The sequence below is a fragment of the Panthera onca genome, chromosome D3 (genome assembly GCF_046562875.1).
Source record: "Panthera onca isolate mPanOnc1 chromosome D3, mPanOnc1 haplotype 2, whole genome shotgun sequence".
In the NCBI taxonomy this organism is placed as follows: Eukaryota; Metazoa; Chordata; class Mammalia; order Carnivora; family Felidae; genus Panthera; species Panthera onca.
In genome coordinates this window covers 44,333,606-44,477,784 of record NC_138350.1, presented here as the reverse complement: position 1 = coordinate 44,477,784, position 144,179 = coordinate 44,333,606, and the positions used below count along the sequence as shown (strand labels likewise).

The 144,179-nt window shown below is 40.0% G+C and overlaps 1 protein-coding gene, 2 long non-coding RNA genes and 2 pseudogenes across 4 annotated transcripts in view; 4 read left to right on the top strand and 1 right to left on the bottom strand.

Annotated features, from left to right (window-relative positions):
- The window catches only part of RBBP8 (RB binding protein 8, endonuclease), a 386,439-nt gene extending 378,940 nt beyond the window's left edge, over nt 1-7,499 (bottom strand). Inside the window, exon 1 of the mRNA XM_060613438.1 lies at nt 7,490-7,499. The gene's annotated coding sequence lies outside the window, so the exon portion shown is untranslated. The remainder of the gene's footprint in view (nt 1-7,489) is intronic.
- A 19,755-nt stretch (nt 7,500-27,254) lies between these two features.
- On the top strand, nt 27,255-27,342 carry LOC132666168 (U2 spliceosomal RNA; annotated as a pseudogene).
- A 25,190-nt stretch (nt 27,343-52,532) lies between these two features.
- LOC132664987 (small ribosomal subunit protein eS17 pseudogene) lies at nt 52,533-53,000 on the top strand (annotated as a pseudogene).
- A 10,308-nt stretch (nt 53,001-63,308) lies between these two features.
- LOC132665843 (uncharacterized) lies at nt 63,309-120,625 on the top strand. 2 transcript variants are annotated; one of them, XR_014135882.1, is made up of 7 exons: nt 63,309-64,516; nt 64,762-71,177; nt 71,746-71,899; nt 76,199-76,443; nt 81,898-82,046; nt 119,499-119,731; nt 119,886-120,625. It is a non-coding gene; the product is annotated as an uncharacterized LOC132665843 (long non-coding RNA). The 2 variants fall into 2 exon arrangements; XR_014135881.1 differs by having other exon boundaries at nt 116,162-119,731.
- Nucleotides 120,626-138,980: 18,355 nt separating this feature from the next.
- LOC132665106 (uncharacterized) overlaps nt 138,981-144,179 on the top strand; it is a 21,020-nt gene continuing 15,821 nt past the window's right edge. The window contains exons 1-3 of the long non-coding RNA XR_009603971.3: nt 138,981-139,017; nt 139,110-139,160; nt 143,260-143,445. This is a non-coding gene — a long non-coding RNA (uncharacterized LOC132665106). The remainder of the gene's footprint in view (nt 139,018-139,109; nt 139,161-143,259; nt 143,446-144,179) is intronic.

Below are 144,179 nucleotides of genomic sequence, written 5' to 3'. Positions count from 1 at the left end.
AGCAGCCTGGACAGCAGCCCGGCAAGATATCCAGTGAGCACAGCCTCCCACAAGGCCTCAGTTCCTCACTGGACATGGCCCTGACTTGTTGGCCATCATGTTCCATCTTCCCAGAGTGAAGTCCCAGCAGATGGTGGGAAGGTCAAGTTACCAAGCCTCTTATACTCCTTAAACCTTCCAACTCCAGCAAAATGACATCTGGGGCTCTTTACCTTGTATTGGGACATGGGCTCCTTTGGCAGTCTGGGGAAGCCTATGGACTCTTTATCAGAATAATGTTCTTTTTTTTTTTAAGCTTTTATTTTTTAATTTTTTAAAAAATGTTGAGATATCTTTGAGAGAGAGAGACAGAGTGCAAGCAGGAGAGGGGCAGAGAGAGAGAGAGAGAGAGAGAGAGAGAATCTGAAGTAGGCTCCAGGCTCCAAGCTGTCAGCACAGAGCCCGTGGTGAGGCTCGAACTCACAAACTATAAGATCACCACCTGAGCTCTTTACCTGAGCCAAAGTCAGAGGCTTAACCCACTGAGCCACCCAGGTGCCCCAGAGAATAATGTTCTTAAATGCATAAAATACATTAGCATTACAAAGGAAGCCAATTATGTGGAAATATAGTCTGAAATATCTATAGGGACTTCAAGAAATAATTAGGGCCAGGTGAAGATAAGGATGTTGAAAGCGGGTCAGGTTCCTTCTATGCAGGTAAGAGCCTGCATGATCAAAATGTCTAAACAATAAATTTGTGATAATAAAATATATGCTTCCCTTTAATAATGTAATAAATAACAAGACTTAACAGCAGGCCTATTGCCATAATTCCAAGTAGTGATGAGCATAAATGATATTTGGAGATATCTACTACAACTGAAATGTGATTTGAAAACTTGTGGTTTCAAAATGGACTGCTGTAATACTAATGTAGTGTGTATTCATAATTGGAGAAATTAAATTTTAATTAAGGCTAATGAAAAGAAAGATGTAACTTTCTTCCATATTTTTCAACAGACCCCTGAAATTCTGTCTATAGACCTCAGATTAAGACCTCTGCCTTATGAGTTAGTGGAAAATGCCTTTGGAAAGTCACGCACCTTGTTCTGGGTACATTTACTTACCTCACCGCCAGCATCACTGAACTGCAGTGTCTCCAGTGTCTGTAATAACGAGAAGACAATTCCCAGCCTCACCACAAGGGCCAGTCTATGGACATGTGAAATCAGTTCTCTCCAAAGCCTTGGAAGGTTGAGCAGGCAGAGACAGGCAAATGCACCAGGGCCAGCACAAACTGTCATTTATGGGCTGGCAAAGGAAAGTTCTGGTAGTTCCATAAGATGGAACAACACTACCAACTAGCTAGCCGCTCCAAGTCTCGTTGAGGGCAGTTTGTTTTAAGAGTTAATGTTTATTTGTTTCTGAGAGAGAGAAAGAGAGACAGAGTGCAAGCAGGGGAGGGGCAGAAAGAGAGGGAGACAAGGAATCTGAAGCAGACTCCAGGCTCCGAGCTGCCAGCACAGAGCCTGATGCGGGGCTCGAACCCACGAACTATGAGATCACGACCTGAGTCGAAGTCGGACGCCCAACTGACTGAGCCACCCAGGAGCCCTTAGGGCAATTTCTATAAAGAGTAGGAATAAGGAAAGGAAGCTAGGACCCCAATTCCAGCACAAAGTGGAGGACTGTGAAGTAGGTCAGATTTGGACTTGAGTCCCAGTTCCACCTTTGACATCTGGGTGACCTTGTGTAAGTAGAAAGAACAAAAACAACAAAAAGACTCTGCTTTATGTTTTTTTAAAATTATTATTATTATTTTTATTTGTGTGGGAGAGAGACAGAGTGGGGGAGAGGGACAGAGGGAGAGCAGGCTCCATGTTCAGCAGGACACAGGTTCGATCGCACAACCCTGGGATCAGGACCTGAGCTGGAATCAAGAGTTGGACACACAACAGACTGAGCCACCCAGGTGCCCCTCTGCTTTATGTGTTTGATCTCCGTTGTTAAAAGGGAGCTAATACCTCATGAGGATTTTGTGATGGCCGCTTACAATAATAGATACATAAAAGCCTGCTGTGTAAACTTTAAAGCCCTGCACATATATTTGTTATTATTACCCTGTTACAAACTGCCATCTGTTTAACTTTACTCAAAATCACTGGGCAGCAGTCTCAAGGCAGCCTTGCTGCTGTTCGCAAGTAGAGGCAAGTCCCTTGTGCTTGCCGTCACTTTGCCCTCTGTGAGGACATTGCCATGACTGGCAACTCTGCCAGACTGACTATTATCCAAAGGCCAGTAAAGGTGACCTTTGGTTCTCCTAGGAGTCCTGGGCCTCTGTTTTTTTGAGAAATCTCCCTTTGACCTCCTTACCCCTCTGGCTCTCCTCCTAGCCTCCCTTCTTCCTTCTGGTGCTGGCCTATGTCCAGGGCTCTGGGATGCAGGTGAGGAGTGGGCACAGAGGCCCTAAGGTGGGGGAGAAAATGTTGTAGCAGGGGGAGAGGGTCTCTCAATGGACAGCTGCCTCCTTGAGGCCTGTGGGGTCAGGGTTTCTATAGACACCCAGCAGCAGGAGTCCACAGAATAAAGTATATTGAAGTCATTCAGCTTTGAAGACTTCCTGTATACTTTTAAGCTGCCCATGACATCATTTTGCTGGGCGGCTCAGAACAATAGGCGGGGGAGGACTGAAATGAGCCAATCTACAAAGCGACAAGAACAGAGTGAGAGGTTGAGACCTCTCACTGCCATGGTCGATGAGGACATTCCTGAACTAACTGGCCCAAAAGAGCTGGCCCCTGAGTGTCCAGAGGTGGCCCAAGAAAGCGCCCTTGGCCTACCAGTCCCCACCCGCCCACACGGAGCCCATGACCCCGCTCCATGGAACAACAGAGGCAGACACACAGGGAAAGTCACATGACTTCCAAACGGTCCATCTATCCAAGTTCAATAAATTAGCAGCCAAAAATTTTAATCAGATATTTAATCTTTCCTCCCTGTAAGGGAGATTGGGTGTTTACTGTGGCTCTAGGCCAGGTTAATCTCGGAGAAGAAAGATTGCTTGCCACGTCCTTGATGCAGGGAGGCCCTGAAGAAGTCACTTTTGCCTGTAGAGAGATTCTCAGCTGGTAGGTTAGCCCTTCTCCAGTACTTGCAACCTTCTGCAGTTTGCATCAGGGCTGAATAGTGACCAGGCAAGGGACTGCCACATCTTATAGATGGACTGGGATAGGGAACAATCAAACAAAGGCCTGCAAAAATCAGTTTTCTGACCGGCTTGTCTGAGAACTGTTCCCCCCACTCTCCTCTGTCCCTCCCCATTGACCTCTACTTCCCACCCTTTCTTCACCCTCCCACCCCCTGAAGCCCAGAGTTGTCTGCAGGGAGGACAAGGGCTTTAGGGGGTCGTGCCAGGGAGCTCCTAACTCTGGTAGCAGGACTTAGCTATTTTATGAATATTTAACTGATATCTACATTGCTGACTATCGTTGAAACCTATTAATTTATTCAGCAAATAACAATGGAGTGCCAGAGGTCTTCTAGGTTCTTGAGACAAGTCAAAGAACAAAAGAGACAATATTGTCTGCCCTTATGTAGCTTATACTCTAATGGTAGGAGACAGATACTTAATAATAAACAGAGCAAACAAATAATATAAAGTTAGAAGGTGACAAGTGCCATGAAGAAAAGAAAGGCACCAGATAAGGCAGGCTGGGCATGTGTGTCAGGGGGGAGACATTATTTTGTAAAATAATTAACTGTAGCATTCCCATGATGAGATCCCCTGAGAATGCTACTTCAGTGGGATGTTCATAGATGCCACAGAGTTGGGATAACAAATTGGCTCCATGGTCAAGATGTGTAAACTGAGTCAGGGGGGAGAAGTGAGAAGGAGAGATATTTTGGAGACTATGGTAGTAGCCACAAAAGACCATGAAGGCCGGAAGCAGCCATGAGTGGAAATGGAAGTGAAAAGCCATGCAGGAGAGACATCCAAGGAGAGGAGAGGAAACAGCTTGCCCCTAGCTGAGCAGGGCAGAAGCATCAGAAAGAGGAATCAAGCTCTAACTGTCTGGATGTTTCCACCTGTCTAGTTTTGAGTCTGGGTGACTATGAGAACGAATAGACTTGTAAATCAAATGTAGACATCAAGAGAGGCAGAATTGGGGAGCTTTGGTAGAAGTCACGTTTTCATAAACATATAAGAATAATGTTACTAGAGTAGTGATGGATGAAAGCCATCAGAATAATAAAAAAAGTAGCAAGTGACAGCGGTTCCTGGGTGGCTCAGTTGGTTAAGTGTCTGACTTTGGCTCAGGTCATAATCTCACGATTCATGAGTTCAAGCCCTGCATTGGGCTACTCTGCTATCAGCACCCAGCCTGCTTCAGATCCTCTGCCCACCCCGCATCTCTGCTCTTCCCCTGCTTGTGCTCTCTCTCTCAAAAAGAAAACATTTAAAAAAACATTTTAACTAAAAAAAAGCAAGTAGCAAAATGACAGATACTAAGAAGTTATCAAGAGGTAGGAGAAAATATAGAATAGTGCTATATCTCAGGAATATGGCAAGCAATGGTTTTAAACCAGTGCTTCTTCAACTCTGCTCCCATCAGGAATATCAGGGGAAAGTAGACATTCCAGTTCCCAGGTTGCCTCCCATGCCAGTTACATCAGAATCTCGGGGTGGAACCCAGGAATCAGTAGTTGTTAATGCTTTTTAGGTGATGGCAATTTGCAGTCAAAGGTGAGAAACAGTGTTTTAAGGCAGGAAGAATGGATAACAGCTGCAGAGAGCTGAAGATGAATGAGAGTTGAAAAAAGGTGGTTGACTCTGGGAAGTAGGAGAGAGCTGATGGCCCTTTCCAGAATGGATTGCTACTTAAAGTGTAATGTAGCCCACAAATGTGGCATCATCTGGGAGCTTTTTAGAAATGTAGAACCCAGCCCCACCTTAGCCCCCCTCAGTCCAAATCTGCACTTTAACAAAATTCCCAGGAATTTAACAAATACTAATGCTTGGGGCCCCATTCCAGTCTAACTAAATCAGAATCTCAGGGTTGGGGTCCAGGAATCAGTATTTAAAACAAACAAACAAACAAACAAACAACACCTTCCCTGTGATTTTAACATTTATTGAGGATTGAGAACCATTGGTCCAGAGCAGTGTTCTCAGACTTTAGTGTGTATATGAATCACATCCATCTTACTAAAATGCAGATTCTGGGTCAGTGGGGCGGGTCCTGCATTCTGCATTTGAGACAACTCCCAGGTGAGGACAGTGGAGCTGGTTCACAGACCACACTTAAAGTAACAAGGCTGTGGAGCAGTGGTTCTTATGGTGTCCCTGAATAAGGACTCCAGTAGCACCTGAGAACTTGTTAGAAATAAAATTCTCAGCCCAAATCCAGACTCAATGAAAACTTTAGGGTTGAGATCTAGAAATCCATGTTTTAACAAGTCATCCAGGCATTATAGTAAATGAGCAATGATAAAATGGCATATATAGGTTTATTACTTACACCCCTTGCCCTCCCCCCCCCCCAGAAATTGGTGGTAAATGGAATAAAAGAGCTAGACACTTGTTATTCAATAAGACAAAATTTCTCCAAAGTGGTTGGAAGAAGGCATATCAAAATTCCCTTAGTGTTGTCAAATATCCACCGTGTCCAGGACCTGTCACTTGCTTTTTCCCTGCTCCCCAGTTGGAACCACTCTGTAGCAACCTCTCTCCTAAGAGTGTTGTCAAGGTCAAGGGAGTTCTGAGCAGGTGAGAAACCAGATGGAAAGGGGTTCTCAGAGGAGGAAGATGAAAACCACACTTGTGAGGGAAGGAGTTTGGAAGGAGGAAGGTGTGGGTGTAGATAAGGACAAGTTTGCAGGTGGAGAGAAGTATGCTAAAAGAGCTAAAATAAAAATAGTTGCCATCGTTGACCATCTATCTGTCAGCCATTTATTTGTTTTACACTCATTCACTCAGACCTTCACAAAAACCCTACAGGGTAGATTGCCAGTCTATTTTTGCTGCTTAACAAGTAAAGAAATTTATGCCAAAATGGCTTTTAGTAACTTCCTTGAGATCACGTGGGTAGTAAATGACAGACCTGAGATTTGGATCTTGGTCTTTCTGGCAATATTCTCTTCACCCTGCCATGTTGGGGTAGGAAGAGATTGGGAAAATTGAGGGAGTTTTTGCTATGTGACCTATTTTTGTCGGTGGAATGGGCATTGAAATGAAAGCCCAGGCTTTGAAGCGTCAGGGCACAGGTGAACTGAGTGGGATAAGGAGTTAGAGTTTACCTTTTCAGGATTATAGTCAGACCTTTATCATTAATTATGTGATTTTCTATCTTGGCTTTTCTTCTATTTTTTATTTATAAAATAAAGAATTTGGATTTGCTGGACTCTAGGTTCTAGGTATTTACAAAATCCCATGGTTTGAAGATTCTGCGAGTGTGGAATGCAACAGAGCATTACAAAATGAATTAAGAACCGCTGAGCAGCACTGGGGAAGCCCTTTGAGGTCAATAAGATGGCTCTGGAGTGCACTGAGTCCCCAGAGTTGGGTGACTTGCTCCTGTTAATCAGTGAAAGCGTTAAAGATGTTAGCTGGAGAGGAGATGATTACCAGAGAAATGTCCAATATGACTTTGAGGACACAAGGCTGGCCCAGAGCTGGACATTGGAGTGGTAAATAGGGTAGGTCAAGGAGCATAAGGAGCCCTAGTGTGCTGAAATGCATGCTGTGGGAATCCAGGCTACAGATGGGAGTAAATTTTATTTTTTGGTAAAGTGATAAATGATAAAGACTGAATGATGACAAATGAGCAGGTCACTTCTACATTTCAGGCAATGGATCACAACTTTGGAATTAAAATGTTACAACCTCTGCATAGTTTTTCTCTATGAAACATGGAATCTCTCAATTCTTCTAAACATTCTTTCCTGGATCTTTGATTGCCACAACCTAATTTTGTTTGTTCACATGACTTCATTAGGATGATGAATATCATATCAGGTCTGTGAACATTCTTTTACCTTGACACTAAAACAACAGTGGTGACAAAAAAAACAGGTTAAGGAATAATGGATCTCCCTCTTCTATGGAATTACCCAAGACAGAGCAATAGAATCATCAGGTATTACCCTCAATTATTGTGAAACTTGTTCATCATGATTGTTTCTGATAACTCCATTATGGAAAAACATTTACCCTGAGTCTTCTTGGTTCTGGGAGAGAACCATTCTCATCTTAGTGTCTCTGTTGACACAGGCAAAACAAAGTGAGGAATTAAATGACATCTGAAAAATTTGACCCACGGCATCGACAAAATGGAAGTGTTGACCTTAAGATCCTTCTGTTTTTTGAACATTCATTTTGTTGTTTGTTTCCTTCCTCTATCTCTCCATCATCCCACCCCCCCTCCATCAGTTCTTTGGCTAATTACCTTATGTTTTCGTTAATTTATTCATCAAATATTTGTTGATATCTACTCTGCCAGCTGCTATACTAGACACTGGAGATTTAACAGATTTAGTGAAAGAGATGTTGAACTTTCACTTGGCTTTAACAGTGTAATGAAGAAGATATATTAAATAAGTAATTATAATGAAATGATGAGGGTTATTGTAAGGCAAATACAGGATATTCTTACAGTGTTAGGCAGGTGTAAAACCAACTCTAAGTTTTGTAGGAGACCTCTCTGAAAAAGAAACAGAAATTAATTATGAAGGACAAGTAGATATTAGGGATAATGTATATGTGAGGTACAGGATATGTATGTATTTTAAACCAAGAGAAGAATATTTGCAATGGTCTGGATGTGAGAGAGAGCATAGCATATCACTGGAAGTAATTTAGTAATGCTAGACCATAAAGTAGAAATTGTGGAATGGAGACAAATTATGCTACAGGGTAGGTAGGGATGAGACCATGTACGGCCTTCTTCATTGCAGCTTGGGGTTGATATGATCAGATTTGTGTTGAGAGAATCACTCTGGCTACAGTATGGAGAATGAATGGCAGATGTCAGAAGTGGAGAGAAGAAATTTATGTTTCCAGCCATGAGGATTAAATAGGATCTGAAATTATGCTTCCCCTATAAACAATGACAAAACTGGACAAAATATAAGAGACAACTATTTTCAGATATTATCCAACAGGCAGCACAGGATTGTAATCCCTGAGAGAAGGGAAACAAATGATGTAAGCCCTACCATCGTTAAAGCTTTCTACATGGAGGTAATTTCCAGTCTTAGGTGCAGGAAGCAGGAGCTCAAACATAGGTCAGCAATTTTTCGGAGTTGAGAAAGAGATCAAAGTTTCAGGAAGCAATCTGCATAAAAGTTCCCTTGAGTCTTTGGCTGAGTATCAGTATCAATACACACATGCATAGGGTGAAACCTGTAAAGCCAAGGAAGAATAAATCTCAAAGAAAACACTGTCAATACAAGTAATACAAGTAATTTCCATAGCTCAAACAGAGCTGCAAATTGTCCTAATTCCCTTCAGCCAAAGAGGAGAGATTTTATTAAATAGTTGTGGTATTTAACAGGGACCCCAAAAGAACGATGCCTTAGAAATAGCATAAACTCAGCTCCAGAGTAAAAGCTACGTTATACCCACCCTAAAAGAACATGATAATAAGCCTCAAAAGATTAAGCCAATTTACAAATAACTTCACTGTCTACCAACAAAGCCCAACAGTCCTAAACACAATACAAAATCTAGCATTGGACAGCATTCAATTCAAAGTGTCCAGCAATCATTAAACTATTACTAGACATACAAAGGAAGTGGAAACTGTAACCCATAAACCAAGAAAAATAAATAGAAACACACATAGCAATAAGAGAGATAATGGAATTAGCAGACAAGAACAGTAAATTATTATAAATATGACCCAGAGTATAAAGGAAAACATAAGATGTAATGAGGAAATAGAAATTATAAGGAAAAAAGAAAAGCATTGCAAATCATGTGCTTCTATCTTAAGAAGCTAGAAAGACAAAAAGCAAATTAAGCCTGAAATAAGTAGAAGAAAGGAAAGAGAAAGCCCATAAAATTGAAAAAAAAAATAGAGAAAACAAAATGAAACCAAAAGTCGGTATTTTGAAAAATCAATAAAACTGTTAAAATGGGAGGTAGACTGATGGGCAAAAAGTGGCATTACCACAGATCTTATTGACATTAAAAGAATACAGAATTTTTTTGAAAATCATATCAATAAATTAGAAAACTTAGGTGAAAAGGGAAAATTCTTTGAAAGTTTACTAAAACTTACTCAAGAAATAGAAAATCTGAGGAGTCCTATCTGCATTAAGGAAACTGAGTTAGTAATTAAAACTGAGTTAGTAATTAAAAACTTTCAAACACACAAAAACAAACACACACACACTGGACTCAGATAATTATAATGGTGTATTCTATTCAGATTTAAGAAAGAAACACCATTTCTATACAAAATCATTCAGGAAAGAGAGAAGAGGGGGCCACTTTACAAATAATTTTTGAGACCAGGTTTGCTTCTCTACCAAAACTAAATAAAGGAATGACAAAAAAAAGAGAAACTAAACACCAGTATACCACACAGACATGACTGCAAAAACCCTTACAATATATTAGCAAGTAGAATTCAATAATGTACAAAATGATGTTATGCCCATTTGGGATAAAAACTCGCAGCAAACTAGCAGTAGAAGGGAACTTCTTCAACCTGATAGAGTGTTCTTGAAAACCTAACAGTTAACATGATTATTTCTGAAAACTGAATGATTTCTTACTAAATTTTGGCAAGGATGCCCACTCTCACCATTTACGTTCAATATTAGAGGTTCTAGTCACTGCAAAAAGGCAAGAAAAACAAATAAACGACACATACGTTGTAAAAGAAGAAAGAATTCTCTATCTGCTAACAATGTGATTGTATTCAAAGAAAAAAAAATTTTAAGTTTATTTATTTTGTGTGTGTGTGTGAGAGAGAGAGCAATCAGGGAGGGGCCCAGAGGGGGGAGAGAGAGAATCCCAACCAGGCTCCGTGCTGTCAGCACAGGGCTCGAACTCATGAACCATGAGATCATGACCTGAGCCAAAACCAAAAGTCAGATACTTAACGGACTGAGCCACCCAGGTGCCCCCATGTTCAAAGAAAATCTGAAGAAATCTACAAAAAGCTACCAGAACTAATAAGTTTAGCAAGGATGCAGAATACAAAACCAGTCTAAAAAATCAATTGTACTTTTATATACTAGCAATGGACAGTTGTAAGTTGAAATTAAAAAATACCAAATACAAGGGGTCAAAGAGTATGAAATACATAGGGATAAGTTTAACAAAATAAGTATAGCATCTTTACAATAAAAACTGTCAAACATCACTCAGAGAAATTAAAAAAAGATTTAATAGTGAAAAGAGATACCAGATTCATGGGTGGGAAGATTCAATATTTGTTAGATAGCTGTTCTCTGCAAAGTGATCTATTCAACACAATGCCAATTAAATTTTAGCAGCATTTTTTTTTTTTTTTGGTAAAAGTTTCCAACCAAATTCTAAAATGTTTTTAAATTTTTTTATTTATTTTGAGAGAGAGACAGAGACAGCACAAGCAGGGGAGGTGCAGAGAGACAAGGAGAGAGAGAATCCCAAGCAGGCTCCACACTGTCAGCACAGAGGCCAATGCAGGGCTCAAACTTACAAATTGTTGAGATCATGACCTGGGCAGAAATCGAGTTGGATGCTTAACTGACTGAGCCACCCAGGTGCCCCCAGATTCTAAAATTTTTATGGGAATGCAAAACCTATAAAATTCCTGGAAAAAATGTAGATGAAAATCTTTACATCTTTGAGGTAGGCAAAGATTTCTTAGGACACAAAAAGCATGAACTATAAAAGAAAATTTTGATAAACTGACTTCCATCAAAACTAAAATCTTCTGCTTTTTGAAAAATATTCTCATGAATATAAATGTTCATACCAAAGACTGGGAGAACATATTTACAATACATATAACTGCCAAAGTAATTGTACCTAAACCACATTAAAAACTTATAACTCAAATAAACAAACAAAAACCTTATAACTCAATTATAAGTAGACACATAACCCAGTTTTTAAAATGGGCAATATGTTTGAAAAACACTTAACAAAGAAAGATATATAAATAGCTAATAGCCACATAAAAAGGTTCTCAACATCTTTAGCCATTAGGGAATTGTAAATTTAAACCACAATAAGGTATCAATATACACATTTCAGAATAGCTAAAATTGGAAAGACTGACAATGCCAAATGTTGGTAAGGATGTTGGCAACTGGATTTTTTTTTTTTTTTTTTTTTTTTTGAGAGAGAGAGAGAGCACAAGCAAGCAGGGGAGGGGCAGAGGGACAGGAAAAGAGAGAATCTTAAGCAGCCTCCATGACCAGCATGGAGTCCGACTTGGGGCTTGATCTCACAAATGTGAGATCATGATCTGAGCCAAAATCAAGAGTCAGGTGCTTAACTGACTGAGCCACCCAGGCACCTCGGTAACTGGAATTTTTATACATTGCTGGTCAAATGCAACATGTTACATCCACTTTTGAAAACAGTTGGCAGTTTCTTATGAAGTTAAAAATATATGTAGCATATGATTCAGCAGTTCTATGTATTTACCCATTGGAAATTAAAACATGTCTACACAAAGACTAATACATGAATGTTGGTAGCAAATGTATTCACAATAGCCAAAAAACTGGAAATGACTTTTGTGTCCATAAAGAAAGAATGAATAAACAATATGGCATTTCCATACAATGGACTTATTAGGATGGGGCATAAGGGAAAATTTGGGGTGATGGAAATGTTTTACATCTTTATAGTGGTGGTGGTGAGTCCACGGAGGTATAGATTTGTCAAAACTCATTGAAATGTATGACCAAATAGGTGTGCTGTATTTTCTATAAACTGTATCCTAATAAAGGTGTTTGTTGTTGCTGTTGTTGGTGGTGGTGGTTTGTTTTTAAATGGATGGAAGGAACCAGTTAGGGGATTGTAGCTGTGTCCAGGTTGGAGATGACAGTGGCCTGGATTAGAGGGGTGAAGGTGGGATGGAGATATGAGACAAGAAGTGTATGGATTTGAAAGATGTTGGAAAGTGAAAGAATTTTTCACTCCCCTTTTATTATATGAACACATCTGATATTTTAAAAATGGAGACATCAGAGTGAAGGGAAGGTTTCTGGAATATTTGGTGGGGATGAACAGAGAATTTATTCAAGAAATAGACAGTGATCTTTACTGATGATTACACTGATTTCTGAAAGTCCCAATGATAGAGTTTCAGAGACCTATGTGCATGAAACTGCTAGGAAATGTCGAGTACACCAACATATATGGAAAATGGGTAATTCTATATTATTCATATATGACATATACACATATTTATCTATTATTTATTATAATAGACAATGCCATGTAGATTTTTATGTAATCAAATTACTTTTCTTTACACTATGGAACAAGGAATTAATGACTCTCTTCTCATGTATCCATAGAGAGCAAGGATTCCATTTAGAATCTCTCTGTATATTCTTCCAATTCTATATGCCATAATGAGGCAAACTGGTTATATATGCTGGAAAAATTTGTATAGAAACAACTTATAATAAATATTGAGAGATCAAAAATTCATGTTTGTAAGGAGAATTATAGAGGAAGTAAAGATTGCTCTCAAAGTTGTAAAATATGTAATTTTCAAGTTTTAGATACTCCTTAAGGAAAATTTGAAAGTACAGAAAAGCAAAGAGATAAGAATTCAAATTACTCATAATCCCATCATCCAAACAACTTCTATTATCATTTTGTTTTATTTCTTTCTGAGCCTTTCTTTTTTTAATGCTTGGTCCAACAAAATAGTTGTAATAATAGTGTCCACACAATTTTATAGCCTATTTTTTCCTATCAACATTTTAATCTAGCCTATTGATTTATTTGTTTATCATACAATTATTCATTCAACAAATATTTATTGAAAGTTTACTATGGGGGTGCTTGAGTGGCTCAGTTAGTTAAGCGTCTGACTTTTGATTTTGGCTCAGGTCATAATCTCATAGTTGTGAGGTTGAGCCCCACGTCAGGCTCTGTGCTGGGCATGGAGCCTGCTTGAGATTCTCTCTCTCCCTCTCCTTCTCCCTCTGCCCCTCCCCTGCTTGCACTCTCTCTCACTCTTTCTCCCAAAAATAAATAAATAAATTTAATTTTAAAAAAAAGTTTGTTGTGTCCCCAGTAATAATGAAAAACAAACAAAAAAGACAAAAACAAACAAAAAACTTTCCAGTGTAGTAGAAAGAGAGTATTAAACAAGTACACAATAACAACAACAAAATAAATGGGCAACTAAAAATTGTTTCCAGAAAGGAAACAAGTAGGTTATTATGAGAGAATAACTGGGGGCTGGGGCGGGTAACAAACTAGGTTGGGAAATCAGGAAAGGCTGGTTTGAGAGGGTAAATTGAGGTGGAAATAGGAAGGATGTGTAGAACTGGCAAGTTGATGAGTGAGGGGGAAGCACTCCAGGCAGAGGGCATGGCAGGAGGGATATGAGAGAGGAAGATGGGATCAGTGCATCTGGAGCACAGAGTGTGATGGGGAGAGTGACCTCAAAGGAGACCAGATTTATAGGCAAGAGTGTGAAGATGCAGGGCTTCCACAGCCTGGCTAAGAAGTTTGCGGTGTTTTCTATGAGCCATAGGGACCCATTGATGAGCTTTAAAAGGAGGAATGCAGATGAGCGGAAATAAGATTGGTTAGGTTGGCATAGCAGTTGTCTTTGTGAAGAATGGGGTGGCTTCAAGTAGCGTGGTACAGTGGAGAAGAAAAAAATGAGTGGATTTGAGAAATATTTTGCAGGTAGAAATTTGTAAGTCGAAGATATCACGTACTGGGAATTTCACACAGTTCTGCCTAATAATAGGATTTAGTGTTGCACTGGATGTGGGGGACAAGGAAAAGGGGACTATGAGGGATGATTCCATTTTATCAGCTTAAGTAAGCTGGCAGATCCAGGGGCCACTGAAGTGGGGAAAATTGGAGGACCAGATGTGGTGGCCAAGGAGGTCAGCTCCTATCATGCATTCAACTCCTCTCCCATTGTGTAACAGGAACATAGTTCCAGGAACTGACTCCAGCTCTGGGGGTCATTAGTGATTAGTCTAGGCCAGTCTTGATTTTCCCATTTTTCCTTCTGATGGCTGGCTCAGAAACTCAGTCTTAGCTTGTCTGAATATGCTCTGGGCATTGTGCGTGGTCCAGTGGTGAGTACATGACCTAAATTGTTTCAGTCAGACTGAAGGGAAGGACTTTTATTCCATTAGTGAGATTTTTGTTCCTAAAATTTCTACAACATTTCTATTTTTTTTTTTTATAAGAGGATTCCCAGAAGTAGGAATAGTGAATCAAAGGGCTTGAATGCTTTAAAGACTTTTGATATGTGTTATTAAATTGCTTTGGAAAACAAGTGTTCCAATGAATGCTTACATCAGCAATGTATGAAAATGCCCACTACGTTATACTTTCACAGCATTGGTATCCTCATTAAAAACAATCTTAGCTAATTTGTTTGGCAACAAATATATTTTGTTTATAATTGCCCTGATTTTATTAATAATATGATTGAACATTTTCCCATCAGATTGTTTTTAAAATGGCTAGCCAAAAGAGCATTAACTCCAAAATTTAAAACATTTTTTTGGGGTGCCTGTGTGGCTCAGTCAGTTAAGCATCCAACTCCGGCTCAGGTCATAATCTCGCAGCTCTTGAGTTCGAGCCCCCTCCCTTCAGATTCTGTGTCTCCCTCTCTCTCTGCCCCTCTCCTGCTCATTCTCTCTCTCTCTCTCTCTCTCTCTCTCTCTCTCTCTCTCTCTCAACAAATAAAACATTAAAATTTTTTTTTAAAATAAAAAGTAAAACATTTTCCTCTGGTACTATCTCAAAGAATGCTTCAGAATATCTTTGTAGGAAACAACTTGTTATATTGTCCATTTACCTTACCACACACTCCTCTTGAATTGTATCTGAAATACTGATCATTTCTACCACCTAGATTTCCTAGCATAAGGGATAGATTATGTGACTGTGTAAGCAAAATCAGTATATAAGTCAGTTTCACAGCTGTCAAACTTTATTCACAGCATTAAGGAATTGAAATTACATTTTTTCCCTGTTGGAAAATTGAATGCCAAATTTGCAAGACAATGCAAACAAGATTTCACTTAGTTGCCCACCTCTTCATTTGCACCACTCAGGAATGTATTCTTTGCATTCTATATAGCCTACAAAGTGAAGATTCTTATTGTGATCTGAATTATTATACATGTGGAATAGAGAAATAAGATATGCGAACCAAGCTGTCATTCTGTTTTTAATCCTCAGAGTTTTTGTTTGTTTCATTTATTTTTGTTTCCTTGCAAATTTAATACAATAAAAAGAAACAACTATTAATTCATACATTAGTTTTAATATTGTTTTTCACAATTAGGAGTCTATCCTCTGAGTTTATAGTATGCGGGCACATCTAATACATAAAATTAAGAGAATTTTTCTGGAAGAGCTATAAAAATCTCTTTTCTATAATTTATCTTGATTCCAACATCAAAGGCATCAGAAGAAGCAGCAAGAACTAACGCTCCCTTCTTAGCTTCTAGTGGTTCAAGATGGAATTTTACATGGAATCAGATAATGGCTCTTATCTCTATTCTCCTTGTTCCAATACTGTGGTGATCTGCTTCTGTTTATACTATTCATGTGCTTTTATTTTATACTATCTTGTAGTAGTATTTGATTGTATATATTTTATTAAATTCTATGTCCTTTGTGAGCAGAGACTTGTTTCTGACATCTAGTTAACTCTCCAGAACTTGGGTTTGCTCTAACTTTCCGGTGCTGCCAATTATTATCCCAGTTAATAAAAGTCTTGTCTGCATCCTCTAAAAGTTGTTCTAACCGACAAAGCAAAGTTTTCTGAGAAAAAGCTAGAACTGGGATCCAACTTGTCAGCCTTCAAGGTTTACATCACCATTTGGTGAGTTGCCTGAAAAAATAAAGTTTGTTCAAAGAACTGACACAGCTTCTAGAACAGCAAAGGGGCACATGCTGAGAGACTTTGGGTGGTTTCTGACAGCTTGATCAGACATGTCCCTTCCTTGCAGAGACTATGTTGATCCATAAGCGTATTGTCTTTGTTTTGCATGGATATCTTCTAGATTAGAAATTCATGAACATGGAAGTCATGACCCTTCCCCCAAGGGGAAGGAGATACCAGGTAGATATAACTCCCATGGCACCCCTACTATCTTAGACTCTAACTTTCATCTATACCTTATTTCTTCCTTGGATATTAAACTGCTCACTTCCTTGTAACCTCTTTAGGAAGAATATGAGAGAAACAACTTCTTCCCCTCCCACAGTCACTTGATGGCATGTTTTCTGGTTCTTCCATTCCCCTCCCCCATTTCCCCCCACAGAGATTCAAAATCTGAACCACAGTGATATCACCCTACTCTAAATTTCTCAGTAAATGTGCGGTCAGTTTAAAAAACAACAAATCCTCAATCTGCTTAAAAGCGTCATTTGAAATTTGCCATTTCACCCCAGATATATTAATGCATGAATTCATTTAAGTCTTATTTATTTATAGTCATGGAGCTAGGAGTAGAATGTTCATTATTCAAAGCCACCAGGATTTCATTGAAAATCTGCATCCCTTCCTCCTTTCACACTTTTACTATGTAGGCTTGGAAGTGAAGAAATATGTTCAATAGCATGGTTTGTCGTTCACCTTTTATTTTTTCTTTCTAATAGGCAGCATTGTATAATGAGAATTGGTCAGTCAGAACTGGCCTTCAGTGCTAGTCCTGTATGGAATAACTGGAATGACCTCTGACAACTTATATCTGAATGATCTTGCCTTATGTAAAATGGAGACAATGCTCAGATTCCCATAGGATTGTACGAGAACAAGTGGGGTAGCATATGTACATACTATGCCTATGCCTAGCACAGTGCTCTAAGTTCCAAAAAATAGGGACTCCCTTTTTAGCTCTTTCTCTTCCTCATTTCCTTCTTCTCCATTAATAGTGAACCATCCCAAATCCGGATAGTCTTGGTATAGAGCAAACACAGTGAACATATATACTGCAACGGGATAATAACAAGTGGACTGTAGGTAAAACCTTGCTTGGCAGGCATTATTCCCTGCCTCAACTTGCTTTACCGAGCCTGCTTTACAAACACTCCCAGTGAGATGCAAACTTCAGATTGATCCTCCAACTCTGTCATTATCTAGACTCAAACTGCTTATCCAACTCTGCCTCGTCTCATTTGGATTTCTTCCAACCATTCAGGCAGCATCTTCACTGAGGCTTGAGTTTGAGCCCTGCACAGGACTGTCCTGTATGTTGGCATATGTTGCCAGTAATGCCTGAAATTCTTCACTTCTCTGTTTCTTCAAGTCCTTATTCCTCCTTTCAGGTCAAATCCAAATCTTGCCTTGAACAAGTCACTTCTAAACTGTCTTGTCCAGGACTGTCCAGCAAAATGTAAGGTAAGCTGCATATGTAACTTGAAGTGTTCTAGTAGGCATATTTAAAAAATCAGGTGTCGGGGTGCCTGGGTGGCTCAGTCGGTTAAGCCTCCGACTTCGGCTCAGGTCATGATCTCGCGGTCAGTGAGTTCGAGCCCTGCGTCGGGCTCTGTGCTGACTGCTCAGAGCCTGGAGCCTGTTTCAGATTCTGTGTCTCCCTCTCTCTCTTACTCTCCCCCGTTCATGCTCTGTCTCTCTCTGTCTCAAAAATAAATAAACGTTAAAAAAAATTAAAAAAATAAAAATAAAAAATCAGGTGCAATTAATTATTAATTTCAACGATGTTTTAATTTAATTCAGTATCTCGAAAATATTATATAAACTTACATCAATGAGATTGTACATTCTTGTTTACTAGGTCTTCAAAATCTGATGTCTGTTTTACACTTACAGCATATTTCAGTTTGAACTTGCCATATTTCAAGTGCTAGTAGCAACATTGGAATGGCCACCATATTCGATGGTACAGGGCTAGTTTATCTGATCTTGTCCATCTTTGTAATCCTGTGTCACTCAGAGTTTACACCATACATTTTAACTTTTAACTTTATAAATATGACAACTTACAGTTTTGAAAACTTTGTCGTTTACAAAGCACTTTCAGATAAATTGTCTTCAGTGGTCCTCATAGCAATTCCTATGAAGATGGAAGGATTATTGTTCAGAGAGAAAGAAATTGAGACTCAGTTATCAAGACTCCAAGATATTGAGTAACTATACAGAAAGTGAATCATTTCTTGAACCCAGGAAGTGAGGATCTAATCCCAGTAAACAGCTGTTTATTTAAGTTGTATTTGCACAGAACTTCAAAGTTTACAAAGACTTTCACATAAATTATCTTACAAAATTAATCTTCATAAAACCATCGGAAGTTATTTTTGAAGAGTTAACACATACTCAGGCTACAAAATTGAAAAAAACAACCACACCTACCAGTTTCTTTTATTCTTTTACTCTCCTTTTTACTAAATGGCTGCATAGTATGTATACTATTCTGCACTTTGACTTTTTTCATATAATAGTATTTTTGGTATATTAAATATGTTAGAAGATCCTTGCAAGTTGTATGTTAAGGCCTGCCTCATTCTTTTTAACTGGGGTATAGTATCCCATTGGCTGGGTATACTATATTTTATTAAGCAGTCCCTGCTGATGGACATTTATGATGCTTCAGTCTTTTGCTGTGACAAATAATATTGCAGTAAGTAAATTTGTGCATACTTCATTTCAACATTTTGAGTATAGCCACAGTATAAATTCTATACCAACACTTCTGGGTCAAAGTGTATGTGCTTTTAAAATTTGGAAATATTGTCAAATTTCCCTTTAAACAACTTAAATGATTCTGACTTACACTAAGAAAGTATGAGTGTTTCCTCACCCTGGTGGAAACCCAGTGTGCTGTGTGCTGTGAACTTGCACTGGTGAGTTGAAGCATCTTTTCACATGTTTAAGTGTCATGTGCATTTACTTTTTGGCAGACTGACCATTTGTATCTGTATCCTATACTCTGATTCCCTTCTGGATTGTTAGTCTTTTTTTTTTTTTTAATTGTAAAATTTAATTTGTCTTTTGACTTTGGATTTTTTTTTAAGATTTTGCTTTTGCTTTGCTTAGTATTTGCTATTTATATAAGCTGATTTACAAATATTTTTTAATGGCTTTTGTGTTTTATATCACATGTCGATTTCTAGTAGTATAGGTCCAAGTTTAATTTTTTTTGGATGATTAATCACTAATTCAATGACATTATTAAATAATACATCTTTTTTCACATATTTAAAATGCCACCTATATTCTGTGCTACGTTACTTTGTATTTTTAGATTTATTTCTGAATTTTGTTTTCCCTTCCACTGATCTTTTCTTTGCACTAGTCTCATAAGACTTTAATGTATATTAGGGTTTGTCCCTTCCCCCTTATCCCTCATCCCTGATTTTCTGGATTATCATATGTACTTACTTTTTTTTTTTTTTATTTGAATCAGCTTACTGGCATATAAGAACACTTTTGTATTTTTATTGGGATTGCATTTTATTCTTAGACTACATTATGGAGAAGAGTTAGGGTTAGGAAAATCGTCTCTGTATGATGGGGTTTACCACCCAATGGTGCACTTTTATTTGTTAAAGTCTTCTATTGTGCCTTTTAATAATGTTCTAAAGTTTTATCTTCTTATACCTATTACCCATTTTCCTAGGTGTTTTACATTTTTGTTCCCATGGTAAAGAGGATTTTTTTATCCCATTATAACTAATTAAGAAATTTTATTATAGAAAATTTCAAACACATCAAAAGGAGAAAGAATGGGGTGATGAAACTCCTCATACTCATCATCCAGCTTCAACAGTTTTCAACTCACAGCCAGTTTCATTTCCTCCAGCTTTCTTCCCTCCGCCACTCAGATTGTTGTAAAGCAAATCCAAGATTTTGTATAATTTCCTCTGTAAATATTTAAGTGTAGATCTCTAAAAGATAGTAATTTGAAAAAAGCACAACTTTTTGTATGTTAAAATATTTCATAATAGTTTCATAATATCCTTAAATATCTAGTCAATGAACATATTCCCTTAATTGTTTTTTTCTTGTAGTTCACTTGTTCAAATTGGGATCTAAATAAAATCCATATATCACAATTATTTATATCTCTTAAGTCTCTTTTTAATCTATAGGTTCACCCTCTAGCTTTTTTTTTTTACCTTGCACATTTTTGTTGAAGAAATTGGATCGTTTATCCTTTAGAGGTTCTTATATTTTGGATTTTGCTGATTGGCTCCCCATGGGGTTATCATATTCCTTTATTCCTCTGTATTTCCTATAAATTTAATTAGATCTAGAGATGTGATCAAATTCAGATTTGATTTTTTTTGAGGGGAAGACTAAATAACATCTGGTTGTTTTTCTTTTTGTGGCATTAGAAGTCATTGATAATTATTTCCTGGGTCTGTTGATTTATTAGAGCTTGGGAAATGGTGATATTCTAATTGTATCATTTTACTTCATTTATTAGATGGGCTATTTCTAAACAGAGATGCTTTCCTCATTAACTATTTGTATGTATGCAAAGTACACTGAAGTGTAATCACTGGAGATGCATTCATATAAGAAAGAGAGGAAAAATACTTGATTCTTTCCCTTTGTTTATTAGTTTTCAAAATAAAGAGTTGATTCTTAATATCTGTCAAAGGTGACCAGTTGTTTTGTTTTGTATTATTATGAATGCATGGATTTTAAACATATTTGTTTAAAAATATGTTTTAGTCCATTGAAGTTATTATACTCATCGATATTCAAATTGTTCTGTCTTTGGCCAGTGGGAACCTATCGAAATTGGCTCCTGAGGTCTTTAGACACAAATAAAGTCATTGATAGTTCTTTACCTACTTGTTTAAAAATACATTCCAGGCTTATTTTGCACATTTCCTGTCCCAGATCTGGAAGTGGACATTTTCCCCAGAAGCCTTAGTTACTTTTAGAGGGAAATTATTTTTAGAAACTAAGTTTGGACATGAGGGGTGCTTATTGCTATTGTGTTGGCTATCGTAGTTAGGCCTTTTAACTGGATGGAGCTGGGAAATGTGTGCATGCCTATGTTTCAAAGATTACTTCTGCCATGAGTTTATACTACTTCCAGTTCAAAGTAAGGACAACAAGGTTTCTATTTTATTGTTGATATTAAATCTTTATCTCCTTTCTTCCTTTCTAAAAATTCCGACTCCAATAGTGAGATTAATACCACAAAGTGAAGAAGGACAAGAAAGTCTAGACATATGTAAAAGAGTGGTTATAATTACGGAACACAGAATTTAAGTCGGGTAAGAAAGGAAATAGAAAGATGAAGGAAATGAGAAGATAAGGATTGTTCCTTTTATTTACTTACTCAATCTTGTACTTCTAATAACTATTCATTGTACTGTCTGGATATCTAATCCATTTATTCTAACTGCAGTGTACTATTCCATCGTTTGGCAGCTCACTTTACCTATATATTTTTCTATGTGATGACATTTAAGGTTGCCTTTAATTTCCCATATTTGCCACCCAGATTGTCACAATTTATATATTTTTTTTATTTTTTAAAATTTTTTTTTCAACGTTTTTTATTTATTTTTGGGACAGAGAGAGACAGAGCATGAACGGGGGAGGGGCAGAGAGAGAGGGAGACACAGAATCGGAAACAGGCTCCAGGCTCCGAGCCATCAGCCCAGAGCCTGACGCGGGGCTCGAACTCACGGACTGCGACATCGTGACCTGGCTGAAGTCGGACGCTCAACCGACTGCGCCACCCAGGCGCCCCCACAATTTATATTTTTGCTCAAGTCCCAACTAGTTTGAGAATTCTTTGGGATGTAACCTCAGATATGGAATTTTTGAGTCATAAAATAGACACATGCTCTGTTTCTCTAAATACTGCCAGACTGCACTTCAGAATGTCTATGCCAGTTTACCCATTCACTAACAGTAAATGTAAGTTTCATTCTTTCCATGTCCTAGTCAATTCTTGATATTATCCACTTTTCCAACTTTTTCCCATTCTTATAAGTGTCAAGAGATATCTCTTTGTTGTTTTCATTTGTTTTCCTCTGATTACTAACGAGTCTGAACTTGTTAGTCATCTGTCTTTTTTCTTTGTTTATGGTGTCTTGCATTAAACAAAAACATTTAATTTTGATATTGTAAGTGGTTTTTTATTTTTGGAAGATCTTGTCTAGGAAGATTTTACTCATTCCTATTTAACCGAAACAGTCTCTTGTCTTTTTTTCTACTGACGTATAGTGCTTTCTTTTTTACAAGTGGGTCTTGAGTCATCTAAAGTCCACCCCAGTTTATGGTGTCAGGTAGTGATCCAACTTTCTTTTTTTCCATAAAAAAATCCAGCTTTTCCAATGTCATTATTTCTTTCATTTCTTATAGTATTAAAATTTGTCACATACATATAGATCCATTCTTGAGCTCTGTGTCTCTTTATTTGTTCCATTGATTTATGTATCTGTGCATCAAAACCTTACTGGATTTTTTACTAAAGCTTTGCAGTATATCTTGATAAATGGTAAGGAGTCTACACTCTCTGCTCTTCTTTACCACATTTTACTTAGCTATTTGGGTTTTTGGACATACATTATCCTTCTACATACATTTGAGAATAAGTCCATTGAGTTCTGAAAAATATCCAAGTGGAAGTTTAGTTTGTATTCAATTAGTAGATTATTGACATCTTACTGTGTTATATCACTTGTGAATATGATGTGTACCTTCATTTATTTGGGGCTTATATTGTTTGCTAGAGCTTTACATTTTTCTTCTCACCAAGTTTTTTAAATTCATAATGAAATGTTTGCACAAAATTTTCATCTACTTTTTTCAGTGTTCTGGTGAATTTCTTCAACTCATCATTTTTTTCCTGTTTTTAAATAATGAAATCTTATCCTTTTCGTTGTGATTGTTGCTCATGTGATAATGAACACAGACCAACTATTTGTAGGACCTTCACACAGGTTAGGTAGAGGTCCATGTTCCAGATCAGCAGTTATTATGACACATAGCTGAGAGTGTCTCAAGAGTTCTTTCAGCCTTTATTTCTTGCAAACCAACCAGAATTGGCATTGCAAAGCAGCTCAAAAGGTAGTTCCTTTCCTTCTACCTGTTTTGACAGACTACTTCCTGCAAACATGGTTTGTCAGTGTGATTCCTTGTTCAATCTTGCCTTCTCTGCTTCTGCTTCTTGTGGGATCCAAGCCAGGCCCAGGAAAGGGCCTTTCACCGGTTGGCACACACCACACCCATTGATGGGGAAAAATGTTGTGATTTACACCTCAGGGTGCACTTCTTATCTTGAAAAGGGGTTGCTAACTTTTTAAAATAAGAAATTTAGCTACTTCTATCCTATCTCCATTCTCCCACATTCCTGTTGGATACTCGTTCTTTTGTATTATCCTCCTTCCGTTCTGTGGTTTCAGATTTCAGATTTCAGATGTTTCTTGGTTTTGTTAGAGATCCAATTTAAAGTTGTTTTTTATTCTTTGATGGTTTTGAATAATTTGTGAGAAGAGCCATTACTCAGGTATTTTAAAACTGAATATCAGAAGAGATTCCTTTCTTCCTTTCTTTTTTCTACCTTCCTTCCTCCCTCCCTCCCCACCTCTTTCTTTCTTTCTTTCTTTCTTTCTTTCTTTCTTTCTTTCTTTCATATTTTTTTAATTTTTAGTTTTTTTTATTATGAAATTTATTGTTAAATTGGTTTCCATACAACACCCAGTGCTCATCCCAACAGGTGCCCTCCTCTTTCTTTCTTTCTTTCTTTCTTTCTTTCTTTCTTTCTTTCTTTCTTCTCTTTCCTTTCTTCCTGATGAAGATATTGAGGCTACGAGAAGTTAAATACTGTACTCAAAGTTGGTTAATTTTTCTAATGGTTAATTAGGTCTAGGAAGAAGAAATTCATGGTACAAAAGAATCGACATTAATATTGTTGCCAAATAAAGTATTTATCACGTACACATTGTTTTTTTCATTATTTGATATATATTGTTAAAAAGCAAGCACTGTATTTTTAAAAACATAACCACAGTACCACCACTAGAACAAAATAAGAAAAATTGCATAATATGACCAAATATACAGTCAATGTTAAAATATTTCTGATAGCCTCAAGTGTTCTTAATTTTTTAAATTAATTTAATTTTTGTTTTCTTCCCAAGTTTTTATTTAAATTCAAGTTAGTTAACACATAGTGCAGTATTTATTTCAAGAATAGAATTTAGTAATTCATCACTTACGTATAAGACCCAGTGCTCATCACAAGTGTCCTCCTTAATGTCCATCACCCATTTAGCCCATTCCCCAACCCACCTCCCCTCCAGCAACCCTCAGCTTGTTCTCTATAGTTCAGAGTCTCTTATGGTTTGCCTCCCTCTGTTTTTATCTTATTTTATTTTTCCTTCCCTTCCTCTATGTTCATCTGTTTTGTTTCTTAAATTCCACATGTGAATGAAATCATATGGTATTTTTCTTTCTCTGGCTTACTTCGCTTAGCATAATACACTGTAGTTCCATCCATGTTGTTGCAAATGGCAAGATTTTATTCTTTTTGATGGCTGAGTAATATTCCATTGTATATATATCACATCTTCTTTATCCATTCATCTGTCGATGGACATACGGGCTCTTCCTGTAATTTGGCCATTATTGATAGCACTGCTAGGAACATTGGGGTGCCTGTGCCCCTTTGAATAGTATTTTTGTATCTTTGGATAAATACCTAGTAGTGCAATTGCTGGGTTGTAGGGTAGTTCTACTTTTAACTTTTTGAGGAAACTCTGTATCACTTACTCACTATTTTATAAATAGAGTAAAACAAGACATTGAGAACCAAGTTGATTTATACCTTTATCAAATTATTGATAGGTCAGGAAATTGTCAAAAATAAATAGGAAGGATTTACACTCCCACATAATAAACTCCATTATATAGATATAATAATTTGAAGAGTGTCACACTGGACAAAACTGGTGAGCCTTGAAAGTTCTGAAATAGATCCTAGTATTTATAAATCTTAGAACTTGCTTAAAAAATAACAAAATTTCCCAAATTCATGCAAAGGGTGACATTAGTATGTGAAAATCAATCTGCAACAACTGACTAAATGTCGGGGAAAAACAAAACAAAAACAAGAATATATCCCTATTTTCACCCCATCACACATATTCATCTAAATTATAATGTTAAATTTAAAAAAAAAGAAATCTTGAAAGAAGTATAAAATGTATTAGTGATTTTCTTATTTGATATTACAGTTGAAAAGGTTTTCCTAAACATGAATGAAAAAGAACCAAACAATGAAAATTGAAACAATGAAATATTTCATGAGTTGTAATTTCTATGTTAAATAAATCAACACTGACAAAAACAAATAAACTGAAAATAATATTTGAAATATATGTGACTAACATATTATATCCTTAAGACATATAAAGTGAAAAATATTTTCAAAAAAGATGTACATCCAAATAGAAAAGTTGGCAAAGGATATAGACAAATAATTAACAAAAGAAGAAATATAAAAACCCCAATAAATATATTAAAATACATATTTAAATTTTACTTGTAATCAAAGAAATATAAATTAAAACATTTCCCCCACCAAATTGACAAAATTTAATACTCAATATTGGGGAGGTGAGAATGAACAATCTTGTAGTTTGCTGGTGGGAACATACCCAACCACATCTGAAGGGCAACTTGGCAATGTATATCCAAATTTGAAAAATTCCTACCCTTGGGTCTCGTCATTTCACGTCTAGGAATTTATCTAGAAGAACTAATCAGAGACGTGTACAAAGATTTATGTACATGACTTTTTATTGTTGCAATATTTATAACATTAAAAAATTGGATAAACCTATATAACCCAAAAAGAACATTAGTTAAATAATTTATGATACATTACTATGATAGAATACTATACAGAATTATTTTTTCCAAATGTATTTTAAAAATCATTTAGTGGCATGAGAAAATGTTCACATATAATATATAATGTGACCTGGAAAAAGTATATTATGAAACATTACATAAAATATAACCTTTATTTTATAGTAATATTATTTATAAACACTTAAATGTACTTCTACTTATTTACTTTATACATTGTACACATGAGAGACTAAAAAATACAACAAAATATATGTGTACATATATTTATATGTTATGTATTCAATAATAGTTTAGAATAAAAATATGCCAAAATGTTAGCCATTGACTGGGTGGTGATGCTATATTTAACTTTAAAAACGTCGTTATCTTATGCATTTCCAAAATTTCCTATATTGAGTCTTTTAGGATGGTGAATTATGACAAAACTTAAAAAAAAACTACTCTAAGTAAGAAATAGAAGTCCTTAATTTTCAGTGCCTTTTTCTCTTAAATATACTGAATTGTTTCACTTCAGCAAACATTTTTTAAAAGCCTGTTGTATAGGACTACGTTAATGGTAACTTTTCTGACATGAAAAAAATGAAAGATCTGTTAACAGTAAGTCCACATTTTCATAGCATATAATAGGTTTCAGCTGGGCACCTGCTGTGTGCTCCCTTTGGAAGGAATACCCTCTGGTTTGTCACAGTTTCCATCAAGCTCTATAATCTTTCACCTGGTCTGCTCCAGTATTCCTGCTACCTGTGTAACTCCTTTAGAGATATACATGTGTCCTCCTCCAGAATTAACTTTAACAACCAACATATTTAGCGGTGGAACATGTACAAGGTTATTGTCATCAAATATGCCATCTATTACCTTTACTAATTAACTTTTCTGAAAGCTGTGCCCAATGGAAGAGACAAGAACTCAAAACAAAGGAGCATTGCTACTGGAAAGAAAAAGCCAAAATGTAATGATTTCAGCTAGAATGATTATATGCCACATCTCTCTCTCTCTCTCTCTCTCTCTCTCTCTCTCTCTGTCTCTCTCTCTCTCTCTCTCTGTCTCTCTCTCTCTCTCTCTCTCTCTCTCTCACACACACACACACACACACACACACAAATGCACCAACTATAAGCTTGTTATAAATAACAAGATAGTTAAATAAATTGGTTAGAAGATAAATATTTCTAAAATTAGTAACTATTTTTTCTATCCCACCAATCTCTGATTAAACAATACAATGACAATCGCTTCTCGGCCTTTTGGCTAAGATCAAGTGTAGTAAACAATACAATGACAAGAATATTGTATTTATAATAGCAACAAAAAAATTTAAATACAAGAATGTGTGGGAACAATATGAAAAAAGCTTCAAAAGTTTATTGAGATATAAAATATTTCAATAAATGGATACACATAACAAGTTTCTGAAAATTGTAAAAATGTCAGTTCTTCCCATTTGAATTTATAGTTTTGATGCTATCCCTATAACTTTTTCTATAATGTGAAAATTTTAAACAAAGTGCATCTGGGAATATAAACAAGAATAGAGAAAACTTCTGAAAAGGGTTCTTAGTGAAAAGACCTTAAAGATGGTCATAACCCTTTTCCTAATAATTTCATATTTAATAATATATTTCAATAAAATAATAGAAAATGTGAGTAAAGATTTATTTATGTGATGTTCACCATTACATTATTTGTGAGACTGAAAAATTTGGTTCATTAAAACATCTCCCTAAAACAGGAAAATGTTATACAAACTATGGTGTATTCATATACTAGACATTAGCTAAATGACATGTTTGTGAAGCATTTTTCATGACATACAATAAAGCTCATGATATGCTATATGAAGAATAGCAAGATATAACTCCACATTCATGGGCACCTGGGTGGCTCGGTTGGTTAAACGTCCAATTTCGACTCAGGTCATGATCTTTGTGAGTTTGAGCCCCGCGTTGGGTCTGTGCTGACAGCTCATTGCCTGGAGCTTGCTTCAAATTCGGTGTCTCCCTTGCTCTCTTCCCCTCCCCCACTCATATTCTGTTTCTCTCTCTCTCTTTCTCTCAAGAATAAATAAACATTAAAAAATTATTTAAAAAACTCTACATTCAGCATGATTCTAGTTGCTTAAAAATTTTTTTTCAGGGTGGTGAAATTATAGGTGATTTTTATTTTCTATGTTTTATGTGTTTCTAAATTTTATGGATAAGACTGTTTTTTCTAATTAGGAAAGAATACAGCAAGTTTTATCCTTTTTTAAAAAATGTTTATTTTTGAAAGAGACAGAGACAGAATGAGAGTGGGTTAGGGGCAGAGAGACAGGGAGACACAGAATCTGAAGCAGACTCCAGGCTCCGAGCTGTCAGCACAGAGCCCGTGGTGGGGCTCGAACTCACAAGCTGTGAGATCATGACCTGAGCTGAAGTTCGACGCTTAACCGACTGAGCCACCCAGGAGCCCCTTTTAAGAGGAAAAATAGCTCTTAACCAAAAAATTACCCTAAGTTTGGGGTGATGTTTTTGGACAAAGGCAAAATCACACTTCAAAAGGGACTGTCTGTATTGGCTTTTCCCTCTCTTTACCACCTTTTCTGTTGGTAGGTAATTTGTGTAAGAACTATTTAAGGAAGACCAAAATTAATCCATATTGGTTTTCACCAAACAAGGCCTTTTTCCTTGAGGCCAAATGAGAAAGGACTGTGTATATATAATGTAGATCCCCTTGTCAATATATCTCCATATTCTGGTATGTTAGCTCCAATTTTTGTATTTTTAATGAGATCTTATCTCCCTCGTAGTCCAGCAACTGCTGGATCATTTAGAGACCATCCTGTAGTGTTTATGACAGCACAGTCGGTTGCCATGGAAAGAACTGAGCTGTCCCCAATCCCATAAAAAAAAAATGGGTTCGAAGCAGTTGATTTGGCCAAGTTCAGAGCCTCTGTGAACCCTGGGAGTTCTGAGTTTCCAATTTTCTTGAGCTGCTGGAAGTTTGTTTGTTTATTGTTAGCAACATAAAACTCTGTTTTCTTTTTCTTTTTTTAAAGAAATGTTTATTTTTAAAAAAGATTAAATTCTGCTTGTACACCATGCTACTCTATTATAATAAACTTTTAGTGTGTTTTAAATCCATATATATGTTGGTTATAGATATATTTATATATATGTAATTTTATATTTTTATATAAGATTTTATAAAAATCATACATGTACATCTATATACATATATTTTTTCTATAAAATAAAATTAGGAAAACGTGAAAATACTAATTCTAGATTTGTTTCCAGAATCAACTGGAAGTGACAGTAAAATCCTTTATTTTGATACATTCATGCAATTGGAAAGGAGCATATGTAGGGTACTTTATTATTTTTGTTTTCTTAATTTCTCTTTCTGCTACTTTATTATTAGAGTATGGACATGCAATGGATTTGTGTATATTGATTTGTATCCTGCAACTTTCCTGAATTCATTTACCAATTCTAGCAGTTTTTTGATGGAATCTTAAGTGTTATATATATATATATATATATATATATATATATATATGTACTCGTCCTTCTTCTTGTGAGGATGTGAGATGATAAAATGCCTATATGAGATGAGTGAGATGAATGAATAGGCATTGTGACTTAGTGTCGTGCTAGTATTGACCTTCTAACAATACATCAGAAGGAGGAGGATCATCTACTTCTGGACCACAGTTGACTGCAAGTAACTGAAAGTGGAAAGCAAAGTCATGGACAAGGGAAGGCTACTGTATTCCAAGAAGGAGGAGGACATGGAATCTGGGAAAGAGGGGTATCCAGTGTTGCAGATGTGCCAAGGAAAGCACTAGTGCAATAATTGTGCAAGAGACCGAGGGAACAGCCAGGAAAACTGGAGCAGGTGGAGGAAAAATGTCTCCACAAAAAGCAAAATGCAGCTGACAGAGAAACTTTTAGGTTTGACTTTGTGGAAAATTGTATTGAGAGGCATTTTACAAAGCTGTAGAGAAATGTTGGAAGATTTGGCCATACCATCAAAGAAAACTAAATATATGAGTATATGAGGCAACTATTAACTTTAAGAAAAATACAAAGTTTTACAAGCAAGAAATCATAGAACACTGCTTTCCTAGATGATCCAGCAATATAGTAACAATATTTCCATAGTTATAATAATGATTATGGATCTAACAAAAAAAATGAGAGAGTGCAAAGGGAAAGAAAAAAGATATATAGGGGAGCTAAAATTTTTGTCTACCATAAAGGATAAACCCTAAATGGATAAATCAAGACATATTATTTAGAAATACAGGAATAAATACTAGAATCAACAGCTTAAAAAGTTGAAAAGTAGTTGGTTTTAGGGTGTAACGTGTGTGTGCGTGCGTATGTGTGTGTATGTGTGTGTGTGTTATATTGATAAAAACTTTTTAAAAGAAAATCAACAAAATTACACTTGAGAAAAAAAGTCTAGAAACAGCATGTGTCACTATATAAGACTTCTCTGATCTTAGGTGAATTATTACAACCAAGAGTGATACTTTTGTTTGTCTTCTTTCTGGGCACTTTTACTGCTAGGCATCTAATTTCTAGGTTTTATTTTCACTTGTGAGTTGAATGGAGTGATGGATACAATACATCAAACTTAAACAAGATAATGAGGCTGTGTTAGTGGATGGAGCAAGGCATTCTTATATCCAAAAGATATTTATGATCATCATTGTTTTTATATGGAGGTAAATAGTTATTCAAACTGCATGTGCTAATGGTATATTCTGAATTTTTCATTGTTGTAACAAAGAAAATTTCATGCCAAAGTGCTCTTCTGTCCCAATTCTGTACATCCCATCCCCTGTTTTTAAGGGTATTACATTTAAATCACACCCATAATCTAATCATAATTTCATGTACAGGGAAAGCTTTAATATTTTCCTTTGAATCATGGTAAAAAGAATAAAATTCCCTTTTTATGAACAATAAAAGAATTCATATACACTCAATCACAAGCCATGTTATTTTTTCCTGTTGTACTTCTCTTATAATGGAAATAATAAAATTGATAATATAAGCCCTTTTAGGAGCATTACGATTACTAAACTTGGGAATTCAGAGCCTTGATTGCAATCAGCTGAGTGCGGTGTATTCTATGGCTCTATGTATTCAATCTAAGTCATGCACAGATGATCAGGGTTATAATGCTGAGTCTTTCCTAGGTGCATGACATTGGCCAAGACTTTAGTCACCACCCGCTATTCAGCTTTCACACGTATGTCAATTGAGGAGCTCAGAATACCAGGGATTGCAAATAGTTTCTTTACATATGTGTATGATAGAGGCTACCAGAGGTCTGTAAGAAGGATTATGAGACTATGTATGTGTGGACTCAGCTGGAAACTGCTGCCTTGTGTCTTCCTTGGACAGAAACTAAGAAAATAACTCTCCTTACCCCCATGTATTTGTGAACCCTAGATTAGATGATCTGAACTCTTTCTTTCAGGCTAAAAATTATTCTTCTAGCCTATGATTTTCATTTTCTACTTTGGATTCCATGCTTTTCTTCCTTTCTTTCTTTCTTTCTTTCTTTCTTTCTTTCTTTCTTAATAGTACATTCATTAGATTGCCACAGATCTTCCTGAAGGTACAATTTTTATAGTTTCTTTAGCAACTTAAAGTAAGAAAAATTCTGCTAAATAGCATTTTTATGAACCAAATCAATTCACCATGATACTTGGAAGTTTCAACTGTAGATTAAAATTTTTTTCTCAGTCAACTTGAATATATTTAATGAATCCTTTTTCATGGACGTAGACTACATGTAGTTGAAGAATCCAAGGACTAATACTTTGGGGAAAATGCCAGTAAACAAACATATCTCCCAGTAGGTAGATTTCCTTGATGTGCGTGACTGTAACTATTAGAAATGGAGTTACTTACAAGTATAGGTTTTCATGGAAGCTATTTTTCTTTTCTTTTTTAAAAAATCATGACAACTGTGGTGCTTAGGGATTGGCCCATTTGGGGTAATTTAGGGAGAAAGCCATTGTCAGATGAAATGATGTTCTTTCTCTGACATCTGACTCCAAGCTGATGCACGTGACCACTTGCATGTTTGCCATTTCCAATAAGTCAGAGCCACCAACACCAGCCCTTTGGCAGTAGTTTTTTTTCAAGCACGTGTCTGTTTTGCCTGGTGACATTTGGTTGAGGGTGTAAGGGTCAATGAAAAAAATGTGGATAATACAAATAGAAGTTTTAAGATATGATCTAATATTTTCTACTTTTCCAACCTGAATGTAAATTTAAGATAATAATGTAGATTATCTTTCACAATCAAAATATAGAAGAATATGTACAGGGATTAATGGAAGAACAATAACTCAAATGTCTAAGTACACGGTACGGCTCCTTCCTTAAACATTATAGCTGCTATGAATTATTGCTCGCTTGAGCTCTGGTTTCCCTTACCAAGGCTGAAGCTCTTTCTTTCTTTATTTTTTCTTTTAAAGTTTATTTATTTATTTTGAGAGAGAGTGCACACAAGAGCAGGAGAGGCGCTGAGAGAGAGGGAGAGAGAGAATCCCAAGCAGCAGGCTCCACACTGTCAGTGCAGAGCCCGATGTGGGGCTTGAACCTATGAACTGCGAGATCACGACCTGAGCAAAGTTGGAGATGCTTAACTGATGGAGCCACCCAGGCGCCCTAAGGACAAAACTCTTTCTAGAGAGAGAAGTTCTCAGTGATGCTTTATAAGTTTATAATGGCAGTGGGAGCTGAAATGAACTCTCTGAAAACTTGTCAATTCATTTTGCTTTCTCCACATCAGGTGTTAATGGTATTTTAAAATAATTGCTGATTCCAATAATTAGGAATGGGTTTTATCTGTTCCTCTGCCCTATAATCTTAGTCCCCATACCTTCAGTAGAGGCTGCCCACACCTTTTGAACCCTTTCTACATGTGGGGAATCATCATCCTGATGCATCCCACCTCCCTCAGAAGAAACAAAACTTACTTCCCAGACACCTTTGAGGCGTGTATATAAAGGCGCCCCATCAATCATTGTACTTACCTGAGACACGCCTTACCATTTGAGCAAGGGCCTCTGTGGAATCCATTTTGCTATTGAGATGGAGGTCCAGGTTTGTAGGTTTGGGAAGCTGCAGACAGTGTGAGATTTGTATCCAGAGCAGAAATGGCAATGTGTGGTAGTGGCTGGGTGCAGTGAATTCCTGGTGGCAGTTCAATGTGGACACCCCCTGGTCAGTGTCAGCATAACCTTTGGTGGTGTTTTCCTCCTCAGGCCAGTTTCGGACATGGTTTGGGGGCATTGTTTCTGGAAGCCTCAAGCCTGGCCCTCTATCCATCTTGTGATTCCATGAGCTACACAATATTCTTTTAATAAACTCCTTTGTGGCTCATTCCATTAGGGTTTGTTTCTGTTGCTAGAAATTAAGAAATCAACAGATACATTGTTCTTCCAGGAGAATGTTCTTTCTACCAGATATCTGCCAGAAACTTTGCATTCTTCTTTAGTATAGTCAATGGAAATCTTAAGAAAAACCATGGTAATATATACCTCATTTGATTTTCCCTGTGTCTGACTTGGAAACTGAGCACACATTTATTGTGTACCCATCACATGTGACCCTATGCTGACGTTCTGATGGGGTGGGAGGTGGCGGCAGAGACTATAATGCTAGGTAAACCAAATTCTGTAGCTTTAATTGAAAACAAGCTCCATAAAATGATTAAGCTATTTTTTTACTCTACCAATCCCCAGTAGTCTTTTAAAAAATATAGCTTTAAGTCTCTTGCATACACGCTTTTACTTCCTAAAAGAGATTTTTATTTTTTTTTCTTGTATACTTGAAAACTATTTTCGACAAATGTCCGTTGACAGATAAACAAAATGTGATATATACTTACAATGGGATATTATTCAGTCTTAAAAAAGAAGGAAATCCTGACATCTGAGCAACATGGGTGAACCTTGAAGACATTATGCTAAAATGAAATAAGCCAATTATAAAAGGACAGATGCCATATGATTCCACTTTTATGAGCTACTCAAATCCATAGAGATAGACAATGGAATGGTGGTTGCCAGGGGCTGGGGGAGGAGGGGATGGGAGTTTATGTTTAATGGCTGCAGAATTTCTGTTTTGGAAGATAAAAAAGTTCTGGAGATAGATGGTCGTGACAGTTGCACAACAACGTGAATGTACTTAATGCCACTCAATCGTGCACTTAAAAATGGTTAAAATGGTATATTTTATATTACATATATTTTGTCACCATGGGGGAAAAAACCTTTCTAACTAAACAGAATATATACTACAAACAAAGCTAGGAAATGGATTTCGTCATAATCAGTAACAAAGCTCTACCTGGGAGACAACAGTGATGTGGGGGAAAGAAGGTTTGTAGAGTAAACTCTCATTGGGTACCAGCTCTGTAATTAGCACTGTTAACCTATGCAAACCTCAGTTTCTTCATCTGTCAAATGGGTAAGATGAGGGGAGGGGCATTTCATTTCTGCAATGCTCTGATTCCCATTTGGCTGCAGATTTAGAACCAGGATCATCCTTGACTTGAAACATTCAACATGTCTGCTGATGAATAAACAGATCTTCAGGAAACTATACTTGTCTTCCAGAGAAACGGTTTCTTTCAGTAAGTTCTCACAGAGCAAATGCAAGTGCCAACAATGTAGGCTTTTGAGAATGTGGAGTATTTCCTGTACCCATAATCCTTCCCTCCTGGAAGCTGTCTATGATGTAGAAATTCAATTCCCATCCAGATTTAGAAATGCAATTCTTCGGTTACCTGATAAAATGGAAACAGGAAAATCATATTATTATATTTTGAATCTCATGCTATGAATGTATCCGAGGCCAGACTTCATTATTTAGAGAGTTGCATTTAGGCTCCTTATACAACAGTAAATATCAAGGCAGTATTTATTTATTTACAACTTCCCTAGGCAGATCAAACCTTTCAACACAGGACTGGTGTGCAGTCGGCAAGTTCTATTTTGCCAGCTAAGTAGTCGGATGCACTCAGTAGGCTGACAGAGAAAGCTTTCGAGGCCAGTCTGGAGGGGCACAACTTCTGTGAATCAATTGCCTAGAACTATCTCAATTGTAGGAGAAGTCTGCCTTAAGGAAATACGTATTGTTCTTGAAAATGCCACAATACAAATAGGAAACACACACTGTAGACTCAAAAGGAGCAGGGAACTGCAGACTGAATAAACAGCCCACAAACACCCATTTTCCTGGGAAATATATGTCCAAGACTTAAGAGTTCTGGCGCTGGCTTATCTGTCATCTACCTCTTTGAGATAAGTCAGTCTTGGATGACATTCGCTCTTGTCCCCCACAGGAGACTGCCAATTATTATCATAGATCATCCACTAGAGGGTGACAACCACATATGCTTGGGGATGGATGGTCCTTCTGTAGACACGGTGGTACCTAGGCACATTCCAAAGTCTGGAGTCATTTCTTGAAGCTCATCAGCCTAAGTGGTTGGACTTCCACTTCTGGAAACTCCCATATGCAGGAAAGAGGGGTAGCTATGAATTTTCCCCACATTTATGGGCTGGATTGTACCTCCTTCTTGTACTTCACTAAGGAAAATGTGTATATACTAGTATATACATATATTGTATATAAAAAGGTGTATATAGTGTATATATAGTTTTATTTTAAGTAGAAGTAATACCTCTCATCAGTTTAGATGAGTAGGTGTATTAGCAGTTGGAAGGAGAACTTGCCAATTATTTGGGATCTTTTATGGATACTGTTATGGGTCTTTGGGATAGTTTCAGTGAGTAGTTTCCAAGGTTACTTGATTTTCCCAATTGTAAAATGTGGGCCATTTACTATAAACCTTAGGTCAAATTTTTTATTGTAAAATAGGGGACAGTGGAAACTTTAATTAGAAGGTTTTGTGTCTTTCCAGGTGGTATCTTACTATATCAACTAAAATGTATGAGATAACTTGGTGAGACTGTCTCAGTTGTGTTGTGGATCTGGAATTACCAACGCGAGAAATACTAACTAACCACTTAACGGACACCTAGACAGTTGACCCAAGCCCACGCAGAAACCACAGTAGCTTTCATGTAGTCTGGATGTATTCCTACTTGTATTCTAACACGGCCACATGTGGAGGGCAGTCATTTAAGCAGCTCTTGACAGAGCTCTGGACTTGTCCTTAACGTTCCACAAAAATGTTTCGATTTTTAGAAGAGGTCTCAGGAAACCAAGACTTTTCCAATTATGTATGTTAAAACCTTTAGTGTACTATTTAGGCAAACAATAGACTCAATAGTACTTTTTTTTTTTTTAAAGGGACAATGGCTTTTATAGTATATGTGAGTATAAGCTCCTGTGTTAACTGCTTTTGTAACTCTTCCTGGTGCTGCACTAGGGACTATGGACGTGGTAAGTACTCTGCATTTGTTGGATATCTAATCCATAGTTATTATAAAATTAGAATGATTTTAAATAAGAAAAATCCATCATTGAGTGATGTGCTCATGCTTTTTTCAGTTTAAACATGAAAACCAAATTGTGTACTTTGATTTGCTTTATAGGTGACGTTGGTTGGGTGTCTGTATGTTCATCAGTGCTCCTTCCTGCCTTTGTTGTTAGCGTCTTTAGGAGGCAGTGTTTATAGTAGACTAAAGCTTTGGAAGCCAGACAGACCTGAGTTCAGAGGTTTTACATTGCTGGGTTTTACAAAGATACAAACATATGTACGGTCCCTGGAAAACAGATAAAAATAATTTTGCTAATTAGTTATAGTTTCTAGCTGTATCGATAGTAATAATAGGTATATTGGAAAGCTAGATGATGCAGAGAGGAAGTGGTAGGGTGAGTGTGGTACACATCTGAGCTAGGCTAGTTTGGATTATTTGCAAATTCTGTTTCAGCAGATATTTATTGAGTACATTCTGTAAGCAGCATTGATTTGGGCACTAAGGGCTAAACAGAGAACCAAAGTCTCTGCCCTGATGTACATTACCTGCTGCCTACACTGTCTTGGAGAAAGAAGCAGTGTACTTAGCAAGATAATTTTTTAATTTTATTTATTTATTTTGAGAGAGACAGCAAACGCATGCACAAGTGGGAGAGGGGCAGAGAGAGAAGGAGAGAAAGAATCCCAAGCAGGCTCTGCACTATCAGCGTGGAGCCCGATGTGGGGCTCAAACTCACGAACTGCAAGATCATGATCTGAGCTGAAGTCAGATGCTTAAACGACTGAGCCACCCAAGGGGCCCCAAGATAATTTTTTAATAGCACTTTTTTTGGTCTGTTTTTAACTTTTTGAAAACTTTTGGTGACAACTTTACTGAGATATATTTCACACACTATAGCATTCACCCATTTAACATGTATAATTCAATGGTTTTTAGTATATGCAGAGTTGTACAGCCACCACCACAATCGATTCTAGAACATTTTCAGTGCCACAGAGAGAAACCTGTTGGCAAAACCCTTTGGCAGTTACATCTCCCTCTCTCCACTCCCTGCCCCTTTCAAGGCTACCACTAATTGACTGCCTGTCTCTAAAGATTTTCCTATTCTGAGCATTTTATATAAGTGGAATCATATATGTGATCTTTTGTAAATGGCACTCCGCATAATGTTTTCAAGATTCATGTTCTAGCATACATCAGCGCTTCATTGCTTTTTTATGGCTGAAATGTTTTTAAAAGTCTCCTTAACACATATTAAATACTCATATGTTATGGACTTTTGTTTTGTTTTGTTTTGTAGTCTGTGGGGTCCTGTCTTGCTTTCTTCCTCACCGCTCCTTCTCCTACCCTCCCTTGGGAGGGTTTTCTCTCTTCTTCTTGTATGAAGGCAACAACACTCCCTCCCCGGGACTACTACATACACCAGCTTTAACTTTCATTTTAACATCTCTTGAAGTTTGGAGCCTGTGGCACTTACTTTTGCAACAGCAGGAAATCTGTTTTCTGTCCTTTCTTTCTTTCCAGTCCTTTCTTTCATTTTGCGTCTGTGTGCCCTCCAAATGCAATAGCCCCGGCATTCTTTACAGAACTTTGTAGAATTGGCCTTAGAGTGGAAGCTTCCAGTGATATCCAAAGATACATGAACCAGCCAAAGGAGAAAGTGGTGGGAATGAAAAACAGCGAGAATGACAGCCCTGGAATTTTCACAAAATTGGGACAGACTGGTTGTTCCTTACTCTTAAGCCTGACGGATTGAACATTTCCCACAAGGGCTTGGTACCATCTAGGACCTGAAGATATGCTGCATTTTTCCTAGCAAACTCCAGACCCTATTTTACTCTCACTTCCTTTCTTCTGGGTTTGGCCATGCAAAGCCCACCGATAAGTTATAAATGACTTATCAAGCATTAGCTTTTAGAGAGTAGACGGCTCCATAAATACCTACTTGGCCTCATTAAAAAGCTACAGTGATTAAAGAGAATGATTAGTGTGGTGCCAGAGGGGAAAGAGGAAAATCCAACATCTGACTCAAACGCGGCCAGACCTCTTCTCGGGGCAGACCGTTCATGTCATGGAAGAGGATCTGGCCTGCGCGCTGTGAAACAGAACGTTCGAGCCAGTCGTCGTCGGCATCTGAGGAAACTCCACTCTGGGGCCTGTCAGGGAAAGAGTTATGGAAAGTGCACACGTTCTCAGAGACGATTACCCTCTTGCCCTGCACGCCTCCTTCCCAACCTCCCCTTCCACTCCCTGTTGCCCCCCTGGAACTTAAAACATTATTAAAACAGGGAAACCTATAACTGGTATGAAATGACCCTCAAATGACTGCTTAATTACAGCGAAATGAAAGCCGGGGGACTACAAATAACCAGTAACTGTCCCGGCTGTCACTGAAGAGGAGCCTGCACATGAGTCATGAGTCATGAATTAGCCACTAAGTGTTTCGCTTGCAGCCACGGGCCGCCTGCCTCTGCCCTGCCCGGGCTGTCCCCACGTAGCCTCCCACGCCGGGGGCCCCCGCGCGGCGCTCCGCGGCCCGGGTCGGGACCAGGCGGCGGGGCTCCGCCTCGGGAGGCGTTTGTTGTGATTCGCAGGGCGCAGGAACTTGGCGGCCCAGTCCCCCTGCAGCCCCCGGCCGGCCGTCGGTGGGGGAAGTCTCCCAGGCTGCACAGGAGACAGGCTGACTGAAGGAGCGCAGCCAGCGCGGCTGCAGATAAGTTAATGTACACAGAGAGGATGTAAATTACCACGACCCTCAGCAGCAGGACATTGGCCAGGGCCCTGTCAGGGAGAGGACAAGCGTCGGCGGGGCCGGGGGCTCGCTGACATCCACTCCGAGATGGAGCCGCCAGGCGGCCCGGCCAGGGAGGACCTCTTGGAGCCAGGCTTTCCTTGAAAACAGCTGCGTGTCCCTCACACCTCCAAACTAATGCATTTTTAATCAGGGGAATTAGCTCTAGGCGTCCCATATTTTTCCAAACCCCCTGTCTCCTGCAGCCACGTCCCCATCCCCGCCCCCAGTTTAGTGACTGGCAGTCCCATTATGTTTCTTTATCGGCACTGCAGTCTCCCGCTGCTCCCACGCACTCCAGACCAAGCCACCTTTGAAAACCTCCCGTCCCCACCCCCATCCTCCCACCCGGCCTCCTCTGCCCGGTCCTTTCCAGCGCAACTCTCGCCCCCACCCTTCCCTCTGTTTATACAGTGACATCACAGCCCCTGGCTCTTCGAAGCTCAGAGAAAACAGAGTTCAAAAAGGCAAACAGGAAAGCCGGCTAGTCGCGGCGTGGGCACCGGGTGAGATTCGGTCCACCCGCGGCGGGACAGCACAGACGCGCACGTGCGCACGCGCACTTTTGCTGGCGTGCTCCCTAAAATATGAAGTCGTTGGGACCTTGCTTCCCGGGCATAAGCCCCCTCTGTCAGCCTTTAGGGGAAAGCCCGCGCCAGCCACTTAGGGGATTTAGATTTTTCCAATAGCCATGTAAGAAAAGTAAAACAACAAAACTGAAATTAAGTTTAATAATGTTATTTAACCTGATATATCCAAAATATTATTTCAACACACGATCGATATAAACAATTATTAATGAGATATTTTATACTCTTCCAGTCACACTAAGTCTTTGAAGTCCAGTATTTATTTTACACTAACAGCACATCTCAATTCAGATACTAGTTTTTCCATTGGAAATACTTGATCTGTATTTGGATTTCATAAAACTTAGAGTTGGAAAAGTTGGTTCAGATGTCCAAGTTGTTCCAAACATATTTAAACGTTTTCCAATAACTGAATCCAGTATTGGTTTTTAAATTGAATTAAAATTAAATAAAATTGAATTTAAATTAATAAAATTAAAAGCTAAGTCCCTCCATAGCACATTTCAAGTCCTTAATAGCCAATGTAGCTAGCAGCTAACATATCAGACAGCAGTCACAGAGTTACTTAAAGTGACCAAGTTTTGCTCTTGCTATTACAAAATGGAGATAATAGGGGCACCTGGGTGGCTCAGTCGGTTAAGCGTCTGACTTCAGCTCAAGTCATGATCTTGCAGTTCCTGAGTTGGAGCCCCACGTTGGGCTCTGCGTCATGGAGCCTGGAGCCTGCTTCGGATTCTGTGTCTCCCTCTCTCTCTGCCTCTCCCCTGTCATGCTGTCTCTCTCTCAAAAAAAAAAAAAAAAAAAAAAAAAAAAAAATATATATATATATATATATATATATATATATATGTATATAAATGGAGATAACAGTACCTACTTTACGTAGGATTGCTGTGATGACTACACGAAATTCAAAAAAGCAATATGAAGGTCTTAGCACAGGGCCTGGCTATCATTATGTATATGTGGATGACTCCCAACACAAGAAGTAGAACACAGATCTTTAGATCTATGTTTCCAACTGCGTGGTAAAGCTCTTCACTGAGATCTATCTGTGAGATTTTCCAAACATATTTTAAACTCAACCCACCAAAGCCTGAGTTGATTATCATCATCCTGAATGTGCCTCACCTGAGCATCCTCATTGATTCAGTGCCACCATCCGCTCATGTCTGGTGCCTCAGCCACAGTCTGTCTGGCAGTCATTCTAGTCTCCTCTCTCTTCTTCACTGTTCTCTTCATCCAGACTTATTAGTTATTCACCAAGATCTATCATTTCTACCTCCTAAATACCCCCCCAGTCCACAGAGTCTCTCAACCTCTATGGCCACTACCCCAATCTAGGCCACTGTCATTTTTCACTTGGATATTGCAGCTGGTATTCCTGCCTCTACTTATGCCTGCCTTTAATCCATTCTCCATGCTTCAAGAGTAATTTCTCTAAAACCTGAATTGATCATGCAACAACTTTGCTTAAACATTTTGTCAACTCTTTAAAATGACTTGTAAGGCCCTTCGTGAACTTGTCTGCCTTACCTCTTTTTTCTTGTCTTTCACAATAACCTTCACCATCTCCCCCACTTACATTCCAGCCAGTCTAAACCTCCTTCAGTTCTTCTAACACACTACATGTTGCCTGATGGAGGAACTCCAACATACAGCCATGTTGGCCATGCCTGGTCGCTTCATATTCATTTATATCCTACGAGTCACGTCTCCACTCTGAGAAGGTGTTTTAGGTTCATCATTAGATATTTCTTAACATTTTGCTGTATGGCAACTTGAATGCTCTATTTGACTATGTGTGTTTCAGAGAGTAACTCAGCTGTAGGCTCCGAATTAGAAAATGCCATCTCCCTCTCAAAAATCTTTTCATGACACCTCAAGAAATCCTGGGGATGCTAAGCCTTTAGGTTATTAGGCAGTTATTTATTGTGTCTGGTTACATTCCACAAAACTGATTTTTATGAAGTTTCCTTTCTTTGTTTCACTTTGGTTGCAGAAATTGGCTAAGATACATTGGCAGTAGGAACATCTATTGCTTATGCAAGTTTTGCTCAAAGAGAGTGTTGATGTTGGAGCTGTGAAAAAAGCACAGATCCTACCTTGCAGGACTGGGGAGAAGATGGGAATGTTAAAAGTTAGCTTTAAAATGGTAGGGGTTCGAGCACCAGGAGGAGCAGTGGTGGAGTATTTCAAACTTACCCCAGAGCCTAATGAGGTTTGCCAGTGCTCTGGGCAGGCATCACTAGCTGGCTCTTCTCCATACCTCTTGCCCTTTCCTTCCCTCTACTCTCTCACCTCCCAGACACACACAGTATTGGGAGTCAGGACTTGTGCTAACATTGGAGCCGAATAGACAACATGAGACTGGTAGATCAGGGCAGTGATGGCTAGGTATTTTCCCAGAGGCCCAAAGAGAGCAGGATTTGTATGTCTGGTTTCTACCTCTAACACCTCCAGGCCTAGGGATGGATTCCCAATGATCTTCTTCCATCAAAGGGCTTGATCCCAGGAAAGGCGAGTGAAGATGAAACTTTAGCTTTTTGTCTGGTTTCAGGATAAAGCTATGTGAAACTGTCAAAGCAAATATCATGTTCCCCTGGAAAGCTGTAAATTCCTTTGGCTTTGGGTCCAGGAGGTTTGTCATGTGGTTCGACGAAAGATGAGTCTGTTGATCACAGGTCATTAGCTGTAAGGTTCTAGAGCTCAAGCCAAGTCTACAGTGCAAGCTGCTTTATATAACAGCAAATATAATGCTGGGTTCAAGTAATGCTCAGTAAGTGCTCTTTAATTACTGCTCAAGATGAAAACAGTGAAATAACCTGGCATTTGTTATGTTATTTGGATACTGATGTGCATTTCATCAGATTAAACAGAGGTATTAATAAGTTTTGTCAAGGGGCCTATAAATTAAAAAATGGAATAATTATAAATGCCATTGTAATAAGACACGGCTAAAAAGTCTTCAGAAGGAAATGGAAAATTACAAAAATTTATTTGATGGTTGGTTGCTTGTTTGTTTTATTTTTGCCACATTCTCTATATATTGAAGAACTATTATCATTTCATGCTATAAAAATCAGATTGAAAGTTTAGAAATTACCATGAGTGAAAACTCCTTTCTGATTTTATACTTTGGTAAACAGGAGCCATGGATGCTTAAATAATATTTTTCCAAAGTTCCTTCTTTCATTGTTTTGCTTTGGATAGAATGAAAGAAAACACTTAAGAAAAGTAATTTTGATCAACTATAGTTGCAGCATTAACTAGATCTTACTAGTCTCTTTGTCCTATATTTATTACTCTGAATTTCTAACAATTATTTTATCCACACCATTTAATAAGTATTTCCCCTATGTTATTATAAACTTTTTATGAGTACTGTTTTTAATGTCTGCAGGCTGTGCAATCATATAGATTTGCCACACTTACTTAATCACTCACCTAATATTGGTTATTTGGGTTATTTTTTTTAAATAAGAATTTTTATAGGATTCCCTTATGGATAAATTTTCATTGGTTTCAAAGTACTGACAATATTTAATGTACATATGGTAATATTTAATCTTAATGTGTATCGTGTTGGCAAAAATTAAAGAGCCAGAAGTTTTTATGTTAAAAGTTCATGAAAATCAGCACAATATAAAAAGCAATCAATCAGTTTCCCTGAGCTTCCAGTTTCGGAGAAAAATTATGACCTTTTCAAGTAGAGATTCCTTGTTCCTGTATGGGAGGAGCCACATAATGAAGCAATCCCAGGAAGGATGCATTGTGGAAACAAGACAGAGAAGCTCACCCAGTGTATATAGCCATGAAGTGTCCCCTTGAGGGGCGACATTCAGATCAGGACCTAGAGCTTGAGAACACTGGCTCTTCTACCACACTAAATACTTCAGGGACAGCAGTAGATAAAACTTCCTAGAAAGTGATCTGTTAATACATAAGGAGGTTCATAAATACTTTTTTAAATGTTTATTTATTTATTTTGAGAAAGAGGAAGAGAGAAGGCAGGGGAGGGGTAGAGAGAGAGGGAGAGAGAATCCCAAACAAGATCTGTGCTGACACAGAGGCTTGAGCTCAGAAACAATGAGATCATGACTTAAGCCGAGATCAAGAGTTGGATGCTCAACCAGCTGAGTAACCCAGGCTCCCCTTAAATATTTTTTATGTTTTAGGAACAATAAATATTTGGAAGTAATCAGAAAAGGTGAAAAAGTTAGTGAACCAAATGTTCATGTTAGCATGATTTATCATAGGAACAAAAGGGGAACCGCTTGTACATCTAAAGCCAAAGAATTGGCTATGGCCATGCCTACATTAGAAGGTACACATCATTAAAAATATGCCTAGAATAATTTAAAATATGCTTAGAGTAATTTAAAATTGGTGAGAAAATGGTTTTAGAAAAGAAGAGACATAGCCAAACACAATGCATGAGTTTGTTTGGGATGGGGGTGGGGGGAAAACAGGAAAAAGTAATTCTGCAGACAATTAAGAAAATGTGACTATGAACTGGATATTAAATGTCATTAGGGAATAATCATTAATATTCTATTGTGATAATGGTATTATGAGTACATGTGAGAGTGTCTTTATTTATAGGAGATTCATATTGAAATATTTAGGGTTGAGATGACATGATGAATGCAATTTACTTTCAAACATGTCTGCAAAAAATGCATATGTACATATGAAAATATACACATACATATATTTAGATAGTTAATGCAAATATGGCAAAGTATTTATAAATATTATCTCTAAATCAAAGATATATAGGTATTCATTGTATTTATCTTTTACATTTTATATATATTTGAAGATTTTCATAATAAAGAAATGTATTATATGGCATTATCTACAAAAAAGATTTTTTTTAACGTTTATTCTTGAGAGAGAAAGAGAAGAGAGAGGCAGGGTGGGGCAGAGAGAGAGGGAGACATAGAATCTGAAGCAGGCTCCAGGCTCTGAGCTATCAGCACAGAGCCCAACACGGGGCTCGAACCCATGAACCGTGAAATCGTGATCTGAGCCAAAGTCAGATGCTTAACTGACTCAGCCACCCAAGCACCCCCAAAGCAGAAAATATGTCATAATGGTTCAGTGATTATATAGGTATAATAGATTTACAGATAATTGTTATTTTCTGCTTTACACTTGGATGCATTGTCTACAATGGACAAATTCTTTTATTATTATCAATAACTATAGCCATAGTTTATTGAGCACTTATTAGGCTCTATACTTTTCATTCATTGTCTTATTTAATTCTTACAACTCTAAGAAGTTTGTGTTATTAATCCCCTTTTATAGTCGTGGAGACTAATATTTAAAGAGATTACATTAGTGTCTCCTGATGCAACAATCTCAGGATTTAACCTAGGCACAAATTATGCTCTATAACTCAAAATCAGTTTTCAAACTATTTGGTAAAATAAAAAGAAACTATTGACATAACTCAAGATTTCTCCCCAGAAGCAGACTAATGATACAGATTTAGAAACTGAAAATTGGGGCACCTGGGTGGCTCAGTCAGTTAAGCATCTGACTCTTGATTTCAGCTCACGTCATCTCACAGTTTCTGAGTTTGAACCCTGCATCAGGCTCTGCGCTGATAATGCAAAGCCTGCTTGGGATTCTCTCTCTCTCTCTCTCTCTCTCTCTGCCCCTCCCCTGCTCTCTCTCTCTCTCTCTCTCAAAATAAATAAATTAAATAAATTTTTTAAAAAAGCTTGAAATCACGACTTAAGCCTTAGCTCTGCAGTTTGCTGTCCGTGTGGTGGTAAAGACTCAACCTCAGAGCTCTGTGCTGGGCATTTATGCTGGTTCCATCCTTCTCACAGAGATGTCACCTCTGAAAGCAGTAAACATGTGAGTGTATTGGGAAGGACTAGCTGTCCTACAATTTAAGTCATTATTATCATTGCTCTGAGATCCCAATAGTGTATTCCCATGTCTAGAAGAATACTGGCTTGACCTTTTGAATTTTATTTTAGGATTTGATTCCATTGTTATGAAAACATCTTTTAGTGACATCTGTTTTGTTTTGTGTGTATTGATATAGATATATATATATATAGATATATATATAGATATATATATATCTATATATATATAACAAAGAGTAAGAATAGGAAATCCCTCCCTATTTCTTGATAAGCCCTGGCTATAGAATCTGCCTTTGTCATTGATGAGCTTAGCTGACAACCTAGGAGTGTTTCTGGAGGATGGCCTCCATCAAAGACAGAGGAACAAAAGAGGACTGGGTGTGTCTAGGTACCAATCTATAAAGAATGGGCTTTCATATCCCACTTTCCAAACCTGAGCACCATATTTTTTATTTTCAGTGTTTTTAATTTAGGCTCGGGCAAAACACTGGGAACTACAATGAACTGTTGTTGAATGGATGAATGGCTGTTGAGAAAATGTGTTATTTTTGTGTAATGTCCTATCAGTGTGAAACAGTCAAGAAATTGCCATTGTTGTGAAAACTTTAGCTCAATAACTCAGAGGTAAAGAAAATTGGCACAAGAACATTAACTCTCCATTTGGACAGAATCTCTGAACTTTGTGAGGTTCACCTATCATTGTAAAACTCTAAAGATCAAGTTTATTTTGGAAGCTCTGCTACAACCTCTAGTATCATGTTACCAATAGCGTAGTCGAGGTAAAGACAGAGAGCAACATTCTATTTCTGAATACACATCTCTATTGTTTTAACGCTCACAATGTTTGCTTTACTAATGTAGCAAGGAAGGAAGATCACAAATTATGTCTTAGATTAGCGTTTAACATTTTGTTTTTCCAAAGTAACCTTCCTTTATCAACGCCATTACTGAAGATCACAGTTCTAATAACTTATATCTTGAATGTGAATAAGTAATTATTACTGAGGATTCTTTGGCTAGGATTGACCACCATCAAACCTGTCAACCTATGTCGATTTTCTGTTACTGACCTAAGCAGTGATATAAACCTATTTTGGGGTAAACAAACAAGAATGAATGCTAGCTAAGATCCCCTCTGGTACATAAGGAGTCATGTTGTGTGTGTGTGTGTGTGTGTGTGTGTGTGTGTGTGTGTGTGTGTGTGGCGGGAGCTAAAATCACACCATCTCATTGGGATACCCCAAAGTATATGCAACCAAGAAAACAGCCAGCTTCTCTGGGAGAAAACATCACACCAGTTATGCAGGGGTCTTGGAAGTATGAAGTTGTAGCCATGTGGAGTCCTTTACCAGTGATTGGCAACAGCAAATAATAGTTGGTGATTAATGCTAGAAACCTTCTGATAAGGGCCTTTAACACCAAAACAAATAAGGAAGGTCTGACAAATATGGCTCCAGTTTATTAAATCTTACAAATCATAATAGCCTGAGTTTGGTAAGGTTTATTTGGATTATTTCTTTTGTCTCTTTGTCAGGAGCATTCTAAATTAAATTTATTTCCTTGATTTGAGTTAGTTCAATTTCTTAAAAAAAATTTTTTTCCTCTGTCAAATAGAATATATTATGATGGTTAATTTCATGTTTCACCTTGATCAGACTGAAGAAAGCCCAGATAGCTGGTAGAACATTATTTCTGGATGTGTCTGCAAGGATGTGTCCAGAGAGATTTGCATTTGAATCCATATCTGCATAAAGAAGACTGCCTTCACCAATGAGGGTGGGCATCATCCAGTCAGCTGGGGTCTAGAACAAAAAGGCAGAGGAAGGGCAAATTCTCTCAGCGTGAGCTGACACATTCATCTTCTTCTCCCTCAGACATTGGTGCTCCTGATTCTTAGGACTTCAGAGTCAGTCTGAATTATACCACCAGATTCTGGTTCTTCAGCTTGTAGAGGGCATATCATGGATCTTCTTAGCCTCCATAATCATGTGAACCAGTTCCTATAATAATCTCCTCTTATAACATATATCCTATTGGTTTTGTTTTTCTGGAGAATCCTGACTAATACATTAAGCAATAGGTCTAATACCAAACCAAGTGTGGTAAAGAATAGAGAGAAATAAAAGTCTTGATATAGTCCTCAAGAAATATAGAATCAAGTTTGGTAGGGCCAAAGAAACAAGAAATAATGATTAGCATGTGGTCAGATGAGTCAGGGAAAGCCATTGCACTGTAACTAATGAATCCTATTCATTGATTCATTTCATTTATTCACTCGCTTATAAAACATTTCCTGAATTCCAAATGGCAGCAGGTGATTATGCTAGTGAGGAATGTCCATTCTTATCAGAAAGTTCCTGGTTATGCAGGAGCCATCTAATTCACCCTTTGCATTTGGATTGGCAGTTTTCTTTTTCTCTATTTTTTAATTGTTCCATTTCCAAAGACTTCAAGGTAGTCGTGGAATGTGGCTTTCCTTTTCAGAAAATCCAGTGCCAGCATTGTTCCCTCAGGCCAGCAATTCCCAGGCTTTGATATTTTAGTTTAGTGGTGACCATTATATTTGTTTTCACAGTGAGAAAATCTAAGTAATTTTGGGCATGGTTCAAGGTTACATGATGAAGGCATGGACCCTATCCCTGAACTCACCAGCAAAGGTGAACCATAATTAATGAGCAATGATTGGGCATAGAGGTGAGATAGGGCCAAAGTCACACCTTTACCGTTCAGAGAACTTGCCAAGTAGACTTCAGCCTTTTGACAATGACCCCATTTCCTCATTTCTCAACCTGGAATTATATGCAGCTTATTTTTCTTTTCTTGCTTAAAGTATGGGCACTGCAATTGTCAGGGTTGCCCATATCATCCATGGCTAAATCCACAGTTCTGTTCTCAGTCCTCATCTTACTTGCGTTATCTGAACGGTTGACACAGTTTATCAACCCCTCTTCCTTGAAACACTTTCTTTACTTGATCTTTTTGGGGCACCACATTCTCTGCATTTTCTTGCTACCACCCTGGCTGTTCCTTTCTGTTGTCCTCTGCTGGTTCTTCTTCATCTCCCCAACACCCTAACATTTGGAAGCCAAACCAAGCTCATGACCATTCCTCCATACCTGTTGTGATCTTGTTTCCCGACCTCAGAAATGCAACTCTTTCCTTTCAGTTGCTCAGGCTAAAAACTCAGAGTCATTGTTGACTCCTCTTTCCTCTCACACTCCACACCCTATCTGTTAGAAAGTTCTGTCAGTTCTGTCTTTAAAATGTACCCAGAATGTGAACCCTCTCACCACCTCCGCTACTTCCCTGGCCAAGTCACCATGTCTCTTTACTGGAAGCTACCAGTAGCTTTCTCCCTGCTTCTTCCCTTGTACCTCTAAAATGCACCCATAACACAGCACAGTGAGTCTTTAAAATATGTCATTTCATGTCATATTGAAATGACATATTTTGCTCAAAATTGTCCAATAGCCCCCATCTCACTGAGGGAAAAGACAGTCCTCACAATGACTTACAAGGCCTTCCATGACCTGGCACCTAAAAGTTTTCTGATTTCATCTTCTATTCTTTCTGTTATGATGCCTCTCCAGCCACACACCTGCTTTCTGTTTCCCCACCGTTCCAGGAATGCCCCTAACTTGGGAATTTTATACTAACTATTCCCTCTGTTTGCAGTGTTCTCCCTTCAGGGAGCCATGTGGCTCACTCCCATACCTCCTTCAGGTCTTCGCTCAAGTATCACCTTATTAGAAAGCTTCCCCAGCTAACTTACAATTGCAACCATATCTCTCATCCCAGCACTCTCTTCCCTTTTCCTGTTTAATTTTTTCCCATAGCACATATCATCATTCGATATACTATTTATTTTACTTATTTACTGATGTTCTCCCTCTCATCCACAAAATGTAGTCTCCATGTATACAGGGAATTTTTGGTGTGTTTTATTCATGGCTATATGCCTAGCACCTAGAATAATGTTTGGCATATAGTAGGCTAGAAAATATTAATAAGTATTTTGAATGAATGGTCATATCTTGCTTCAAGGCCATGTGATGAAACAAATCTCAAGTACAGCTCAAACACAAGGCTCTGAGGAAATGATTTCCATGACCACTTATCTGCTTACACTACCCCAAAGAACAAGAAGCTGTATTGTTTTTGCTTTATTTTGTTTCGATTCCCTTATACATCATGTTCTTATATAATGTATAAGCATGTCCTTAGACAATGTATACAGCCTGTCCTTGTATCCCAGGACAGCTGTCCCTTCCCATTTACTCTGCTCTATTCTCCCTCCATCATGTGGTTTCTCCACCATAGTATAGTCTGTTCTTTCTAAAGAGGAAAACTACCTTACTAAAATGTAAATAAATCTTAGAGTTGGCCTGTACGTCAGAGATAAGTATAAAGCAATGAGACAGAAGCAGAGATTTTCCATTATAAAAAAACAAACTATTTGAAAAACCAGGAATCAATTTTTTTTTTCCTGCTCTTGACCTTGAGCAAACTGGGCTGGTTAGTCTAGGGTAGAAATGGAATGGGGCTTCTAGCTGGATTGAATGTGTCAACTGGGTGTATTAGCTGCTAATTTAGGATCATGATATGCTTCAAATAACATTTAAATATCTGTATGCTGTATTGTTGGGGAAAGTTCTCAGTTATATCCTTCTCACCCTGCATGTCAGCAAAACAGTCAGGGTGGATCTGTAATGTCTATGCTTAATGCACTCTAATGGGCTGGTTTCTACTAGTCACAGACACATGCCAGTTTTTGTTACAGTTGATGCACATGGTCACTCACAGTACCTTAATGTAGTTTAGCTCACTGACCATGATTTATATAACCTGCAGTTTCTGTCTAGTCGACTCATTCATTCTCTCAATCCTTGAATCATCTAAACCTTCCTTAATAATTTCACCTGCATTTTGTCTTCTAGTCCAGAACTTCCCTGTTCATTCTTTAACCCATAGAGAAACCATCAGCCAGTTAATATCACCACATTATCACCCCAGCCACCACGCTCTTGCTCCAAATTCTATTTGAGTCAATCCTAGAATCTCCAGCCTTTCTTCAGAGTTAGGTCTCCTGAAAGATTTGTCCTTCTCACTCTTTTCAACACCTACGATCCCAATACTGCTTCTAGGAGCAGAGGATGTACACTAAGGCCCCAAACAAACAGTTTTGCCCTACACTTAATTTTCACAGACTCCTCTGTAGCCTGTCTAAGGAGGAAGGGAAGATAGCTAGGATAGCTGTGAAGGGCATTGCCCAGGGACACAGGCCCACTTAGAGACTGAGCTTAGTAATAAGATTATAGAATGCTTCCCCTCCTCCACATATACCCCCACCACTGCCACCAACAGGGCTTCAGTATAATAACAGTGGCCTACAGCTGAAAGAGTTCTGAGAGACAGGTTTTCTCTAAGGTGAAGTACTTAGGAAAGCCCAAAGTTAACAAGGGAGATAAAACGAGGATGTAAGAGAACTTTGAAGCTTCTGGCACCTACAGCTCCAGCAAACATTAAACACAGCCCAACTCCTAGCCAGGTTAACACAAAATCTCACACTAATGGCCTATTACCTGATACATCACGTGAGGCTTTCAACAAAAAATTACACGGCAAAACAAACAAACAAAAAAACACAGCCTGAAGAAAGAGAGCAAGTGTCAGAACCATACATAGATATAACACAGTTACTAGAATTATTAGACAGGGAATTTAAAATCATTATGTTGAATATGTTAAAGGCTCTAATGGAAGAAAATAGGCAACATGCAAAACAAGTGGTTAATGTAAGCAAAAAGATGGAAACTCTTAAGAAAGAATAAAAAAGAAAGGCTACATATAAAAAATACTGTAACAGAAGTGAAGAATATCTCCAATGGAATCATTAGTAGACTGGATATGAATGGGGAAAGAGTCAGTGAGCTTTCAGATACGTCAATATAAACTTTTCAAACTGAGATGCATAGAGGAAAAACAAGTGGAAATGAAATAAAACAGAACACCCAAGAACAGTGAGACAATTACAACAGATGAAACTTATGTATAGCTGGGATATCACAAGGAGAAGAAAGTGAGAATGGAGTAGAGAAAATATTTGAAATGATAATGGCCAAGAACAGACACCAAACTACAGATTCAGGAAGCTCAGAGAATACCAGGTTGGATAAATATCAAAAGGTATATACCTTGGCATATCATACTCAAATTTCAGAGAATCAATGACCAAGAGAAAATCCTTAAAGAAGCTAGAGAAACAAAACATCTTACATATAGGGAAGGAAAGGTGTGAATTACATTGGGCATCTCATCAAAAGCCATGCAAGCAACAAGAGAGAAGAGTGAAATATTTAAAATGTTGAAAGAAAAAACCGACCAACCCAGAGTTCTATATCCCTCAAAACTGTCATTCAAAAATGAAGGATGGGGTGCCTGGGTGACTCAATCAGTTAAGAGTCCAATTTGATTTTGGCTGAGATAATGATCTCATGGTTCATGAGATTGAGTCCCACGTCAGACTCTGTGCTGACAGAACAGAGCCTGCTTGGGATTCTCTCTCCCTCTCTGTCTCTGCCCCTCCCCCATTCACCCTCTCTTTCCCTCTCTCTCAAAATAAATAAATAAACTTTTTTTAAAAAGTGAAGGAGATTATGTGCGTGAAAAACAAGCCACAGACTGGAAAAATATATTTGTAAAACACACATTTGATAAGAGACTTGTAGCCAAAATATGCAAAGAACTCTTAAAACTCAATGATAAGAGAACAATGAAGCCCAATGAAAAAGTAGGCCAAAATTGCTCTTTTACCCTCTCCACCAACACAGGCTGCATTCACACCAAAACCATGAAGAAGGCCACCCGAGTCATCACTGAGAAGTACTACACACTCCTGGAAGTACTTCCACGCCAATGAGCACACGTGTGAGGAGATCACCATTATTCCCAGCAAGAAGCTCACAACAAGATTGCAAGCTATGTCACACATCTAATGAAGCGGATTCAGAGATGCCTGGTGAGAGGAATCTCACCACACTGCAGGAGAAGAAAAAAGAATTATGTTTCTGAGGTCTCAGCCCTGGATCAGGAGATCATTGAAGTAGATTCTGACACTAAGGAAATGCTGAAACTCTTGGACCTTGGCAGTCTGTCCAATCTACAGGTTGTAGACACTCAGTCTACAGTTTTGATCAATTTCAAAACACCACGTGGATCTGTTTGAATCTTTCTATTGGGCTGTATTATCTTCAATAAACCTTGGACAACAACAACAACAACAGAAAGTAGGCCAAAACCTGAACAAATACCTCACCAAAGATGATATACAGATGGAAAATAAGCACATGAAGAGATGCTCAATATTATATCTTTATAGAATTGCAAATGAAAACAACAATGAGATCCTGCTACACACCTGTTCAAATGGAAAAAATCCCAAACACTGACAGCACCAAATACTGACAAGGATGTGGAGCAGCAGGAGCTCTTACTGCTGGTGGGGATGCAAAATAGCACAGCCACTTTGGAAGACATTTTGGCAGTTTCTTACAAAGCCAAACATAGTCTACCATATGATCCACCAATTGTGCTCCTTGATATTTACACAAATACATTGAAAACTCATGTCTACCCAGAAATGTTCACATAAATGTTTATTCATAATTGCTCCAAATTAAAAGCATCCAATATGTCCTTCAACAGGTGAATGGACAAATTGTAGTACATCCAGAGAATGGAATATTATTCAGTGATAAAAAGGAATAATCTATCAAGCCATGAAACGACAGGAAGGAACCTTAAAAGCTAATTATCAAGTAAAAGAAGACAATCTGAAATGCCTACATATTGTATGATTCCAATTGTAGGACATTCTGGAAAAAACAAAACTATAGACAATAAAAATATCAGTGGTTGCCAGGGGTTTGGGAATGTGGGAAGGGGTAAGGAGTCTTACTGTAACACTGGAGTCTTTTAGGATGAAACTATTCTGTATGATATCATAATGGTGGATACATGTCATACATTCATCAAAACCCCCAAATTTGTACGATACAAAGAGTGAATCCTATTGTAAACTACGGACGTTAGTTAATAAAAATGTATCAACACTGGTTCATCAATAGTAATAAATGTACCACACCAATGCAAGATGTTAATAATAGGGGAAACTGTGTGTGGGTGAGAAGTAAGGAGGTATATGAGGATTCTGTATTTTTCACTCAGTGAATGCTCTAGAAAATACAGTCTAGTAATTTAAAAAAAAAAAGTGAAGGAGAATAAAGACCTTGTCAGACAAAACCTTCAATCTGGAAGCTTCTGAAACTGATACAGCCTGCTGAGTTTGGGGCACACTTGGCAGACTATAGAAATTTAGCATTCCTGGATGTGAAGAGACTTCACCACTTTGCTCAGTGTGAAAAAGTAATTATGTGCCCCAGTTCGGAAAAGTAAAGATGTGTATTTTATCAATATAGAGTGGAGACTAGCATTTGTTGGCATATGACTGATCCTGTGCTAGGTGCTCATGTGACTGATTCTGTGTTAGGTGCTTAACATGTCACATTATTCCGTTCCTCTCTTCCTTCCTTTAAAGAAGATACAAGGTCCTTAAAGAGTTTACTGTCTAGTAGAGGAGACTGGCAATTGTAGGGTAGTCCAGTATTGTGAAGTCTATGTGCCCGTGATAAGGAGATTATAAGGTATGGTGGCAGCACATGATAGAGTACATATCCAGCCTTGAGGGCACAGGAAAGGCTCTTATGGGAGGTGACATCTACGATGACCTGAGGATGAGTGGCAATTAGTCAGGTAAGGGGGAGGGGAGACACGGGGAGAGAAGCAGATTCCAGGCAGAGAGAACAACCTCTGTGAAGGGCCAGAGGTGAATGAAAGTCAACAGTGTTCAGGATAGAGAGAACTTACAATGCCAGAACTATGGAAACCAAACATGATGCCAGGGTGGTAAGAAAGGACTAGATCTTGCCAGCCAGGGTGAGAAATATCCTGAGGGCAGTGAGACATTGTGTAAGGAGGGGAGTAAACCAAAATTACTTGCTCTTCCCAAAGATGTCTCTGGATGGATTGTGGAGAATGGGCCAACCTTAGGGACAGAGGACTCTTACAATGATCTAGGCACCCAAACTAGAGATGGAGATATAGCTACTAAGCTTCAAGAGAGCTGGAATCAAGAGCTGAAACCTGGCAGTTTATTTGATTGGAGAGTGGTGACAAGGAGAAAGAAATTCTAGAGATAAGTTTTCTGGAGACACCTGATGGCATCTTTAACTGAGTAGAAAACAGATCTGTGAGGTTAGAGAGAGGAAAGATGATGGTTTCCGTCTGGAACATTTGGTTTTGAAAAGCCTGTGGGACATGGGTTAGAGTGTATGGACGTGAAACTTGGAAAAGAAATTTGGGCTGGAGAGAAAAGACTTGAAAGTTGCTGGCATAAAAGTAGTGGTTAAAGTGGGAGATTTATTTTTACAACAATCATTAAGGCAGATATTTCTCTCCCTGTTTTCAGAAGAGGGAAGCAAGGTTTGGAGAGCATAAATAATTTGCTCAAAATCAGTCAGGGAGTGGTGGAGCCAGGATTTTTAACTGGTACGTTTCCACTGCACACCATTGTTTCTGGGTAAATGCACTGTTTCTGAGTAATCTGATTATACTGCTCCTATGGCTTTTTTCCTCCCACATCTGAGAATTCTGGAAAACATTCCTCCTTGTCACAGAAACTAACCTGGAGAAATGTCACTGTTCACAGCTCAAAACTTCTTTTTTGGAAGCTAAGATAAAATGCATCAACTTCTTCATGAGAGTTTCCTTTCATCTGGACGGAATGATGCCAATGATGCTTGGTCTATGAAAGGAGCCCTGAGTGTCCTTCCAAACCAGACCTGTAGTGGGGACAACTCTTGCCATTATGTTAACAGTCTACCTCCTCACGCACTAAGCTGACATTGCACATGTCAGATAAGTGGTGACAGAAGCAGCCAACCCATTCCACTTGCTGATACAAGGCTGGCTCCAGGACTTCTCGCTCTGTGTTTGACCCATCCTCCATCCTGTCACTTGTCTCCTCCTCATGGAGATTCCCAAATCTCCCTCAACCTGGCCCACCAACTCCACCTCCTTTCTCAGTCCTGATAGCACCAGAGTTGAAGCCTTTTCTTATTTTCCATTCAGAGGGAAACTGGATGTTCTTTGTGATGACCTCATCTCTCTTGGCATCCCCCTTCCCACCCCCATCTCCCAGGCACTGTCATTTTCATTTGCATGGCCTCTGGGGTCTTCAACTATGGAGGGACCTGCTTCATAGCTGACACCAAGGCTCAAACTCTAACCTCTCACACTTTCTCATATAACATCTCATCTGCTGGTGGAATACATTTGTTTGTGATTACAGGCTGCTTACAATACCATTGCACAGGGCCTTATGTTATGGCCCAGCGCCATGAGAAAACACATTAGTAATTTTTTATGACCCTAATGCAACCATGCAGGATTTCCCTAAAACAGAAAACATGAAGGGATTTTATTGTCTTGCACTATTAGATATCCCTTATGGCTGATGCATGTATATTAGAACTAACAGAACATAGGATTTTCCAGACATTTTGGGCTGAGAGGTTTCTGACTCTAATTAGTGAACATCCCTTGTTTATCTGCTCTGGGGGACATAAAACACACAAGGAAATTACAAACAAAAGGCATCAAGGTTTTGAATGTTTCTCTTGATATATTAACTTACTCCTGGGCTTAAATGAGATGCTCTTAGTAAGCCACTTCTGAAAGTAACTGTGAAATGATAAAAATTGGAAGAGACTGGTGAATTCTCAAAGATTCTTACTGCACCTCTTTGAAAAATAGCATACAACATGGACTTCAGTTAGACCAGGACACCATCTGGCTCTCCTATGGGGTGGCTCTCTGTCTCTGTCTCTGTCTCTCTCACGCATGCACACACACACACACACACAAGCACACACATGCATACACCCCATCAAATAAAAATGTCTAAAAAGAGAATAGTGGACTTTCACTTGGCCTTAAGAATAAATACATACATTATTTCTATATAAAAAAAACATTCTATGTTTGGCACTGTTAATGGCATTCAATGTCTACCCAGGAGTTTTTTGATAAACTAGCAGGAGAGAAGTTGAGAGTTTCTAGCTCTCTCAGAGGAACTACACTGGAACATTTTAATTACTTTTCTGTGGAGGACATGCTCATTCTAAATCTGGCAGCTCTTAGAGGCCTCTCCACCCAGCTGGGAGTGTGTTCCCAAGTGCCCAGGGGGTGAAGGTAAGTCAGCCAAGAGTATGAGAAGACAACAGACCCCAGGCAATGAACAAACCCTATCTAATAAAAGGGCTTAAATTAGAATATTTGGAAACATTTTTAATACAGAGTGTTAGTAGTTGACACGGTGGTGTCAATTATTTAAACTCTGCATAAAAGTGTGACAGCTACCTTTTCCAACTGCCTATCAGCCTTCAAATACATGCATCCCATTGAGTGGCAAAGGGTGAGAACCTGGCCAAGCATTTCCGTAGTAAGATCCATGGGAAAAACATAGTAGACAAAGCAGAATAATAAAGTACAATGATATTTGGGTTTCACATCAGCTTTGCTATGGTTATAGTAACAAATTTTCCAAGGCTCAAACAGATTTAACCTCCCTTAAAAAAATAGTATATTGTGACATACTCTGGGGAAAGTGCTATTCATGGCATCTTACCCCTCACAGAATGGAAAAGATGGGTTTGCATTCTATCACTTCACCTGTCACCTTCCCTGGGGTTGAGTGTTACCCACCTGTTTCCCATGGCTTCCAGGGAACACAAATGGGCTCGCCCTCAGTGCACAATTGCACTGATAGGCAACATGGAAAGTGCCCTTAAAATAATAAGACTGATTTGTGTGTTGCCTTTTTCATATCTGGACTCATCTACGTTGTCATTTCTACACATCGGTTTTACTGAAGGCTATGTTCTCAATACTATTCTGTAAATACTGAAAAGTATTTTCACTGAACCAACCAGATACTGTAAAGGAGCTCCAGCTCAGCCACCCTTCCAGCACCTCACAGGAAGAATCTGCCATCAGAAGGAACTGGGATTATCTAGGAGCTAACCCCAGGAGTTAGGCTTTAGGCCATCCGTTCCCTTGGCATGTATTCCTCCTTGGAGAAAAGATCTTTTCTCTTTTCATTCACTGGACCTATGATTGAAGTGGATAGGTAACCCCCAAGGGCATACCAGAGACTCACTAATCAACCCCATTCTGAAGGAGAGAGCACTGCACTTTTAGTATATGTTGAGGGTATATACATGACAGACACAGATACGGTGTGTGGCAACTTGATATTGACTGTGTTGTAATGAATAAAATGTGTCCGGGGCTTACTGGACTGGACAATGCCTCTGAGAAGTATTGCCATGAAGTTATGACTGGAAGCACATTTTAATCGTGTTTGGCTCATCGTAGCTCAGTTTTAGATCATGTAATCTGTGGAGAGCATCCATTGATTGGCATATTCTCCTAAATTCAGTTACAATTTATGAGATGTGGAAGAGAGAAACTCTACTGACAGCAATTACCTAGGATTCATAGGACTTTGCTTGCTTCGCAAATGCTCTTTCAGTGGTTGACTTTTGCTTGCTCCTGTCCAACCCAGGTTTGGCTATTCTTAGACCTGGAATTAAATCACTGAAGTCTAGTCTTCTCAGGTTTCCCTCCTCCCTGGGAGAGTAGATTTAGAGTGATCATAAGAAAGTCAACTCATCCCTAATCATTTGGCCCGAAGAGACCCAGAATGCTCTTCCCTCTTCCTTTTACAATCCTTCCAATAAAACTTCTCTACTTTTTTTATCCCTAGGTGGAGAGCGCTCTCAGAGAGTTCACACAGTGAGTGTGGTTTGTGCATTCAATAGTAAGATCTAATCATTGCCTCTTGAGGGCTGAAAAATGAAAACACTGGATAAGAGCCCACCTTCTGGCTTCATGCTTGTCAAGAACAGGATCTATTAGACTTTTAAAGAAATACTGATAATAAAAAGCAGACTAAGTGAGCTATGTGAATTGGCATCTAATCAATTATTTTCTGAGCTCTTTCTCCCTTAAGTTACTCAGAGCTGCAAGAGCAAACAAGATTTTACTGTTTCTAACCCTCTTGCCTTCCACAAAGCTTGGGGAAATATATAAGCCTGTGTATGCCCCCATTCTTTTTGGGGATGTTTTATTATCATCATCTCCATTGTAGAAGAGGTCATATTCCCTTTAATTAAAGTGCATACAAGTCAGAAACTCCCCAGCCTGCATTTCCCAAGCATCAAGAGGTACAAGGCCTGAGCTTTCCTCCCATAGCCCACCAACAGGGCCGGGACATCAGTGGTGTGAGGACGAGGACAGCCGCCAGCCAACCCAGAGCACAGAGAGCTCAGGCTGCTTTCTTTTTCCCACATCAGTTCTTCACTGTATTTGACCTAGAAGTTTTGGATGCGGACAACACTGCATACTTGGAATAATACTTTTTTTCTCTTTAAACCTTTTGCCCTATAGATGATTCATTTCTCCTGGGCTAAAATTGGACTCATCCTGAGCATCTTTGCATGGAAGACATTCCAGCATTTGGAGGGTCTCATCACAGATTGGTTGCACTGGATGCTCTGCTTTGCCTTCACCTCCTCTTCTACTCTCTCCATACTCAACCTCCACCCTTTGCTTCTACTACATATATCATTGGAAGAAGAAACACATTTGTGATTTTCCCTGAGTATGGGCCAATTTGTTATTTTAGCATGGGTGTGCCTGGTTTCATAAGGTGCATACCAGGCAGCTGAAGAATGATGTCAATTTTGACCTGCCATCTGTAGTCCCCACCCAGGAGATTTTTAGAAGCACCAACTCCTCCAGCTCCCCAAGGTCATCTTTGTTAACCTCTGTTAACCCTTAGAGGAGCACAATAATGCCAAAAGAAATCACAAAACACAAGGAAAAGGCAACTAGAGGGTATATGGTAGTTAAAAAAGATTTCTATTTTTCTATTAAAGTAAAAAAAAAAGGCTACTATCCAAACTTGGGCCTGAGATAGGTGTGATTAATGCCATTGTCTGGCTTTTGCCACAAAATACTTCTCCTACGAAAAAAATATGGGATTACCTAAAGCACCCAGTTACTCTTACTAAGTTCAGATTTTCTTAAAATTAGATTGAGAAAAATCCATTTCTACATGTAGTGTGCATTACAGAATAAGCTTAAATGCACATGTTTCCAGGCCTAGTCTGAAATCCTGTTGGGTAATTCCAGCCAGGCCTTGACCCTGGGTGTTGTGAGGATCAGGAATGGTGTTACCAGTTATTGCCTATTTTGTTAGAAGCTAGAGTTGAACTTGGGAGCGTGATTAACACTAGCTCAATTTTCCCCTCCCTCCAGCCAACCACTGAAATCACTAAGGCTTCTGACAGGATAAACATGTCTGTTAGTTTGTTCCTAGGAATTATCCTATACTTTTTGTTGCAATATATTACTTTTCCCCTTTCATCACTCCCCCACCCCCACCCCAGCACCTTTCCCCTCCACTCTTTACCTACTTAGACCTAGATCTGAAGCCATGGAGTCTCCTGGGAGTCTATTCACATATGTCAAAGCTCAGTCAAGGTCCCCCTGAGCTGGAACAGAGCTCATTCTTCCTGTCATAATTTTCTGTTCCCAGGGTCTTTGTTGTCTGTTTCTAGTGCTTAATCATTATTCCAATAGAAGAGAGCAATTTTTAATATTTTTAATAAATAATTCAGGAATCTGAATAAATACCCACATTTTCAAAGGAAGTCCATAGCTTCCTCCTTTCCCAACCCCTCTCCATAGTCAACAAACATTTGTGGAAAGCCTGTTATGAAGCAGCTGCTCATCTGGGTCCTCACATTTTATTTGATTGTCACCACCAGCCATTCGCACATGTGGTAGGTTCTCAGGGAATGTGTTCTGGTTAAATGGATTACCTTATAGAGCAGAGTTATTAGCCTAACTTTAGAGCTGAGGAGACTGAGGCCCCAAGTAGTAGTTAAGCAGTTAAGTTAAGTGACTTGTTCAGACTGTGCATTGGCTGAATTTGTCTTCTGTCCATCCCTTTCATTGTCTTGGTCATATTCGTGTCTGTTGTTAAAGCTTCCATTCGGCTAGTACCACAAATAGGGCTGTCTAACATTCTGTCTCATTGCTTCAGAAAGGCATGGTGCTATTTATGGAGAGAACATGGGTTACTGACCAGCGTGGTGTTTTGCCTTTTGGCCTTTGGAATGCAGTCTACAGCATTTTCTCCAGAAAACCTCACACAGATTTGTGTTTGCAGAAAGGGGTCCAAAGGCTTAATTATTTTTTGGGAGCCCTACTATTTGTCCTTTGCTAACCAGGTCATCCTTCAGACAGAAAAAATGTTATGTATGACCCAGCCAAGGCTGCTGCTCAATGGGGTTGACAGCAGGCCAGAAACTCAAAAACCCTGCCTGCAGGCCTGATCATGTCCAGAGAGTGAGCTGACAGAAAGCAACTCTCTGAATACATCCTGCATGCATCTGTCTCCTCTATGCCTTCGTTCAAGTCTGGAAGAGTTACGAAAAAATATGCCTACTTGACTCTTTTTAATGGGCAGTTGCATTGGTTCCTCTAAACGAGGAAGAGGCAGCCTGCCTCTTCCAACAGAAGCAAAGTAGAATCTGATAGGCATTACAATGGCCTTTATATTTCTGTGATTTACAACATTTTCAAATGTGTGGTTCCATCACTGTCAGTGACAGCTGCCACATCTGTTTCTCTTGGGAGGTGGAAGTAGAAGTGCCACTAAATAAAAACTTGGGAATTTCAACATTTGTTCTTTCTGTTTTCCCAACAATAGTTTTACAGATATGTTCACATGACTAAGACTCTTGCTCAAAACCCCTAAAGCACTTGAGAGTAAATTACAAAGGAGCCAAGTGTTGGCCCCCCTCATTCTGCAGCAGTGTGTTCTTGGGGGTCTCTTGAGTGAAGAGGGGCACAGACAACTGTTTGATCAGTGAGTCCATCAGAACTGTTAGCCATGCTGATCCTGAAAAGAGAGAGCAACTCAGAAGTCTGGTGGGGTGGTCTGTCTTTCATTCCACAAATATTTTTTTGTCTTCATACCATGCAGAGCAGTGTGCTAGGTAGAGAAGGACTTGAACGCTGGTTATCTTCAGCTCTCCTGGTCAGTTAACACCTATCAAGGAATCTCTGTACTCCAGAATATGCTCCAGTTCCAAAAGTGGATGTCAGCATTTTCTAGTCAATTCAGACATAATGTATGTGTCCTTAAATATCAGCAAAACCACAGTTAGAGTGGCAATGATCATCTAGGTTGGTGGGTCCTCTCATGAAATCAACATTGATTTTACCCTTTCTTAGTGTAGAAATTTGTAATGTGTTCTCCTTAAACACACACACACACACACACACACACACACACACACACACACACGTCAGTTTATTTGGAAGACCACACACAGCTAATCATTTGTATAAGTTGTACTAGATCAAATGGGAGAATGCATTTAAAAGGCTTCATATGTTATGGCCCCCAGTAAATGTGAGTTGCTGTTATCACCCTGTCACATCATCATCGCTGTCACCATATTCTAGTGTTTTCCTTGCCCTTGATTAGAAGTTAAATCAATGGGAGCTGAGAACTCAGGAAGTAAAAACTCGTCTTTGTACCTTGATGTGTACTTTTTAAGATACAAAGTGAAATCTAGTTTGCCTCTGATTTTAAACTGAAGGCCTTCCAATGAACAGCAATGAACATTCCATTTTAAATGGGATTATTTTAGTATCTGTTAAAGAATCTGAACAATCCACTCAAAGAGCATGTGTTACATGCTCTGTGTCTTCTTTACACCCACCTTGGAAGTGGGGAAGAGAAGGGAACCAGCATTTATTGAAAGTGTGCGATGTTCTAGGCATTTCACCTATGTTTTAGGATTAATTGTTTTCCCCCTAAAATTCATATGTTGAAATCCTAACCTCTAGTACCTCAGAATGTTACTGGATTGGGAGACAGGGTCTGTAGAAAGATAATTAAGTTACAACAAGGTCATTAGGATAGGTCTAGTTCAACCTGACTGGTCTTATGTAAAAGAAGAGATTAGGACACAGACACACACAGAGAAAAAACCATGTGAAGACTCAGAGGGAAGACAGCCATCTATAACCTAAGGAGAGAGGCCTCAGAACAAATCAACCCTGCTGATACCTTCATCTATGACTTCTAACTTTCAGAATTGTGAGAAAATAATTTCCTTTGTTTAAACCACCAACTCTGTGGTATTTATTAGGACAGCCTTAGCAAATTAATACAACATATGTTATCCCATTGACTTTTCTGCACAAACAAATGTTGGGTCATTGGGGTTTTTGGTTTTTAGTCTTTTAAGTCTCCTTTAGTTTTCAATTTCCACTTGCATCTCCCTCTCTTTTTTTTAATTGAAGTTTAATTAACATACAATGTTCTATTTGTTTCAGGTGTACAGCATGGTGATGATGCTTCTATACATTACTCACTGCTCACCATGGTAAGCATAGTCACCATCTGCCACCATACAACATTATTACAGTATTATTGACTATATTCTCTATGCTGTACTTTTCATCTCCTTGACTTATTTATTTTATTCCTGGAATTTTGTACCTCTTAATCCCCTTCACCTATTTCTCCATCCCCCACCCACCTCCCCTTTGACAATCACCAAGTTTGCTTTCTGTATTTAAAAGTCTTTTTGATTTTTTGTTTGTTTGTTCATTTGTTTTTTAGATTCCACATGTAAGTGAAATCATACGGTAATTGTCTTTTTCAAACCAATGTATTATTATCATAATTTGTAGGTAAGAAAACTGATGATTTGAGAGATAAGTAACTTGTCCATGGCCCCCAGGTTGTCAAATAGCTTGGCCAGGCTTCAAACCTAGTTCTGCTGGAGGATACCTGATATATGGTAATATTGTAACAAATATTAACTCTTGTCATTTATTATTGCTATTGGCCTCAGAAAGATAATATCCAATTCAGATAAGCACACTACCAAGAGATGAATTTTATGTAGATTAATGGAGGTATTTCATGTAAAGAAGGAAGGAAATATACTGGTTTTCTTGTAGGAAAAGCAGGAACCCAAGTCCCACAAATATTGCTCAAACTCAGCATGAAGTTGACCTTAGCTTCTTAGCCATAGGTTATTATAGAAGCCTCCAAAATACATAGTTTTAGATATCAAATGTACATTGATTTATAAGCAGAATAAGAGGTCTTTTTGGTGGAAATATGTTCTGTAGGGATAGTGTTAGAATGCATTTACACCCACTCTAAAACCCAAAATTCTTTTCTAAATAAGACCTTAGAAGTGTTTGCCCTAGTCAGTCAAAATGGCCAAAGATTAAAATTTATGTTCACAATTGTTTTAAACCAAGATATTACTCTCTGGCTTCTCAATCATATTTTTATTCTTTTTGTACATCTCATCAAAGCATTTCGATTAGAACAAGTCATTGAGCAGAGAAGCCAAAATAAATAGTTGATTTAAATTACTACAGTGAAGGGACCACAGTTTCAGTCAGGCCTAAGTTATGGGGACTTTTAATGATTCTATGAGGTTCTAGTGTTTATGGAATTGGCTTGTACATTGATTGTTTTTTTCTTCCTGATTTATTTCTGATTTCTAAAGTCAACCCATGAATTTCTTAGTCTGTCTGGTCAGAATTTTTTTTTTTTTTTTTTTTTTTTTAATTTTTTTTAACGTTTATTTATTTTTGAGACAGGGAGAGACAGCATGAATGGGGGAGGGTCAGAGAGAGAGGGAGACACAGAATCTGAAGCAGGCTCCAGGCTCTGAGCTGTCAGCACAGAGCCTGACGCGGGGCTCGAACTCACGGACCGCGAGATCATGACCTGAGCCGAAGTCGGACGCCTAACCGACAGAGCCACCCAGGCGCCCCTGGTCAGAATTTTTTGATGGCTTCTCAGAGGTTCCAGACTCTGAGAACCTCATAGATTTGCAAACCTCATGGCTTGCTTTGCCTTGGAACTCATTAACTCCTGTCACTTAGCCTGAAGCTGGTGACCTCTGCCTAGCAACCTGGCCACATTACCCATGTTTGCTATATAAGAACCAGAGGTGCCATCCAGCTCCACTGTTTCCATCTCTGCTTCTGGAATGGACCAGACGATGCTGCAGTCAAATGGAAATAAAGCTAGAATACAATCCATCCACAATGTAATCTTCGTTCATGTCTTTCTGGGTGTATCAGGTGATCTGGGTGGATCAGGGGACATCATGGAGTGGTTGAGTGCACAAATTTTGGGCATGGGCAGAATTGGTTCCAATGTCAACGGCCACCTACGAGTCACATGACTCTGGGAATGTTACTTAATCAACCGGGACCTCAGTTTCCTTATTCATTTTTTTCTTCCTTATTTGTTAAATGGAAATAACAACTATGTTGCGGGTTTGCTGAAAAGATTAAGAAAGTAACATAGGTGAAGCATCTGGGAAAGTGTCTGACATGTGGTAGGTGCCTAATAATGAAGACCGTAAACAGAAGTTTGATAACTTCACCTAATATAACTTCCAATGCTTGCTGTGTGGTTGAAATTTCATTTGCAACACAACAAAGCCGCTTATATTTCTACAGGGAAAAAATACCATGGCAGCCTGATGTGCAGTTGGGATTTAACCTCACATAAGACCCAAGAGTCCCTATGGAGGGCATTCTCCATGTGTTTCAAACTTGGTGCATCATCCACCAAGCATGTTCCCTCCGGAAAAGCAGGAGACCGCCCAAGGTTTGGATAAGTTCAGGGAAGCATCTGAACTTTTTGGGAGCTGTCCCATCAAAACTGGAGTTGTCTGGGTTTTGACCGCTGGGGCCAATATTCTTTTCTGTCTGGACTTTTAAAAAAGATCAGAACATTGGGTTAGTATTCCCAGTTCTCTGTGTCATTAGAAGCTCTTAAGCACGAAGATTCCACTAATTTCAACCAGAATTTTGTGGGTAAAAGACATGAGTAATGTGAGAAAATGAATGAGGACATTGGCACTCACTGGGGGAAGTTAGGAACTTCAAGGAGAAAAATAAAAGCTGTCTTCATCAGCCAGCCTAAGTTGGAGGGGTTTTTAGGATATGTGATTGTTCCCAGCACCCTGTTTTGAATCTCTCTTACATTTCATAAAGTCAGAAAGTTTGGGTTTGAATTCTGTTCGAATATTAACAGATGGGGTGACTTCTTACAGCCTTCCAAGCCTCAGTTTCCTCATTGGTAAAAGGAAATATTAATAAGTATTCTATAGGGCTGTTGATTTGTTCGTTTATTCATTCATTCAGTTGGTCTGGCACATAGCGAGCACTCAGTAAATAGTAGCTCCCAGAAAGTTTCTATGGAATCTTTGTAATTCCATGTACCTGGATTTCAAGGAAAATTTCACATTTGTGTCCCAACTTTTTTTATTTTGCTTAGGAATACATTTTCACCTTTATAAAAAATGCATTTGACCCTTTAGAGCCCTCAGAGAAATTTTTTAAATAGAAAAATGTGTGTCCTTCTAAAATCAAACCAGTGTTGGGGCACTTGGGTGGCTCAGTCAGTTGAGCGTTAGACTTCGGCTCAGGTCTTGATCTTGCAGTTCATAAGTTTGAGCCCCAGATTGGTCTCTGTGATGACAGCTCAGAGCCTGGAGCCTGCTTCACATTCTGTGTCTCCTCTCTCTGCCCCTCCCCTGCTCACACTCTGTCTCTGTCTCTGTCTCTCTCTCTGTCTCTCTCTCTCTCAAAAATAAACAAACATTAAAAAAATTTTAAATCAAACCAGTGTTATTGAACCTCACTAAAATGTTAGTTAGGCTCAGTCTGTATGTTTTTCAATTCACTTTAATTACCACTCATACAACTTAGCTACATCCAAATGTGTCTACAGGGTCAAGCCATCAAATGGCTTGACATTCAGGAAAGAAGCATGCTCAGTGACGAAGAGCACAGGCCCCAGCTCCATGAGGGTCCCCAGTGCTGCTACATATACTGCACACCATGAGGGTGAGCAGAGTGTATGCAGCTGTTTGCCTTCATAGAGTTTATGACTTTGCATGGCTTTTAATACTTCCCTCAAGTAGTATCATTCGCCTCTCAAACTTTAATAATTCTTTTTTGAGTAGTGTCTTTCTGTTCTCCCCTCCCCCCCCCCCATCATTTTGATTTCTAGTCTATTGTCTTTCAGAGTCTGGAGTATGCTCCTGATTTATCCATGACTGAATCTTGCACTACCCTGAAGAAAACTGTGATTTGAGTAAATACCGCACATTGCTTTCATTAATATGTCACATTAAATTTAAAATCTCAAGTGCAAATCAAAAGTTGGACATCTTAACATTGTTCATACTTCAGGAAAGTCTGCGAGCTGGGAATAATTTTTTCTCATGGGCCAAACACACCACACACACACACACACACACACACACACACACACACACACGGCAGATTCTTATGGTTCCCAACAGTTTTGTTTTGCTTTGTTTTGTTTAACCTCCTCACCATCAAGCATATAGCTCACCCCATGAATGAGCAGCATTTTCTCCTCAAGGGCAGTGATTCTGTGGGTAGGGCCACATGTAATTTGAAAAAGTATATTCTCCCACCCCATGGTATTGAGAATCATGTCTCCAATTGCATCAAGAGAATAGGATTCCTTCTGCCTGCTCTGATGGCTTTATTGAGAAAAGCTTGGCCAGAATTGTCATGCTTTGAAGTCAGCAAAATCAGCACCTTAATCTGTTTTAGAGATAAAGGGTCCCATTGGAATTCTTTCTTGAGAGCTTGCCTGAATAGTTACCCTCGACATCCCTGTTTCACTCACAGCCTTTCTGCTGTCATCATGCACTCACCATAGTGACCTGTTGCTAGGTCAGTGATGTCCCCTGATGGTACCAGGAAACCTTCCCAGCCCCTCCTTCTTGTAGAGAAACAAAGAGAAGGATCACTAGACAAAAGCTTGAGATTTCCTTATGAAAACATAATGATTCTCTGAGAGATTTTATAGCAGGCCCAGAATAAAAACAAACAAACAAAATAAAAGAAAACAAACAGAAAATGTTTTCCTCATATTCATTCCATGAAGAGTTCAAATTTCTCAACAGCAAAAATAAGTCAGGAAGGCTTATAAGGGAAACAGAACAAAGCAAAGCTCTTGGGGAACAATTCTGAGAATGGCCCACTTCCTGGCCTCGTGTGAACTGTCACCTAGGAGAAGGCACAAAGTGAGGACATCATTCATGGCCTGCCTCCTATCCTTCTCATTTCCTCCATGAGAAGAACAAAACTGACATAAAGCAAAAAGAGATGGGTACCACTCACCACGTCAGGAAAGAGAATCAAAGAGCAAGAGAAAAGGAAGAGAGGGAGTGACCGGTCACATCCAGGGGCCTAAACAGAAACTCATTTTCCAGGAGAGGAAGACTTTGTCCAGCCCCTCACGTGGGATCTGGGACCTCCAGGCTGCTGAGTTTGGGGCTGGCAGCAGCTTCTCAGAATCTGCCTTTTGAGAGTAAGTGATGCTTTCCTTCCAATAGATTTGACTAAGCTAATTATGCCTTTGCAGTTGTTCCTACTTAGAGGGAAAGGGCAGCATTTTATCAAGAAGATGGTTTTTGACTGCTTGTGTCAACCTGCTCTCCTCTTTTTTGAGAACTGCCAGTTTCCAGAAGTCATTTCCTCCCGGTCTGGAGTTGCAGGTACAATAGCACACAAAAAAGAAGAAACGAATAATCATCATCATCATCATCATCATCATCATCATCATACTACATAATAATAACCGTGGCCAATTCTATGACCAAATATTGAATTTATTTTTTAGCCTTCATAGATATTAATAGTTGCCACTGACACTAACTGACCTGGTTTCTCATTACAACAAAATACGATTTTTCTGGAATGGATTTGGGATTCTCCCACAGAATGGTGGGAAAAGACAGGCAGAGTAAGAACATAGTTGGGCAGGGAAATTTGAGTAGGTTTCTTAGCAACCTGTTAGATTCACATTTGAGTAAAGAATCCGACTAATTTGGAAATACTGCTTATCAGAAACATGACTACTGTTCAGTGGAAAAGTGTGTGCCTAAAGGAGAGTTAAGCTGCTGTGGGTGACTAAGTTCACAGGCATTGTCTCCTGTGGCAGCATTCTGCAGATTTAAAACAGGTGGATGGCCAGTAATTTGCCTTTTGTGAAAGTAACATTCTGTTAAATGTGATATTAATATATCATATTTCTCCAAGAGCAGGCCATGCCTTGCAGGCTTCATCTAACGAATTCTCCCAACATCCCAGGAGAGCGGAACATGAATGGGAAACTGATTTGTTCATATGTGGCCAGTAAAGTTCATGATTTCCTAACAGGAAAATGGAAATTCCCCCCAAAAATAACAACAACAACAAAACCAACTATACTGCCAAGGTAGGGATTCTGGCGAGATGTTCGAAGGGGGTGAGGTAGTAAACAATGATGTGAAATTCAACTTTGAAGAAAAGTTTGGGGAGAGCTAACAGAAAGCTAGAAGGTGGGGTGAGTGAGGAAGAAATCTTGGGTGCTTTGGGAGGGAGAGAGGTTGAGAGAGAGAGAGAGAGAATGGGAAACTGACTCTGTGTGACAATTCTTACACAATTAGGTTATTATTTATACAGAAAATTATGCTCCCTTGAGATTTGGTTGAAGAGTCCTCTTCAGTCCTGTTTTTAATGGAAACATCTTACTGTTTATTAATAACAATAGCTACCATGTAGTGGGTGCCTACAAAGTGTGGTCGGGCTGATTGCACAGAATCCCTCCAACAACTGGATGACATCTGCATTCCTGTTATTCTCATCTAACACAAGAACCTGCTGTTGAATGACTTTCTGAAGTCTCAGGGGTGGTAAAAGTCAGGGCCAGGGGCCAGGCCCACTTCTGTCTGCTCGTAAAGCCTCTGTTCATACCCACGGCATTATGTATTCCTCGTCTTCTCAGGGCAGGTGAGGCATAGCTAGAAGGAAAACAGAGGTCACATTTAGAGGGGCTGAATAATGAGAACAACTTATACCCAAACTTTAGACTTTAAACTGTTGACTCGAACACAGGCGCTGGTGGAAGCAAAGGGATCTGGTAAAGAGAGAAGAAAATCCATATGTGGTAATAACACTGTGTAACTCATTTGTGTGGAGCATCCAGAGTTGTAATGGATCACGTCGTCAGTGGAGGCTCAGCCATGTCGTGTGACATCATGCATGTAGCTATCACCGCCATGGCCTTGGTGGTTTGTCTCTGTCAGCCACAGGGCTGATTGAGTGGGAGAAGAGCCCATCTCCCACCAGTGATAGAATTTTTTTAGACTTGCCCTGTCCATTTGTTAAATGTTTATTTATTTTGAGAGAGAGAGAGAGCATGTGCATATGCACACAAACTGGGGTGGGGCAGAGAGAGAGGGACAGAGAGAGAGAATCCCAAGCAGGATCCGCATTGCCAGCACAAAGCTCAACTCAACACTCGAACTCATGAACTGCAAAATCATGACCTGAGTGGAAATTGAGAGTTGGATGCTTAACCAACTGAGCTACCCAGGTGCCCTATCCTTGTCCATTTTTCACAGAACTCCATGTTATTACTTTGTTGACCCATGAATTGAGCTATAGCCGTCTTTCTCTGCTCAGGGATTTAGCCCAAGCTGCCAAAGGGGTTCAGTTAGAAGGCAACTGGTGTGTGCCCACCCAGTGTGGCATCCACAAGCATCCTTCCTACCAACACCCCAGTTAAGGTTTCTCCTGTCAGAATGAGCTCCTCTCCTGAGGGCTCCACCCCAGAGTCATGGGGTGGCCCTAATCTAAGGTCTAGGTCCTGCCATTGAGCATTACCTCAGATGCTCCTTGTGTTATCTCACTGAGTATGTTCTTTAGTTTAAGCCATTATGAAAATAGAACTCAAGCAGCCTATTTCTGCAGGCCTGAATTTCAGGTGTGAATCTTGGGCTTATACTTGCTAGCTGTGAGATTTGGGACAAGTCACTTAAAAATAGACATACAACACCTTTCTAAATCTTGGTTTCCTTATCTGTTGTATGTGGATACCAGCAGCTAACTGAAAACCAACTTTATTTTTTTTTTTCTAACATCCCATTTGTAGGACAAAAAAATAAAAAACAAGAAGTCAAATTCAATTTTGGGGTTTCTTTTATAAGCCAATTTTTCAAACTCACCTGTGAAGATTTAGCCTGAACTCCTATGCTCCTGGAGCTACATCTCTAATTATAACATCCTTGTAGTTGCAGGTTTTAAGTTAATGAAAATGGTTTCATGGAAGATTTTTGTAATCTTCACGTAATCCTGTGAAGTAAGTGGATTTGCTTCTTATTCCCACTTTACAGAGAAGGAAACTGAGAACTGAGGCTTAGTGTTTTGTTTTTTGGCTTTTTTTTTTTTTAAAGCAACTTGCCCTGAACCTCACAGCTCCTCAAGTAGAGCTGATCCTCAAACCCACGTCTTCTGGCTCTGATCCTCAGTGCTTGTCCCATGGCCCATGGCACTGAGGTCAGTGATGACCCAAATGATGATCTAAATGACTCTGAGACTGAATGTGATTCCAAATCTTCAAAGAGATTCTATTTGATCATTCTATTGCACAAGCAAAGTGGGCTTGAAATCTGTATAAAGATTTTTTTTTTCAAAAATAGCAGATGAACAATCACTGGTTATAGAACATTCCATGTCTTAAACATTCCTATATAAGTCTCTGCCCCAGCCATCAACATGGAGTGGGGGTCTGGGGGCAAGGTGGTGACCAGACATAGATTCACCATTTGGAGGAAAGCATAGAAGAGCTGTCACAGAAACTTAAAACAGCACATAGCAGGAAATGAGAAAAAAACATTATATATCGTAATCCTGTTTCTGTCTCTAAGGAACAAATGCGAAAACAGACGCCTATGGCTTTAAGAGAAACAGTCATCCTGGAGCGTGTTGCAGGTGTTAAGGAAAAGAATGTTTCTCGTGCCTTGGTTCAGGGGATTCCCAAAGGCACACTGTGTCTGCTTCCAACAGCCCACAGCCTTCAAGGTGAGTGTTATCTGGTATGTGCTTGTTATTGGGTATGAATGACTTGGGGAGGAAAGCACCCACCCCTTCCAGGGATCTGGCTCCCCATGATGGCTCCATCACTTCATCTCTGTGGGGAGATGGTCACCCAAGGATTCAGGGTCGTTGCAAAGAGCCTGCTTCCAACCTTCCTCTTCCTATTCCTCTTTGGCACCTCAATTTGTTCCTAATTATTTTCCTGTTTTCCCTGCTTCTGAAGAAAGGGCTGCACCAGGGAGCACTAGGTAACACACACTCAGGCTCTTCCTAAATCAGGCATCACCACTGTAAGCCCTCTTCTCCATTAAAGGCAAGAAATGAATCATGAGATGGGCAGGGCCTAACCACCACCCTGCCTTGGTCCAGCTAACTCTAATGGTATGAAGGGAGTCCAAATGTTGAGCTAGCTGTTCAGTTCCTCTTGAGGAGATTCAGTTCTGTTCATCTGGATTTCTTGATCTTGGCAAACTTACCCACTTCAAGACATCAGGCATGTTACCTGGAATGCTACATCCAAGAACCAGGGGTTTTAGAGTTCATCTTACCTTGTCATTCTCGGTGTGGTCCAGATCTATGGGCTGCTTGTTCTTAGTCATGCTTATTAAGAACTGTGTTCTCTTAAAGATCAGCAATCAGACCTTAAGTGCCAAATCCCATTTCCTTGTGCAGTTTCCATCTTTTCTTAATTTCTCGTGGTAATGACCCTGTTGGGAGGGTCCCATCCTGATTGTCCTTCTTCCTCTCCATACAATGCTTTAATCTTCTTAGTGATCCACTTCTTTCTCTTTTCCTCTGAATATATTTTACTCTTGGTCCTCTAGTCTTCTCTCTGCACATTAGCCTTTGGTAAGTTCACCAACCACTGCTTTAAGTGTCGACTCTATGTAAATAACTCTTGAATTTATATCTCAAACTCCACAAACCTCTTCTTGTCAATATTCAAGTCTGTAGTGTGGCATTGGAAATGTGAGTTGGGAAAAAAACATGAAGTAGATTCCACATTTACAGTTTGACAGATGAATTAGCCTATAGACATGCCTGAGGTCCATATCATTTAATTGTGGTGGAGATCTCACCAATTTGCCCTAACCTACTTTCCTTTCCTTTTCTTCATGTCATTGCACTTGGACTACTGTAAGCTGCTCCATCCTCCTGACCCATGAGCACAATTGTTCACATTGTCTCCTTCATGAAATGCACACTCCTTTTCCCCCCACCTCTATCAAAACCCTACCTCTAATTCAGCACACATGAACCATTGGTGTTTCTCCTTCATTGCCTTAAAAAAAAGGAGAGGGAAACCTGAATGACCAAAGGGGTGGCTGGATGAGCAGAAGAATGGGACTGTAACAGATCAGGCTCCTCCAGAAGAGGGGGAGGTCTCAATGGGACCTGCCCATAGGTTAAGGGAACAAAGATGATCAATGTTCCCCAACCTTAATTCTTTCTACTACCCACTGCTGCACTGCCAATACTTAGTAAAATCCAAAATGCCTTTAAGTGACCACATGTCAAAGAGTTAAATGCTATGTGGGAGAGGATTCAATGAAAGTTCTTAAACTATTAAAAAAAAAAACCTACTCAAAAGAAGTAAAAAATACTGGTTGATAATTTGAGAGACACAGAAAATATTTTGACCATATTAAGTTCATGGACAGTGACTTATTTTAGGCATTATTGAAAATTTTTAGTTTAAAGGACAACTATTTATCAGTGACATGTATCATACACTGTCTTTTACCCTATATTCTATCTGCCTCTCACTTTCTACCTTGTCCATTCAGCCAGTTGGAGTGTTCACATGGTTTCCCAATTCTCTTTTGTTCCAAGCAAATTTTGGAGAGGGGGAGAGAGAGAGAGAGAAGCAAGCAGGGGAGGGGCAGAAGGTGAGAGAGAATCCTGCCTGACGTGGGTCTCCATCTCACGACTGTGAGATCACGACTTGAGCTAAAGTCAAGAGTTGGAAGCTTAACTGACTGAGCCACCCAGGCACCCCTGTGCCAGAAATATTTTTATATTTTTTCTTATTTTTTTTAAATATGAAATTTATTGTCAAATTGTTTTCCATACAACACCCAGTCATCTAATTTTATATTTTTTCCTGTTATTAAATTTTGTGGAAGAAAAATGGGAAATGGGGAAATTGAGCTGGCAAATGGCTTTGCATGTATACTAATAAATATCCCACAAATGAATTTCTCCTTTTAATCTATTATTAGTCATTAGTGTTACTGGGTAAATACGCTAGTGGCACGTTTTATTTTCAGACCTCCTAAAACTAAATCTTCTCCTAGTGTACTGAACTGCTTTGTTAGTTATCCAGGGAAATCCGTATGTAGTGGGGATTTGAATACATGAATTTAACTTTTTACATAGTGGCTTAAAAAACTGTCTTGACATTAGTAAAATTACACAGTCCCCACACTCAAGCCTCCAAGATAGGATGTCTGATCTAAGAAGCTGTATTGGGGAAGGACAGGGAGAATAAGGCCACATTCCTGAGCTTGTTATTAAGGCACATCATTTGCATATTCTTCCCCCACCTCCCCAAAGCCTCTGGCCCCTGATTAGAGGTAGAGATATTGGGGTGGGGAGCTGGGACACCCAGGCTATGATTCTGTGCTCCATGATACCATGCTGCCCCTTGGCCTCCAGCCATCTACCTATCTGAGACCCTGTAAGAACCCATGCTTATTCTCATTACTAGTGAAACACCACAATTATATGGTATATAATATGGTATATATAATATGGCTCCATCAGTGACCACATTTTGCATGTGAAAAATAGCATGTTATAAAAATTTAATAAGGCATTAGCAAATGAGATCCTGAATCTCATTTTTTTTTCTTGCAAATGAGAGCATGTTCTGTATCTAAATCCTGAGTATAAGCCCCTCCCCACACTCTAATTATGGATAATCAACCTTTCAAAAGCGGAAAGAGAGTCTAGTGTCTGACCCCTGTTTTAAATGAAATAATGTATGGAAGTACCTGGTCACTAGTAAACACTGACACCCAGAAAATGGCACCATTCATTCCCATCATTAACCCTGAGGGTTCTGTGAGTCCCTCTGAGGTCCTGAGGATGGATGTTGTGTGAGGTCTCATGCCACCAAAAACTGACCAACTTGTCTTTTGCACCTTGTACTTCTCCCTCACTGCACTTGTTGTATGTTTAAGACCAACTATCTCTGAAGCTTGGGAAATCCTGATATCTGCACCGATGGGAAATCACGGCTTGGCTCTATTCCTTTAACATCTGCCCATTTGCTAAACTCTAAGCTCCATTAAGGGCTGGGACCCTGTTGGTTTTGTTTCTTCATTGAGTCTCTAGGGCCTAGAGTAATCCTGGCACTTAGTAGGCACTCAGCATTAATACATGGTACGCTGGCTCCTGATCCAGCCATGTGTTCTCAATCCTCTGATTTCTGCTATAAATAAATACAAGCTGTTCTCATGGATTTGATGCTTCTTGACTCATTCTCCCACAGGTCATGTAAGGCGCTTCACTGTAGGACAGTGATTTGGCTAAGACTGAGTTTCCCTCCCACACAGTAACTCATGGGAGACACTGGATGGCCTTTTCTTTTGTGTGCTCAAAAAACACATCCTTTGCACATAGGGGACAAATTGCTTAGGTAGAGAACTTTCGGGAATGAGGAAGTTCTGTAAACAACCAGTTTATTTCAGAGTTCGGTAAACATCCCGCAAACACTAATAACTGTTAGTTAATATCTGCAAATGCATTATATGGTCTGGAATCAATTTCACCCCCTTTTTTGCTTGTTTTTAAGTAATGGAGAGTTTGTAGGATAATTTTAATTGACTTTTCTATTTTTCATCTGTACCTAAGCTCAGACAAAAGGGAGCCAACAGTTCCTTTATGAAACTTTTTGTTGCCAAATAGCATTGGGTCTTTTCGATTGTGTGGTGCACACCCATTGTTAATTATGCTGATTGTTATCCATAATAGAGTAACAAGTGATAAGGAAGGCTCTGGCTCTGAAGCTTGGGAAATCCCCTTTTCCAGGACAGACAGGAAACCACAGCCTAGGCTTTGATTGACCTTGAGCTTTTTTCTCACCTTCCTGGCCCCTCTCTCACCTTCCACTCTCCAACATTCAAACACATCCATCCTCCACTTGGCCATAAATGACAGGAGGAGAGCTTCAGTAAAAGTGGGAAGTGATTTTACCAAAAATCATTTGGAGATCATAGAATTTGGAGGTGGGAAATTATCTAGAGTTCTAATATTTCATCTAATTTCTTAATTTTACAGGTAAAGAAAGTGGATCCCAGAGTGGCTAAGAGATGAGGCAAAACCAGAATGGATTTGAATTCTCTAGGCAAAGCCTGCAAGAGGAGCCCACTGCTCCACTGAATTCTCCTGTACAAGTTGAAGCTCATGTGGAACAGAATCTACAGTGAGAGATACTGAATGGTCCTTTTGTATACTTTGATCTGAAAGCTTCCCAACCTCTAAGGCATATTTTAAAAGTAGAACTAAAGAGAGAGACAGAGATGGTAAGTACTTGACTTAGATGTTGGATGTAGTTTCCTAGTTATGCTGGAATTCCTCTTGATTCTATTCAACTAAATGAAGACCTAATTACCATTATGCGTGATTTTTATGAAAGGTTGAATGACTTAATTAGCTTGGCTTTTACGGTAACCTGAAAAGATTCCCCACTGACTCCTGTGTTTTGACAAAGCTCAAACACTGTTATAGATCAAAGGGAAGATAACATGAAATCTGGATATGTCAAGGGTGCTATACTGAAAGCCTCCTATAAATGGGTAATTGAGGAGCTGTTTCCAAGCTGGACTCCTGACCCCAGAGGCTGTAACATCAAGGACAGAGATAACCACAGTCTGGGGTGTCTGAGCCCTGGCTGCTAGGAGAAATGGATCCTTACCCACACACCCCTGAGTATGTGATCGTCCTGGCAATGGTTCAGATTATCAACCAACTGCCATGCCTCTTGTAAATGTGTCCTTCAGAAAGGAGCCCTCCTTGCATGCCGAAGTTTTTATTGCTTTCCAAGGTCTTAGGCTTCTTTCAAAATCAACATTCTCTTTATTTATTATTGACGTTAATATCAGCCACACCAAAGCCATCAATGCCAAAGTTGTTAACCTTGCTAATGTTAATTTAAGCCATATACTCTCATTAAACCGATATTGGTTACTAATAATGTTTCATCTAAATATTGTGTGTGGTTGTATTTAAAGCAGAATACCTTGGTTGAAACACCAACTGTATTGAAATTATTTTAAATTATAGTTTGTATTTTAAATTATAGTTTGTAATTAGAAGAAAATAAGAACTTTTTCTTTTGAAAAAATCTCATACTCTTAAGGACCATTCTTATAACACTTCTGAGATAATCAAAAGAAATAACATGTTTATTTTTAGGTAACTAGATAGATGTCCATGTATAAAATTTCCAACAATCCAACCTTGTGAATTTTAAATTCTTGGGATTATTTTTTTCTTTGGCCCCTTTCATTAAAATTTACTAAGGTTTTATTATAATCATTATCAGGACTTTTCCAAGGGGAACTGAGACCCCATAAATATCTCACAATTATACTTAGATGCCACATGAATCGATCAGGTAAAAACCTGAAAGAATCATTACCTTTTCTTAGAATTTTTCCAGCAGGAACAGCTGTGAAGAGGGCGTTTTAGCAAGTAAGTGCTAAAAGATAATACATGTTCCAATCTTTTCTGTATAAAAGGATCTGCTCTGAAATCTTGAGAAATGGTAAAAAAAAAAAAACAAAAACAAAAAAAAAAAAACCCTAAAAGGATATTTAGATCTGTTGTTATTTAAAGATGCTATCAGAAAATCATAAATATCTCATTTCTGTAGCACTTTAGTTTTGTCCTCCAAAAGGATCAAACAGATCTGTTATAGAGTCATGCAGCAATTTATAAATCTTCGAACATGTGTGCTTAATGGAGAAAATAGTAGACCATTTATGGATGTACAGTGGCACTATCTATTAAATCATGGATTTTACAAAGTAGGCAGAGGACGCTTTCTGGTTTCAACCTGTGAAGGTCAAGGTCTGCAGCGTAATTCTGACATAGAATCTGGTATACCAAGAGCCATTCTCACAGCTTGCTTCAGTGTGGCCTCTGCTACCTCATTCACAGGCTGTTTAGATAACTAGCCACACCTGACCTGAGGGGCATGGCTGCAGGTTTACTTGGAAGCTAATGGACATTCTGTCCTCTCTTGGGAGAAGGGAGAATGTTGGACTTGTTTAAAAATTGCTTGCCACTTTCGAAGGTCAAGTAGAGATTTTCCTCCTAAAGAGAATATATGTTAGTTATAGAATGTATCAAGACTACACATCTCAGTCCTCCAGTCCTTTTCAATTCCTATCCTTAAAAAAGACAAAATGGGGGGCGCCTGGGTGGCGCAGTCGGTTAAGCGTCCGACTTCAGCCAGGTCACGATCTCGCGATCCGTGAGTTCGAGCCCCGCGTCAGGCTCTGGGCTGATGGCTCGGAGCCTGGAGCCTGTTTCCGATTCTGTGTCTCCCTCTCTCTCTGCCCCTCCCCCGTTCATGCTCTGTCTCTCTCTGTCCCAAAAATAAATAAAAAACGTTGAAAAAAAAAAAATTAAAAAAAAAAAAAAAAAAAGACAAAATGGTGGAGCACCTGGGTGACTCAGTCGGTTAAGCGTTCCACTCTTGATCTTGGCTCAGATGGTGATCTCATGGTTGAGGAGATTAAGCCCCATATCAGGCTCTGCACTGACATTGTGAAGCCTACTTTGGATTCTCTCTCTCCCTTTCTCCCTGCCCCTCCCACACGCATGTGCTCATGCTCTCTCTTTCTCTCTCAAAATAAATATTAAACTTAAAAAAAAAAGACAAATGGAATGGAGAAGAAAGGGGAAGGCTGACTCTAAAACTGTCAGGGAAGTGTAAAGAAACCTCAAAAATCACAGGATAGGGTTTTTTTTATTATTCATTTTTTTAAATTAGCAAGCATATGATGCTGTGTAAAGAGACCTTACATACAATTACTGGCTCTTCTTATCTCTAGTAAGAATTCAATTTTGCAATAGGAGAAACTAGGTTATTGAGAGAGACACATTCAAGGTCACATAGTATTGGATATATGGACATGATGCTGGGAGGACATTCCAGTGACAGTGACATTTCCAGCAATCTCTGAACAATGTGTAACTGGTTCCTTCAGGTCTTAGCAGCCTGATTCATAAAAGGGAGACACATTACATAGAGTTGGCAGAAAAACTATAAGAAATCCAATTAAATTTGAATTTAAAATAAAAAACAAATAATTTTGTTGTTGTTTGTTAGAAACACACAGAGGGAAAGAGAGAGTGAACAGGGGAGGGGCAGATGGAGAGAGAGAGAGAGAGACAATCTTCAGTAGGCTCTGTGCTGATATGGGGTTCTATCCCACGACTGTAGGATAACAACCTGAGCCAAAATCAAGAGTTCGACACTCAACTGACTGAGCCACCCAGGTGGCCCAACAAATAATTTTTAATATAAGTGTGTTCCATGCAATATTTGGGACATACTGATACTAAAAAGTTATTCATTATTTACCTGAAATTCAAATTTAACTAGATGTCCTGAATTTTTATTTGCTAAATATAGCAACACTACATTAGTAGTGAATAATTTTATTTCCTTGGTTCTGTTTTTACGTGTTATTAAAGAATCTCTAATTTCTCTTAAAAACATGGTAAAAACATTCCATAGAGAAAGAATAGTCTTTTCAACAAATGGTACTGAAATAAATAGATATCTACTTGCAAAAGAATGAAGTTAAATTTCTGCCTCACATCAGGTACAAAAATTAATTCAAAATGGAACATAATTACATGTGGGAGCTGAAACTATGAAACTCTTAGAAGAATACATAGGAGCAAATTTTTATGACCATGGGTTGTGATACCAAACATACACATGAAAAAAGAAAAAAAAAACAGATAAATTGGACTTCATCAAAAAAAAAAAAATGTGCTTCAAAAGATAGCATAAAGAAGGTGAAAAACTATCCATAGACTGAGAGGAAATACTGCACATCATGTGTCTGATAAGAAAATTTATCCAGAAGAAATAAGCAACAACGCCTCCAGAAAGACAACCCAAATTTAAAGATGAGCAAAGGAGGGGCACCTGGGTGGCTCAGTCGGTTGGGTGTCCAACTTTAGCTGAGGTCATGATCTTGCAGTCTGTGAGTTCGAGCCCCGCGTCAAGCTCTGTGCTGACAGCTCAGAGCCTGGAGCCTGCTTCCGATTCTGTGATCCCCTCTCTCTCTGCCCCTCCCCCACTCATGCTCTGTCTCTCTGTCTCTCAAAATGAATAAACATTAAAAAAAAATTAAAGATGGGCAAAGGATTTGAATAGACGTTTCTCCAAAGAATATATACAAATGGCTATGAGCACATGAAGATGTTCAACATCATTAGCATTAGGGAAGTGCAAGCCCAAACTGCAATCGGATACCACTTCACACCCACTAGGATGCCTAAAATAAATGACAAAAATGATAACAAATGTTCATGAGGATGTGGAAAAATTGGAGCCCTTGGTCTTTGCTAGTGGCAATATTAAATAGTGTAGCCACTTTGAGAATATTAGTTACCATATAACCCAGCAATTCCACTCCTAGATATATATCCAGAGAGTTAAAAACATCTTTACAGAGAAACTTGCACATGAATATTCAGGAAAGAATTGATTATAATAGCCAAAAAGTTGTAACATCTGAAATGTTCATCAATTGACAAATAGATAAACAAAATGCGGTATATCCATACAATGGAATATTATTTGGCAATAACAGGGAATGAAATATTGATGCATGCTATAACATGGCTTAAAAATATCATATTATGTGAAAGAAGCATGTGACAGAGACAATACATTGTGATTCTATTTATATGAAAGACGTAATGTGTATTAGTAGTTTCCAGGGGAAGGGATAGTAAGAAGTGAGAAATGACTGCAAATGATATGGGTTTCTTTTTGAGGGAATGAAAAATGTTCTCACTACTCCATATATAATTATGAAGTACTTACTCTGAGCCACTCATTGTACTCTGGTGATGTAAGATGGTTAAGACCCCAACTCTGAGTTCTAGGAGCTTACAACCTAGTTGAGGAGAACAATACCTCCATTGATAAGTGCTGCAAAGCATTATGGGGCTTCTGCATACACACAAACGGGATGCAGTGAGTTGCTTTGCACAGAAAATTGGGTCTACATCCTCAACGTGGAATCTGAGGCAAGGTAGGCATTTGATAAATTGTTGATGAAGGAGAAAGAGAGGAAGAGAGGATGGTTAAAGGTGTGACTGTTTCAGTGACTCCTTCAGCTAAGTGTCTTAGTGAAACCTCTGATTTGTAATTAGCCTATCATTGACTCATTTTTGGGGAGTGTGCTAGGGATTGTGTGAAGTGCTAAGGACATTGCCACTACTGTTCCTGTGGAATTGGCTGCCTGGCCTGGAAGACAGTTAATAAACAAGCAATTAAAATAATGGAGGACGTAGGGTAATCTAAGAGTATAATAGGAGTGAGTCACTTAGTCTAGGGGTCAGTGGAGGCTTCCATGGGGAGTGACAGTTAAAGCATGACTTGAAGGGTAAGTAAAAGTTGGTTAGGCAAAAGGGGAAAGTGAAAAATGGTTCCGGGCAGAGGCAGCCATATCATTCATCTATATGCAAATAAATGCTTTCCTAATCTTTGAAGTGGCTTAAAGACAGTTTATTTGCTTAGATATTTTCACATCCCTCCACCCAGCAGTGTGGTTTATATGGCTCTTGATTTTCTAAACCTTTCCTTTTATGAATAGTACAAAAGTAAACTTCACCCTAGATCCCATCCATATTCAAATTTAATGAGACGCTAATCCAAAGGATTTAATTGTGTTGCTTTAAAATCATCCTGTTTGATAAGCAATGTTGTGTCCTTTCTATAGCTGAGGAAACTGAGCCATAAAGCATGCTGTGCAGGTGATACATTGAAGAACCACTCAGCCCACATCACACATGTTCCTTAGCCTGCCTGCCTCCATTGGAGGGCTATCCCAATAAATCCAGATTGCCTGCTGAGATGATCATCAAAAAGGTACATGGTGTATAGAATTTATAGAATTTGTATATATAAATTCTATCTTTCTGGTCATTTAGAGATCACCTGTGAACTAATAGACCAGTGCCTGGAGTTTATTTAAAGTGCACATTACTACTTAAAATAATGACTTTATTCATCTGGAATTGAGGGGGAATGAGGTGTGCCATAGAAGTATATTTCCATAAAATCGAACTTTACCTTTTTTAAGCCCAACACTTTTTACAAATGCAAGTGTTCGTGAATGTAAGTCATTCTAAAATAAATTGCATGCTCTGCATTCTTACCAGCATTTAACCTGATTACTCCTATGAATTTACCAGCATTTAACCTGATTACTCCAATGCTATGAGTATGGACTGTTTTCTATCATTTGCTGGTTATTATTATTTTTTTTGAAGTTCTCAGATTGTAATTTAATTCTTTTTTGTTGTTGGTCATTATTAATTATGTATTTGGCTCTATGCCAGGAACTGGGACTATATCAAGCAAAATACCTAACATATAGAAAATATATGCTTATAAGGAAAAAATATGCTTAAATACTAAGTTTAATATGTTCAGTAAATATGCTGTGTTGTGGGAATTCAGGGCAGGGGCTGTTCCATGCAAGTCCAAGAAGGAGTCATGGATAAGGTGAGGATTTTGATGGTAGAGGGAGAAACGTGATGTTGGTAGCAGGTGGTGATGGGTGACAGGGTGCTGTTTTTTGGGTTGAGAGAAGAAGGGGAAGCTTCCCAAGTCCCATAAACAAAGCATAAGAATGGTCAGGCAATGGGCAGTGCTGTGGGAAGTGGCAGAGGTGACACTGGAAGGGCACCCTGGAGCCAGCCAGGAAGGACCATGGGTGCCAGGCCAGTGAGGAGTATCTGAGGTTTCTAACAGTGAATGACATGATCTGCATTGGGTTTGATAAAGATTACTCAGGTACAGCCTGAAAAATGATGCGTGGAATGATGGTAGGCAGAGACTGGAAACAGAGACACCAGTTGGATATCTGTTAAAACAACACAGAGGGATAGGTGGAGGGTTGAATTGGTCCAGGAAGGAGAAGAGGAAGAGCTCAGTTTGAAGTGATGTCTAAAATGAGGTAGTAAAATATGGTCAAGGGCACAGGCCTTTGAGGCAGATCTGAGCTGGGACCAAGGCCTTGCTTCTTCCTAGATGAAGGACCTGGGGCAAACCACTCCACTTCTCCGTGCTTCCATGTCCTTGTCTGTAAAATGTGTTCTTATACTACACAGGATAACTGTGTAAGTAGTTGAGATAATAAATTAAGTTTCTAGCACTAACCAGGCAGTTTGCAATTTGGAGTTCTTTTCCTTCTCCTAATAGACCTCAGGCACAAGAGCATCAATTTTAGCAGATTCAGTGGTTTTGGAGAGCCCTCTCTTCCTGTTAGCTGGGCCTTTTCTGATGTCTTTGCTCATTCTTTTGTTCAACAAATATGTATTGAGTACACTCCGTGTGCTAGGCAATGTCACTAGGCCTGTCCCTGCCGGCTCTAGGATCCCCTGAGGATTGACTACTGTTGGCTGTGGGCTCAGAAATCAGAGCATGTTAGCATCCATCAAAGTGTTGTTAGGGCATATAAGTGTGTTAGTGTACGTACAGTAAGCAAGGCCCTCAAAGCCTGCCCTGTCATGTAGAGTGCTCAGATTTGGGGCATCCTTTCTGCTGCTCATACTGCTTTCCCCCAGACTGCTAGGTTCTCACTGGAGGATGCCACAGCCATGTGAAACCTTGCTCTCTGTACAGATGGTGGGGCCATGCTGAAAGCCTGCCGAGTATGGGAGAGAACACTTGCTTATGCTGCAGCATTACCTTAAGAAGAATGTATTGCAGGCAGAGGGCGTTGGGAACTGTCCAAGGAGCTGTACAATCCTCTCCTGGAGATGACTGGGACAAGAGATGTTCTCCCAGGCTAGCTTATGCACTGCAGCCACACATCACAGGAGAGGGGGATGGCTCACCCAATCCCCCACTCTAGTCCCCATGCTGTCCATGCTATCTTCTGCCTTGGGGGGAAGACTGTAGCACACATCTCCATAATGCATGACATCATCTCCCAAAGGCAAGGGCCACTCATGAGTTTTTGCTGGCTACGACCTCAGGACAGGACTTGGTGTTCTTGATAGAGAACATCTGTCCTAGGAGGCACAGTTGGGAAAGAATGAAGGATTTTCTGGGAGCCCGGCTGGCTCACTGAGCAAAGGCTAGGAGGCATTTGGTGAAGTAGCAGGAAGGCTGTGATACGTAAACATGATGTGAGTGTGCTCCTCAGGAGTGACTGGGAGTCTGTAGAAATGAAAGCCTTCTTCCTCCTCAGCCACAGGCAGGGAAAAGGAGCCTTGAAATATATGTATGTTTATTTGTTTGACTCAGTGGATAAACAGATCTCTATATTATGCTGGGAGTATGAATGAGTATCCATGGATATCATCTTCCCCTTCATAGTTGCTATTTGTACAAAATTCACTCTTTGTATAGATGATTTCCTCCCATCAAGTACCCCAATGCCCTGGAATCTGTTTATTTATGGAATATTTTTCCAAAGATTCTGAAAGCATCACAAAAAACAAAAGGGGCTCATCTGTGTTTCTGTGGAGATGGAGGAGTTATGTAACAGACTCTTATTTTCTACAAGCAAAACAAGGACACATGATATTCAACTGTGTCCAGCTAACCTGACTGGTAAGAATGACAGAAGCTTGTGAGGAACAAGTCAGAGGATAAGAGCTAGAACCTACAGGAAAAGGTTAGTAAAGAACTTAAATGTCTGTTTATCAGAAAGTCTATCCTGGCTTCACTAGCTTTGGAAGATCCATGGCTGTTGGGGCTCACCAGCTGGAAGAGAGAACAGAGGAATGATATGAGGAAGGCACTTGGAGAAGGTTCTTCCCACCTCACTTAGATCTCCTGAGATAGATAGGAATGATCTGAAGGTGCAGTGGATTTTCTTTCTTGGGCTCCCCAGCTACAAGGCTGGCATGGCTACTTGGGATATTAAAATATATGTATATATATACATATGTATATATATACACACACTCCCTCTGTATGCACAAGAGTGTGTGTGAGGGGTGTGATCACTTTGGTTGTCTCAGGATTGCTAGATCACACTTAATCATCTTTCAAGAATTGACACAAGTGAAACTTCCTCCCTGAGGCCTTTTCTATTCTTCCTGGCACCCACACCAGGTGGAATCTATCCCTTTGTTTCCCTACATTACTCCAAATATTCACTCTACTTTTATCCCACCTAGAACTCTGACTCCCCAAGTAATTCTGGTCAGGGATTGTCTGAGTTCTTCATGTAACCAAGCATCTAACACAGTCCCTGATACACAAGAAAGGATGCAAATTGAATAAATTAATTTATGTATATGCAACTTCATATCTCTATTTATTCACTCATATACAAATAGAAGAATATATCCTATGTCAAACATAAAGATACATAAACTGTATGTGAGATATGCTTGTGCTATGAAAACAGTCAAAGACATATCTGTTACCTGAGGACTTGAAAAGTATATTCTGCTGTTGGGTGGTATTCTATAAATGTCAGTCAGATCCTGTTGGTTAATGTCTTATTGAGTTCTTATATATCTTTGCTAATTTCTGACTAGTTGTTCTCTCAGTTGTTGAGAGAGAAACAGGTGTTGAAGTCTCCAGCTATCATTGTAGCTTTGTCTATTTCTCCTTTCTGTTTTATTGGTTTTTGCTCACATATTTTGCAGCTCTGTTTTTTGGTGCATACACATTCAGGATTATTATGTCTTCTTGGTAGATTGACCCTTTTATCATTACATAATGCCCCTCTCTATCTCTTGTAGTTTTCTTTGTGCTGAAGTCTACTGTATCCAGTAATAATATAGCCACTTCTGTTTTTCTTTGGTTAGTGTTTCTATGACCTACCTTATTCCATTCCTTTACTTTCAACCAGACTATATCATTATATTTGAAGTGAGTTGCTTGTAGACAGAATAGAGTTGGGTCACAATTTTTAATTTGTTATACAACAATAGATACCTAATGTTTCCACCTTCCAAACCCACAGAGCCCTATGATTCTACAGTAAGTGACCTTAAAGCATATGCTCAGCAAGTGAACCTTATTATAGCACATCTGCCAAATCTCTCTGGATTCCTCTCCTAACAAAAGATATGCTTCCCTAGGCCTCCCTAAGATCCACACTGAAAATCTTAGTTATTGTAATGTGAGTGGTTGGCCCAAGATTGCACATACCCAGAACTTCAAGGATGTTCTCAATGTTAGGCTTTGGGGAGGGTTATGGTGAGGCGTGGAAAGCTGGATGCAGGCTCTGTATATCTCATCATTCTTCTTGCTTTATATGCAAGTGTGGAGCCTTACTGCCTTTATGGGTACCCTCATGTGAATGCTCCTTGGCTGATAAAAAGTGTTCTATGTGGACCCCCCTTCACTTTCTCTCACTACCCTCTTGTCTGTCTTTCCCCAGGCAGTCTCTGCCTCTTTTTTCACGACCAAAGTTTTTGTTTGCCTTTTATTTCTGAGCTATGGGCCTTCCAATAACCTTCTCTTGTCTTGAAAATCTTTCAGCTTTCAGCATGGGATATGACTCACAGCTATTTTTCTTCTACCCCATTTTGCAGGGTAAAGACTTACCAGACCTGAGGTCAAAAGAAGGCACATGAGTTATTTTCACTTCAGGTAGAAGGATGTTGTCATTTTTCTGATTTTTCTTTCAAATGTCCACTAAAAATGTCAGATGTCCTGCATGAATCATTTTTGGAACTTACTATATATTTTTAAAGTGTGTCTATCTTCTTCCTGAATTTTCACTCCATCATCTAGCATTTTTTTTACAGATATAGCCTTGGAAGAGGCCAGGCCCATCCTAACCTTGACTCTTCTCAATTCCTGTTTTGTTTCCTTTGCTGCAGAAGGTAGAGACAACAGCAATTCTGCTTTATTTCACTTCACGCTCTGTGTTTGTTACCTTTTATTATCCTCTGCTCTTTGGTAGGTTTTGCTGAACCACGCTGGGCTTGCTTTGGTGTGTCACATCAATCTATACAGTGGTCAAGTGACAATTAACCCCCCCATCTCCTAAAAAGGAGTTTTAATTGTCAAGAGGGAGATGATACTGAGAACATGACATGAATTTTTCAAAAGTAGAACTGCTTCAAAAGGGAGAGTAAGTTTAAAAGATCCAGTGTGAGCCTTGAAAGGGACCTCAGAAAGCCACAGTGCTTGACTTTGTAGCCTAGACTCAAGTCTTACCTGCCCTGCAAATGCCCCCATTTGCTCATTACACCCATAGAGTGTATGCTCTAACATAGTGGATAAATTCTTATAATTCCAACCCCGCTGAAGTTGCTGCCTCAAATGGAATGGCCTGAGGCCCCAGAAGTAGGACAGGCAGGAATAGCAACAGAGCAAGGGAGGAAGAGCTTACTGGCTTTGCCACCCTCAGAGCCCCTCAGCATCCAGGACTCTCTCTGCCCTTAGTCTCCTTCCCAGAATCTTGAACCACAGGGCCTTGGGCCTCTGTTTCTTCTACACTTTTAGTCTCCCACATCATGACCTGATCCCCCTGAGCTTCCCTGGATGTGGGATCCCCCTCCTGGCCTGAACTCAACAAAGTGTGCCTGTCTCTGATGCTCACCCAACACTCACTTCCCAGCTGGAGAACAGGTTCTGGACTCACATATGACACTCCTCCCAGGGATACTGTGAGGCTAAAATGAGATTAAAGGATGTTCTAGGTTTGTGATGCAGGAGACTAAAGGTCCTAGGAAACAGAGCTCTAACACACAGTCACAGATCTGGGTCTATAACTCTCCAGTAGTCATTAAAAATGTTTCTGCTTATTCAGCAAGGCACATTTACTGGGAATTAGGAGAACCCATAAAACATTGTACTCTATTCAAAGTCTTCTTTAGATAAACCCTCTGAAGCTTTGAAGTATCCAGTTGCCAAGGATTTTTCATTACCCCTATCCCTCTTGGCAAAGTGCCTGTGTGTGTGTGTGTGTGTGTGCATGCACTGTTTTTTTGTTGTTGTTGTTTTGGGGTTTTTTTGGGGGGGTCTTGATAGATCTAAAGATCAACCTATTCCACAGAGGCAAATGAAGACTATTTTTATTTTGGATCACCAACAGAAGATATCTATACATCCCATTTGTGGTTCTTTCATTTTCCAAGAGCATAGTGCACTGGGAAGGGTCAAGGGCTGGGATTTAGAGACCTGGCTTCTGATGATGATTTTGCCATCAACCTGGTTACATGAACTTGGACAAGTCATTCACATTTTAGGCCTTGGATTTCTCCTGTACAAAGTGAAGGGGTAGACAGATGAGCTCTAAGCTTCCCTTCTAAAAGTTAAAGTTCTAATTCTAACTAAGTTTTCAACTGAAGACTCAGTCAAATGCAGTGCTTCCCCAATTCCCGGCTCCACCTGGGGTTGGCCTGGGGGTCAGTAACATGAAAAAAAAAAAATGACACCAGGATTCTTTTTCATCATGATCCATCGGACATTAACCAGTTTGGGTTTTTTGCATTGTGGAGAGAGGGTGTGCAAATGTGTGTGTTCATATACCTGAGTTCATAAATTTATGTGAACATGAACTCAGAAGGTATTTTTTTAGAGATCATCAAATCCTGTGCTTTTCAAACTCTTTATAAGCAGCAGAATCCTTTCTTCAGTGAAATTTTTTGCAGCCTCTGAACACATAAAAGACAAGAATGACCTTCTGCTACAGAAAACCAGAGCCCATATGCTTCTTGGTTCTTCTCCTCTTCCCCTGCCTCTCACCTTAACTTCAGAGGCTCTCCATAGAACCTGGAGCTTCTGGGCACCAGGCTGAATCATTCACAGGGAAACAAACTGAGGCTCAGAGAGACAGGGACTTCCTCAGGGTCATACACTAATTGGTGGGAAAGTGGGGTTTCTGAATGCCTATCCAGGCATCTTTGAACACATCATGTTATAATTCCTTTTATCGCCGTTATTATAAATGATTAGGTCCATAATTACAAGTGTACCAACACCACTGCAAAGAAGAACACTGTTGGGGTGGTGGGAGTTTTAACAGCATCTGTGTTAAGATTCAGGAAGCTCCAGGCTTATTATCCCCTGGCTCATCACAGGGGGACAAATATGTGAAGACAAATATGACCTTATTCCTAAAGTGCTTTTTAAAATGAGCTGTTAAGAAGAGTCTTGTTTAAAATGTTATTTCATATATAATTAAAGAAAAGAAATGGTCCAACAAGAGGCAAAACGAAATCTTTTCACTACCTCGTTTGGAAAATGTTCATGGAACACAACACCGCTAGTGGAGTAAGCTCACAAAATGGCACACTGAAACCTGAGGGCTCCTCAGTGTGGCCCTGGTGCACAGAGTATTTCTGGGAAACTCTGTATCAGTAATCATGATTGTATAGCTCCAGGGTCCAACCCTAGATTGCAAAATATTTCCCCTTTTGGACTTCAACTCAACGATAATTCAACAATGTGACATCTCAGTAGGAAATGGACCTTGAACAAGAGTGATAGGTATCTTTAGCTTGGCCAGAGCTGCCCAGGAAGCTTGGTGGTAGATTAAGTAATCATATCCTATGGCCTTCCTTCTCTCACAAAAGAAACATTTGCATCATGCAACCCTAGCATATTTCATACAAAATCTTGTTCCCACTTTTCCTTTAGGTGGTGTTTGGCATTTTTATGAGTTCCTCATGTTCTGTTGTGGTCAGAAATAAACCTCCCCTGTCCACTTTATAGGGAAGCTGAATCACAGACTATATTAGAGCTGGATTGCTCAGAGGTAATTGAATCTAATCTGGGCATGTTTCACAGCAAAGAAGTCAGGGATAAAGATGGGGAAGTGACTTGACCAAAGCTGTACAGCAAGTTAATAATAGAGCTGGGGCACGAGCAGAGCTACTGCCTTGATATCAAGGGCTTTTCCACTTTCTATGTCACTTCTTTTAAATTAGCCAAGGGGCACCTGGGTGGCTCAGTTGCTTGCGTGTCCAACTTTGGCTCAGGCCATGATCTCACAGTTCATGGGTTTGAGCCCCACGTCAGGCTCTGTGCTGACAGCTCAGAGCCTGGAGCCTGCTTCGGATTCTGTGTATGTCTCTCTCTCTCTCTCTGCCCCTCCCCAACTCATGCTCTGTCTCTCCTAAAATAAAAATAAACATTAAAAATTTTTTTAAAAATAAATTAACCACAACAGAGTAAGAAACACATTTTCTGTGTGGTTCACTGGTGTGGTATCTGTAGTCAGATAACCAAGATTTGTTGGGCATCTCCAGTTTGTTGAGCTGTGAAACCCTTCAACAGGCTTAAGTCTGGAGAGGAAGACAGATATTAAATGAATAATTACTAAATGATTAGGTTCATAGGTCCAAGTGTGCACACCCCTCTGGGAAGAAGAATCAGCTGCTCTGGGGGTGTTATCTGTAGGGCTGATAGAGGCTGTTTATGTCCACGGTGGAATTGGATTGGCCGATCCTGTGACTTAGCAATTACAGGTGTTGCCTCTTACTTTTGTTTATCTCCCAGAGGTTGTTTACCTAAGGTGTAGGTTACATCAGCCATTTGATTCTGCTCTTTGTTTCTTCAGCCTGAAGAGTCTACCTCTAGAAGACAGCTACTGTGAAAGAATTAAGATTCACTTTGTACAATCTTATTCTCTGACATAACTGCTTGGACAAATGGGGTACTGAGTGGACATTTGAATTAGCCATGAGTCCCATGTGTTTGTGTCCTCCCCAGGACAGGGCATGTTGGACATTAGAACCTTGATCGCCCAGTAATGTGGTTCTTTGATTCCTTATATTTCTATTGAAACTAAGGCAGTGACTTCAAAATGAATGCCAACCTCACTTTGAATATTAACCCCTCCCCCTCTTCCACCCCCACCAACATTTCAGCATGCCATTCCTGTTACAACTTCTGCAAATGCAGTCTCTGCAGAATTAGAAATCCTGCCATGAATCTTCCTGGAAAATGAGCTATCATGCTTAAATTCGTTGTCATTCCAGAAGTATGTAAAGAAGCAACAGTTAAAGGAAATTCCTACACACTGGGCTTCGTACTGAAGAGTTAATCACAGGACATTTTTCTAAATCAAGAAGGTTTGAACTTGAGGTTTGGGTCAGCACCTGAAGGAGCTCTGACTTGATCCAATTCCTTGCTATCTCTTCCCAACTCTCTTTCCATCCTGGGACCCTTCCCTTCCTCCTTGTTTTCCATCATGTTCATGAGGCTTCCCTGAAACCATTCCTCACTTTTCCCTTAGTCCCCAAGTTTGTTCAGATTCCTTTCTTTTCCTGCGGTGACTCCCTCCTGGCTTTTCCTGGCTTTCTCTCACCATGCATCTTCATGGGTGGCCTTATCTCCTCTCTCTCCACTTGCCCTTCTTTTCCTTCGCTCTCCCTCCCCCCACCCCTCCCCTAGTCATGAGAGCTGCACAAAAGCTGGCACCAGGCAGTAAGGAAGGGGGGAACAGCGGAGCTTCTGCTCCCGGCATTGCCTCCCCCTGGCTGGATAAGTGCTTTGGGGAGAGGGCACTGAGCTTGCCTGGCAGAGGACAATGTGTCCGGAGCAAGTTGGCTTTGAGTCAGCATTCAGCTTTGGTCAGTGCTTTCTCTCAGTTGAGAAATTGGGCCAAGTTTGGCCAAAGTCCCATTCAAAGTCCAGTTCTGGAATATGTATCTGTTCCTCCTCTCCATCTACTTTCCCCCAGAGAGCCCAGGAGGCCAGACAAGCTGTTCCCACACCGGGCTCTCATCAGGGTAGCTTGACATCACTTTTCCTCTCCAGGAAAAGAACTAGAATTGAACTTTCCTTTAAGCAGATCCAATATAGATTTAGAATTAGGGAATAACATCTTTTTGACAACAAGTTTTGTCATGGAAGTGTTTTCAATAGAATATGAGTCAAGTTACAAGTGCGTCTAAGCTACTTTCAGGAACAACGGCATAAAGTACGACTTACCGTATGCAAGAGGCATTGTTCGGCCCGAAAACACCACCAGCCTTGCCTGGTCCTTGCTCTTGTCCTGACCTGCTACCTCATTCTGTCTCCATCTCTTCCTCCATCTTTTCCTGTTCTTCCCACATGTCTGAGGTGTGGCTACAAAAGTAACCAAGCCACTGGAATGTAACAAAGTAAGCATCCAATAAATAGTATTAAAATAATCTGACTCGAATTACACATCCAAATGAACACTGTCCTCTAAAGTAGTCATACTTTAATGTATTGCAATGATGATGCTAGTCTTAAAACCCCATTTTGAAACTTATCTCTTTGAATTGCTTTGAAATTACATCCAGATCCAGTTTATAAGCCAAAATTGTAAACTCATAAAGAGGTCTTAATAATAATCTGGTACAGCCCCTGATTTCATAAATGAAGAAACGGAGCCTGTCGAGTTTGTGCATTTGTTTTTATCTCCTACATTAAGACACTGTTCCCTCATTATCTTGTGGAATACATCAAACTATGACAGCACTGTTCATCCATTAGCCATTTGATTAGTAGACTCAAATGTTTTTAAAAATCCTGCAGGCATTACAATGGGAGAATTGCCCAGTGAGTAAAGATGGACTATGTACCAGGCGCTCCGTACAGGCCCTCCTCACGGCAAAGGTGTACCCCAGCGATATTATAAAGTAACTTGCTCAGAGCCACACCGTTAAGAGGTGGCAGTGGTGGATTGTGAGCCCAGGTCTCTCAGCTTCAAAGCCTGCGTGCTTGTCACAACTCTGTGGTGTGCTGAAGAAAGCCAAGAAGCTGTTTGTTAGAATGTTAGAAATCGTCAGACACTGTCATTATGAACACTAAAAGAACTTGCAATTTTAAACAAAGCATTTGCTGCAAGCCACACACATACCCACACGTGCATGCAGTTTACAAGAGGTTATAGGATGCTAGAGGTAGACAGGAAATTGAAGAGAAACCCTTATTTTTTTAAGCAAAGAGACTGAGGTCAAAGAGATCTCAGACTCTGTCCCAAGCTCCATCAGCAGCAAGTGGTGGGACCAGGAGTGACGTCTTTCATTTCGGGCCTAGAGCTTTCTCCATCTTGCCCTGTTGAAGACTCTCAGCCACGCCTTCATGCTCCAGGCAATAAGCTGGAGGTGTTGAGACTTTAGGACACCACCTCAACCCAGGCACATTGTCCTTTCTGGATAAATCATTCTCATGCAGTGGAAGAGTTTCTCCAAGACAACACCCGAATATTGCCTAACTTCTAAACCTGGTAGTTTCTATATCTAGATCTTCCCATTGATGTGCTTGGAGCACTCAGAGACCTCACTCTGAGTAACCGTCATTCTGGAAAACTCTTAACCACAGACATTTTTTTCTTTTAATCTCACAAAACAAAACGGAAGAAAAAGAGCTGAAAGAGTTCTGAAATATCACCTTCCCTGCTACCTTCTTTTATGAATTAGGGCAGGTTGCCACCGGCCCAAGTGAAAGCAGTTAGTTAAGGGTAGATTCAGTGCCTGAAGACAACTCTTCCCAACTCCCAGTTCAGTACCTTGTGAAATGCTACTAAGTCACCTCACCTGCTTTATGTATCTGAGTAGAGACAGTCCTTACTGCCATGGCTCTAATTCCTGTTGGCTACTAGTAAAAACGAGGTCCACTCTGCAAGAGCAAAAACCTGCTGGCCACGTCAGTGTCAGATGAGATTTTGCCTCTCCCGGGCTTGAGCAACAGGAGCCGGCCTAACGTGGCCAAGCAGATAAAAGCCACACTTTAGGGATGGGGGCTGCATTATTAACTGTCATGACTCAAATTGTATAAGGGAATCTTGGTGGCTCAAAAAAGATCAGATTTGATCCACCAAGGTTTGCTATGGATTTTCTCTTCTGCCAGCTTGAATCAATAATCTACCAGTTGATATGCTATTTGTTGAAGCTTGGCTCTGTGTGTAACCTGAGCAAGCTTGCCACCATGAGAAAGTATAAAAACGAGAATGGAGCTTGTGTGCCCTCAGGAGGCATACAGGGACTTGTCTATATAGTGTGTGTTGTCTCCTCCTCCAGTGGACACCCAGGATCATGCCCCATGCTTGAGTCACCTGTGTGCTCATCACCTAGCCAGGATGTGTGGATGGTTCCCACTAAATATTCATTCAATGAATAAGTAGGTGATTTTCACCTGTGACCTAGAACAAGAGCAACATGGGGCAACTTCACAACTTTGCTCTGAGTGGAATCCTAATAATAAGAGCTGTTGGAGGTCAGAAGAAAGAAGTGAACAAAGATGCTTCTTGGAAGTTTAGGAACTCAACTGGACCCACAAAGATGGCTCAAATTAGGTCAGTAGTAGAAGCAAAAGTGACTGTTTTCCAGGCAGAGAAAAGTAGTGGGAGCAAATGAACATCAACGTAAATTTGTGGAGTGGTAAAGAAGGCTTCACATCTCCATCCAGCTGTCCTGGACAGTTTCCTTCAGATCAATGTGTTCAACAATGAGTGCTTCACGCTTCCTCACAGAACACTCCCTGCCCCAATTGGTAACTCTACAGTCTAAGCCAGAAACCTCAAGATCACTTCTCCTTCCATCCCAACTAACCAGTCATCAGGTTGAGATGTTTCTACCTTACAAATATCTCTCATTCTATTTCCTTCCGTGCATCTGAACATTTGTGGCCTTAGGTCAAACTGGCATTGCCCGTCACTTTGCCATACTTCTCTACCTGGTCTCCCTGTCTCCAGACTGGCCCTGCCTACTTATCTGTACAACAGTTGCTTATTGAGACCTTTTCTCATTCCAAAAATGTTATAAATTTACTATACCATAAGAGATAGTGCATTGTAGAAATATATGTATACATATGCATTTTATATGGATATATGTGCCTGTAAATGCATGAATATTATACATAATTATAATTATACAGAGAGTCAAGGGAAAGAGGAAATAAGGATAGAATGAGACAAGGATAGATAAAAGTTTAGGACACAAATTTATGCTATAAATTTCTACATGGTGGCTGGTATGAAGCACTAATATATGTTAAATGAGGTACTTTTCTGTACTTGTATGTTTTATGATTAATAAGGGAACTGAGGATAATGTGCACTGAGAATATTTTTAAGATAATCAGTTGACTCAAATTTTATTTTTTGGTCTTTTGTTGTCTAACTGATGATTTTGAAAGATTAAACTTATACTGTTGGTACTATGTTGTGTGTGGACCAGTATTGCCTGTAATAAAGACTTTATATATAAAAAAAGGCAATATTGGTCTATACCCTACAGAATACCATATAATATATACTAGTTATTATACTAGACATAAGCTTTAGTCTCTAGTGGCCAATAAAAAGAAAAGAATACATTGAGTTACCTGGATTGCACTGTCAATGAGTTTTCTTAAAACTCATGCTCTCTGTTGAGGAGCAAAACATTTTTTAGCAATAGCTATGAAAAGAATGTTTCTCTTGAGGCCTCTTACAGGAGACATCACCTGAAATAGTGGACAAGACCCCAATCATGTCCTTACTGCAAACACGACAGCAAATCTCATATTAAAAATGCTATCTCTTTTACAAGCTGAGGGCATAACACCAGAAAACAATTTAAAACAAAAAATTTGCAGTGGATTTAAGCAATCCAACCAAGTTGCTGCTCTGTGGTAGCCTCTCTTGATCTGGGGCTGAAGGAAGAAGGGGAGATCTAGATTCGCTGGAGGACAGTATGAATGGCAAATGTTTTTCTTAATAAATATTAGTTGGTATAATTGACTTCCTATTAACATTTGGGCTTATGCTACAAGAAAATGAAAGGCAATTACTGTGCTCCATGTGGCGTAAGCTGTTTAAAAATATTCACAGAAAAAAGACACGGAAAAAATACATTAATATGTGCACAGTGAGACTCTGGATAGTGCATGTATATGTAACTTTTTTCTTCTTGTTATTTGTAGTTTTCTGTACATTTTGACAGAAGTACTTTGATTTCTGTGTTGAGAATAGAATGGGCTAGGGGGGGGCGGAGATTGTGGGGTAAGAAAGGTAGAAGGAGGGAGACCAGTCATGAAGTCTCTCATTGGCTTCATTTTCAGAGACTGGGAGATAGATATGAAACAAATAGAAAGACAAAGACAACAAAGTACCATGTACGTATAATCTCAGCTACTTAAAAATATAAGTAGAAAAAAGATTAGAAAAATGTGTTCCAAAAAGTTCTTAATGGTTCCCTCTGCATGAGGAGTTTATTTGTAATTTTTTTTTTATTATTGATTATGCTTTGGTGTACTTCCCAGAGTTTCTGCAATGCACATGTGTTACCTTTGTCATTTAAAAGAGTGAGAAAAGAGTTTTCCTCAGAAGACAGTTGTGGGACTGTTCTAACATAATGAGGGAGAATGATTTATCCAAAACTTATCATGTTACTTGTGAAAAAAAAAATCCATTCCATGACCTCCCATTGCCTACAGAATAAAAGACAGGTTCCTCAGCATGTGTTATGAGGCCCTTTATGACCCATGTCTACTTCTCCAGCTCCTCACTTCTCACTTTCCCCTTTGGCAACACCAGACTCCCCGTAGGTCTTCAAATACACCTTGTTCTTTAGGCTCCAAACCTTTATTCTTGCTGTGCTCTTTTTGAAGAGCAACGTCCCCTGCCTTTCTTCCTTTTCCTCTAAAAGCACCCCTCACTTAGCTAATGCCTTCCTGATTCCACTTCCTAGACAACGCCACCTTCCCTGGAAAGCCTTCCTGGACCCCTCAGGTTGGTTTTTAGGCATAACATGTTTGCAACCCCTGTTGTTTGAATTTAAATTCTGCTGACCTGTCTACCTTCCCCCAAGTGAACCATTTGTCACTTATCTCTGCTTATCCTGGCATGAACATTGTAGAATGGCAGTGACGTTCTCTAGAAGCTTTCTCACCCAGTAGGGTATGAGACGATCAACCATTCCCCCGGGTTCTTTCCAAGACAGCCCATGCCATGTCTTGTGAAAAGACAATGTCTGACTAAAGACCAAAATCTTTTGTGATGAGAATGTGGTGGTCATATGAGGGGGTCTCTTCCTGGTCCTACAGCTGTCCTCCCATGTCCTTAGATACTGTATGTCAACCCCCAAACTCCTGAAGCTGGTCCAGGTCCTTCATTTGACTGAAGACACTTAGTGTCCAGAGGATTGCTTTACCCTGTGCCCAAAGTTGGTGGGCTTCTTTTGTGTCCTTCCACCCCAGTGCATTTTCTGCCATATCAGGGCCACACATATTCTCTATCATCTATTTTCTTTGTTTGATTTTTCTTTATTAATAAATCTTTACAAATGTCAGAACCATTTTTAATCATAAGCATTACAAAAATAGGCTGCAGGCCAGAGGTCGTGGTTTCCCAGTTCCTCACAGGCTTGTGTTAGACCAATGGGTCTCAACCAGGGATGATCTTATCCCCATGGGACATGTGGCAATATCAATATCGATTGTTGTGATTGGAAGGGGTGATACTGTCATCTAGTGAGTAGAGGTCAGGGATGTTGCTAAACTTCCTACATTGCATAGGACAACTCCCACCACAAAGAATGTTCTCGTCTAAAATGTCAATGGTGTGGATGTTGAATATCCTTGGAGTAGAATGACTGCTCTCCTTTGTAGATGACAACGACAATTCTAGGAGCTCTAATGGGGATCTGCTGAGTACAGAGAACACAGGCCCAGGGAAGTCCTGTCTGGAATGACTCAGATCTTTGGTCAGCCAGCAGGAAACCCAGAGATGGGCACCATGTGAGGAAGGGATGTGCTCTGGGTTCCAGCAGGGTAGAGTCTCCTGGGGGAGAATTAGGGGTGAAGGTCACCACAGTGTCTTCAAATCATCTGCAACAGAGAAGAGATCTATTTCTGGAGAAATGCATCTCTTGGCTCAAATCATGGAGACAGGGAGAGGTTTCTCCACCTTGGTTGGAGGTGGTAACTGGATTGTGCCCTGTTATGTACTTTTTCTTCCTCTCTGAAGAAGGATAAATGATAAAGCTTCCCCTGCTTTTCTCTTTGCAAGGTTGGGCATGAGTGTTTAATGAGCTACTACCTTTTGCTAGACACGAACATTCAGGAACAGTTTTCAGCCTGAGTACCTGAGCTTTCCACTTCACTTCCATGGGGAGTCCTTTTATTGTTTTTTTTTTTTTTTTTTTTGTTCTTTTTTTGTTTTTCAGGACAGGCACTCTCAAACTCAATCACAAAAGCTCCAAGGTAACTTGGTTGGAAGTTCTTTTCTTGAATGCTAAACTCTAAAACTTTGGGTAGAGATAAGAGTGGCTTTATTCATCTCCAAGCAAGTTAGTACAGGGAATGCAGAAAGTCAAACAAACAAACAAACAAACAAACAAACAAACAAAAGAATGCCTTGGTTTGGAAGGGTCATAAATGAATCACAATTACAAGTCAGGGTAATAGGAGAAGGTGGGGTGCTCTCAGTGTGGTACTGGAACCACAGAATGGGCACCTAACTCAGGCTGAGGGACAGAGCATGGGAGGAGAGGCTTGGGGATTTCCCAGAGGAAATGAAGGCTGAACTGGACCCTTTGTTTTTCTTCTCTCTTCTTATTTATTTGTTTGTTTGTTTGTTTATCTTAGACTTCTCAATATGTATTTCCTCCTCAGGCAAATTTATACATACTTACAATGTACCTCAAAGGAGTTCCTTATTAAAAGAATGGAAGGGGAGCTCCTGGGTGGCTCAGTCCATTAACCCGAATCTTGGTTTCAGTTCAGGTCATGATCTCACAGTTTGTGAGTTTGAGCCCCACATTGGGCTCTGCGCTGATAGCACGGAGCCTGCTTGGGGTTCTCTCTCTCCCCCTCTCTCTGCCCCTCCCTTGTTCACTCTCTCTCTCAAAATAAATAAATAAACTTAAAAAAAAGAATGGAAGGAATAAAGGAGAAAATAAGGAAGGAAGGAGGAAGGAAGGAAGGAAGGAAGGAAGGAAGGAAGGAAGGAAGGAAGGAGAGAGGGAAGGAAGGAGGGAGCAAGGGAGGGGATCTATGAGAGACTCTGATCTCTGTTTATGTGTCCTTGGCTACCACCATTTTCTTGCACACTAGCAAGCCTGCAAGCAACTGCAACTCTGCCTGATAGCCATTTCTGGCTAAAGGAGTGTGCTGAGTGTGTACACAGAGCTAGGCTGGAAGCTCCTGGGAGCTGCAAGTTCTTGGAATAACCCTCAGCCAATGGCGGAGAGGAATTGATGGACTGATATGCCTTGCCCCTAGAAAGCTAGAGCTCTGGATGCATCCTATACCATCCCTCAGATGTCCCCAGCGGGGCTGAGCCCCAGCTACCCACAGCAGTAACTGCCCACACCATGTCTGGTCTTCCCTCCCTGCTCCTCTGCTGACTCTCCCCCAGGTCACCTCCCAAATCAACTCCTTCGACTCAAATGCCAGTGTCAGGATTGGCTTCCGAGGATAAGCATGTGTGGAGTAACAAACACTTGCCTCATTCCTGGGATTCACCTGGGGCGTGCTCCCTTGCTAAGATTGTTCCCTCATTAACATAAAAAGTAGATTTTTGTTCCTCAAGAAAACCCACACGATTGCAAATGCCTTAATAGGTAGGGGATTATCCTGAAACACAAGTCAACTGACCTGCTCACGTGCAAGGAGGTTCTTCTGGAGACAATGATGCTGGTGTGCGTGTCAAGGTGGCCTGTTCCTGCTGCTCTGCTGACTTCACAGCTGGGGACAGACTCGGACAGAAGCTGTCCTGGAGTGTGGGGATGTGATGGGGTGTCCTGCTGGCCCTTCCTACTCCAGTATCACAGCCTATAATTCAGACATGATCGACAACATTAGGTCACATCTACACATTCTGCTGTCCCCACTGGCAGACCAAAACCAATTAATGCCTAGTTTGGGAATCCATGATCTATTGTAGGCGTGTCTATGCATAATATACGTGTCTGTGTATGGTAGAAGGCATCTTTATGTATCTAATAATGCTTTAATTAAGCTGATATTCAAATTAGCTTGAGTTCTCAGAGCCCCCAGGAGATGCAGTTTATGGAGTAGCAGATGATGGAGGAAAAGATAGTCCACAATTAAAATGTCACATGGGATAAATGCCAAAGCAGAGGTCCCACCCTGGGAGAGTTATGAATTGACTGTACCCCTTCTCATCTCCACTCCTTCAATCATTGCTGATGGGCAGAGGGAAACCATTTTCTGCCATCTGGTTTTTGCAAAAGTCAGGCAGTAAGCTCCCTGGGACAGGGATCTTATCTTGTATAAGTTCAAGAATGAGCACATGGCTGTGTACCCTCAACAAGCCCCATTAGTACTGAATGCAATCATAAAAATAGCCCAAACGTGGATATTTGATAATGTCCCTGCAGTCAGCCTTAGTCATCGTGTCTGAAGGGCACTGGGTTCCCTAGGCTGGTGCCTCGTGTCTCTCAGACAAGCACCTTGGCTGATAAGACGGCGGCAGGCTATTGTGAAAATCACACAGTAGTTCCCAGGATCCTGGAAAAACAGCAGTTCAATCACAACGGTTTTTTTCCTTGGTGTTTGACTTTGGCACTGAGTTCTTTTCAAATGAGAACTATGCCAAACATCTTGTTCGAACCCTTCCACTCGGCAGATATGCAAACAACCTCTCTGTAGCCTGCCAGGGGGAAGGGGGAGGCAGGGGTGGGGGGTGGGGGGTGGCGGGCAGGGAGAGTTCCGTAGAAAACACGGGCAGCAGCTAGGAACTCTTTCTCTGCAGGCAGGAGCCAGCTTGGAGCGACATCTGGGAGCAGGACATGGACTGAGCAACTCAGCAGAGTGTGGGCCTGGCCGCTGGAGCACACTCGGTGGTGTCTGCCTCCAGGTTCCCCAGGCCAGGCCTTTCTGTGACGTTCAGGGTTGGCAGTCAGTGGTGTTTCCTCCCCCAGGATAAGTGTGCAGAAATTAGGGGCTCTGGAGCTGAATTCTCCTCCAGGACCAGCTATGAAATCACCAGAGCCCAACAAGAGAAAACTCCTGGGGTCTAGCCTGTGTTTGCATATAACTACACAAATGTGCATTTGAGATCATGTGTATGCTCATGGAGTGTCAGGATGGTCTTGGGATGGACGTGACGGTCTGTGTCTGGAGGAAGACCTTGCACACGGGATCTCCTGGGGAAGAAGTTTTCCTCCAGAGCTGGCAGATGCTTTTCCCATAGCCTGAGAAATGGCGGGAGGCCGCCTGCTGCACAGTCTCCTTGGGATGGTGAGCAGGGCCCGGGGATGCTGGTGCCAAGCTCGGTGAGACAAGCGCTCCCCAAGACAAGCCATCCCAGTACCCAGCCAGCTTCCGGGACTCCAGCCTTCTGTCTCCAACGGCAGGAAAATCATCCTTCTTCATTCCCAAAGCAAACTGTTCCTAGGAAAGAGCAGAATCTAGGAGGAAATCACATCATCCGAGAGGGGAGAGCCAGTTCCTTTGTACTATTTTTCAGGGCTGCCTTTGGAGCCAATAATCTGTCATTCCTTGAATAAACAAGCACCTTATCATATCACAAACATTTATTTAACCCTTTTCTCCTGCACTTTTACCAGCAGGGAGAAAGAAAGTGGTGAGCAGAGCAGCCGGAGCCCTGTGGCAGAAATGCCAAATTCCCTGAACATTACACCCAATCTGTAAAGTGTCAGTCGGCCCTTCTCTCTGCCTCCATGAAACGCCAGAGCGGTCACCCCAGACTCAGGCACCGCATTCCCACCTCCCACTGCTATTCCCAACCCCAGCCCATCTCCATTAATACCCCTCATCCTTTTGCAGACAGGCCCTTAATTCCATCCAAATGGAGTCTGGACTAATTTGTTAGATTCTTTAGGGGGCTGATGAGGGAAATGGAAGAGGGGGAGACAGGCAAGGGAGTATTTACATTTCTCCTTTTCATGACAGTCTACTTGATGGACAGAGCTGGTGAGCTCCAGCATTTTTTAATGTGTGTGTGTGTGTGTGTGTGTGTGTGGTGTGTGTGTGTGTGTGTGAGTGTGTGTGTGTGTGATTTTTTTAAAGGCATATTCTTTGGCTCTGACATCACCAGAAAATGGAATGAGCAAAGTATGTAAATTTCTCCAAGCTCCCACAATATCCATTTTCTCTCAGTGGATGGATTTTGTTTTTCTTTGCTGGTGTTGCTCCCACACAATGGGGCCAAATCTTGTTCAGGACAAAGAAACATATAAATAGAACATGCATGTGGTATGCAAGGGAACTCGCAGAGAGCAGAGAGAGACTGTTTGGAAAAGCGTCTAGGGCCTGCCAGGGGGAGCAGGGGGGTCCTGGCCCAAAGGGTTCAACCGGCAGATGTCTGCTTGTCCCTAACATTACAAGTCAGAAATTCCAAAACCGTTCTCATTCTTGGGGAAGCACTAAGAAGTGTTGGAATGGGTACAAATGTAAGAGGAGAAAGCGAAGTATCTGTGTGTTGAGTATGAACGAGAATATGTGAACGTCAGATGACTGTAAGCCTAATTCATAGGCTAACCTTGCTTTGCAGCGCTGACAGAGGAGGTTTTCCTTCTTCTTTACCAGGGAGGATGCTAAATCACGTGCAGTATCTTACATTCTGCCTCATCTCAGTGGCTACCACGGATCAGCTGAGACTTCCATGAAACATGCTTTCCTGTATTAAGCACTTACAATTGTTTTAGTGTCAATCATCCACCAACCAAACCCTCCAGTCTCATAACTGCACACTACAGCTCCAGCCAAAAAGACTTTTATCAGCGCAAGTTTGAACAAACTAATGTGTGTAGGCCCTGAGCGGTTATTTTTGTTTCCAAGTCTGGACATAGAATCACTTGTTCAATTTCCTGCTGGGTTATATCAAGCAGTTTTAACATGTAAATCTCTGATAAGGAAACTGACTAATTTATGTAGGTTGCCATCTGAGTAGCTGTCAGTATTGCCTTCATTTTTTTTTCTGCTTCCTTCCTTCTTTATTCTGTCTTAATGTCGTCATCGCCGTTACTGGTACTAACAAGTACACCCTTACTTGTTATATGTTTAGAATATGTTCTTATGCTGAAAATGTTTTAAAAACAGACAAAAAAATCCTGTGTCCTTAAGGTTTGTGTGGGAGTTCTGTTGACTTGGATGTCTCTGCTTTACAACTTGGACTCGAAATAAATATGCATCTCAGACTCGTCAAGTAATGTTGTCAACGATTAGAAGATTGTTAATTAGTTAATTTATTTTTGATTGTTAATTAAAAAAAATTTTTTTAATGGGTATTTATTTTTGAGAGAGAGAGACAGAGCATGAGTGGGGGAGGGGCAGAGAGAAAGGGAGACACAGAATCCGAAGCAGGCTCCAGGCTTTGAGCTGTCAGCACAGAGCCCGATGCGGGGCTCCAACTCATGAACCGTCAGATCATGACCTGAGTCGAAGTCGGATGCTCAACCGACTGAGCCACCCAGGCGCCCCTGATTGTTAATTTTTTTAAATCAAAATCAGGGGCGCCTGGGTGGTTCAGTGGGTTAAGTCTGACTCTTGATTTTGGCTCAGGTCATGATCTCATGGTTTGTAACATGGAGTCCTCCTCTGTGTTGGCAAGGGCAGAGTCTGTTTGGGATTCTTTCTCTCTCGCCCTCTCTCTCTGCCCCTCCCAAACTCTTTCTCTCTCAAAATAAGTAAACAAGAACATTTTTTTAAGTTTAAAATCAAAATTAGAAACCAATAATAATCTAAACTACTTCTGCTTCATGGATATCCTTAACCAGTCTCCGCCGACTTCAGCTGATGGAGAGCTTCAGGACCTCTAAGCTGAAATTCTATAAGCTGTTTGAACACCCGTTTCCAAAATCTGCTTTGGCTGTAAACCTGCAGGTAAATCAATCCTTGTGGTTTTCCCCATTCAATAGCTTGATCAAAGAAGCAGAGATTTTCTTTCCTTTTTTTTTTTTTTTTTTTTTGAGAGAGAGAGAGGGCACGAGTGAGCGAGGGGCAGAGAGAGAGAATCCCAAGAGGAGCGGAGGACGGGAGAGAGACAGAGAAGCAGGGCTCAGCCGAAGTGGGGTAGGTGCTCACCCAAAGCAAGGCTCGAGCTCACCTGATGTGGAACTTGAACTCACAAACCGTGAGATCATGACCTGAGCCAAAGTCACATGCTTAACGACTGATTCACCCAAGTACCCCAAAGAAGCAGATATTTTCAAATAATTGTTAATTCTGTGTCCAAATATACAGACTGGGTGGATCGACTCAACGTAAGGCTGTAGTCGAATATCTGGTGTTGTTCTCATGTGCAAACCTGGCCTCACCAAAGTCCAGAGTGGCCCCAGACTTGGGAGCTTGGCACATTCTCTCAGGACTCAAAGCCAAATCCTGCCACCCCGTTGGCTGGGGATGAAATAGAATCCATCTTTTCTGGGACTTGGATGGCAAGCCAGATAGGGCTCTGCTCCCTCCTCCAAGGCTGTGGGGATGCAGATGGGGAGAGTAGGGGGATACGCACAGGTGGGGGTGTGGGGCCCGGAGGCCCCCATAAGTGGCTGCCCTTCTTGCATCTCCTCCACTCAATTCCTGAGCCCCGGGCCTCTCCCTGCCACTCCTACAACTGCTGCTGACCTCTCAGAAGCCCTTCGCCTTAGAGAGTTTTTAAGACAATAAGACAATATAGGACTAAATGCATATGGACTTTTAACATAACCATTTTTGCATCCACTAGTGATTCCTGAAAGGCCCTCTCTTCCCCTTGTCTCCCCTTCCCCCGAAGTGAATTTTAAATCCTTCCATGCACAGGGACAGAAGGCAAAGTATCTGGATTCTCTTTCCTAGCTCCCCCACTTGCCAGTGTGGCTTTTCTCCTCTTTGTCTGGATGCTCTTCTTTGTGGCTCCTTGCCAACGTACAGATGTAAACTATTGTCTGATTATTAAAAGAAAAAAACCCCAAAATACATAAAAGCATGCACGCCATCAGTGGTAACAACTATAGGGCTGTCCACATATAGTCAAGTTCATGGTCTGATGAAAACAACAAGCCACCAGCCTCTGCCACTCCAGAACGTCTGCTTTCTCCAAGTTCTGATTAAAAACAAATTTAGGCAAACATAGCATGCCCAAGAAAGGTGCACCTTTGCAGTCTTGGGGCTGTGCTGGGCAGCCCTCGATGCTACCACCTCCCTATATAGGTTCACACCATCTTTGAGCACCCTTAGGACCCTCTTACACAGTATTCCTCAGTCTGTGGACTTTGCCACTCAAGTGGCAAGTCTCCCTTGCCCTCAACCAGTGTAGCCACGTTGAGCCCTCTTCATGGCTTGGAGTGAGGGATGCACTGAGTGAGGAGTGCCACTTGGCTTCACTCCCACTGCTGCCTACCGGTTGCATGACCCTGGCAAGTTTCCGCTCCCTGCCCAGTTTCCTTGTCTGCAAGCTAACAGGGCTGAGCTAGATGCATTCCTTCCATTTTTCCTTAAGCAAATATTTATTTAGCTCCTACTCTGTGCTAAACACTGAGAATGGAACTGAAAGCAGGACACACAGGGTCTCGGTCCCCACGGAGTGTATGGAAAATCGGGAGGAAGAGAAAAGAAAGAAAGTAAAAGAAAACCAAGTCTGAACATCCCTGTCACCCCAACAACCTTTGAGTGTAGTGTTAATAATAGCCTATGTGTTGCTTTTCTGATTTATCAGGGACCAAAGTCTCCAGTGCAGGTGTGGGGTTCTAGTATGGAATGTCAGGCATCAGCTTCAGGGAGGCCTTTGTGACCCTGAAATCCCCGTCTCTCCTGAAGGCTGGACCTAGCCAGAGCCATCTGTAGGCTTGTCTCTTTCTGCAAAGGCCAGGTATCTGCAGTCGCCATTCCATTCTCCACTTGACTGGGGGAATTTTCAGAAACAGCAGGCAAATGTGAGACAACACCAGGCCCTAGCTCCACCCTTCAAAGGAACTGTTATTTTTAGTTGTCTCCTCTCTTTCCACAGCCATCTACATACCTCCCTTGGTGAGTCATTTCTGTCGATGGCCCCACATCCACGTGACTCCTTTACCGCAAGACTGGTTTATTTTAACAAAGCAATTCATTCAACCCCATCTGTACCTGCAATACCCCTTAAACTGCTGGGGGGAGCACGTGGGACCTCCAGGGCCCCAGACAAATGACAACTACCAGCACACAAGACGCAGGATGAAACTGCCCACTTGTCGCCCAGTCATGGAATTGAGCATACTGTCTTTGCTCCATGTTCATATTCGTGTGACTGATGCTTGACCCCCGAGTCTCAGGCACAGGGAAATGTTCTTCCTCAACCCGGAGCCATTTCACCCGAGCACCAGGTATTGAGGTCAGGTCCTGAAAAATCACACTTTGCAAGATTGTTAGTCATTTGTACAAGAGGCTGAGCTCCCAAAGTAATGCATAATGAAATCGGAGTATTTCTAGAAGGTGTTGAATATAAATCATCTATCAGAATTTGTGGGGTTTTTTTTTTTTTGGCGTCATAGAGAAAAATACTTCTGGGTCTGTATTTCCAGCCATATGACAAGGACAAAAGCACTGTCGCGCAGATCCAGGTCAGCAGTCCATTCTTGTGGCCCCGAGAAGTGCATAAGGGAGCAGTGTGAAGATCCCCCTTCATGTTCTGAGAGTAACTCCTTCCTGCATAAATCCCCCCAACAGTCACTTGTTGGGTATTCACAGTGTCACCTCCCACCCGGCTCCTCTTGCTCACCATGCCTCAGATGGCTGGTGTGTTTGCAAGCTGGGTTGTTGGTTTTATTTCAAGTCTTCCATGATCTCAGGCTTTCTTAGCACAGGACATCCTCCTGTGATATCCTCTCTGCCTGTACATCTCTCCTCCCCCACACTCACTGGCCCTCTTGTTTCTTGGTTTAGAGGTCTTTTCACCTTTAAAGCTGTCTCAGGCTCCTCAGGTACAGGTGGATCTCCCGGATCCTTGCCCTCATGTTTTTCCGGTGTCACACTTATTGGAACTATATTTAAATGATTACTTGTTAAATTACTTTGCTGAGTATCTGTCCTCCCTACCAGATTTTCGTGCCGGCAAGTCTCATTCATTCACTGACTGCGCCTCTGACACCCAGCACAGCGCCTTGCAAATAGGAGTATTTTTCTCAATAAATGTGATGATTTGGTAAGTCTTCTTGCTCTCAAAAATCCACAGTGTAATAAGGGGGCCAGCTGAAAACCAATGTGGTGCATTCATTGTTATATGAATATGGACATCACGGTGTAGGTTTGCAAAGAAAGCAACAAACAATTCTGCTGGAATCTTCTGAGGGGAGACTCAACAGAAGCGGTAGCATTTGAGCTGAGCCCTGAGGTGGGAATAGGAGTTAGGGTGAAAAGAGAGGAGAAGGAATTCTGAGCAGAGGATTTGGTACAAAAGGGATGGGGAAGCATGAAAATATTGAATGAGTTCTGGGGAAAGCACACAGTAAAATGTGCTAGAACAGAACACGTCTGTAGGGGAATGCGGGAAGTGGTAGACATCTTATATTTTCTGCTATGGACTTATATGTTAAGCTAACAGGAATGTAACTATGAATAAATGAAAACTAATCAGTTTGTGCTTTAATTTTTTTTTAAAGTGTGTTTATTATTTTGAGAGACAGAGACAGAGCGTGAGCAGGGGAGGGGCAGAGAGAGAGGGAGACACAGAATCCAAAGCAGGCTCCAGTCTCTGAGCTGTCAGCATGGGGCCTGACACAGGACTCAAACTCACAGACTACAAGATCATGACCTGAGCAGAAGTCAGACTCTTAACTGACTGAGACACCCAGACGGCCCTAATCAGTTTGTGCTTTAGAACATTCTCTTTAGTGACAGAGTGGAAGACAGATTGGAGTGGGGAGTGGATGAAAACCATTTAGGGGGCTATTGCAGGGTCCAGGCAAGGGACAACAAGGCCGGGTGGCTGCAACAGTGAGAGCGGACAGATGGTACAGGAGGCAGGCTCGGTGTGATTCGATATGGAGGGTGAGGGACAGGTGTTCACCAAATGTGACTGAGGATCCCAGCAGGGGTGCTGGGTAACTGACAATGACTTTGCCCCTTGTAACTGTGACAGGAACCTGGGAGGAGGGTAGGGACTGGGGAGCAAGGTGAGGGAGGAGAGCTCATCTGGCTTCGGACAAGTTGGGTTTGGCACGTCTCTTTCTCAGCCTGGAGGAAACATCAAGAGCAGGGTTTCTCAACCTTCTTCAAATTATTGCTCCTTACGAAGCCTTGTTTGTTTGTTTATTCATTCATTTGTTTATTTAGAGAAAGAGAGAGAGCACGTGCACGTGAGCGGGGAAAGGGCGGTTGGGGGGGGGGGTGGAGAGAGAGAGAGAGAGAGAGAGAGAGAGAGAGAGAGAGAGAATCCCAAGCAGGCTCTGTGCTGTCAGTGTAAGCCCAACACGGGGCCTGATCTCACAAAACATGACCTCACAACCTGAGCCGAAATCAAGAGTGGGATGCTCAGTGGACTGAGCCACCTAGGTGCCCCCTTAAGCAGCCTTTTAAAATATTTTTTTCTTAATCTCCCTGTCCCCATGAAATTTTAATACCCCAGCTATATTGTATATGTGTTTATATACTGTATATAGATCAATGCTCTGGACATCAAAAGAGTAGGATGTTTTGCCTACCCCCAATGCATTTCGCCCCCTTGAGAATACACAGGAGGAGAGGGAGGGAGGTGGGCTGACTCTGCTTGAAGGGAGTAAGGAAGGTTTCCCGCGGAGGACCTTTGCAGCGGGCTTTGGGGATTGAATGAAAACCAGGTTTTTAGTTTTTGTATTTATTGAGATATATTGACTTATAACACTGTGTAAGTTTAAGTGTACAATGTGCAGATTTAATGCATTGTATTGTAGTATGATTACCATCAGAGTGTTAGCTCACACTTCCATCACCTCACATAATTATCATTTCTTGTTTGTGGTGAGAACATTTATGATCCACTCTCTCAGCAACTTTTAAATATATAATACAGTATTATTAACTATAATCACCAGAAGATCCCCAGAACTTATTCATCTTACAACTGGAACTTTATACTCTTTGACCAACATCTCCCATTTCCCCCACTCCTTCCCCTGGCAACCACCTCTGTACCCTCTGGTTCCACGAGTTGGGCTTTTTCATGAGATTCTACATATACGTGAGATCATACAGTACAATAAAACCTTGGATTGCAAGTAACTTGTTCTGAGAGCGTTCCTCAAGACAGGCAAACGTTTCTAATAAATTTTAACTTGATAAATGAGCAAAGTCTTACAATATGGAGTAGTACTTGATGCTGAATGTCACGTGATCACAACTGAGCCAATGGTTCTTGAAATTCGCTTTGATATACAAGTGCTTTGGATCGGAAGCATGTTTCCAGAATGAATTATGCTCACAAACCAAGGTTTTACTGTTTTTGTCTTTCTCCATCTGACTTGATCTCACTTAGCATAAAAAAGAAGGTGTGGTATATATACACACAATGGAGTATTATTCAGCCATGAGAAAGAAGGAAATCCTGCCACTGGAGACAACATGGATGGGCCTGGAGAGTATTATGTTAAAACCCATTTTTTAAATTGAAGTAAAATTCACAGGCTGGCTTGAATGGAAAGATGTAAGGGCATTACAAATGACAAGCGAACCCCCTGGAAGTGGGTGGTGGTGCCAGGAGAGACAACCCACAGGAGGAAGGAAGAGCTGTGTTTCTGAACGAGAAGGAGTTCTCCACAGGGTCTCCCATGTGTACGGGGTCTGAGAGATAGATAAGTGGACCAGGTAATGTGGACATGAAGTGGAGAGAGACAGAAAAGCAAACAGCTGGCAGGAGGCTAATAAGTTCCCCATAGATAAGACAAGGATTTAAGTTGTTACCAAGCTTTTGTTTTTTACAGTGTTGTAATAAATATTCCTGAACACTCCATCTCATATATTTATGAACATAGCTGTAAGAGAAATGCTCAGAGGTAAAGGGCCTGGGTCAAAGGCCACATGAAGTAAAATCTCGATGCATAGAACCAAATGCTCTCCATACATTCTTGCCAACACAACATACTGCCGAATGTTTTCATCTCTGCCAATCTGATAATGGAAGAATAGCGTTACTTTTTTTTTTTTAATGTTTATTTATTTATTTTGGGAGAGAGAGAGAGCATGCATGTGGGAGTAGGGGAGGGGCAGAGAGAGAGAGGGAGAGAAAGAATCCCAAGCAGGTTCTGTGCTGACAGCAAACTTGGGGGTCGATCCCACAAACCATGAGATCATGCATGACCTGAGCCAAAAACAAGTCAGGCACTTAACCGACTGAGCCACCCAGGTGCCCCAAGAGTTGCATTACTTTTTAGTTTAAATTTGCATTTCTCTGTTTATGAATGAAGTTGAGGGTCTTTTCATAGCATTAGAAGCCAGTTTTAGTTTGTTTTTTGGTGAAATATTTTAGAGCTTTCATCCATTTTATATTTTATTATTTGTACAGTGATTTGTGTAAATTATTCACACTGTCTTTAATCAGTGATATGAGCTGCATGCACATGCGTTTACCAGCCCATTATTTTTTATTCATTTATGATTATTATTACACAAGACACCCTTCTAAAAACTGTTGTACAATAAAAATTGCCAAAATTGCCAAAATTATATTTTCTCAGTTTTCTTTTTTCGATACACAGAAAGCTTCTACTACTCAAGAGTTTTTTTTTTTAAGTATATTCTATTTTTTCTTCCAGTAACTTTTTTTGTTTTTTTTTTCCCTTCTAAATTTTGGATCTATCTACAATTTAACTGTAATAATGTGGGAAGTCAGAATCCAAACATGTATTTTTTTCCCAGAGGCTTATATGTCTCAGTATGTTATTAAATAAGACATCTTTTCCCTATTGAGTTGCTAACTTTTATCATATACCGAATCCCCATCTATCATAGATTTATTTCTGGGTCTTTTATTGTTATATAGATCTATCTATTTGCTCATGTACCAATGCCATGAGGTATTCATTGATAGCACATTACAATGTACTATGACATCTGGTAGAGCTAGTCTTATTCAATAATTGTCACATCCCACTCCACTTCAACTCTGGCTGCTTTTAAGATCTCTTTGTCTAGAACATTCCATAGTTTCTTTGTGATGTGTATTGATATGAATTTCTTTCTTTCTTTCTTCTTTCTTTCTTTCTTTCTTTCTTTCTTTCTTTCTTTCTGTCTTTCTTTCAATGTTAACCTATTTTTGAGAGAGAGAGTGGGAGAGTGTGAGCAGGGGAAAGGCAGAGAGCGAGGAAGACATAGAATCTGAAGTAGGCTCTAGGCTCCAAACTGTCAGCACAGAGCCAGATGTGGGGTTCAAACCCACTAACAGGGAGATCATGACCTGAGCTGAAGTTGGATACCTAACCGACTGAGCCCCCCAGGCCCCCCGATGTGAATTTCTTTTCATTCAAATTTAAGATTCAATATTACTCCTTCACTAATCCATAACCCCATTCTCTTCTCTCCAGTTGACACACCATTTACTCTCTTGAGAGAGACTTTCTTTGAGAAGAGAGGACTTCTCTATCTTTGGTGTCTCTTATTCTCTCATATTTTCTTTTTTTGCCTCTTTGCACTATAATTCTGAATAGTTTATTCTTGCTATCTTCAGTTTTCTAATTCTTCTACTGTGTCTAATCTAATGCCATACCCATTCATTGATTTTTTTTTTTTACTGTATTTTTCTGTTGCTCTATCTTTCATTTCTAGAAGTTCTATTTGGTTTTCCAACCCACCATGTCACATTTTATTATTTCCTATTCCTTGCAGATTTTTAAAGCTTCTCTTCCATTTATTTAAATAAAATTGGCATAGCTGTTTATGCTCTGTGTTTAAAGAGCCAAAGTTGTGTGAATCACCTCTTCTGTCTCTTTATTTGTGCTGGCATTAACTAATGGTGCCTTGCTTTCTAGTGTGTTTGCTAGTCTTCAACTGCAATGCTTACTGCCTATGAAAAATCATTTGTACAAAATCCCCGAGGCCTAGGATGAAAGCATCTGCTCCCAGAGATGATTAGCGTTTGCTTCCGCCCTGTGCTTGGAAGCACTATGGTTTGGTATCACTTTAAACCAAATTCATAGCTTGAAGATTCTTGGCCCACTCCAGTGATATGCCTTTGGGTGGTAAATAAGTGCAAATGCTGGCCGGTGGTTTAATAGTGACATCTAACAGAGACATGTGTTTTTTGTTGTGGTGGTGGTTGTTTTCTTTTCCCTACTTTGCTTAGTGGACAGGCAACTCTCCCTAAGGTCCCTGAGGTAGGGGCAAGGGGAACAGGTTTATCTCTGGTTCACCTTTGGGAGTCCCAGCTAATGTGGGGCAAGAGTCTGTTATGAGACCCTTCCTCTGACCTTGGGTGCATCCTCGCCTTTGAGTTCTGTCTTTTTCATCCTGAGGCTCCATTAAAAATCAGAGCCAACTCAATTTAACCTGATCAACAAAGTCACTGATGTCAGATGCTGATCATTCAGTAGGTTCTTGTTATTTGTCATCTTTCCAATGCTTTTTTAAAAAAAGTTTATTTATTTTGAGAGAGAGAGAGAGCACAGGAGGGACAGAGAGAGAGGGAGACAGAATCCCAAGCAGGCGTCTCACTGTCAGTGCAGAGCCTGACATGAGACTCTAATTCACAAACCTCAAGATGTTGACCTGAGCTGAAACCAAGAGTCAGATGCTTAACCAACTGAGCCACCTAGGTGCCCCAACTTTTCAATACTTTTAAGAACAATTTTATTTAATATTTTATTCATTTTTTCATTTTTTTCAGTGGAAGGGTTAATCTAAATAACCGAGCCCACTATTACCAGAAATGGAATTATGCCTGTTGATTTTTCTTATAAGCTTTAAAAACAGTTTTTCTAGTTTTTAAAATCCTATATATTTATTTGCTACACATTTATATATATTTTTTTAGAGAGTTGAGGCTTTTGCTTAAAGTCTTCTTGTTTAAGAATATGGTATACCTTTCAATTTCTTCAAATCTTGTTTCTTTTTTCTTAATGTTTATTTATTTATTTTGAGACAGAGAGAGAGAGAGAGAGAGAGAGCAAGCATGAGCAGGGGACGGGAGAGAGAGACAGAAGGAGAGAGAGAGAATCCTAAGCAGGCTCCATACTCAGCAAAGAGCCTGACATGGGGTTTTATCTCAGGAACCATGAGATCATCACCTGAGCCAAAATCAAAAGTCAGATGTTTAACTGACTGAGTCACCCAGGTGCCCCAAGTCTTTTGCTTCTTAACAGCATTTTAAAGATGTCACCTCTACAGAGCTTATATGTTTTTGTTAAATTTTCAGTTTTTGTTTAAATTTATAACTACATGCTTTCTTTCTCTTATATAAATGTGAATATTGAATGTAGAAATTTTCCTCAGAGTTCTGCTCTATTTTATAGGTTCTGATATATGCTAACTTAATTATTTTTATTTCATTATTTAAACCCATCCCTGATAGTAGTATTGTACATGAAAGAGTATGTTAGCATTTCCAAGTGGAAGGATTTTTTTCTCCCCTAATTTTATTATTAATTTCTAAATTAATTGCTTTGTGATCAGAGAAGCTTTTCTATGCTCATTCTAAATTTTGTAATTCATTGAAGTTTTCTTTGTGCCCCTGTCTATACAGTCAATTTTTTGACTATTCCAAGAGTACTTGGAAAAGTATATTCTCATAGTATAGAAAGCTGTGTGTATCAATTAAATTTACTTTATTAATTACATTTTTTGTTGATTTGCACTAAAAGGCATAACAAAAGGGAACTAAAGTCTCTTACATGAAACTTAACATTTTATCAGTTTTGTATACCCAAAATATTTGTCTTCTGCTTTCTGTCTTGAAAGTGGTTTGGTTGGGTATAAAATTCTTTGGTCATATGTTGTGGACGTTGTTTAAATGTCTTTTAGCTCTTCTGAGTGTTGCTATGGTGAAACCTAAGGCCAGCCTGAGTTATTTCAAGTCTCTTTATAGGTGACTTGGTCTTGCAATGAATAAGTTCAAAGGATTCCTATGTATCCTTACAATCCAAAAATGTTTCTAGGATTTGACTTGATGTTGATGGTTTTGCATTAATTTTTCCTGCAATGGAGTAACCCCTTTCAATCTGAATAGTCCAGTCTTTTATATATGAAAGGGTTAACATTTTATATATTAAAACATTATTCCTGTTGCACACTTTCTGCTTTCTTTTTCAGGTCTATTTTATCTACTGTTTGCTTTCCTGCTAATCCTTAACAAACCTTTGTTCATTTCCATTTCGTTCCTTTCCTCCCTCCCATCCTGTGAATACCTGGCATGCATCCAGCAGAATCTACCTCCCTTCTGTGGCCACCATTGTCGTTTTTATTTCTCAGTCACCTTTTTCTGCCAGTTCTTGTCTCACCTCCTTTTCTCTTGCTCAATATTTACTGAACTATTGTCTATCTGGGCTCTGGGTTTTTGTTTTGTTTTGTTTTGTTTTGAGCTCCCATTTTTTTGAAGATGATTGCTTCACTAAGTTGTTGGTGTTTTTTTTTTTTTCTTTTTAAATTCATGACAGTCTTTTGGGTCCCAAATTTCATCTGTTTTGTGAGAATATTTTTCTACTGAATCTTTTTCAAGCCTTCTTCATTTGTTTTTCTCACTTGTTTCAGCCTTTCTCATGTATAGGTACTGTGCTGGTTCCTTTCTGGTTGTTCATCTTTAAGTGAGGTGAGGCTTCCTGAATCAGCTATTTGCAAGAAATGTATGTGAGGAGAGAGCCCAGGGCCATATTCTGAGCTAAAAGGAATTCACCTTGAACATGAGGCTGGGATGGTGAGAGACAACTTTTCGTTGTCAACTTGTAGCCTCTCCTCCTGCAGTGATTGGCAGTCACCAGTCTGCACACGAGGAAATCTCCCTACTTCCCCTGACTGGCCAATAGACTAAATAATGAACTTTTTCACTATTAGAATATCTGAGTCATCAAATTGCTTTGTTTTCTGGAACTGTGATCACATAACACTTACCCTTGGGATAATGATCCTCCAAAAAAAGGACTACATTTGATCTTCAGGTGCCACCCTCATCATCACTGTCCTTGTAGCTTCAGCCTCCTTCTTCAATCCACTTAAAAGACTAGGACATGGAACATGTGAAAGGTGAAGAAATTTCCAGAATAGTATAACTTCTGTTAAGGGCAAGGTCCTGATAGAATGGCCACCAAATACCTAAAGATTAAATTTTCTATTTGAGATAAGAAGTTACCTATTGTTCTTGAAAAAAGTCTCATCATATTTCAGTTATATCCTCCAGGAAGATAGCCCATCCTAGAAAATAAAGTCACCAGACTCTGCTATAGCTGGGGCTTTGGTGAATAAAAGTAGGGGCACAGGTCAAATGGGATTTCCAGTGCACTATCCCAGCAAGATAGTCAGAAGAAATAAACCAAAGATCATGACTGGGGGAACACTTAAGTTTTATCAAGCTTTATTATATCTATATACTATATATTTAAGTATTTGCAATATTATCTATTTATTTTTATAGATATGTATGTATGCATTTCCTATTTGTTTTAGTCAGAGATATTCAGAGTTCAGCTCTCCAAATGAAAAAGTCTTTGCTTCCCTGAAACATCAAAGAAGCACCTGGAGAGATTATGGGAACAGAGTTACTACTAATCCCTGGGCTCCTACAATGTGTTAAGTATGTTATAGGTAGTTTATACATTGAAATTAATTTATATTTTATTTTTATCTGTGTAAATATTTTTTACTTTATTTTTAATTTTATTTTATTGTTATAACAACACTTACCATGAAATCTACCCTCTTAACAAATTTTTAAGTGTACCGCACATTATTGGTAACTGTAAGTACTAATCACCAGGGAAATGTAAATTGAAACCACAGTGTGATATAACCTCACACCTGTCAGCATAGCTGTTTTCAAAGAAAACATAAGGCAACACGTGTGGAGAAACTGGAAACCCTTGTACACTGTTGGTGGGAATGCAAACTGGTACATCCACTATGGAAAACAGTATGGAGGCTCCTCCAAAAATTAAGAATAGAACTGCCATATGACCCAGCAATCCCACTTCTGGGTATTTTTCTAGAAGAATTGAATTCAGGATCTTGAGTAGATATTTGCACTCCTGTGTTCATTGCAGTACTATCTGCGAGAGTCAAGGTATGGAAATAACCTACATGTCCATCGACAGATGAATGGATAAAGAAGATGTGGTGTTTACATACAGTGGAATACTATACAACCTTCAAGAAAGAAGGAAGTTCTGCAATGTGCAACAGCATGGGGGACCTTGAGGGCATTATGCTAAGTGAAATAAGCCTGCGTGATTCCTCCTACTCATTCTTTATCACAACTCTGCACAGCATTATGAATAGCTAACATTTTGCAGATGTAGTACTCAAAGCTCAGAATGGGTAAGAAATGTGCCAGCCAGAGCCATCCAGCAAGCAAGGACGGAAGCTGGGATTCAAATAGATTCCGAAAGCCCCTTCTATACTATGCTCCCAAGGGGTTCAGGTGCCCCTGGTGCTCCAGAGGACAGGAGAGTGGGCGGAGCCTAGGATGCTGCAGGGGGTCAGGCCTGGTCCTGAGAAAGGGCCGGGGGTCCAGGGGGAGACTTGCCCAGGGAACGCAGGGTGCTGGGATCTCTGTACCTCCCTCCTCTAGCCCCCAATTTTGCATCACCACCAGACAGCTGTTTGAAATACTACAGTTCCAATCCCCATGACTCTCTTGGAATTCTTCCACCATCCCCACGGCCTCATAGTCCCTGTATGGGAAACTGTGCTTTAGAGAGATGTCGTGAATATTCAGGAACAGTGATTATAAATCTTTTGGCAAACAGACAGTCCTATAGAAATGTTAAATAACCGTATGTTCCCATTTAACTACATTTATAGCATTTGGATGGAACTGAGACATTTTGCCTCTTATTTAGGACTTATATTATTCGGTATTTGTAAAGAAATCATCAGCCACTTCTTACATAAGGCAGAAGGGAAGTTCTTTTCATCTTCATGCCCTCTGCTCTAGAGAAGGTTTTTGTTTTTGCTTTTGTTTTGTTTTGTTTTGTTTGTTTTTGTTTTTGTTTTTCTGTCTGCTCTGAGTGCCCTGTCGTTGGTTGCTTCTGTTACAAACAATCTCTTAATTTTGTGACTTACACCTATCAAAAGACTTCATCAATTCATTGTCTTTTTGAAGGCATTTATAGGTCATTAAAAAAATCTAAATTCTGTAGAGTTAGCCTTCATTGTGGATGATAACATTTAACATGATCTCTTTCTACATGGTTCCATCCTGTTGTGCAACAATACCCTCCTCTCACCCCCAAATTAGAGTATGTAGCTCCAAAATCCAATTACCCACATAAACTTGGACCTGTTATCTGGATAAATGATATCCATAAGTGTTCCAAGAAACTTTAACCTTAATAACTTCTTAATAATTAATAGCTCTAAATTAATCTAAAGAGCCTTTCCCTAGAGTTGCCAAAAAAGAATACAATTTAACTACTTTGAGAGCCTTTACTCTGTTCCCATCCCACGCTTCCATGAAAAGTTCCAAAGAGATGCAGAGGAAAGGTGGAGAGTCAGAGGAGAACGAAACGAAGCGAGGGCTGGTGATTACAAACTGTACAATCAACCATCCACTTCCCTGAGCTTGAGTCTGCCCTTTACACTCTTCTTAAAGCTGGAGGTACTTCTGTTTTTTTCTCTCCTCAGTGGACGGTCCATGAATAGTTTCCCTCTCCTGGAATGCCATTAAATTGCAATCATCTTCCCTCATAAAGTCTTTCTGGAGGCCACCAGATAGACCGTTATCTTTGTCACCTCCTCGCTGATACAATCTGTAAGGGCTCTCTCAGAGCCCAAGGCTCACTCCCTGCTGGGTTATATCTGGTAGGCCCCAAGTACAAAGTTTTGGGGGGGTCTGGAGTTCAGTCATGCCTCACCCAGCTCTTCTGCATCTTTAGTAAACTAAGTTAGTACCAACATGTCTTAAAGCAATCAGGTCTTCATTTACACCCTTTAAATATCGGTAGACAGTTATCATGGCCCTCAGTCCAGAAACATGCTAACCCCTTCTGCCTTCTCCCAGAAAATGCACACGAACAGTGTTCATGTTGTTTTGGAAGACCTTAGATGGCACCAAACAGATTCTGATTCCCTTCTCAACAGAAACAGAAAGTGAATTTGTCTTACCCCGTGCACAGAGAAGCTTTTCTTCATAGTAATTTGTAGTGCCGCTGATAAACAATGGGGAGATTGTCAAACAGCAATCATAAAGCATAAATAACATTTAATTTAAGCCGCCTTGTATGCCGCTAAGATGTCTTCTTTAACTTTTGTCTGCAAACTGTTTTCCTACCTCTATTTCTTTTGGCTTTATCTTCTGGTAAAATGCATAAATCTATACTTTGTAGCAAATTTCACTACAGCAAACTCTGATTCCACTGCAAGTTCTTCAAGGACAGTGATTATAATAGTAATTCCTCTGTGTGTGTGTGTGTGTGTGTGTGTGTGTGTGTGTGTGTGTGACAGAGAGAGAGAGAGAGAGAGAGAGAGAGAGAACATGTCAAATAAGTGAGTGAATGAATACATAAGTGAATAAATGAATAGAAATTGCAAAAGGGAATCATCAGGACATAGGAGATGGTAAAATTTAAAAACAAGGAAGAAAATCTGGTCACATTTCCACATTCACTGCTGATGTTGTATTATGACTGAAACCAGTCCTAAAAAGGTGTGATGACATGTGGCAAATTGCCGGTTTTGGAGACGAACGGTCTTTACCTTGAATCCTGGCTCCATGGTCTACTGGCCTCCTAAATCCCTCTGAGCCTCAGTTTTCTCTTCTGTATGAAGCCATTCAAACAGCCGTAACATTCACCTTGCAGGATTTAGGATTCACAATAGATTAATGTCCCAAGGGCTTGCTGCTCTGCCCACCACAGGGAGTGCTTAATAAATGGTGTAATTATCTCTGGATGGCATCCTAGTAAGTGTTGAAGTGAAGAAATTTCATATTTTGGCTAAAGTATGTATTCCACAGATCTGGTCTCTCACCTCTCCTACTTCTTACCCATTGTTTTTTAATCCTTTATGTTCATTTTACTGAAGTAATTTCAGTTCTCCTTTCAGCAGAGGATTCAGAGCTTCACAATCCCCAGAGGGGATAAAGGCCATGTTAAGTGATGCCTTTGTTGTATCTTGACCAGCTTCAGAGGGGGGCAGTGGCAGAGACCCGGGCGGTCCAGGAGCCCTGCCCCGCGCTGTATTCGGAGTCCTCTTATATTACCACTGTTCCTGGTTTTTGACGATAAGACTGCACTAGATACGTGAAATAAAGGACAGCGTTCCAACAATCAAAGGATCAACTCTCAACATAAATAAGAAGTACATAAATAATAGTAGGAGACAGGCCAGTGAACATTTTTCAAATTCTAAGGGATATCATTTGAATGGTCTCTCTTCCAGAATTTCTTATCTGAAGTTGAAAAAAGATTCTTGGAATCCTTTCTGCCAATAAAACTTGGAAGTTTTGCAACACCAACAGGGCAAGCAACTTAGACATGAGGCTGCCGTGTTGCCTGTAGGTTCGGCCCGGGTCCCACCCTGTTTGTCCCATGGAAGCAAATCTGCACAACTAGGATTACCCTGCACACCACCACAACTGACAAGAGGGCCAAGAACAGACAAAGGAGCCAGGAGTAAGTTTGCTTGTGGGAAAGCAGGAAGTGGCGGGGCAGTTTAGCTGAGAGATTTGGAGACTGAGGGCTTAATATGATTAAGAAAATAATGAACCCCCAAATTAACAGCTGTTAGCCAGAGAGACCTCACCATAAAATACTGTTTTTATTTTAGGTTCAATTGTCTAAGCAGGGGTTGGAGATGTCTCTGCAAGATAGGCTACTTGGCATAGTTGGGAGCCCTGGAGCTGCCGTAAGCACAGGGCACGAAGCCCCTGGATGGAGAAATCGCTGAGCCAGGCCCTGTGGTCAGCTGTACAAGAACTGCCTCATTTAAGCCTCAAAAAGCCCCGTGAGTAAAGCACTGTGGCTGTTGTCCCATTTTACAGAAGGGGAAACTGAATGCAGGGATATTAAGTGACCACCAAACTCATACAAGGTTAGGATTCACACTCCAGCATAGGGCCACACTCCTAACCACTGCGCCATCCCACCTCCTGCAGGGGGACCTTAGCAACTGGGAAAGAGGATGCAGCTCCGTGTTAGGTGCTAACGGAACTTGGATGATAGCTACACATGCCTCGTCCCAGGCCTGAGATACAGGGCTGTCGAAAGTGCATTTTCAGCTCAGGCATGGTGGGTGGAGATGTGGAGATTACAGTATGTTCGTGGGGAAGAGGAGAGAGACTTGGTGAGGGATGGAATGTGGACCAGTAAGGTGTGTGCATAGCACACAGACGTGTCCATACACACCCACGCACCAGTTCACAAGAAGCCCCAGGCAAGTTGGTAGGGGTGGTTCTGCCTCTCTTCACACACACCTCTTTTTTCTACACCAATTTCACCTTGCCCGATTCCTTGCTTAACACATTCTTACCTCCCTTTTGCCATCTTCACCACCACCCCCCCCTCCGCCCCGCCAAGTCCTGACTGCTCAGTTGGAGCAGATTCCTTTCCATTATCTGCATATCCAAATTTTCAGCTTACTTATCCTATCCTCATGCTCAAAATCCTGGCTGAATTTGTTAAGACTGAAATTAAACCACAACAGAAAAGGAAATTAATGCTGAATAGAAGTAGTACTTTAAAAAAACAAATTCATGAGCTTCAGTGTCATTCTGACTTCTGGAAACTTCTTCCCATGAAACTCATATATCTTCTGAGCTTAACACTCTGGTCGTTATGATCACTTTACATTTTTACCTCTTCCAACTGGGTTTTTGCAACTTGGAGATCGAGTTTGTTGCGTAACAACATTAACAGCTAATAAATTAGGCTCCCCCCTGCCATTTTCTTGAGCAGGGCTGGCGGAGTCAAGTCCTCACGGAATTTGGGAGGAACTTACTCTGGGTCTGATCCTCCACTTGGGCTATAAGGTCAGGATTCCACGCTGGAGATGTGCCATTCTTAATGAGGGGGTGGATCCGAGACTCACCAAGGTGTGAGTCCATATGCTCTTCTCCAAAACTCTTTGAACCCCTGTGACTCAGAATTGCTTAGACTTCAGGGAAGATATGTGCATTTGCTGCACATTATGTAACATCTCCCACAGGGGTCTGAGGCAGCACCCCCTAATCAAACACATTAATGTTTCCGTAGCTAAATATATAAATATTCACTTTAAGTGGGATACATGTAAAATATAAATAGTCTGATATTATCACAATATAAACAATATGACAAATAATGTAAACATAAATATTTAAAATAATATAGATATAAATATTAAAATAATAAATAATGTAAGTAGAAAACATAAATAATCAATTTGGGTTAGTCTGGACTGTCAAAGTAATTCTAGATGAGGTTGTTGTTGCCAAATGAGTTATCAAAACCCTTTTGGTTTTCAAGTTTTTGGATTTGGGGTTTCACGAAGAAGAGGTTGTAGGCTTGTTGAGGCAAATAGCTGCCGTTTCTGGCGCCCTCGCATGGTTTCCTGGGATCCCGATATGCACCTGCATGGGAGGGAACTATTCACAGCTCCATGTTACGGATGAGGAAACTTTGAAGTGGAAAGTCTAGGAACATGGCCCGAGGTCTCAGAATTAGAGAGAGGATTCAGACCTGGAGTATCTAAGCCCATGGAAGGCCCATCCTCTTGCTACTACGATGTTCTCCCCAGAAGAAAATAACCAGCTTGACGGATTTCTTCCTTAAGATGACAGCTTTCTTTACCCCACCTGTCTGACAAGCAGGCTCCTGGCTACTTGGCTTTCTCAGCTGTCCTCACTTAGCATTATTACCTCTTAGGACTGTCAGGTTGACGCTGATCGCCTGCTCTTTATGCAGGGCCTCTTTAGATTTCTTACTAAAAATATTTTTAAATAGTTGAGTGCCCCAGACATTCTTGAAGCAGTCATTTCCTTCCCTTCTCCTTTATTAATGGGCTAATTTCCTTCGCCTCCCCAGTGCTGCTCTGAGGCACTTGTGGAAGGCCTGTTTATTGCCTTTGGCTGACACTACCTTTCTCCTTCTCCACTCCCAACTTTATCTTCTCCCTGCCAGCAGAACCAACCTTTGTTCCTTTCCTCCTTTGGGCTTCCCTCTCCTGCTCTACATTTTCCTGGGGGGTAGTCTTCCCCTCCACGGGGGTGGGGGGTGTTCTGAGCACTGGCTCCCCAGCCTGTTAAATTGTGATCACTCCTGCCCTCCTCATTCTGAGAGGTTTTGGGCCATGGCTGTGGTGAAGTCACAGTCTGGGTTGAAAGTGTCCAAGATCTGTGTGAAAAAGCTGATCATATTAAATTTTCTTTTGCATTTCAACTTTTTGCAGGGCACACACTGGGATGCACACCCTTAAACAGACAGGGCCTGGGCCTTTTCTTATTTGAGACCCAGTGAGGAGCTCCTCACTGCTTTGTGAGGACACAAGTGTGGTCAGTCAATACCGAGGGGACCCGTAGCCGATTTGGCTTCTGCTCTCTCCCAGCCCTGTCTTAAGGAGCCCCCGGGATTCTTAGGGAAGACCGGCCAAGGGTGGGACAGATATGGTCCATCAGCTCACTGCTCTAATTGAGTGACCACCCCCCACCCCGCAAGCAAGCTTTACTTAACCTTTTTTTCCCCTTCATATTCTCATAGAAGATGGGAGTCCTGAGAATATCACTCCGATTCTGACACCAAGTCCAATGTATGTGTGTGTGTGTGTGTGTGTGTGTGTGTGTGTGTGTGTGTTTCACACCACCAAGCAATCCTCCAACACTAGCCGGGTGACCTGCTATTGAACTCAAATCTGACACTGTCTACCCGGAGGTAGTGTCAGGTCCCTCAGGTTAAGGGTTCAGCCCCACGAGACCGCCCCCCTCCTACTTCAGATGCTAATCCCAAGTCCAGATTCTCACCCACCTGTGCTTCTAACCCGCGGGCCAGAGATCGGAAGGTCCCACCTCCTGGGGCTCAATTAATTTGCTAGAGCGGCTCACAGAACTCAGAGAAACGTTACTTATGTTTACCAGTTTATTATAAAAGAATATATGTGAGGACCAGTCGGATGGAGGAGATGCACAGGGCCAGGTGTGGGGAAAGCTTGGGGCTGCCATGCTCTTGGAGCACTGCACTCATTCATCAACCCGGAAGCGTTCCGAACCCTGTCCTTTTCCTGGTTTTTATGGAGGCTTCATTACATAGGCATGATTAGCTAAGTTATTGGCCATTGGTGATTGAACTCACTCTCTAACTTTCCTCCTCAGAAGTCAGAGAGGGTGGAACTAAAAGTTCCAATCTCTAATTACAAGGTTAGTTCTTCTGGTAACCAGTCCCCATCCTTAGGTTACCTAGGGTCTTTTCAAAAGTCACCTCATTAACATAAAAAAAGACTCTTTCCCACTTCTCATTTAGGAAATCCCAAGGGTTTTAGGAGCTTTGTGCCAGGAATGTGGACAAAGACCAAATATATATTTTAAAGACAAATATATATATATATATTTCGTGGAATATTGAACACTATTCACTTCAAAGCTGATAGAAGCATCAGTTACCATTTGATTATTCATTCTATAGGTAAGGAAAAAGGATTGCATGTCTCGCCCAGGGCAGGGCCAACCTACAGGTAGGGCTGGGACTAGAATCTAAGGGTAAGGATTCTCAGTTAGTACTCATGCTAGGGTGACCAATCGGCCTGGTTTTCCAGGGACCTTTTTAGTTTTAGCACCAAAGTTCTGCTTCTCAGAAAACACTTCAGCCCAGCTGGTCACCCTAAACCTCTGGCCTTCCTGAGCCTTGTTGCTTTATTGATCAAAACAGTATGTTTGCTGTCTTCATAGCTTTTTACAGTGGAGAAAAAAACCTTCAGATGCCAATCTTTGTATATAGGTAACATTTTAAGTCACTGAAACCTAAAATTACACAAAATAAGCATTTTTCAGTTGGCCGGTTTTTTCTTTCTTTCTTTCTTTTTCTTTTTTAATACTTACCTTCCATGTCCTATCTCATTAGATTATTTCAGACCTAATGAGTGATCTGTTACTGGCTGTTCAGAGGGCGGTGATGCATTTTCAAGCTGATTGAGAATGAATTCAGTGCTATTCAACAAAGAAATTTCACAAAGTTCTAACTAACTTTTGAGGAGTAGCTTACAATCTGCCAGACTTTAATTCCTCAGGTTTGAGAAAGTTTGGCCTTCTGGAAAACATTATAAGGAGGCCTTGTTGCACAGCACATTGATGGCGTGGAAGAGTACTATGCAAACTAAAACATGAAATGATGTTATTAATCCAAATATCTTACCACAATGATTGTTTCTTTTGGAAGAGAGTGGATAAATCCAGGATTTCACTTGGCCTGAAATACGCAGGTACTCAAGAAAAGTGATTATTGCTCCCACAGGTTCAATCTATAACAAATGTTTATTGCATGCTTAATATATTTTTGTCACAGTTGGCTACAGAAAAGTCACAGAGAACAAGATTTATTTCTAATCTTTGAGATAGTTATGAGGGCTCTATGGACATAGGGAGAATACTTCCACAAAACTGTGTTTTTGAGGGGCACCTGAGTGGCTCAGTCGGTTGAGCATCTGACTTCAGCTCAGGTCATGATCTTGCAGTTTGTGAGTTCGAGCCCCACATCCAGCTTACTGCTGTCAGCTTGTCAGCACAGAGACTGCTTCAGATACTCTGTCCTCCTCACTCTCTGCCCCTTCCCCACTTGTGCCCCCCCCAAATAAATACATTTTTTTAAAAAAAAACCTATGCTTTTGAAATTAAAAAGTAAAAATTGGTCTTTCAGCCATCATTCAATATGGCCATGCTGGGTCTGGAGTGACAGAATCCTGTTAAAATTTCTCTATAAACCTTTGGTATAGAGGTCAGAGTGGGTAGCTTATTGTTCACCAAAACATTCTTAATAAACTACGAGCTAAGAATCATTTGTAAATTTTGGGGCCAATTTGGGTTTGAACTATCAATATAAACAGGTTGGTGCCCATGTTACATGCCCCTTACTGAAAGGAGAGAATACCTCTTTGCAAGGCTGAATTTAATTTCCAAGATGAGACAGAACTGTGAACATGGAAAACTGCTGTTAAGGAATGAGGTACATCCAAATTTTGAGGAATTTTGAAAGAATCCTTGTAGGAGAGTTGGATGAGATTCCTCTTTTGGCGACATGAATACCTAGAAGATTAATTAACCTAAATTATTGTAAAACACCTTGAAAAGATAGGGAAAAGCAGAAAAGATCTACTACTGGAAAGGAAATCAATTAGGCCACAGCTACGCAGGATTGTCAGTGGCCACACACAGAAATCAGCCTCAAAAATGGACTGCATCTCAGACAGTGGGGTCTGAAAAATGCAGCAGACTCCTGCAATGCCGATCTGGAAGAGAAATTCCCCAGGACCAACATTTATGCAGTTGTTCTTAGTTATTTTATTCATTCACATCATCTCTCTCTCTTCCCCGTATTTCTCATCTTCAGAAAACTTTTAGAAGTTGCTGGCTTCTTCTTGGAGTACTGCAAATATAAAATGGTCCTTTGACAAAGCTAATATGTTGAAAATGAACTTTTAAAGAACTCTGAAGAGCATTCATTCTTTCATGAATGGCATTTGTGCTTTTGAGCTCTATTATGGCACCCAAACACTACTATAAAAGAAAATGACCCCCTGGATAGAAGGGTCTGAAGATTCCCTGCTCTTGGAGAGCCATGACTGAGGATCATGGCACCAGGTACTCCAGGAGCAGAACCCATACAACTTGGGGGTTGGTCTGGTCCACCCACTGCCTTTTGGGTTCAAAACTATTTCTTAAAGAGAATGAGATTTTTCATGTTTTAGCTAAAATCTCTAGAAAAACAAAACCCCTGGAAACTGCATATTTTGATTGGCTTGTTTTTATTTTTATTTTTCACTATATGCTGATGTATTAGTTTTTGTTTGTTTTTGGCCAACCCCTGAAAATCAGTAAGTCATTTCAAGAAAATAATAAAACACACCATTGAAAACTTCCTGTGTATCTTTCTGGTCTCTTCTACCACCCAAATATCTAGGTTTGCTATAGTCCCAGAGGAGCCTGGCTTGATTTGCCTTTGCTCTGTAGTTACGTCTGCCTGGAGGCAGTCCCTACTTCTATCTCCAACCTCCTGACTTTTGAATCTCCCAGGTCCCAGCTGACCTGCCATTTTCTCCATGTCCTTGTCCTCACAGTTGGGAAGAATCTATCTGTTGGTGTTGTTCTTATTTGTATATTTCTAACTGCTAGTAGAATGGAACATTTTCATCACCGCTGGTAATCTTCCTCCTATGATATGAGTTCATGTCCTTTGCCCAATTTACTATTGGAAACTTGTCTACTGTAATAATCATAAAATTTATTTTTTATGAAAGATACTGATCTTATCCTACCATGAAAGTTATGGTTATCCTTGAGTTTTTTTGTTAACCTTTCATTTTTGGTTTACAGTGGTTTTGAAATGCATTAATTTTTATATTGTCGTTTTTTAAATGTGTGGCTTCTGCCTTTTGTGTACTTTCCATTCGTTTATATTTTCTTCTAGAATTTTTATGGCTCACTATTTTGAGTTAAATGCTAAATCATCTGGTACTTATTTTGATGTATGGTTTGAAGAACATTTCCTGACAAATGGATAGCCAAATATCCCAACACAATTTATTGAATAAACTATTCTTTCCTCAGTGATTTATGATACCAACTTTATTATGCAGTGATCTGCCTTCAGTAAACTCTGTGGAAAGTAAAATTGTCCCTGTTTACAGATGACAAGATATCATATATAGAAAGCTCTAAAGACGACACGCATACACACATATGCACACACACACACACACACACACACACACACATACATGCCAGCTAGGACAAAAAAATGAGTTCAGTAAAGTTGCAGGACACAAAATCAACATATAAAATCGGTTATTTTTCTATATGCTAATAACAAACATTCTGAAAAAGAATTAGGAAAACAGTCCCGTTTAAAGTAATATCAAAAGGAATAAAATGGTTAGGAATAAACTTAACTAAGGAAGTGAAAGTCTTGTACACTGAAAACTACAAAATATCGCTCAAAGAAATTAAAGACATCAACAAATGGAAAGACATCCCATGCTCATGCATTGGAAGACTTAATATTATTAAAATGTCCATTCTACCTAAAACAATCTACAAACTTAATGCAATCCCTGTCAAAATCCCTATGACAATTTTACAGGAATGGAAAAAAGTCATATGGAACTGCAAATAGCCAAATCAATTCTGACAAAGAAGAACAAGGCTAGAGGCATCACACTTCCTGACTTCAAAGTATATTACAAAGGTACAGTAATCAAAACAGTATGGCATGGTATAAAGATAGACATATAGACCAATGGAACAGAATAGAAAGCCCAGAAATAAATCCATAAATCCATTCACAAGAGTGCCAAGAACACACAATGGGGGAAAGGGGAGTCTCTTCAACAAATGGTGCTAGGAAAACTGATACCCACAGGCCAAAGAATGAAGTTGAAGTTGGACACTTATCTTACACTATAAACAAAAATTAACTTAGAGTGGACTAAAGACTTAAACATAAAACCTGAAACTGTAAAGGTCCTGGAAGAAAACACATGGGAAAAAGAAAAATCTTCATAACATTTATCTTGAAAACTTCTTGGATATGACACCAAAAGCAAAAATAAACAAATGGGGCTATATCAAACTAAAAAAGTTTCTATACAACAAAGGGAAAAACTAATAGGGTAAAAAGGCAACCTATAGAATGAAAGAAAATATTTTCAAACCATACATCTGATAAGGAGTTAATTTCCAAAATAAGGAACTCCTACAACTCAAGAGTGAAGAAACTAACCCAACTGAAAAACGAGCTAAGGACTTGAATAGACATTTCTCCAAAGACACACAAATGGTCAATAGGTATATAAAAAGATGTCCAACATCACTCATTGTCAGGAAAATGCAAATCAAAACCACAGTAAGATATCACCTCACACCTGTCAGGATGGTTATTATTAAAATAACAAAACGCAGCAAGTGTTGGCAGGGATATGGAGAAATTGGAACCCTCGTACACTGTTGATGGGAATGCAAAATGGTCTAGCTGCTATGGAAAATAGTGTGGTGGTTTCTCAAAAAATTATAAATAGAACAATCATATGCTCCAGCAATCTCACTTCTGGGCATTTATCCAGGAGAATTGAAATCAGGATCTTTAAGAGATAATAGCACTCCTGTATTCACTGCAGCACTATTCACAATAACCAAGATATAGAAACAGCCTAAGTGTCCATGGAGAGATGAATGGATTTTTATTTTTTTATTTTTATTTTTATTTATTTATTTATTTTTTTAACATTTATTTATTTTTGAGACAGAGAGAGACAGAGCATGAATGGGGGAGGGGCAGAGAGAGGGGGAGACACAGAATCGGAAGCAGGCTCCAGGCTCTGAGCCATCAGCCCAGAGCCTGACGCGGGGCTCTAACTCACAGACCGTGAGATCGTGACCTGAGCTGAAGTCGGACGCTCAACCGACTGAGCCACCCAGGCGCCCCTGAATGGATTTTTAAAATGTGGTATATACACACCCTGGAATGTTATCAGACTTACAACTATGTGACAACATGAATGAACTTTGAGGACATTATGCTAAGGGAAATAAGCCAGTCACAGAAGGACAAATACTACAGGATTCCATGTGTTATATGAGGTGTCTCAAGTAGTCAAACTCATAGAAGCAAAGAATGGAGTGGCCGCTGCCAGAGGCTGAGGGGAGAGGGAAATGAGAAGTTGCTGTTCAATGGGTATAAAGTTTCAGTTATGCAAAATGAATAAATTCTAGAGACTTGCTGTACAACCTTGTGCCTATAGATAATACTGTATTGTACACCTTAAAACCTTTTAAATGTGTAAATCCCACATTAATTGTTACTACCAAAATTAAATTAAAGTATAAATTAACTTATAGTACAAAAATCTCTGTGGATATTTGAGAACACTAGAAAGTTGCAGGGGAGGGCATCAAATGGCTAAATAAAGAAATGAATGATCTTTAATCTTTATATTTGTTACACAAGCCTCATTTACTATCCTATTTTTGCCTAATTATGATTGATCATGTTATAAACATTTATGTGTCTTATTATTTAAATATTATTGTTTATTAAATACACTTTTTAAAATTTTTCCTTTGTGGTTTTTTTTGTTTTTTGTTTTTTGTTTTTTGTTTTGGTTTTTTATTGAAGACCGTATAGGGCAGTAGTGGAGTTTGGCTAGACAATTACTTTCTCTGTCCTCTGCTTCCTCATCCATGGGAAATAGTGGTGTCTACCATAGGTCTAAGCATTCAATTAAATCCTAATTATAAGAGATTTAACCAGTATTTGATACTTAACAATGAATAAGTATTACTCTCTTTATACAATGAAGTTCAGCACAAGTCAAAGAAGGAAGCCTGCTATATAAAAGAAAATCAGTATTAGTAGTTTCAAACCATCTTAATCGAACAGGCCCAAAGTCAGAATACTTCAAAGACAAGCTTATCTATGTCATCCTGTAGTTTCTAGAAACACAGATGAAAATTCTCCAAGAAGAAACAATACCCAACGTGAACAAATAAATATCAGGCAGTAAGGGACAATAAAAGTTATTTGTCCTCAGGATTTCTATCCGCTGTAAATAGAGAAGTACTTCATGCTCAGTGCATATTGTGGGACAGAACATTCTCCATTACACCCCACTAAGCCTCCAGAGACTTTGGAAGACAATGTTGATGTTAATGATTTTCTTCTCTGTACTACTTGTGGTACCTGTGAAAAATGGGATTTTTGTGTAATGCTGCAATGAAAAAATACAGAGGTAGAGTCAATGCAGTATTTTTTTTAAGTGTATTGATTTATTTTGAGAGAGACAGACACAGTGTGAGTGGGAGAGGGGCAGAGAAGGAGAGGGAGACAGAGAATCCCAGCAGGCTCGAACTCATGAAAGTGTGAGACCATGACCTGAGCTGAAACCAAGAGTCGGACGCTTAACCAACCGAGCCACCCAGGTGTCTCAGCAATACGGTATTTTATGTGAGGATGCAATTCGCAGCAGTAGTCTTTGTAGTAATTGGATGTGAGCTGAACAGACACAAAAACAATGTTTTACTATTTGAATCACTTGGGTCTTATTGGATAGCACAAAATGTAAAATAAAAGATGTCTTTATTTTTGATATATTTTGTGCTTATTAACAACTAAAAATTATTTCCTCTTATTGCTGAGTTCAGTCCTGTTCTAATGTTTCAAAATGTATATAAGTCAACTTTTTAATAATTTCTTATAAAAATATGTATTTGTAAATGCACCAATATGTGCATGTATATGTACTGAATTTTCGAAATGAGCTAGCATACATAGGGAATTAAGAAAAGGCAAGCTTATTCTTTCTCACCACAGGCCTTTCAGAGCTGTTCTTTCAATTGTTCTTCCCCCTCCTTGCTTAAATCACAACCTTGTCCATAGCTTATCTGGTCTTTTTCAGATAATGAAAGTTCAGTCCAGTATCATAATTGCCTATCTCCAGTTTGTCATCTGAGGAAAAATGTCTCCCCTTTTTCTGTAGCTTGGAATCTTGCTGTGGGAACAGGGAGCGGGAGCGGGAGCTTTGGCTAACTTCTTTTCCCATATCTGGCATTACCACCTCATCTACTTGCAAGCTGCTATCTCAACGCTTCTCGGGTTGGGCATGGGCTGGGAGTTTGGAGGAAGATAGAACAAGGAAGGACAACTAAGGGACAGAAGGGTCTTGCTTGGCTGGTGCAGTTGGAACCTGGAGTAGATGCCCTCTCCATATGGTAGACTCCTTTGATGACACACTGATTCTTGATGTCCTTCTGTGAGTTCTTCAGGCTCCCTCTTCTGCAACTCACCATGACTGTTGTTAGGATCTCTCATCAACAGCTCTCTACCTCCAACTGCTAATGACCAGTACGATGATTTCCTTTGGAATCACACTGGCCAGAGTCCCTTTCAAGATGATACAATCCAGCTCCATTCCATTTGGCCCATGGGAATTCACACATTCTTTGCCTTGCTCAGCTCAGGAAGTTAGACTATTTCCAATACAACAGCTTCCCTTGGCTTCACTATCTTGGGCCTCCTGACTAGTCACAGCCTCTTCCCTTTAAACTGTTCAGGCACCAGCTTCAGTCTCTCTAGCCAGGGGACCCATGTCAAAGTTTTCAAATGGGTCTCTTGAAGCCCTTCTTCTTGACTTGAGGACCCTCCTCTCCTCCTCCACAGGAGAAATACATGGCCTACTAACGATTCCAAAAAAATAGTCAACACAGGCACCTTCAATTACAACGACTCATTTGTCTTCTCTTTTATAGCCTAGCGGTAATGACAGGCTAATGCTGGCAGATGATTTCACAATTTCTTAGCCTTTGCCTGCATAGACAGTCTAGCATCTTCCTAGGGATGCGGGATATGGAGATATTAAACAACAATTGTATTTGTTCTCAAATTTTGAGACCTCAACTGAAACTCTGAGTCAACAGGAAAAGTCCCGTTTTAACATAGTGTTGTATATATGTCATGGGCTCCTACTGGTAGTGCTTCAATATATTATGGTTTAAATCATGTTCCTTGACAAAATAAATTTGGAAAGCACTGCTCCATTGTTTTGCTTTTAAGTATGATGTAAGCTCCTTGGCTTGAGATAACTTTTTAATCATGTTGAGGGAGTATTCTTTTTTTTCTGTTTTGTTTTGTTTTGTTTTGCTTTGCTTTGTTTTAGAGAGAGAACACACTCAGTTAGGGGAAAGGGGTAGAGGTAGAGACAGAGACAGAGACAGAGACAGAGAGAGAGAGGGAGGGAGGGAGAATCCCAGGAAGGCTCTATGCTCAGTGTGGAGCCTGACACAGGGCTCAATCTCATGATCCTGGGATCATGACCAGAGCCAAAATCAAGAGTTGGAACTTCAGCCAACTGAACCACCCGGGCACCCTTGAGGGATATTCTATATGCAATTTATTTAACTTTTTACCACAAATGAATATTGAATATTGTTAAATGCCTTTTGACATTTGTCAAGATGAACTTAAAGTTTCATTGTTGTGACCAATGCTATTTTTAGATTTCCTAATATGAAATCATTCAGTTTCCTAGAGAGTTATTCCTTCAATATGATGCTAGATTCGATTTGCCAGTACTTTAATTAAATGTTTTGTATCTATCCATAAGTGAGCTTAGTAAAAAAAAAAAAAAAAAATTGTGCCATCTTTGTCAGGTTTCAGTATATGCTAGTTTTTTAATAGAAAATGCAAAGTATTCCATATTTCATTCAAGTTATAGTCCTCTTTTTTAGAAAAAAAAAAGCTATTGAAGTATATATATAGAAAAGTACATATATCAATTAATTTTCTTTTTTTTTTTTTAATTTTTTTTTTTTTTAACGTTTATTTATTTTTGAGACAGAGACAGAGCATGAACGGGGGAGGGGCAGAGAGAGGGAGACACAGAATCGGAAGCAGGCTCCAGGCTCTGAGCCATCAGCCCAGAGCCCGATGCGGGGCTCGAACTCACGGACCGTGAGATCGTGACCTGAGCTGAAGTCGGAGGCTTAACCGACTGAGCCACCCAGGCGCCCTATCAATTAATTTTCAAAAGTAACCATACTTGAGTAACCAGCACCCAGATTGAGAAACACCAACATAAGTACCCCAAAATCTCCCCCTCACTTTTCCTTCTAGTACCTTAGCCTTAGAGTGTGAGAGTAACTCTCCTTTCCGTCTCAGGGTAACCACTATCCTAACTTTCAACAGCATAGACTAATTTTATTTGTGTTTACACCTTATTTAAATGGATTCATACAAATGCACTCTTTTTTATTAGTCTTCTTTCACTCACTATTATGTTTGTGCAATCTAGCCATATTATTGTGTGTGGTTATATACCGTTCATTCTCATTGAAATATAGCATTCCATTGTATGTATATACCAAAGCTTGCTTATCCATTCTGCTGTTGATGGGCATTTGGGTTATTTTCAGTTTGAAACTTGTAAATACTGCTTCTGCAAACAGTCTAGGGCTCATTGATTTTTGAATATATGCACTTATTTCTGTTGGGCATATATTTAGGAGAGCAATTGCTGTGTCATAGGGAATCATGTAGGTTGTTTGCCATTTTCTTATTGTTTTGTAAGAGTTCTTTATATATTCAGAATGCAAACTAAAAGAATGAAAAAGATATAGCATGCAAACAGAAAGTATAAGAAAGGTTTGAGTGACTATTCTAATACCAGGCAAAATAGACTTTAAAACAAAAATTGTTATTAGGGATGAAGAATGTTTTATAACAGAAATGTCAATTCATCAGGAAAGTATAACAACTATAAGTATATATGCACATAACAACAGAGCCCCAAAATGCATGAAGCAAAAGCTGACAGAATTGAAAAGAGAAATAGACAATTCAAAAGTAATAGTTGAAGACATCTATACCTAATTTTCAATAATAGATAGAACAACTAGGAAGAAGATCAACAAGGACTTTCACATAGGTGTAAACCTTCATGACCTGAGGTTAGGTAGAGCTTTCTTATACATGACCCCAAAAACATAAGTGACAAAAGGAAAACTAGGTAAATTCGATTTTACAAAAATTTAAAATTTTGTGCCTCAGTGAAATCCATTGAGAAAGTGAAAAAACAACCCATAAAACAGGAAAACGTATTTGAAAATCATATGTCTGATAAGAGACTTGTATCTAGAATACAAAAAGGACCCTTACAACTCAATTATAAGAAAAATGACCCAATTTTTAAATGGGCATACTGGATATGAATTGACATTTCTTCAAGGAAGATATACAATGACCAATAAGCACATGAATAGATGATCAACATTAATAGTGCAGATATTAGGGAGACACAAATCAAAACCACAATGAGATAACACTTCATTCCCATAGGGATGGCTCTAATCAAAAAGACAGATAATAACAAGTGTTGAAAAGGACAGAGAAATTGAAACCCTTATGTACTGCAAATGGTGATGAAAAATGGTGCGGTAACTTTGGAAAGCATTCTGGAAATTCCTCAAAATAGTAAACATAGAATTACCATATGACCCGGGAATTCTACTTTTAGCAATATATCCAAGACAAATGAAACTGTACGTAAGGACAAAAATTTGTATGCAAATGTTCACAGCAACAAAACATGGAAAGTATACAAATATCTACTGATTTATGAATAGATAAGTAGAGGGTGGTATATCCACATTATGGAATATTATTTCCACTGTAAAAAAAGGAATAAAAAATTTAAAAAGGAATAAAATGAAAAGGAATGAAGCACTGATACATGCTACAACATGGATGAACCTTGCAAACATTATGCCCAGTGAAAAAAGCCTCTCACAAAGAACACATATTGTATGATTCTATTTGTAGAAAATGTCCAGAACAGATAAACCACAGTCAGAAAGTAGATTCGTTTTTGCCTGGGGCTAGGAGATTTGGGAGGAGTGGGTTGAGGAGTGACTGCTCATCAGTACACAGTCTATCTTTATGGGTACTAAGGTATTTTGAAGTTGGCTGTGGTGATGGTTACAAAGCTCTCAGTACACTAAAAAACCATTGAATTGTACATTTTAAATGGATAAATTGGACGATATATGAATTATATCACAATCAAGCTATTAAAAAACAATTTCAATCTTGAACAATTCATGCTTACACTCTTTAAAGGATTATTGTTCTTTAATATCTCCCACAGTGCTCAAGATACACCGCTAAGTGGTCAATAAATGCAAGTCAACAGAGTAGAGACTCTAGTCAAATTAGACTGAATGCTTTCAGATTTCTCCAGTAGACACAGGCTTAGACCATCCCACAGGAGTTTGATCTGATGAAGAACAGAACCCTTTTCTGGGTTAGATGAGAAAGGGAAGCACCCCAAACAATAAGACAACCAAGCTACAAGCTGACTCACTCCTATCTGCATGGCTGATAAGGACCATCTGATGCAATGAGGCCTTCCTCACCACAAAGTCACAATATTTATCTTAACACCAGTGAATATTGAGTGTATGTATATCTCTATATACTGATAAAACATTGCTCTAATATGTACACGGGGTCTGAACAAGATCAATTCATCAGGGTAATCATGCAAGCCTATGTCTGAGAGAGGTTGTTTATATAGTGCGTTGATAGAGCACTATGATATAAGCCATAGAGAAGCCCTGTCCAATGCTCATAATGCATGATACATATTTCACAATATGAGCATTGTATAAATAATTAACAGCATGGGCTTGAGAAGGCATTGATATGAATCAGAGAGATTACATGCAAGAAGATCTGCTCCAATGCTCTGCTCTTACTGGGTAGGACAGAAATGCACCACTTGGCCAAGAATATCACACATTTTAGCGACATTCTTCACCAAGCAATGTCTCGTGTGATGACTGATTTCCCTACTCAATGACTGCTATTACTGCAGATACAATTTTGAAGTATTTTACTTGTATGTGAAAAAAAGTGTCTGCTGTCTATTTGTGTGCAAGTCCACATGGAAGGAAATTGCCCTGTAAAATAGCATAACAAAATGCCACTGTTTGAACTGCTGGATGCCAGGATTTTTCTCAGAAATGTCCTATTTAGGAATAGAGTAATTGGCAAGATATTGACTAATCTATACGTAATTTGTCTTTCAACCATGACTCAGTGCTTCCCCAAGCACCCTTGATGTCTACCTAGTGAAGAGCACTGTGCTGATATTTAGCTCACGTCCGCAAGGAACTCTTCCTTTCCCTAATACATATGTATTAATTCCCATTAACCTCATTTAGAGGAAGGAGCAATGTGGGTATGAAGAGGCCAGATGGCAGTGAGTGTCTGTTACCGTATATGAGTAACTCTTCCCATTATCATTCAGCCTTTATTTACTCAATGAATTCACATTGTGAGTAACTCAGTTTTGAGGGCTGGTTCTTTTTCCTGCAGGGGTACTGGCAGTGACTTGAACTCCCTCATACTCTTTTCTAGAGCTGGAAGTTAACAATTGCTGTAAAAGATACTGTAAAAAAGTAACTCTGCAAATGAATGCAGGCATTTGCAGGCGGAAGGTGCATGGGATAAGCATTTGTGGAAGTGTGGTAGCTATTGGGTTTCCCTCCCAGAGAGACTAGGCCCATGAATCATGTCTGCTCCCCGTCAGTCGACACCCTAGACACTGGGCATTCCCCTGTCCCACCCACACCTACTTAGACCTTAGTGGAAACCACACAGGTATTTATAAATCTCTCTCTGAGGCCCTGTGATTCACTGGTGAAATGAACCCACTTGTCTCCTCAAGTCTCAACCTCTGAGGAGTGATGAAGAGGAGTCAGCTGATGGTCAACGCCGAGGCTGACCCAGAGTGTTACAGGGCCTGCTGACCTCACCCCCTGAATTTCTTTAGGTACTCAAGAACCACAGTTTGAAGACACTAGCATTTATAGTGGCAATATAGGTCTTCTGTTTGAGACAGTATCAGAAGGGCTCTCTCCAAAATTTGAAAGAGCGTCCATTCTCTGAGTGGTTTGTTCATCGGTAAAATCACTGTGTTCTGCTTCTGTGAAAAGCGTTATCTTAGCCCTGTGAAAAGGGGAAAAAAGCCTTAGTTTTCATTGAAACAATGAGGCAAAAAAACTTTAAAGTATATTTTTAGACAGTGGTAAGAAGTCAAGAAGAAGGGAGCAGTCATTGGGTCAACAGTGCTGGCAGCTGGAAAGGATGAGGGTGGAAAAGCATGAAGGTTGTGTGAGTGATTTCTCCAGCCCATTAGGTGAGAGAATGAGGGCGAAGCCCTGAACAGTGGCTTGATGGGTCCATCTCGGGTTGGGGGTTTTCCAAGCCAGGACAATGGAGAAAGAGAAGGAAAAGAGATTTGAAGGTGAGCGTGTTCACAGAATGAATAAGTTCATAGGGTGATTTGTAAGGTCCACACTTTGTATCAAGCTTCTCTTTTATCTTCCAACATGATGAACCTTCAATCATTTCTACAATAACTTTTAGACCCCCCCCCCAATATAAATCCATATATATGTGTGTGTGTTGGGTTTATAACTACATGTTCAAAGGCCCACAATATATTCCAGATTTTAAAACTAAACAAAGGCACTTGAAGAAGTCAAGCCAGAATCACTGTATTTGCATAAAGAGTCCCCACTTGCTTGATGAATTATCATAAATTATTCAACAGCTTTTATCTATGTGTTTGTTCTCCAGTTAACAAGAGTGTAGTGTCTCAGCTATTTAACCAATCTTAGACAATTTCGATGACAATATAATGTTACTTTTCCATTGCTTTGGATTGTTAAAGTAAGATTTGAAATGACGTTAATAAATTTTTTTAGTTACTTTGTAGTCTTGGCGGTTCCTATAGAGCAAACTGTTACAAAGAGAATCCTGGTATAACTCACAGGCTTATAGAATCTCACTCTTAGAACCAACTCGGAAATCCAGTTAGTGTCCCTCCTGGTGCAGGAACAGTCCATGCAGGATCCCCGACCCACAGTCCCCAGGTTCTTCCAGCCAGTTCTAGCAACTACTGTAGGGGCCCTACTCCATCTTTTAGCTGCTCTGCTGACAATGCCCAGGGAGGAGACAAGCCTCCAGGATGAAGAATAGTAGTATCCCTAAACCTAGTGTCTCTATGACAGGTCACTTCAGGAAGCAACTGCATCTAAATTATTAACTAAAGTTGTCACATCATTTTCTCTGCTCTCAGCTGCCGTCTAAAAATTTTCTTCATCTGAAGCTTATTCCAGAAAGAAAGAGAATGCAGGAGGAGCTTTCTTGCTGACTCTATCAGACCATGGATAGGATGTGTGCTCTGGGGGCTGATGTCGACAGGGACACCAGATTCTCCCTCGTTTGTTCTTTATCTTTACTTACTGCACGTTTTGCTGCCGTGGACTTTTTTATTATTCTAAATTGTGGGTGAGATAATAGTTGGTTTCTCAAAGTGCAAAGGCTAAACCTACTGATAAACTTCAGCTGCTACCAGGGGACAAACGCCACCCAAACTGCCAAAACAATCATGACCTCACTTCCTGCATGGCGCACTGAAGGCTTCACCAGAAACTCAGAAAACCCAGCAGGCGAGGCTCTGGCATGAGCCAAAGGCGGAGATCAATGAGTCATCTAAGCAGGGCTTTGGCCAGGCCAGTACTTTTAAAGAAAGCAATACATGGAAAGAGTTCTTTTGCTCCATTGCCCCTATCACCACTTCTACCCCGGAGACTATGCTATCATCAAGCCTTTGCTCGTACCAGTAAAATTCACTTGTGGGCTTTTTAAAAAGCCAGGGCCAAACACTGAACAACTGAGACAGTCATTTTCCTCCCCAGCTAACAGGTTTTTCAGGTGTGATGTGAAAACCTCCATTTGCAGTGTAGCTTGGCCAGAAAAGCATTTTCTGCTAAGGAAGCCCAGAAGAGGGCACTGAGTCAACCCTGTATCTGGAAAAGGCAGTCAGTAAGGGCTTCTCATGTCAGGTACCATAAGGGAGGCTTAAAGGACCAGTAGGGATTAATGAATCAGGCTATGTTGAGGCCGAATGAAAGGCAAATAGGAATTGAAGTTAGAAAGCCTATGTTGGAGACTTGATTCTCCTTATTACCTATGTAACCTTAAGAGAGAAAAGAAATTCAAGTTTCTAAAACTTATTTTAGTTACATACTCATATAAGATGGAGATAATAATATCCGTGTTATATTGTTGTTAAAAGGATAGACTAGATCATTTACCCTTTTATTTCTGTTTCTATTTCAGACAGAAGGAGCAATATGTGAAGAGTAATGGGGACCAAAGAGACTGTGAGAAGCTTTAGAACTGAAAGTGTCATAATCCCTCTACATAATCCCTCTACAACAGAAAACAATTCTGTTTTTCTTCTTGTTTTACCCAGAATAAGGAGACAAAGAGAGACAAGGCCATGGCAAAAGCAGAGGTTGCAGAAGTAAGTAGGAATCACCATCCATGGGGTTTGGCTGGTTTGGAAAAAGAGTAAGACAGGACAGAGTTTACACATGCGGAGAAGAAAGATAGGCTGAAGTCTTGGTGGTCTTACTGAGGCAGAAGAATGTGTGGCGTGAGTAGCTACAGTGAGGGTGCTGGCAGGACACAGGAGGGGTACATTCCCTGTTCAAACGTGAGATTTCTTATGCGGAAAGTTCTGAGGAAGACAAGGAACAAGCACAGCCAAGAAGGCACATGGCTGACATGGAGTCCACCCAAAGGTCACCGGACAAAGAGGTCAAGAATGTGATTGGCCGAAGTGTGAGGTCAGTCTATGAGTTGGACTTGAAATTCTTCAAGAAGATGATGGGATTCACAGTGGAGAAGGTATATGCCAAAGTCCTCGCGAACCTCTTTCTGAATTTGTAACATGGATGAAAGGTATCACTATCTACTCAGTTATTCAAGCTGGGAACCTGGGCTTTATCTTCAAATCCTCTCGCTCCTTCACCTCTCCATCCAGCCAAGGAGCCCACTCACAGAGGCTATTTGTACAACAGCTGCAGACCTCTAGCAGAGGGAGAAGTCTTGCAGCGTGCTGGTTATAAGGTTGTTCCATGCAACCAGGCAGGCCTGGTGGAATCTTGGCCCTTCCTTTTCTAGCTGTATCAATGTGGGCAAGTGACCTACACACCATGCTTCAATTTTCCTTGTGTATAAGAGAAGATAATAATAGAATCTGCCTCAGAATTACAGTGAATTATGAGGCCATACACACATAACGCAGTGTCTAGTACACAGTAAGTGCCCAGTAAATGCTACTTGTTGGTGTGGTAGTGTTAGTGGAGATTTAGTATGTTATAGCAAATATGGAAAAGCCCAGAATTCTTATTTTTTTTTAATAGAAGAGAAAGAATGCCTATGTTGGGTAAAAATGGAAATGTATTGGGAATGCAGTAAAGGATACAATATAGAGAATGGTGGGGATTGAAGACTGAATAGACAGAGGGAACCTTAGAGAATTCACTGAAGGTAGAGACTGATGTTGGTCGACACAAGGAAACAGAAAGTGGCCAGCAGTGACAGCAGGATTGAATTCTTGTACCTTCTAGAGAAGGGTTTAGGAACAGAGAGGCCTAGCAGACCACCACTACTATCCAGCTTGAGCAAGCAGAGTAGCCAGAGGGGAGGTGGCACCAAGATGGTTTTCCAGGCAGCCTCCAAGACCAGCTAAATTTGAGGAATCCTCGAAAACCTGGAACAGTAAGCATTAATGTCGGCACCCAGGAAGCACTGTGGTTGCCTGTGAGATGTATGAGCCCTGCAGACTGAGGTCCCGGGAAGCACTGCAAGCACTCTGTTGCTGTTTGACGTCCCAAATTTCAGCTCTATATCATAGATTTCCCTCATACTAACATTTCTGAAACTGGAATGTGTCTTGTTGTGATTGTTTTCCCCCAAAGGCTGTGTATTAAATCCCTAGAGCCACCACCAATGGCATCGTAGAGTCACGCAAACACAAAGTATGTCATAATAGTGTGAGTTAAGCGAAATGTGTTAAACTTCTTCGATAACTCTCTAGTATTTGATCTTTAAGTCACATACTCTGAGGGATGCTGGGAAAAACAAATATTCTGACCAACCATACCCAATGCTGTTAATTACCTAAGGAATTCATGTTCAAATCAATTGGTTGGGGGATTATGCTCGGTCAGGAAATTGACTCAATGGAGGTGATAATAGCTGAGAACCCCCACTGCCTGGCCAGCTAGAGTGGATGCCTTCCTACTCCCAGCCCAGGGCTGCCTTTCCAGTAAGTCCTTCTAGATATCTGCAAGTTTAATGCACAAAAGCTTTCCCCATTCATCCTGAAGCCTTGACAAATGTGCCTTTCTTACTGGGGCTTCCAAAAGAAAAGGTTAAATGAAATCTGAATGGAATACAAATAGTTCTTCCTTTCAGGGATTTTATTCTCTGAGAGCTCATGCCAGAAAACAAACTTCCTTCATGATCACCAGGGAGCCCCCATTGGTGTTTGGTGTTCTAATGGCCGGAGACATCCCCCAGGTTCCCCCTATCAATTCATATGATGGTATATATATTTAATCAGTTTCCACTGTGTTCCTGGAAAGACATTTAGCTGGCTGCCAACAGACTCCTCCTCCTGCTCCTGTACATCCATGAAGTCAGTTGGCTGAGCCCTTGATTCAGCTACAGGGGCTCAGTAATCCTCTTCCTGAATTCTCTCCCAGGCAAGCCAAGCTTCCCATCATGCATGAGCTCATTGTTCTGCCTCTCAAAACTCACCTACATGAAATCATCCTTCTCATGTATAGGCCAACTCAGCCAAATAGATATACATTTTTTTATTCACAGAGGCTAGCATCATTCAAGAAAAAGACGACCCTGGGTAGAAATGAAATAAAACACAATGAATCATGGCTGGCTCTGTAAATGGCATTGTGGTGCAGCAGAGAGAAGCAGCCTTACAGAGAAGGAAAATCAATATTCATTAATGATTTTGAGTGTACTATTGGCCTCGGGTTAATTATTTATTCGCATGAAGGTTTAAATTTATCTCACGGATATGCCATATTATTTGAAAGGGTTTTAGTGCCTTTGACCTATGCTCAACGAATCTTCTTGACCCATATTTCATTTCACATGCAAAAGCAGTAGGCCGTATATTGGTCATTTTTCTCTAATTTATTCATTAATCCCATCAACTAATAATTAAAGAGGTTTACTATGTACTACATGCTATTCAAGGTTCTAGGAATAAAACTATGAACAAAATAGTCTCTACTTTTGTGGAACTTAACATTCTAACAATGGGAGCGACAGCTAATAAAAATGAATGTGAACCCTTGACATGATGTAATGAAATGCCACCTTCCCTCTGGGCCATATCTCCCAGAAACCCACAGCCCCAGTCTAATCATGAGAAAAACACCAGACAAATTCCACTAGAGGGGCATCCTACAGATACTTGACCAGTTCTCCTCAAAACTGTCAAGGTCATCAAAAATGGAGTCTGAGAAACTGTTACAGCCAAGAGAAGCCTAAGGACACATGATAGCTAAATGTAATGTGAAATCCTGGACGGGGGGTCCTGAAGATAAAGGACATGAGGCAAAATCTAAGGAGATTTGCCTCTTTTTTTTTAAAGTAATCTCTACACCCAACATTGGGCTCGAAATCATAACCCCAAGATCAAGAGTCACATGCACTATCAACCAAGACAGCCAGCCACCCCAAAAACTAAAGAAATTTATATCAACTATGGACTTCATATTACCAAAAAATGAGGAAAATTAAAAGGAGGAATGTCGAAGAGCAGAAGGGTCAGGGAGGCTTCTCTGAGGAGGGAACAGTCCAAGTATGACCCGAACAATGAGAAGGCACCCATCCACAAAGTGGGAAAGTTCATCTGAGGAATGGGAGCAAGTGAAAAAAAGGTCCTGAAGTAGGAATCAGCAAGAGGGCTTGCATGGCCAGAACCTAGCAAGCAAATGGAGCAAGATGACATTGGAGAGGTAGACAGACCATGAATGATCTTCTAGGTCAAGCTAAGGATCTGAAACTTGCTCAGAGTTATTGGGAGAGTTTTAAGCAGGGAAATGGCATGATCTGATTTATCTTTGAAAAACATCCCTCCAGCTGCTGTGCTAAGAATACAGCATATTAGTGCCAGGCAGGGGCTGGGCAGAGAAGGAAATGGGGAGTGACTGTTAATGAGGCATGGGATTTTTTTTTGGGGGGGGGGTGATATTAATGTTCTACTATTAGATAGTTGTGATTGGTTGCACTACACTGGTACTATACTAAAACCCACTGAATTGTATACCTTAAAATTGTTAAAATGGTAAGTTTTTATGTTATGGGAATTTTATCTCAATCTTGAAAATAATAGATTATAGGAATGGGGACAAGCATGGAAGCAGGTGGCTTGGCTATGAGGCTATTGCTGTAGTACAGGAGAGGGATGACAGTGTCCTGGACTAGAATGACAGCAGTGGAGCTGAGGAGAAGTGTCTGGATTCTAACATGTTTTGGAAGATTGCCATGAGGATTACTTAAAATTTTTTTCTTTATTTTAGAGACAGAGAGAGCACGCATATGCATAAGGCAGAGTGGAAGAGGGAGTAAGAGAGAGAATCCCAAGCAGGCTCCACATTCCGTGCGGAGCCCCATGTGGAGCTCGATTCCATGACCCTGGGATTACGACCTGAACTGAAACCAAGAGCCAGATGCTCAACTGACTGAGCCACCGAGGCTCCCTACTGGTAGGATTACAGTTGATGTGCACAGAAGGGGGTATTGCAAGAAATCAAGAGCAATGTTAAGACCCTAAGAGAGACACTTTTGACTTCTAGTTTATTTTAAGACATTTTAATGTGGATTTCATATGCCATGTGTTAGTACACTATAACATACAAATGATAGAAAACACTAACTCAGTCTGGGTTAAATACAAGGAAATGCATTACCTAAGGATAAGACCAATGGCAGTTAAGGGCTTCACGTTGGTTGGTTGGTTCAGTGGTTGAGCATGTCATCAAGGTCCCAGGTTCTTAACATCCTTCCATTATGCCACCTTCAGGCTGTCAACTTTGCCCTCACCTGGCCTATCTTCATGGTTTTAAGATGGCAACAGTAGTTCCAGGTGTCACATACAAGCAAGAGCAAGACAATGACAAGGGGAAGAAATGGCATCCCTTTCTGTGTATTTTTCTTAGAAGTAAAGAACGTAGAAAATCCCAATGACTTCTTAGCATGTTACACGTCTTTCTAATTTTATTTTATTTTTGCCTCATGGAAAACAGTTATGTGTTTATCCAAATGGAAACGAGCTACAGAAAAAAAGAGAGTAATTTGGGGGTGGAGGTAGAGGAAGAAAAAGATTAGAAATTTAAAAGAAGTGGCTTCGATCTGTGTGGTGTTTGCTGTGGTATTGCTCACACATATCTTCCCATGAGCAATAGTTGTCTGGGGCTAATGGTTAATGAAGAGACTCGAG